Source organism: Archocentrus centrarchus, chromosome 4 (assembly GCF_007364275.1).
Source record: "Archocentrus centrarchus isolate MPI-CPG fArcCen1 chromosome 4, fArcCen1, whole genome shotgun sequence".
Lineage (NCBI taxonomy): Eukaryota > Metazoa > Chordata > Actinopteri > Cichliformes > Cichlidae > Archocentrus > Archocentrus centrarchus.
This window is the reverse complement of record NC_044349.1, coordinates 23,078,609-23,180,181: the sequence shown is the minus strand read 5'-3', so window position 1 is coordinate 23,180,181 and position 101,573 is coordinate 23,078,609. Positions and strand designations below refer to the sequence as shown.

The window sequence follows — 101,573 nt, the reverse complement described above, 5'->3', positions numbered from 1 at the left end:
AGTTTTGCAGCTTGTATTTTTTAGGCAGTCGCAACTCTGTCCGCACTGAGCCGTCCAGTGGAGAAACACTGACCTCAGCTGGGACTTCGGTCACATTGCAGAACTTCCTAAAGTCACCAAAAGTGACAATAAATCTTTAAAGAAATCTGCCAGGTTTAGTTTGCAGTCATCACATTTGTGGGTCAGGTCTGACTCATGCTAACATCTCATAGAGTTTACACATTTGGGAAAAACCCCACTTAGTAGATGTTCACATAAATGTCCCATACATCCACTCAGACGTTTCCACTATTTTAGACTGGTTAAAACCCGTGCTTTTGAAGTTAGTGAAGCAACGCTGGAATCACACAGCCAGTCTTGAAAACAAATGGTCCCGAGGAGGCCAACTATGCAACACAAATAAGAATGTCTTTGTGAGTATGTAAAGAAAAATGATTGCCTATTCTGAGAAATGGGGTGTAAGAAACCAGATTCTTAATTAATGTAGAAGGCTGTCTACATACACCAGACCCCTTCTCTATGTTCTTCTCAGTCTTGCACACACATAGAAAAACATTGATTGTGGGTATTGTGTGTCCGCTCAGGAAGTTAGAGACTAAGTGGGAAATCAATGAGCAGAATGGTGACTGGTCATCGTATCTACTAAAGCTGCAACCTCAGGGATCCATCTTGGATGTTACCTGCATTATAATGGAATATAATCTGCTTTTAATGACAGTATATCTGAAATGTTAATACTGAATGAGAAACTGGACAGAGAATTTGTATTAAAATAACATCTAACAAGTGGTGTCTTAGTGTCTTAAGTGTCTTGGAGCATGAGGATGAAAGTAATGAGAGCTCAGGCTGCCAAAGGCTGGCCATTAAGAAGGGATGGACTTCCCAGGGACAGATTGCATGTTGATGTGATAGAATCACTGCCAGTAGCACACTGGGAGAATCAGAATCACATTATAGCCAAGTGCAATAAAGAAAATGTAGGACAATTTGTCTTTGTGACATTGGTGTAGGACGAGAGTTTTTCAGCCTTTTATGGATTAGAAGTGTTTAAATGAAGCAACGCGGGGATTCAACTGAGACCCTCAGGCGTGACTAATACAAAGAGCAGTGAAATAACAGCATTATATATATATATATATATATACAGTATTTTTTTAAAAAGCATCTGCCAACAACAGAAAATAGTCAACTGAAGCAGATGTTTAAGGGGTTGTGTTTTTCTAGGAATTTGTATCTTTGAACTTCTGTTTTAATCTCGGCCAGATGTCTTTAGATTTTAAATAGACAACAGTCAAATGGAACCTTTTTAAAGCACAGTTGGAAACATGCTTTCTTTTGTTGTGAGTATTTCTACATTAATATAGCTGAGTGGTATCAATATTTCCTATGTTCAAATGTACATTAGTAAATCTGTAAAAAAAAAATGAGAGTGAGAAAGAGAAGAAAGGTTGTGATAATAAAAGGGAATGTTTAATCTATCTTTCTACAGGATGTGCTTTTAAAATGTAATCTATATGTTTAATGGTAAGGACAAAGCTATGCAGAAGTTATCCATTCAAACAAATAATTTGTTTATTCCCAGCAGTGGGAAAGCTCATGAATCCTGCAAGGGTTGAAAAAGAACAATAATGCAATTCATACAGTAGGCAGACTGCTCCCTGCTAACTGTATTATCCAGAGTTTCCATTTGCATCCATCTCTTTCACTGTCATTCAGTGAAAGAGATGGATGTCACCAGCTTGCTTATTACATAATCATGAGGGTACACAACAGATGCAGTCACATTTTGTGCTGTTTGCAATCTTCTTTTTATTTTTTATTTTTTTGCCTTATGAAACAAAAGGTAATTTCTTTATCGACATCCACTGTCCTCTGGCAGCTTGGATAGTGAGGTTTTTTCTTTTATAATCAGAGGCAGAAGAAGATGGTTTTAATGCAATCACCCTTTGTCTTTTTCTTTCAGTGGTTACAATTGTTACAGTTTTAATCAATTCTGCAGACACCTACAAATTGAAGCCCTCTATAAGTTTAGTTGTAAAGGGCAATTTGGTACCAATGTACAGCAGAAGCATCACTGCCCAGATGAGCGACAGAAGTATAGAGTGCAGCAGGTCATTGCTATAGTCTTTTTTTTTTTTTCAATCAGTGGGATAAACACAACAAATCTGAAAGACATGTATTGCACAATGGGTAACAGGAAATTGCATCTGTGATTGGTGAGGATGCCAGCCGAGGAGTCAATGATCTTTCTGTGAGGGGAGAACATTTACAAAGAGAATGGACACTTTGTATTTCCTGGGTTTCAGAATGCCAGAGCTCGTATCTGCCTACAAATGCACTCTTTTCTTTTGTGTGATAAGTATAGTGTTCAGTGTTTGTCTGGAAGAGCGAGTACAATAGCATTTGAACTGCCACACAAAAAACCTGCACCATTCTTATCTTCAGGTGCATTACAGATTTATTTTGGTATTGCAGCTAAATTGATGCCTTGGTTTTTCTTATTGTTTATAAGGCTACTATTGGATATTTCAGTCAGTGCTGTTTCTTTGTCATATCACTTTGCAATAATAAGGTAATAATAACAATAAGATATAAACTCAAAAAAAATGCATTCAAATTCAGTCTAAGAGTCATTTTATGGTCCAACAGCTGGTCCAGAAATACCTGTTTTGTGCTAAGATGGCAGTTCTGCTTGAAAGAAAATAAAATATATCATTTTCAAGTAAAACAATGAATATACATAAAGATATTCAGCCCTGATTTACTTGTGAGATGGCATTACAGTTGCACATGGATTATATATACTCCATTATATGCCTGCAGGAGCAAAAACAACTCTCTTAGCTGGAAAGGTAAGTGCACTGTCTTGACTTTTCATTTTTTAGATGACACCTGTGTACTCTTCAAACTGGGGACAATATAATGAGTAATTGCTATTGGCAAAGCAAAAAGGTGCAAAAAGAGCAGATTATTTCCTTCATATTGTATTTGGCTCAACACAGGCAGACAGCTGCCTGGTGCCTCACCGGATAGGAGGTTGGAGTTAATTAAAAAAGGTTTTGTTCCACAGACATTTGCCTTGCTTTGCTTGCCGTGCGCTCCCCAAGGCTGTGTTTTGAGATGCATTTGAGACCTCAGGGACTCGTCTAATCAAAACACACAGACTGCTGGCCACCTAATCCTCTGAATTCACAATAACAAGGTGCTGTATGAGACACTGCTCCTTGGTGATGCAGATAATTTGGTGATTACAAATAGTCTACCAATGGTGTAGGCGCTGTACAAAAGTAAATCAAGCCATTGTACATTGAATTTAAAAAACAATTGTATTTAACTAAAGTTTTGCAGTATTCTCTTATATTGAAATGTGTAAAAATATAATTCATTAATTTGTCCAGACTCTTTACTTTCTGTTATATTGATGTTCCAGTCATGTGAAAAAGAAAGTTTCACAGGACTCTATGCAGCTCTGTGAAAAACTAAGTATACCCTTACTGCTTCCATAGGTGATAATAGGGTAAGTAGCCGCCAGGTGCTGCGGCACTTGATTAATTGATCACCAGCAATTTGTTGGTCTGGAGCATTGTGGTCTATGCTAACACAATGCTATAATCTTCCCAGGAGTGGACATGCCATCAAGTTCACCCCAAGAGCTGACCGTGCAATGCTTGGAGAAACTGCAAAAAATAAAACAAAAAACAAGCTACATCTGATACTCTACAGACCTGTGTTTGCATGTTAAATGTTAAAGTTCATGACAGGGCAATTAGAACTTAATTAAAATTATACTGAACAAATATGGCTTGTTTGGAAGAGTTCCCAGGAAAAATCTTCTTCTCTTTAAAAAGAACACGAAAGCAAAGGTTTGCAAAGTTGCATCCAAATAGATGACAAGACTTGCTTTGGACAGATGAGACCACGTTTGGTCAAAATTAAACACAGGATATCATCACAAACATCTTATATCGACTGTCAAGCACAGAGGTGGAGGGATGATGATTTGGACTTGTTCTCCAACCACAGAACCTGGGCATTTTGCAGTCACTGTATCATATTCTAGAGTTAAATGTAGGGCCATCTGTTCAACAGCTAATGCTTGGCCAAAACTGAATCATGCAACAGGACAGGTACAGCAGCATATCTACAACTGAATGGCTGAAAAAGAAAAGAATCAAGGTGAGGCACTGGCCCAGTCAAAGTCTGGACCTCAACCCAATTGAAATGCTTAAGAGAGCTGTGCATGAATGCATGCAAGCTTCAATGAACTGCAGCAACATTACAAAAAAGAGTAGATGAAAATTCCCCCACAACTATGTGAGAGACTGATAAAGTCATATAGACAACAGTTACCTGGTTGGATCATGGAGTTTACTAGAGTATACTAGAGTCATGTGAAAAATGTCCTTTTTCACATGACTCTAAGCTGTTTTTCTGATGTTTTGAAGCAGACGCCGTTTCTTTCTGAGTCATGACTCTTTAAACACAGGTTGCTTGCAGTAGCCTATCTTCTCTGACTATTTCATTTTGAAGGTGTCAACAGATAAAAACCTTCCTGTATTTCACATTTTAAAAAAAACAAAAACAAAACCCTCAGGAAAAGTAACCATCGTTTTGTGAATCTTCTCACATTTGGTGTAAGCTATCTTGAGATGCCTTAGATTTATCTTGTCACCCTCACAGACCTTTGAAGCAGAATCTTAAATCCCAGCTTGGGAATATATGAACAACTGTGAGGCTGTAGGACTCATTTGATGTTAAATAAAATTTTTCTGTAGCATAAAAATTATAATGTGGTTATGTAATATTGCTCTGTCTCATTAAATATTATTTTGTCTTGTCTCCTATGTTATCACATTTTGGGGTAACACATTGAACTATATTGTGTTGTAATATGATGCGTCTCTTTGTATTCTATATGAATCAACATGTCTTTCTTTCACACAGAGAATTGTCTGAGCTAATTAGTCCACAAGGAAGTCGTATAAATCTGGGCCAAAAACATAAAAGAGAAGCCATGCTGTTCCCACTGTCACTTTTAAGTAGGCTAGACTGATTTTTTTTTAACATCGTCTGCTCTGATTGTTGTATTCTGTGCTGTTTTTCCAGATAAATTACTTATCAATTCCCAAAAAGCTGATACAGATCAGTTTATACTAGGGGAACTCTATAAAAAGACTCTTCCTGATTCAGTTACAGCTTCCAGCAAATCGGTCTCCCATGAGGAACTTCAGCAGCTCATGTTGTGATGAGAAATAAGAAATATAGATTCCTGTCCTTAAATGGGATGTCCAAAAATCTACTCTAATAAAATGGTGAAAATTGTGTTGCACTGAACTATGAACAATTTTCAGCATTTTTGTCTCCTGTCACTGACATTATGAGGAAGAAAATATTTAGGTTTTTCTTGAGGCTATTTTCTGAAATTCTTTCAGTTTACAGCACAAGTACAGTGCAAGATTCAAATATATATATATACATATATATATATATATATATATATAAATATATATATATATGTATATACACACACATACACACGGCATATATATACACATTTCCAAATGCAAAGTAATTACAAAGAAATCTATATATATCCGCTCTACCAGGGCAAGAACCACCACAGCAAACAACTGCTGCCAAGAACAACCAGTATGCTGAATACTAGAGCAGCTGACCTGAAAGATAAGATCATGGCTAAGCTAGAAACCTGGAACCCCCGAGGCCAACTACCAAGACTACGTGAAGTATCCTCTGAAAGTCTACTAGAAGATGCGAATGCAGCAGTACAGACAATCCCTACTTTGACCATCACTGAAACCGTTCAGTTGATGTATACCACAGCAACAATGATCCTTGAGATGCTTGGCTATAAGACGAACAGCAGCCACAAAGAGCAGTACCCTCCATGGAAAAGACAGAGGGAAGTTAGCCAGCTATCAGAGTTGCAGAAAGCTGTGGTGAAGAAAGGGGTGCCTAAGAAGTACAACTGGCTGCCAAGCAAAGATTCACAGCTTTGGCTAACCACCAGAAGAGATTTACCAGAGAGACACAATCCAGGAGAATAAACCAGATATGCTCCACTGAACCATCCAAGGTATACTCTCAGTGGCAGGGGAACAATAAGAGAACAGCACCCCACCAAGGCTGGAGATGGACCAATACTGGAAGAGCATATGGGAGAAGGATGCAGCACATAACACCAGTGCTCAGCAACCTCCCTGAACAGGCTCCAGTAACCATCACAGTGGCAGACATTCAAGACAGAGTCTCACATATGAAGAGCTGGACAGCACCAAGCCCTGACATGATTCACACCTACTGGCTAAGGAAGATAACTGCACTCCATGAGTGCCTGGCAGCACAAATGAACCAGCTGCAAGAAGACATACCCAGAATGGCTGATTAAAGGCCGAACAGTCCTGATCCCCAAGGATTCCCAGAAGGAACAGATCCCATCCAACTACAGGTCCCAGAATTGACAGAGATACCAGGGGAGCAAAATACCAGCTACTGGTAGACAGAGCAGTCACTTGAGACTTAAAGTCCAGACTGACCAACCTGTGCAGAAAGCCTATGACTCTTCATCAGGAACTCAAAGGGAATGTGGAGAACAACACTAGAGACCAACTTCAAGCCAATTGCACAAGTCACCATCAAGTGTGGGATTTACCAAGGAGATGCTCTGTCCCCACTGCTGTTCTGCATAGGCCTGAATCCCCTCAGTCAGATCACTGACAAGAGTGGCAATGGATACAGACTACGGAATGGAGCAAAAATCAGCCACCTCCTGTACATGGCTGACAACAAGCTGTATGCCAGGAGTGAACGAGATATTCATTCACTGATCCACACCACACGGATCTATAGCAATAATATTGGAATGTCATTTGGACTGTGTAGTCGAATGTAATAAAGAGAAGGAATGTAGTCAGAACTGAGGGGATTGCACTACCAGAAGGTAACACTGCAGATATTGAGGACAGCTACAAGTATCTTGGAATCTCACAGGCAAATGGGAATGATGAAGAGGCTGCTAGGAAAGCTGCAACATCCAAGTACCTCCAGAGAGTAAGGCAAGTCCTGAAGAGTCAGCTGAATGGGAAGAACAAGATCCAGGCAATCAATGCCTACACCTTGCCAGTTGTCAGATACCCTGCTGGGATAATAAGATGGCCAAAGGAGGAAATAGAAGCCAGTGATGTAAAAACAAGAAAGCTCCTTACCGTGCAAGGAGGGTTTCACCCCAAATCAAGCACCCTGAGACTGTACGCTAAGCAGAAGGAAGGTGGCTGAGGACTAGTGAGTGTCAGGACCACTATCCTAGATGAAACAACAAAGATCCATGAATACATCAGGAAGATGGCCACAAAGGATCAGGTGCTTAGCAAATAACTCAGCCATCAGTAATCTGAGAAAGAAGAGGAGGAAGAACAGGAACCATCATGGAAGGTCGGGCCTCTGCACGGCATGTACCACCAGCAGATAGAAGAAGTGGCTGACAGAAAAATCCTACCAATGGCTGGACAAAGCTGGGTGGGGTGGGTGTTTTTTTTTCTTTAATTTCTGCAAATTCATACATTTGGAAAACACTGCATAGTGCTTTTTCAGTCTTACTGACCAAAGCACTATCTCAGACCTATCTTTGCATTGTGGGAGCAAAGCAGTGCACCCAGAGTAAACCCAACAGGCTGAGCAAGACAGATGAAATTTGTCAGAATTTATAGAATGTTTTTATATTTACTTTAAATAATCGGTTTAAGCTGAAAGTTTAGAATAGAATCGGTATTGTATCTAATTTCTTTTTGTAGTTTTCCAAATACCTTAAATCAATAAGAAACATTGCGTATATGTACCTTTTACTCCTTGAGAACATACACTCACTTTATCAATTACATCTTGCTAGTACAGATGCTTCAGGCTTAATTGTTCATGGCATACATTCAACAAACTGCTGGATACATTCACACTGACATGACAGCCATATAGTTGCTGCAGATTTGTCAGCTGCACATCCATGATGTGAATCTCATGTTTCGCCATATCCCAAAGGTGCTCTGTTGGATTGAGATCTGATGACTGGTGAGGCCATTTGAGTATAGTGAACTCATTTTTTCAAGAAACTAGTCTGAGATGATTTGAGCTTTGTGACATGGTGCATTATCCTGCTGGAAGTGGCCATTAAAAGCTGGGCACAATGTGGCCATAAAGGGATGGACATGGTCAGCAACAATACTCAGGTAGGCTGTGGAGTTTAAACAGTGTATATTTGGTACTAAGGTGCTCAAAGTGTGCCAAAAAATAAATAAATAAATAAAAAATTATCCCTGACACCATGACACCACCAGCAGTCTGAACTGTTGAAACAGGGCAGGATGAATCCATGCTTTCATGTTGTTTATGCCAAATTTGGACCCCACCATACAAGTGTTGCAGCAGAAACTGAAACTCATCAGACTGAGCAACGTTTTCCCTATCTTCTACTGTCCAATTTTGGTGAGCCTGGGCGAATTGCAGCCTCGGTTTCCTGTTTGTAGCTGACGTCCTGTATACAGGACTGGCATTTGGTGTGGTCTTCTGCTGTTGTAGCCCATCAGCTTCAAGGTTTGACAAGTGCATTCAGGGATGTTCTTATATGTACCTTTGTTGTAATGAGTGTGGTTATTTGAGTTGCTAATGACAAGTTGAACGGGTGTACCTAATATAGTGACCGGTCTGTGACTGTATACGTACCTTTCTGGCCCTCCAAAGGGTACACATTACATTTGAGGTCCAATAACTAGCCCTAGGAAGCACATTCATGTGGTTGTACCTGTAGTGACAGAAGTTCATATGCTCACATTCACAAATTATTCTGTTCCTCTTTCTATTAAAAAAAAAAAAAATCATGCGAGAGTAAAAATAAACAACCAATGCTGTAATAATCACGGAATCAATTAATGGTACTGAGGAAAATGTAAATCAATAAAATCCAGCATTTTATCTTCTTTTTCTGACAGCTTTGGGGAAACCTGAGAGACAGACATGTATCTGCTATATCTTTTCTCTCTTTTTTCAAACTATAAATACATTTTTATCCATTTTAAGCATTTTTAAAAAAATAAATTGACATAGATAAACACAGAAGAGATAAAGAAATTCAAATGCTCTCTCCTGCTGCCTGGGGAAGAAAAAAAGGCGCCATGTAAAATTGCAGCAGTATTACTGTTTAGCAGTGGGCTTTATGTCTCCACCTGAAGGAAACTGAGGAAAGTCGGGAAGTTGAGTTGTTTAGGACCATGAGGCGCGCGCTGTTGAATGAGGGCGTCCAGGAGAGAATGGGAAAAGAGTAGTGGAGTGTCGTTTTCTTCAGCTGCGCGGTGATCCCGGTGATGCTGCCGCTTAAGTGTTGCATGCTGAAGAGTCCCGACGCCTGCCCCCCGGTAGCATGAAGAACCGCTCTGCGCGTGGACAAAAGGGGAAATGAAGATGAAGATAAAAGTGGTAATTATGAATGAGAGCCGTCGGAAGTGTCACTGTAAGGTTCAATTGTGGGGAGCTTTTTATGTTTATGCTGCTCAGAAGTGAGTTACAGACTGAGCTCTTTCACCCAATGTGACCCAATTGCACTTTGCCATATACTCATAGTATTCACAGAGGATAATCCTATAAGAGCTCACCCGTTTAAAGTTTTTTTTTTTTTTCGTGCGTGGATTGGGAGTGGGGATGGGGTTAAATATGACACGTTTGAACTGAGCTGCCTAATGCTATTTCTGCAGCCTCTTTAAAGCATGTTTCCTTGTTGACAGACCATGTTGAGCGCATTTGTGTAGCGCAGCTGACACTGCATTTGCAGCCTTGCATGAGGGAAGCGCGCTGCAATTATTATTGTGCTGCCTTCGCTTTGAAAGCTGCCATTTAATTAGCAAAAAAAAAAGAATCTCATGACCAAAGAAGCAGATCCTAAATTGACTGAATATTCCAGATCAACTGCTCTGACCTCATGTTGTGATTTGTTTTTCTGGTGTTTCACGTGTCTCTCTAGTGCCAAGGGGTTAGTGGCATCATCATCGTTACCATGGTTACAGGCTTTTTGTTGGTGTACAATAGCAGCTCTGGTGACAGATCAGCTTCCTTATCAAGTTCTTCCTCCTCATCATCCTCTCACCGTTTGGATGCGCCTGTTCAGTCCACAAAAAGACTGGTTACACCACAGAGGCTCCAAACGCCATCTCTGGAGGGGTACTCAGGTGTCATGGATCATAAGGTAAATAAGCACCATCTGTGCACTGTGAGACAACAAGTCAAGTCCTGTTATAGACAGTGATGATGCTGCACCTGGTTCTTTGAAATGCTGAAGCACACACACACACACACACACACACACACACACACACACACACACACACATATATATATATATATATATATATATATATATATATATATATATATATATATATATATATATATATATATATATACCTTTTATAGGAGCTGATTAGGAGTTGAAGAATGTGCAGTATCTACAGACCATCTAAGATGTTTAGCAGTGATTTTATTTGAAAAACAATAATTAAATTGTTTCCATTTTCAAAGATATCAAAGTTGGGATATATCAAAGGTTGGGGCCATCCTCACCCACAGTGGCAGTGTGTAGGGCGAAGGATCAGAGCTTTTTCAGTGCATTAGGTGCCTGCACAGAGAGGAAGGCAGGCTGGTTATGTGTTTGCAGTGAAAAAGAAGTGTCTGGTGGCTAAATGGGTTTTGCAGTAGGCACATGGGTGCCCAGAAACCAGTGACACAACAGCAGAGCATGTGTCACAGTACACTGTGGAGTGAAAATGTTTGGAAAAGAGAAAGCAAGAAAGTCAAATTCACCTTGCACTGATTTAGTCGCAGCGTTTCAACAGTGGCTGTCCTTTAACAGCGTTCTAACCTTCTCAGTCAGACTCTACATTGAGGAATTTGAATTCACCCTATTCATGTGGGCGTCTTTATAATCAGATGGGCATACATGTTAAAAACCTATCCCTCAGAAAAATCACTGATTGCTGTGGCCTTTTTTTTTTTTTTCTTTTTTCTTTTTTACTAGCTGCACCTAATCTGTATTCTGCTGTCACCCAGGCAAAGCAGAGAGCATGTAGAGTTCAGGTATGCACTGAAAATGTATTTTTTGAAACGGCTCCAGTGACTGAAAACTCATGTGCGCATTTCATTTTTGTACTGCCTTATGTGTTCGTTAACATTTTTATTCTGAAGCAGTGCTGTCTTTTTATTTGAACTTTTCACAATTTCCACCAATAACAATGAAGTTCTAAAATGAGTGAAATAAAATCGCGCAACAAATTTTGTTAATGAGGAAAAACCTTTGTATTCTATCAAAGGCTTTCATATCACCTCTTAAGCATTGACCTCAAATGGATTTTATGTGCTAGAACTAGCTCAAAATTCTCTTTATAGTTTACTCTGTTTCTTAATTCATAATTAATATTCAGCATGAAATATTTAGTGACAAAAGCACTTAAAACAGGATGCATTTCTAGAACATCTACTCAAGGCATGACCACTGTAATCTTTTGGTCATGGAAGCGGCACCATCAACAGTAATATAATACAAAAGCCCACCACTGTGACCCACAGCATTATTACAGACTGCTCATTCAAATAGAGCATTCACACAGCATCACGTCTCCCCTCAATGAGAAAGATATACAGCAAGACACAGCAGAGTGGAAAGCTTGCTGCATTGCTCATGTGGCACTGGACAGGAACGGATTTGGGGGGAAAAGTTTTGCTTAGCGTTCACCTTACACTGCTCAGTGATCAATGAGATGAGCGTGTGAAAGTCATGCTACTTTGGAGAGAGGTGTAATCCAGCTTAGGCATGTTGGACTCATCTCGGTGCTATCTTGAGTAAGCTTGATTCTAAGATCAGTGCTCCTATGAGATGTTGTAAAACACTAATCAGATCCCTTTAAACTAAATGAAAAAGAATCATTTATCTACAGATTTTGCAGGTACTCTTAAGAGAAATGTAAGCAAGCTGCTTCATTTTTGACTTTTTCGCGTGGGCACTTTTTTATTCATAATCTCTCCTGTTCGTCTAATTCCGCCTAGCTGACAGGTGATTCACGATGGATCCACACTGCAACAGCTTCATACTGCTTAGTGTCACTCTGTACCTTCCTCTGATGGGTGGGGTGGGAGGATTTTTTAGCTCTGCTGCTGCTGCTTCATCCTCTGACAGAGCCCAGGAATGACTAACCAGAGCAGACCTGCTGCAGGATCTGTGGAGTGGGTGGATCTGTCTGTATAGTTCCCTTTAGGGTCATCTCAGGTCTGCTGCTGCTGCTGCTGGTGGAGGGAATGTTGGCTTTGACACAAGTGTGTGTGCACACACACACACAGACACACATTCACAGCACTGGTACACTCATGCAGACACACTGTTAAAATTTTATGCCCCCGTCAGAGCCAGAGTTCCTTGGAAATGTGAGAAAAGCTCTATCGGGTGTGCCTGCTGGACCCTGATTATTGCCTGTATTAACTTATGTGCATATCTTGTTCACATGGGCTGTGATTTCACTAAGGTGGGCGGTGGTCTGTGGCGGCTTTGCTCATTTATGCATCACCCAAGAGGTGGCAAAACACCCAGCACACATTAATCACTAAGACCGTGCTGCCTCATGTAGCTGAGGGTTATGGGCTTAACATTTGGCTTCCCTCTCTTCTCATTTCATTGCTTAAATGTGTGAAAAGAAAACAGCAGCGTTGAAACCCACAAATCTCTATACAGCAAGATCACACATCAGAGTTATGGCGCATATTTGTGGGGGATAGTTTGAGCAACTGGCTGGAAGTCTGGCTGTTCATTGTGTTTCTCTCTCTGTGTGACTGCAGTGTCTGCAGGTTTTTGTGAGATTTCTGCCTCTAGTATGTTGTTCTTTTCTTTGACATGTTGTAGTGATTAGAGCTGCTGACTTGAATAGATTCTTTCACACGCGCAGGTTAACATACTCTCGCTCCATTTTTCTCCTTCGCCCCTCGTCTTCTCAACCTCACTGATATGTTGGTGAATCCAGTTAAAAAGATGTTGACCTTTGAAGAACTGTCAACAGAGCCAATCTACATTGGCCTTTATACACTCTAATCACGAAGCCAGTGTCAAAGCGCGAGTGTGGATTGTGTCCCAGCGCAACTTTATGATGTACCTACTTATTATGAGCAATACCTCAATGTGCTCTGACAGCTTTTAATGCAGGTAGCCTTGGCGAAATGGATGCCATTATAAAGCCACAAATTTATTCTATATTTACCTTTCTAACATCCAATTTAAAGCTGTCTCATAGCGTACGGAGGCAACACTTCATAACAGTTTGTATGTGAAAAAGCAGGAAAAAATAAATTCAGCCCTTTGAGCTCACTTAACGGATGAATTAGGATATACAAATTTAAATTCAGCTCAAGATAGGGGAGCACTCCTGGCAAAACAGGTGATATTATCAGCTGCCACACTCAGTCATATTAGTGTTACTGAAAAATTAGGCAAATAGCAGGAGTCAAGAGGAAATCATCAATATCACCAACAGAAAATAATATTTCATCTCTTCTCTCTGTCTTAGTTTGACTGGATTAAGAAGAAGACAGGTGCTTTCATTGACTTAACTCTATTTCCTCAAACTGAGAACAGAGCAAATTTGGAATTGCGACCTGATTGTGTGTCATTGGCAGGAGCTTAATGAGATGTCTAGAGGAACTGTCGGGAGGATTTTATTGTAATTAATTGGTCTCTGCGAAAAGAAAGCAGCACTGATTGTGAATCCCTCATGCTGCAGAAGGGTCTTTTTCATCTCATCCTGCTCTCAGCTGAGCCACTGTCCCAATTCTGTGCACTTTAGAAAGTATATAGTGATGATGTTTAACATCCAAGTGATTTTGAATCATGTGCAAATACATCTTATTCTTTTCCCACTATTGCTCCTCTCAGAGGACAGTTAACTTGAAAGTGTAAGTCTTTATATTTCTCACTATAATCAGAAATCCAATTAAAAGTCCAAAACTGAATCAAAAAAATTGTTGTCTGTGTATTCTGTATAATTATTGAGGCATGCTGTAGATGATATGTTCCTACGCAGTCAAGCTTCCATAAGTGCACTTCAAATCTGCAGCTGAAAATAGTCACAAAAAGCTCCAATTATTGTTTTTGAACGGTCTCTGAAAATGTCTCTATAGAGACCACTGGGCTTGAGTCTAAGAGTCACGGACAAGTTGAAGAAGTTAGGAAGGAACTGAGATGCTATGTGGAGTGTGTCCACCCAATTCTGATGTTGTCAGCCCATTGCCATATGTGCCAGCAGACACGTTACTCTACCTTCTAGCAGTTTCAGTAGACTAATACCATCCATTATAATCAATGCTAAACAGAGACCAAAGCAGATTACGTGGATATCTATCAGTCATATGGTGCCTAAATCCAACAAAACAACTTGTCAAGTAAATGTTGCACAATAACAAAAGTTAAGTCCAAAAGCTAAGTCTGAAACTGTGGATGTGACAGTGGATGTGAACCTTCATGTTCCTGTTTTGGGATTTTTTTTTAAAAGACCATAAGACCAGCATCCGCTGTTTAATCTGTGGATAATTATGAGAGCGAGGGCCATTTTTTGTTTGTTTGTTTTTATTCAATACATCTTTCTGACTATTAAATAGCTCAGGCCAAGACTTCTTCCTACAAGTCTGTGCGATGTAACCTTTTCAAACTGAGTGCGCTTGTAGACATGAATTTGGAGACTGGAGGCACAATAGAAGCTCTTGTTCAATATCAAAAGCTGACTGATGGGGATTGCTCTGAAAGTAATTATGATCTTGGGTTCCCCTGGGAAGTGTATAATCAGGATCATACTGATTAGTCTAGAGTCAGTGAGTGGGCAGTAATTGACTGGGACTGGAACCAGAGCCATACTCTGAACTGCATCTTCTTGTGCTGCTCTTAACAATATGGACCTCATTAATGCAGTCTGCCTCACATCATATTTCATAGAGTAGCCTTGTAAGGTTGAAATTAGTGCCTTTTTAGGTCACGTTATTTGAAGAAAGTGTACTGCTTTAAAGGTTGTGCATTATTGATCGAGGTAGACAACCTTCTGTCTGCATAATAAAATCTGTATGTGCGTGTGTAGGAGTCAGCAAGTGTTAAAGTGGTGGTTCGTTCACAAATCAAAGGACTGTTGTGGTAATTCAAGGCTGAATATGAGTGAAAACTACTTGTAAAACATTGAATTCATTTATTTATTCATTCACTAGTCTGTGGGTTGCACCTTCAGCTGCCTGGCCTCTGAAATATTGTCCTTCTGATTTTGAAAGCCACTCTCAGTGGGATACAGGCTTTATAAGTGCCTATTTCCCAGCAACATCAAGCTGTCGGAAGCTCAGAGAGCTGGAGCTGGAACTTCAGCATTACTGTCAAGGACACTTTTATTATTTCACAGGCACTTTAAACTATGACACCAGCCCTGCAACCTTCAATTGCCTTTTACTAGTTCAACACACCTCCCTGACTATTAAAATTATTATAATTTGGATTATGCTTTGGAGTAATTGCTTGGACACTGCTTAGGGGAAAATGCACTTTCTCTCTGTTGTTTTCAGAGGAAGAAAGACCTTAAAGGACTCTGATTCTTCCCAGCTAAGACAGGGAGGGTGTGTTTGTGCAACCAAGTGTGTAATTTGCTCCAACCTACCTGATATTGAGAGAGCGTGCACATCCCAACAGGGATGGTTTTTAGGGGGAAATATGATGGAGAATGGAAATGTAATGACTGAACACAGACTTTTATTGCGTATGTTTGTTTGAAGGAATTCTAACTAGTTTTGGATCTGGACATTTTTTTTGGACAGTTGCAGAGAAATGTGATTGCCTTACATATTTTGGGGGCTACATCAAGCTCTCCACACAGACTTACAGACATCCCCAGACATTACAGTCATACACACATTTACAAAGAGGCAGATACACAGACGCACACAAGGCAATCATTCAGCGAGGGGTCACAGAGATAGTGGGGGTGTATTATAAATATAGCAGTGGTAGCAGCGCAGCCTCTGGCATTGGTAATATCACCTGTCTGCACACATACACACGCACACACATAAACACGTTCCCACCTCGGAACCTGATGGAGTGTGAAGCACCGAACACAGTTCAGAATGCCAATGTAGCTCTCTATTAGGGTGGGGAATAATTCATGTGAAGAGTCTCTGGGTGTTTGCTGTCGGATCATTCAGTCTGAGCGTGCATTTTTCAGCTTTGAAAAACCTGGTTGGATGCCACAACATGAATACCTGGTTCTTACCATTCAAACCCAAACAAGCACTTTAATGCTGCAGAGTTTTCTGAGAAAAGCTTGCATGAATTAGCCTCCAAGTGAACTGGATTTTGACCAATAGATGTATTCCTCAGACATGTATTCCAACAGACGTTTGTTTTTCATTTTCATTTTAAGTGAAAACTGCTCTGAGGTTTTTATTTGCCTGAATAAATGTGTGATGCTGATATTAAATAAAACACTGTGTCAAATAGTCTCTGCTACACTCTCAACTGTGCATTTGAATAATAAACTATTTGACAGACATGCCAATACAAGTATAGCTGCTTGATTCAAGACCGGTCTGGATGCAGTTGATTGAATAATCATCTATTAAAAGGGCACTATTTGAATTTACTTTAAACTCCACAATTAAAATCCTCACTTGGGCCCCAATCTCAGACATGCTTTATGCTTTGAGCTTTTGAAAAGTGCCCTTGTGTTGGCTGTTTTGTCTGCATGTGTTATTGTGCTGCAGTCTTTCAAGTTCATTGTTTTTTTTTTTTCTCGGCTGCCACATTTTTAGACCAAGCTGAGGATCTCTGAAAATAAGACTTGTCCTTGATGGTATTTCATTTGTTGCTTCTCTCCCAGAGCCATTGAATGGCACCTGAAAGCACATGTCTCCACAACTGTCTATGAAGCTAAAGCTATATTGAGTTTTCAAGAAGTCCAATGAGTACTTCTGCACTCAAAATTGTTAAGTTCATCTGTGACTTGTGGCTGGATTTTTTTTCTTTCACCAATTGTCTAACTACATAATTTGAATGAAACTGCAGCGATTTCTGACTTTTGACCTTTACCCTCCACAGCTGCTGAAAATGCACTGCAGGAATTGTGCCCTGGTGACCAGCTCTGGCCAGCTGACTGGAAGCAAGAGGGGAAAAGAAATCGACCGCTCTGAGTGTGTTATTCGTATGAACGATGCTCCCACCTTAGGGTATCAGCAGGACATTGGACAGCGCACAAGCCTGCGCGTTATAGCTCACTCCAGCCTGCAAAGGGTGCTGCAGAGCAGACAGGAACTCCTCAACATGAGCCAAGACACCGTGTTCATCTTCTGGGGACCAAGCAGCTGCATGAGACGAGATGGAAAAGGGCATGTTTACAACAATCTAAGGCTTCTAAACCAGCTGCTACCCAAGCTTAAAGTCTTCATTATTTCCAGGATAAAGATGCTGAAGTTTGATGAATTATTTAAAAAGGAAACTGGGATTGATAGGTACATATTGACAAAATGAGTCTTGTCTTCTGAGTTTTATATTTGTGGGACTTGAATATGGAAAGGTGAAAAGAAATCAAGAGAGAAGCAAACACAGAGAGGAACTGTCATCAGTGTAACCCACTTTACATTTGCCACAAGGAGAATATTACACAGATCTTCCTTAGTAATAAATTTGTATATTAGTAACTGCTTTCTAATTTCTTTTATGGACAGAAGTCAGCACAAAGCAGAATTATGTTTTTAAATAAGCAAGGGCAAGAGTACGGGATTACTTAGTATTTTTTGTTGTGATGCGTCACTTTGAACACAACTTAAAGAATGAAAAGACATATTATTATTATTATTATTGTTGTTATTATTAGTATTATTATTATTATTAGAATGCACAGGAGATTCCACATATTGATATTGCCTTCTAAATGTAAAACATAATTCATGAACAAACTCCAAACACACATTGATTGTGCAAACAGGATGTGATGGATAAATGAGGGCCACTGAGCTGGGAGAGCGCTGGCAGGTTGGATAAGGCTTTAGTGAAGAGCTGCAGCAGCTCCCAGACTTTGCAGAACCATTTGATACCTATGACAGTTGATTTAGACTTATGCATTGAATCTTTGCAGATGCAACTTACGTAAGTGGTTGACACTGTTGCCAGCCTTTATGCTTGTGTGTGGTGTGCCACAATTACCTTGTGGTCATGTTTGGGTGTTTTATATGGAGTGCCAGCAACGATAGACACAAATAAAATCCTGGGATGTTTTTCCATCCTGGGTCTCCGCTCTTTTTTGTGGTCTTTTTTTTTTCAGAGGCAAATATATTTGTCCCTCAAGTTTTTCACATCCATTCTGATAGTTTTGGCAATCTCCCTTTGGGAATTTGCTGACATCTGTGAGTCTTATATTGAGGCTATGATTATTACTCAGTCACTGATCCAAAGACTGCGGCAAAAGAGTAGCTGGAAAAAGTTGCATGCTATGTTGATGTGACATGTAGAGTTCCAGGGAGGTGCACGTCAGGTTATGCCATAGATTACGTTGTAGGGTTTCACAGGCATACCTTCAGTGTAAATTTAACACAGAGGTCTAAATTACCTATGAGAATAGGTGACAGACAGAGAAAGGAGGTAAACATGGGGCAAATAAGTCGGGTGGGGCAGCTAGGCATTTGTAAAAGTGTCGTCCCAATCCTGTATCTCAAATAAAATCCTCTTTAATATTATATTAAAAAGCAATGCAATTCTATAGAACCTCTTCTCATATATTTCAGCTCAATAAAGTCTCAGCTGGCAAAATAGAACAAATTTTATGGTCAAACATTTTAAGCTGGTAGATCAAACAGGTATACACGTTCTTTCCTTTTATAGTGAATGTGAAACAGATGCACGTTTCCTGCCTTTTAACACGATAATTGTCTCTTTGCATATGTGGGACAGGCAAAGTAGAAAAATGGCTGACTGAATATGACCTTGCAAAAAAAGACAAAAGCAGACAAAGACACCTCACTGAATCCAGCTATTCATCTAAACTCATTTGCATGTGAACAATAAGCCAACAGAATGAAAGAAAAAAAAAAAGCAGATGTTGCCTTTGAATGGTAATCCAGTCACTTCTGCTTTCATGTAACAATGGTCAGTGTCATAGCAAATGATTTTCTTTTAATTGATATTTTCTTTTCTGTTCTGAACAATCCATAGAAAACATTATGCCCTTTTTAAAAAGTCCACTTATCAACTGTCACACAGTCAGCTACAATGTTTCCTGTTAAGCAACTGGAGGTCAGGTGAAATCTAAAAATATGGTTCCACATCCTTACATCCTTTTCTGAACACTCAGTAAGAAGCCAGTGCTCACAGTGAAAAAAAAATGGTGATCTTCTCTTTTCTTCCAGGAAGAGTTCCAACTCGTGGTTGAGCACCGGCTGGTTTACTATGGCCATAGCTCTGGAGCTTTGTGATAGGATCAACGTCTATGGCATGGTGCCTCCTGATTTCTGCCGGTAGAGTTCTGCAGATTCTTTTTTCTAATCCAAATATTTAGTTGCTTTGCTTTGATTTTAAATTTGCGCTCAGTAACTGCTGGAAGATGAATATGGTCAAACTCATTTAGTTCCATTTAATTCAATTCATTTGGTTTTTATCAATATTGTGCCAACAGCCAGTAGGATCTTTATATTTTAAAGACCCTACAATATTACAGTGTATGCTTTTTTTAGTACCAAACGCATGAGATAAATATTTAAATTTTATAAGCCAATCCACTGAATTTATAAGTATTAAAATAAATAGCATGCCACATGTGCACGTGATTAATTATGGAAACCAGACAATTAAAGTGATTTCATATGCACATATTTTTTAACTCTTATTCACAGGTTTGTGAATTTCGTTTTCTATTTTTGTCTGTTAAAATACATATCAAGATGCTTTATCTGCACGGCGGGTTCAGTTTGTCACTTCCTGTTTGAGCCAGTGGGCCAAATAGTGCATGAAGCAAATGGAATGCTTCTTCTGTCTTCACTCTGTGATTTACTGTGTGCTGACACCGCTGGTGTTTCCACATAAAGTCTTGTCTAGTGCATCTTTAATGATGTCTTCCAACTTGAAATGGCAATATAGCATTTACTCCCTGCAGTGGCAACTTTGTGTGTCTGTTATGACCACACAGTCCAGTGAGGGACAGCAAAGTTGACAATATATTGACATTTTACAATGGAAATAGCACAACTGATAATATACAGTGCAGCTGTTTAATATGTCTGTGTAGCATGACAACACTGATAATGTTTTTGGGACCTTAGGCTACAAGAACACAAATGGCATTTTGAAAAATGCAGGGCACTCTTACATGTCACAGAAAGCTCTTCCACTGAGCTTCGTGTAACTGTGAGTGTCAGAGGAATAGCAAAGTGTATAATGAACACATCTGTGAGTGCAGATTCTTCTGATCTTTCTCCTTTTCTTTGCTCCTGCCTCTCTTTATCCTCCTCTCTGACTTGTTTCTTTCCCCCTCCCCAACCATGAATCTCATAATTACACACTATTTCGACATCCCTCCTGTGCACATTGACTTTCATGCCTTTTCATGGCTTACTCCTCTCTCTTCTCTCCTGTGTAGATCCTCCTCCCATCCTACTGTACCATATCATTACTATGAGCCCTCGGGGCCCAGCGAGTGTTCCATGTATCTTTCTCATGAGAGAAATCGGCGAGGAAGCCACCACCGCTTCATCACGGAGAAGACGGTGTTTGCAAACTGGGCTCGAACCCATAACGTCCACTTTTACCAGCCAGACTGGAAGCCCTCTCCCATCGTCACCAGCGCGAATAGCTCGTACACTCCAGTTCCAGCTGGATCCTGAGACGCACCCCAGAGACAATCCCCAGAAACGGGAAATATGTGTCTGGACAGTTTCCAGCGTTCAGATTCCCTCTCTGGCCAATATGAATATATGAGACAGCAGTAGGACAGAGCAAGCTGCTTGTGGCTGTTAGCTGACTGTCTAAGCAGCTTGGCAGAATGGGATCATTGCATAACAGCAGCACAAAGCCTCAACAATGTTTTGGAAGTGTAACTCTAAAAGGATGAATTTCATACTGGAATCAAAGCCATGAAGGTTGTCTCAAGTGTGCTTTTTTTTTCTCTCTCTTTTTTTTTTTTACACAAAATAGAGCTGCTTTAGTAATACTTGAGCTGTCAGAGAGGAGACAGGCAGAAAGAAAACAGTGTAAACACACTGTAAAAAAATAATGGGAGTATGGCTCATCTATTTCTATCAATTAAAATGGAATAAAAACTCCACAGTATGACACTAAGGTCATGCTGTGAGTATTGTGCTGATGACTGGTAACACTTAGGATAGTACAGTAGAACAGAATGCAGATGTGGATGATTTTTCTTTAGTTTTCTTTAAACAACAATTACGTTTTCAGACTCACCGATTATCTGAAACTGTGAAATATCATGCTTATACTTGCTGTTTTGAGTGCACAGATGCATTCATGTGGTGAAAAAGAAGGGACTATCAAATATCATCTGCATGAATGATAAAGCGAGCTTTATGATTTTTGACTAAAGTGTTTGAATTTCATGAGACATTTCACTCACAAGCAAAAATGTCAACTTTATGGTGGATGTAAAAGCGTATCCTCTCGGTATATAAATGTCTGTAGAAATTTTTATGGGACTTTATCTGGTAGGCGCAGCCTGAATGAAAGCGCAGGACTGACCAGCTAACAATGCATGGCTGGACTGGATTGATACATTACTGGGTTGGATCATTTAGACTCTTGATGTTTGCATTTCCATAATCCTTTAAGAAAATCATTTACATTTTGCCAATATTTGGCAAGATTCATTAAATGTGATGGAAATAAAATTCATGTCACAAACATGGCACAGTACATCGTGTAAATATAATAACCCCAGTGGAAATCATATTTAGACACAGTCCAGATTACAGCGACATGTTAATTAGGTCTCATTTTGCTCTCTAGCTCTCTGTAACAGATTGCCCCTTAAGAAAGCCCTGCCAGCCCATGTGTCTTATACTCTAGGCCACGATTTGTTCTGCGATTAAATCCAAATGTCAGAACAAGCCCTTGAAGGCTTTTTCCTTGACTGCCAGGCAAGTCAGCTACTATACCACAGATAAAAATGATTACATCGAAGTGTCTTGAGCAGCCTCTTCTGTCTTGACCCACAGGCTTCTGTCTCTTCCTGTTCAGCATGCAGAGAGGGGCTGGACTCTAGCTGGGCATTATATTGACCTATCCAACCATATCTCCAGGGTTAGGGGGAGCAGCATGACTGCTGCAGAATTCAAGGTGTTTCATCCCGCAGAGGCGGGCTGCAAAAAAAGACAGAGTGCTGCCTGTTTCTGTGTTCATTCACATTTTACCAGAAGGGCCAGCACTCAGGTGGAATCTTAATGTTGTAAGGCTCTCAGGTGCTCTGAGAAAAGCCCATGCAGTGCTGGTGTCATGCTAAGTGGACTCAGTGCTCCTTAGATCTGCACACTATGCACTGCGCACCAATTACTGGCTCTTCAGATAGAAAGGTTAGAATTTAAAGGCCTGAAAGGACAAGTTGGCTCCAGATGAGTCTGCCATTGCTATCTTAAATACCTGCTTGAGGCCACATAATCATTTCCATTAACTTTGGAACCATTCAGAGAAAATAAGGATTGCATCACGGTGGGAATGCAAGCAATTATGGGGGGAAAAATAAAACAAAAACAAAATATTTTGGATACCAAATGCATTTTAAAAAGCATTTAAATGTAATAATACTTCATTAAATAAATAGTTTGACATTTTGCAAAAATATTATGAGTAAGACAAAAAGACTGTTACCACATTATCTCTGTTAGTAAAATATGACCCAGGGCCTGAAGACACTTAGCTAAGAGAGAAGCAATAAACTAAGTCAAGCCAAATTTATTCATGGAGCACTTTTCATCTAATAGGCATAGATGCTTTAAAATACTGTAGAAACAATAAAACAACAATAATAAAAAGCTCACTAACAATACTAGCTTGTAAAATGCATTTTTTTTTAATTCTTTGCTGGGCTGTTTTTGTTATCACTAATCCCTGCCAAAAAAATAAAAATAGGCACATGATCTTAAACAGTGATCTTCTTTAATATGCAACTTATGTGGTGTCATATTAAATTACAAAGCATGTAACCACTCCATTAAACTGTTCTGGATTCAGACCCTTCATACCCTCTTAGCAAGAACAGTTAGAAGATGCTTATGTTTACATTTTCCAATTCTTATAATAATCATCATCATCATGAGTCAAAAATCTGTTTCACACTGAACAGCAGTGGACTGGTAAATGAATTATTGTGTTGTAATGAATCAAACTATTTAATACAATAAAATATGTTACAATACTGCTCTTATTCATTGGCATATTCAGGTATTTTTTAATAGACCAAACTTTTAGTTATGTTTGCTTTTAGCTGCTAAGAGAAACAGTGCAAGACAGCCAACAAATCCCCAAATTCATAATTTCCATTACTGGTGTTCCAGTCTAGTCTGTGCTCACTCTGTGCTCTGCTGTGAGGTCTCTGTAAGAGTAATTGAAGCAGCAGCAGGATAAACCCACAATTTCATCTCTTTGGGAGTAGCTCCCATTATGGCACATATCACATATACTCTGTGGAAGCACAGTGTCTGAAACTGGCTAGTGACAAATCTGCCCTTTTCATGATAGCTGAGTTTTATCAGCAAGTCTGCAAAATACCATCATCCCATATTGAGCCGAGACAGTTTAGAGATAAGAATTTATGATTTGGTTTTCTCACACTCATAGCACATCTTCAAGTTTCATAATTTCTTAAAGTTTTTGTAAAATATCTTTTCCAAAAAAATATTAAAACAAGTGGTTATACCAAACATTTGAATGGTAATTTCAATTCAAGACAGTGTCCTCTGAGTCTACACTGACATCTGGTGGCCTCACCTGTTATCAGCATTTTCTGTTGACAAGTACATTTCTCTGATAGCATACAGTATTTGTACTATAGATTACATGGAGCTGCTGAGGTTTATTGGGATGTGTTTAGAAACATATAAATGAAACCACATCAAAAAAGATGACTATCTTTGAAAGCAGATGAGAAACGATTGTATATTTTAGATGCGTTCTGAACATCAGAACGGGGAAGAAAAAATGATGTAAGTGATTCTGAATATGGCATGGTTATTGGTGCCAGAAGGGCTGATCTGAGTATTTCAGAAACTGCTGATCTGCTAGGATTTCCCTGCACAACTATCTCTGGAGTTTACAGAATATGGTCCATAAAAGAGAAAATATCCATTGAGATGCAGTTCTCTGGGTGAAAATACCTTATTGAAGCCAGAGGTCAGAGAAGAACGTTTCAGACTGCTCTGAACAGATAAGAAGCCAACATTAACTCAAATAACCACTTGTTACAACCAAGGTACGTTCAAGACCATTTCTGAATCTACAGCGTGTCCAGCCTTGAAGCAGATGGGATACAACAGCTACAGATACAATTGTTAAAACACCACGGCCTACCTGAGTATTATTGCTGACCATGCCCATCTCTATAAGACCACAGTGAACCCATCTTCTGATGTCTGCTTCCAGTGGGATAACGCACCATGTCACACAGCTCAAATGATCTCAAACTTTTTAAAATGTGACAGTGAGTTCAGTGTATGCAAATGGCTTCCACAGTCAACAGATCTCAGTGCAACAGAGCACCTTTGGGATGTGGTAGAACAGGACATTTGCATCATGGATATGCAGCTGACAAATCTGCAGATGTGTGATGCTATCAAGTCAGTGTGGACCAAAATCTCAGAGGAATGTCCTGCAACTTGCAGGATTAAAGCAGTTCTTAAGACAAAAGTAGGTTCAATCCAGTACCCAATAAAGTGGCCAGTGAGTGTAGCTCTACATGATATTATATTGAACAATGATTTAGAAAAGTATATTAAAAAGACCTCTAAGATCTCAGGTCTTAAAACAAGCATTTCCACAGTTGGGGTTTTTTGTTAGAGATTTGCCAGTAAATCCCAAACTTACAAGAGCTCATTATGCAATCGATGTGGCTCAAGAGACGTTAGTCAACTTTGTGAAGTGGATAGAATTACTTATTCGTCATCTCAAGACAAAAGGACTTACCTTGATTCATCTGAATATATGTAGGCTGCTGCCAAAAACTGATGAAATTCGTTGGCAGCTACAACTCCCAGTATCATCGGGATAATAGAATCATGGTTGGATGTTTCTGTAGTAGATTTGGAGATTGAGATTCCTGGGTACTTATCTGTGCAAAAGGACCAACATCGACAAGGTGCAGGAGTTTGTGTCTATGTGCATGAAGATGCTGCTTTTTAATCAAAGAGCAGATATTGATGATAGTCTTGAATCAGTCTGGCTGGAGTTAGGTTTACTAAAGACTAAACTGGTTCTGCTTGGCGTGTGCTAGAGGCCAACTCACAAAAGTAACTTTTTTGTTGAACTTGAATGTTCATGTTTGAAAACCGTGACCTTGGACAAGTTTGAATGTGTTATTAAAGGGGATTTTAATGTTGATTTAATAGTAAATCCACTGAAAGACTAGAAAGACTTCAAACTATGAACTTTACAAGCTGTATATTGTATTATGTAATACTGTTCAGCACAAGAAAAAAGCAGCAAAGTCTGATTATATCAGTTCTACAATTGCTGACCATTGTGCTGAACCCAAAAAGTTGTGGAATATTTTGAGAAACATTGGTATAGTAACTAAAAATTAGGAGCACTCATAAATATGGCAGAACATATTTTCAACAGTTTTATAATAGTGTGGTGGATGGTTGTTGTCTTTCTCAGGTGTCTACGGAGGATATATGTAAGATTTAGTCAAATTTGAATTTAAGTAAGGCTACCGGCTTGGATCAGTTATCGCCTAAATTTGTTAAAGATGGTGCTAAGATAATCTCAGAACCCCTTGCCTATCTGTTTTTTGTTTTTTTTTTAGGTCAAAGTCCAAATGATTTAAACATGACAAGTGTTATTCCACTACATAAGAAAAATTGTAAAATGGATCCCTGGTAACTACAGACTTGTACCATTCTTTCCACCATTTCCAAATTATTTGAGAAAGTGGTGCATAAACTGTACCACTGCCTCTCTGATCAGAAACTCTTACATGAGTTTTAATTTGTTTTTTGTTCATCTTTTTCAACTGAGGCTTGCTTGGTTCATCTGATGGATTACATAAGAATGGAACAAGATAAAAGTAATTACATAGGGACGGTTTTGTTAGATGGAAAAGCTTTTGATACAGTGGATCATGGTGTTTTACTTATGAAACCTGAAGCTACAGTATAGGGTTTATAAATCAGCATTAGACTGGTTTGCTTCATATTTGCAGAATAGACAGTAATATCTATTATTAGGGAACACTCCATCTGAACCAGCAAATATATCTATTCTTGTTCCGCTGTTATTTTTAGTTTATATAAATGATATTGCCTCAGCGGTGTCGTCTAAGTGTCTTTTATATGTGGATGACACAGCCCTTAGTGTGGCAGATAAAAGTGTTGAGGTTACCCAGTGCAGGCTTTCATAAGAAATGGAATCAATCAGAGAAAGACTAATTGACAACAGGCTCTCCCTACATTGTGGAAAAACTGAGCCAATTCTCGTTGTATCAAAAAGAAAATCTCACAAAATAAACTCTACGCAGGTACAATGTGCTGCAATGTTAAGTTAAAGTTTCTTTGTTGGCAAGCAAATCATATTACCCCAACAACAACGAGAATGTTGGTATTGGCTCTTATGCAAAGTCATTACGACTATGTCAGTATTTCATGGTATTCTGGGATATAAAAATAGACTACAGGTATCCCTGAATAAATTGATTCGGTACATCTTGAATGCCTCTCCGGGCATGCAAGCTGGCAAATCCATTGGCATTGGTTTCTTCTTTGCATGACAGAGCTTTAACCAACATTTGTCAATGGTACGATGAACTGTAGGGAAACACAGTGAAGCAAAACCACCGTCTGGCTGGGGCCTTTCTGTGTGGCGTTTGTATGTTCTCCCCATGTTTGCATGGGTTCTCTTCAGGTACTCTGACTACCTGCCACAGTCCAAAGACATGCAATTAGTGGGGGTAGGTTATTTGGTGATTCTAAATTGCTGATAGGTGTGAATGTGAGTGTGGATGGTTATGTGTTTCTCTGTGTTAGCCTGCAATCTGTCCAGTGTGTACCATGTACTTGGCCCCACAAATCTTAGAAACATGGTGTCAAACCAGATACTTACTCTGCATGGCATTACTTTGGCCTCTAGTAACACCGTGAGAAATCTTGGAGTCATTTTTGACCAGGAAATGTTCTTCAATGCACATATTAAACAAATATGTAGGACCACTTTTTTGCATTTGCGCAATATTTCTAAAATTAGAAACATCCTTTCTCAGAGTGATGCTGAAAAGCTAATTCATGCATTTATTAATTCTAGGCTGGACTATTGTAATTCATTATTATCAGGCTGTCCTAAAAGCTCCCTGAAAAGCCTTCAGCTGATTCAAAAACGCTGCAGCTAGAGTACTGACAGGGACTAGAAAGAGAGAGCAGATTTCTCCCATATTGGCTTCTCTTCATTGGCTCCCTGTTAAATCTAGAATAGAATTTAAAGTACTTCTCCTCACATACAAGGTCTTGAATAATCAGGCCCCATCTTATCTCAAAGACCTTATAGTACCAAATCACCCCAATAGAGCACTTCGCTCTCAGGCTGCTGGCTTACTTGTGGTTCCTAGTATACTTAAGAGTAGAAGTGTTCCTGGAAACGTTCCTGAGTCCATACAATGATTTCCATGACAGAATCCTGCCTGTTTTTAATTTAGTACTGCCAGAGGGCCCAAAGATGGCCAGCATCCAATATTGATATTTAGCCTTGTCCCTTGCCCCTTGCACACAGAGATTTCTCCAGACTCTCAGAATCTTTGGGTGATATTACATACTGCAGATGATGAGATATTCAAGTACGAGATTTCCACACCGGATTGGTGGGGGCATAGGTTAACAACAACAGCCTCAGGTGTTGTTGTATCATGCTAAAATCAGTTCAAGGTACATATCTGTAAATAATAGAATCTATATATTTTTTCCTGCTACTCTACATGGTGGGTGCTCAACGTCAAACTGCAGCAGCTACTTTTCATCGGTTTCTTTATTCTCATTATTCACATTCTTACCAAGTTCTTGATTTGTGAAACAGGAGGTTGTGAAACAGACAGGGAGCTATTCCAATGAGTCAAGGCAGACAAAAAGTGACAGAACATATAAAAAAATGTGCAGTGCCTGGAGGATATTAGAGCTGGCTGCTCTAACACTGTCTATTATCATAATATGATACTTACAGTGTTCCCAGTTCATAACAGAATGTGTGTAATCTTGCCTGAATAAAAAAACAAAACAAAAACTCATGCAAAATGAAAAGATGCCTCACCTTTCTTATTGATTAAAACTGCTACAGAGTTCAACAAAATCTGAGCATCAGGTTTTTCATTTGAGCATCAGAAACATAACAAAAGATGAAGGTGCACTTGTTTAATATGGTGGAGGAGCGCACAAAGACTCGTCTAAGTTATTAGCTTAATGAGACTCAAGAGAATGTATTCCAGGTCTGGCAACTTACAAAATATTACAAGGAGTTGGAGTTCTTTCGTTGCTTCAAGCTGTTTGTAGAAGTCTTTCCTCTGAGTTAATTTAATACCTGCAGCTTCACAAAATTGCATACAGTTTTGTAAAGCTGCATACATTTATGAGTCCTCAGAGCCAGATAGCTGTGCTTGTTTATTCACACAGCACAATAGTGGAAGCTTTATTAATCATTTATGTGATGCTTTCAAAAATAGAGCAGGAATCACAAAAAGAATATAGAAAACTCTGTTAAAAAAACAACAAAGAGAAAAACAAGTGACATGAGATGTAGTTGCGAACAGTTATGTTTTTAGAAGATCAGAATCAGCCAGCTACATTTTCACTTAGATTTACTGCAATAACAGCAAATGAGACTACAAATCCCTTCTTACCTCAATCACATAAGTTGCACCCCTGCAGTTATGCCTTGCTTCACAGCTGCAGGTTTTATCCAAGGTCAGGGAAGAGGGTCTACGACTACATCACACACAAATTTACAATTTGGATCTGGAAGGTGAGCCAGGAACTGACAACAGTAAGCTGTTGTTATTGTCAGATAATCCACTTGTCAATCAAGTGTTGAGTACTTGCATGATCAAATTTATATTGTATCTGAGAATGAGGTTAATGTGAGACATTTGGCCATCACCCAACCTGTGTCCAAACTGCTGAGGATTATGAGTAGCTTGGCCAATGCTGCCATTTTCAACACATTTTGCTACTTCTCCCTACTCTGCTGAATTAACAATTTCAGACTCAAGGACATTTTCTGGGCAGGGTTGCAGAGACTGAGTGACAAATGGAGAAAAGTAATGACGGCAGAGAGAAGACGAGTGAGAACAGAAAGTACGTTACCTGTGAATCATAGCTCTGAAGTGTTTTTCTGAGAAGATGGAGATGTGAAGAAAAAGTAACAGTGCAGTTGGCAGAAAGCCTACATTAAGGGTTATTTTCCCATTTTGCCCCATCTGCTCACAGTTCCATCTGAACCCTGCTGAGCCAGTCTGTCTATTAGAACAGCCCCATTAGATACACCCAACAAAAGAATGTGACTGTACTCCCATGCCTGTGCTTGTGCTGGTTCTGCTGTTCGTCGACACCACACCTGAAGGTGCAATGTCACCTCAGATGATTGCATCAGGAGTCAACTTTTTGGATAATTAGTGACCATTATGCCCCATAAGAAACATAGAGAAAGGTTTCATTACCACTTCAAGATGACAAGACATCCTGTTTTCACAATGAGGACAGACAGCAGTAAATACAGACTCACAGAAATACAGAAAAAAAAAATCAGTGTAAATGGAAAAGAAAAGTACTTTTTCTTCTATTCCTTCATCTTTTCCTGTGGTTACTGAAAGCTCTATTATCACATGCAGCTAGTGAAGCTGCTGGATCATTTCCCACCTGTATTTACATTGTTCAGACTGTGCTTCTTTTATTTTATGAAAATATAATTTCACAAAAATATGATACAGTGAACAGACATCCAATATTAGGAGTGAGTATGTTTGTTTGATAACTGATTGATTGTTCTAGTAAATATATGCATAGTTACTACTGAAAGAAACTCCACAGCATTTTAATCTTTTATTTGCTTCATGGTTTAGATTCTTTTATCAACAGGACAGGAATCAATAGGAAAGTTTCGTCAATCTCAGCTCTAAAAACATGAAGCTCCTTTGCACAAACACTGAAAAAGACCACAAAAAGACAACTGAAACTATGAGCAATGCTCTTGCTAATACTTAAAGCTACTATTATAAATTGAATAAGGTTTGGCTTTGATCAAGGACCTATGACATTTGTGTAGCTGAGGTAATAGGAGATCAGTAATATAACACCCAAACCTCCAGATAAACACCTTACTATTCCTTTCTGGCATCATACACAGTTTATAAAATAAATATTTGCACTTTTTCTTCCAATTTCCACTTTCTGTCTCGTATTTTTACAGATGCAACTATAGACTCTTTTATGTAATTTATAAATACAAAAACACTTCTGTTTAGAAGAATGAACCTTTAAAGCAAGAGAAGCAGGCAGCATTCCTTTACATTTCAAGCATGATAAAACATTAATGCCCTTTGGTGTGTAACAATAATTGAAAAGTTAAGAAAACGACTACAGACTTAAACTTAAAGTTGATGAGGATCATTGTGATTGAAAAGCCAGTAAAACCATTTTAATGCACAGGTTAGATGAAAACAGTGACTGGCTGCTTTCGACAGTATATCAGTCTCATTGCATGGAGTAAAACTGGAATCCATTCAATTGTTTCCTAATGGTAATGTGGGTCCAGGATGAGGAATAACTGAGTTTACATGGACTTGTCTGACTCATCTGGCTGGAATCACAGATGATACTTAGTAACTGTTTCATTAAGCTGCTCCAGGCACCAGACTGATACAAGGAGATAGTATCAATCAAGCTTCAAGGATCTCTAAATGCATTCCCTTGGAAACCCTGGGAATTTTTTTTTTCTGCAATATGTGTGCAACTATTTTCTTCTTCTGCTACTATCCCCTTCCAGCAAATATTTCCTGTTAGAAACCTTTGCTCCTTTTTGTGACCAAGTAAGTGTGGAGCATGTGGAGTATGAAAGCAATTTGTACTCCCTCATGAAATAAATCACAAAAGATTAAAAAAGATCAAACTTTGCTCCCTGCTCAGACAAAACAGCACTTAGACATATTCCAACTGGTTGGTAGGCTTCCTTCTTGGCCAGGCCAGTGCTGTAACCATGTGCTGAAGTGTGTGTGAACAACTGCTCCTAACAGATTGTTGTATTTTGTCAAAAGTGAAAATCTCCAGGATTAGAATTTGCAGACAAACAAAACCTTACCCACATGCAATATATGGTAGGGACAGATATGGATTAGGTAAAGTGGTGACAAACTGGGGATGAACCACAGGAGAAGATGCAGTCTCTGAGAAAGACTGAAGAGGGGGATGTCAGCTGTACTCGTGGAAGAATATGAATGCTTAATTGCTGCTGACCTAACAATCTCCAAATATGTCAGCTTTTAATAAGCCATAAAACAGCTGTGGTTTTACCTTTGAGATAGGGTATTTGCTGTGTCTCCAGTGCATTTAAATGGGTAACAGCACAGATTTTGCATACTAAAATAAGTTTAACTAATTGCTGCATATATGTGGGGGAAAAAAGTCATTTAAATTATTTTGTGACTTCAGGAGTACCTAAAGGAAATCTCATAAACTGGATCAAGTGATGCCCCTAAAACCAAGAAGGGCCTTTAAAAAAAAAAGAAAAAAAAAAAAAGTGGAAAATCCGAGATTTGAGAGTTAGAAAGAAGTGATCTCAACACACCTCTGTAACCCTCTTCTTATCTCTGATTGGTTAAATCTACATATGCTGCTTGTCATCCAACACAAAGAAATCTCTGGTCCAACTGTTAGCAGTGGGATTAGGATAAGATGTGGGCACCAGTAAGAGGAAAAATGAGTTCAGTGATGATAAGATGACATTTACTTTTTTTCGGCTCGGAACCGTGAATCAATTTCAATCAAACTACCCACTGTCTCCATCAAGTACAATAATGTCAACAGTGCAACAGTGCAAATGATTATGGCCCTGGGTGGCTTAGTGGTGAAGCCGGCGACCACATACACACGCTGCGCTGCGGTGCGGGCGGCCCAGGCGGCCCGAGCTCGCGTCCCGCCCCGGCGCCGATTTGCCCGCGTGTCTTCCCCTGTATCTTTCCCCCATTTCCTGTCTCTCTCCACTGTCACAAAAAGCCTCTGTGGCCGAAAAGATATATATATATAAATAGATAATAATGTCAAGCACAACGTGTCGTTTAAATTACTTTTCAAATTTCTGAATAAAATCTTAAATAGGTTGTTGACAGAAACATGCATTCACTTATAAGGTCACTGACCTTTCCTCATCCATTTATTATGTGACTTTTATTGTATTCAGTTCACCGGCCTTTAGTTTGTTCACATTTTTAAGGTCATTGCCTTCTTTCTTGAGCAGACCTCTATGGAAAGCGAGACGCCTGATGGCAATTGAACAAAAATGACTTAATGTCCGGCTGCATTCTTCCCATGAGGGGAAAAGGGGGGGGGACCAATAATCTGAAATGCCGCAAATAAAAGGACACTGCCCTGAAGAGCCTAGCGCCTGGTCCAATCCAAGCCACCAGACAAGACTATCTTGGTTTTAGAAGACACTGGCAGCCTGGTAACGTTTTGGTTCATCTTTATGGGAAGTTTGACTTCGAATACTCAGTTTAAATGATTGTTGATAATTCGTTAAGAAAACGTGATGAGAGGCGACTGACACCGCTGATAACTGGGTAAGTAGTTTATATATAAACGATGGGACTAAATGGGGGCGTGAGGACTAAATACATAGATTGGTATAGAGACGAAAGTAAAAGTTTTCGATGAATTTTTTTCACACGTGGAGAGCCATGCTTTCGTTCATGGATAATTACAATAATTCAATACAATAATTATGTCATCTTAGTTTGGCAACCAGAGTGTTGACACACATCAAAGGGGACGAGAGCAGATTCTGTCTCAGGTGGACAGCCTCTTGGGGTGCGTCTGAGCTCACAGCTCGTCTGTGCGCTCTCACCGAGACTTGGCACCTGCTGTACGCAGACGGAACAAGGTCTGGAAAATTGAGGAGCGCGGGACGCTTAATGACATAAACTGCCGCGCTGACGTCTCTCTTTTTTTTTCTTAGAAGACAGAGAGCCAGGGGACTTTTAACTTATGTTGCCGAAGAGAAGAAGTAAGGTAAGGAGTTATTTATTGTAGTTAACAAAATGGGGGCGTTTTCGATACTAAGACTAAGCTCGTCACTTGGAGGAGAGTAGCGTCCACTGCACTTTGGTGCGATGTGATCAGTTTGATCCTGTTGGAAATGTAGGAAATATTCGAACTTGAATTGGAAAAGCGGAAGAAAACGGATGGGTGGATGAAAATACCCGTCATTATTCCAAATGCCACCGCAAAAGTTGTTTACCTGATGAAAAGCCCCAACTGTATGTGTGGGCTTTGTTTTTGAATAGTGTAGACTCTTTATAGTAAAAATAAGATTTTATTTCGATTGATTTAAACTTGTCTCTGAACGATTCCACCGGCTGTCCGAGTCAGTCTCATCAGTAGATTTCATCCAAATCTGCATTTTGATCAAACTGAATCACACAAACATTTTGTATTTGCCTTCTCTTTCAGACTTAATTCCAGCCATGTCAGCTAATGGGAGCTCAGAGTCCGGCTGCAGGTCAGAGGTCAGACCCACCAATAACACCTGTTTCCAGAAGGAACTGTCTATCACTGCATCTGTAATCTCGATGACTGTTGGCATTTTCTCCAACAGCCTTGCTCTGTTCATCCTACTTAAATCCTACAGTGGTGTCCGTATCAAGTCCAGGGCCTCCTTCCTGCTATTTGCCAGCAGCCTGGTGATCACAGATCTGCTGGGTCACCTCATTAACGGATCCCTGGTGATTTTTGTCTATAGTGCCGAAAAGAAATGGGAAACTTTTGATCCTTATCAAATCATATGCAGCATCTTTGGGGCATGTATGGTGTTTTTTGGCTTGAGCCCCTTGTTCCTGGGAAGTGCCATGGCTGTGGAGCGCTGTATTGGAGTCACCAGGCCTATCTTCCACTCCACAGTGTTGACTTCGCACCACATGAAAAGGCTGCTTGGGCTCACCTGGCTGCTTGCTGCCCTGGTTGCTGTGCTGCCCGTAATGCTGTCGAGGCCCTACAAGGTTCAAAGTTCCAGGAGCTGGTGCTTTTTCCATATAGAGGAGACCAAAGACTGGCTGGATCTGCTCCTGCCACTGTTCTTTTCATTGCTGGGGCTCCTGGCGCTGCTGCTCTCCATTGTCTGCAACACGCTAACAAGCTGTGTTCTAATACAGGCCAAACTGCGCCGCAAGCATCACTGCAGAAGCACACCTTATCACATAGAGATGATCTGCCAGCTCTTGGCTATCATGCTGGTGTCCTGCATATGCTGGGGCCCATTACTGGTAAGACCTCTTCAGCACACCTTTAACAGCTATGTGACAGTTAAAAACAGCTATGTTAGCACATACCATTACTTTTCTGATCTTTAAACTATATCTACTATTGGTCAGCGTGTTCAAGATGGATTCTGAACAACAGTAAGTGCAAAGTGCCAGTAAAATGGGAAGAAGAACAGGCAGGTTGGTATCAGTATGAAGACACATGAGTGAACAAAAGAAAAGGTTGTTTTACTTTTTTTCAGAATTACGTATTGCTGTATGTTTGCACTAAATATGATGGATTTAGAGGCACTTTAGAAATAATTCCTAATTTTTCCAAAGGTCTACACTGTAAATTCAAATTTAGTTTGCTTAAATGGGAAATCATTTACTTTAAGAAAATGTAAAAATAATTTGACTCACACAAACTCTGTAAAATATTTAAGTTAAGAAAGAACATGTGCCGTTTCAGTACGCTGTACTTTTTTTTTTAAAGGAGCGAGCACTTGTTGTTTCTCAGTGCGATCAAATTAAATCAAGCTGTTGTGACTCTAAAACTGTAACTCACATTATTGTACTATAGTCACTCAACAAGACTAAGTCACCTGACTTTAGTATAATAACTTTAGAATAAGTGCACGTAATATAAGTTCAAAATGCTAATAAACAATATCAACATTATCTGTATGGAGACAGAGATCTTTTTTTTTTTAATTGCAACTGTTAGCAAACCTAACACTGCTTAACTGAAGATCTGAACAACAAACCACATCACGCACACATACACACAGCATGAAGACTGTGTGTATGTGAAGAACATTTTGGTTGGTGAGAAGGGTCATCATAGGGCAGACTCGCAAACGAAGGTGGTTAATAGTAACGTGACCCCTATAAACTAGAGGTGATAGAGCAGAGTGCGATAGTTGATGGATGATTTCGGTTGAGAGGCCCTTAACAACCAGAATGATGTGGAGATGGGGTAGAAGAGGGATGCAACAAAAGGCACATCATTGGACAAGAGCATTGCAGTTGAGAAAGAGGAAAAAAAACAGAGGTGATAAAAAGAAAAATAAGCAGAGATAATAGCATTTTATCACCATTAGGAATGGAGGCAGAAAGTGAGGAAACAGATCTTGCTTACTGAACATGAGCTTCCAGTAACAACAAACATGAGCGTGTGTGTGTGTGTGTGTGTGTGTGTGTGTGTGTGTGTGGGTCGTTTCAAGCGAGTTCTGTTTGTCTGTCTTTTCATTTTGAAGGGGTTAATATGAACAAGTTTGTCTCCACTTTCATCGCTGCTCTTTCCTCAGCCTGTGATCACCATGTAAAAGCTGTTTGATGTTAATTCATTGTACATTTGTGGGAAAACAGTGAATGTGTTACTTATGGAAGTGTGATGCCAAGCAATAGATACCATCCATCTTCAAGAGACAAGCTGGAAAATGCAGCAGCTGCTTTCAAGACTCTTTCAAATAATTATGGTGTTGAATTATTATTCAAATTGAATTTTTTATTTCTTTTAAAATATTTATTAAATATTTAGAATAATTGTTTTTCTGTCATCTCCCATCACTCTGTGACCGCTCCACTAGATCCATGTCACCATTCTGAGTACTAGAGCCACAGACGAGTCTCCGTCTTTTAGCCTGCTGACTATACGTCTGGCTACGTGGAACCAGATCCTGGACCCGTGGGTCTACATCCTCTTGAGGAAGGCTGTCCTGAGGAAAATCTTCATGCTGCTTCAGGGCTGTTGCGGCTCAAAATTTAACACCCTGCACCGGTGGCAGCGCAGTATGCTCCACAGCTCAGTGGAGACCAGCAGCTCCAGTGCTGACCCGCCTGACTGCCGCTGCCTCAGTAAACTACCTGTGCGTGATGTTACCATCAAATCAATCACCTGAGCCCTGTCCCGAGTCTTTAACTTGAGAACTCGAAGGTACTGAAAAACAAAAGGAAATAAAGTCTTTTGGAATATTTAAAGGACACCCAGAGCGCTCATCCTTGAACAAGGCCGATGTCCGTTTTCCAGTTTTAAATTGATCCAGATCGAGAACAGAAATTCATTGGATTCTTCCTTTGCATGTGATCTTCCTCTTTGTAGGGTTTTGTGAAATTGTGGTTTGGTAGTTTCAACGTAATCTTACAGACACACTGACAGAAAAGCTACCAACCACACAATTACACAAACTACACCATTTTCTTGTAACATTTGCAAAACGACCACCATAACTTGTCAGTATTGTTGTGTATTATGGGATTGACTGTTTGCTCTAAACTTTTAGCTCTGCTTTCTGCAACAAAATCTGTCTCAAACTGTCACAAGGTTCAGAATAAATAACAGTCACTGTTAAGTTGTAGACGTTGTTTTATTCATTCTGCCTTTGCAGCTCCAGCCTGTAGACTTGCACTAATATTTATTGATTGTGTTTGAGTCTTCTTTGACCTTACGTGTGAATTGTTAATATGATAAGGATTCCAATATAATGATTTAATCATTTAGCTTACATGGATATGCATGACATTTTCTTATTTCTCTGGATTCTAGGTGGAGCTGAACACAACAGAGTGTGCAGAAAAATGTAATAGACAGATAGCCAAACATCTCCACATTGGTCTTGTCTATTCCAGATGTCGTGCTTTGTTCATGCTGCTGCCATGCTCTTTTTTTTTTGAGAGAAGAGGCTTCTTCCTGGCAACCCTGGTGTCTTACTTACCCATGGAAGCAGTAAGGGTGTACTTAGATTTTCAAAGGACTGTATAGAGTCCTGTGAAATCTTTCTTTTTCATAGGACTGTATTAATTGGTACAAGTGTTTTGTATTGAAAGGCTAGTTGATGTTTAAAACAAGCTTCTCCCTTTCCCCCCCCCCAGCACAGCAGAAAACTGTCTTGCTGATTAAAGAAGGATTACATTTGTCTAGTTGAGTGTGTGGAATTTCAGCTTTTTTAAATAATCTTTGAGCTGCTAACATGATGGTCGATACTGTATCAGCCTTTTAACTTGATAAGGCTGCTTTATGTAATAAAATGGACTAATGGTTGCTGAAAATAGACCTTGTGATGCCTTCATTAATAATCAAGTGTACACACACACACACACACACACACACACACACACACACACACATATATATATATATATATATATATATATAATTTTGTATTTTTTTATTTTTAATGGTTCAGGTCTGCATTGTGCTTTTCTTTCAAAAACTTGTAAAGAACGGTCACAGTGAGGTCTTGAACTTTTTGATGCACTTATATAATGCTGTATTCACGTGATCATGAATAAAATCAGATGCTTTGAGACAGTGGTCTTTTGGTAGCACAAGGTGCATTATTACTCTGTAAATGTGAATTTTTTTGCACCATTGATTCTGTATCGTACCACATTTTTTTCACACACACACACACACACACACACAAAAACTTTTCGATGTGTTTGTCTTGAACTGTGCAATAAAATGGAAAAACAAACCATAAACATTAAAGAGAAGATGATGAAAATATGTTGTTCTAATGGGCTGTAGTCAAGATAATGTGACTTCATGGGGAGTTTTTCTCCACCCAAAACTTCTTTTGAGGAGAAAGCCTGCCGGGCTTTGGCCTCATGGAGTCTGAAATATGGCGCTAGAATCATCATAAACTAGAGATCACTGGTTTGTTATAATAATAAATTATGTGTTTTAAAACAGAATTGATTTTGCTGCTTTTTGTGGGCGATGAGTGATTTTAAAACTGCATAATAAATGTAGGTATTAATTCTCATAAACTGACATAACAGGAATATGAGATACAGTCTTTACTTTGAGTGTCCTAATTTATATCAATATGACATTTTTTTAACACACTGATTAATTATAATGGAGCACTATAAAAGTCTACTGGCAATTCCCCTCCAAGCTCAGTGTGTGACCAGGTTCCCCGTTGTCCCATATACGGGCCCAAAATTTGATTGACTCTAGTTTTCAAACACAGAAATGGAAATGGACTGGCATTTACATACTGTAGTACCTTTCTAGCCTTACTGAGCACTCAAACTCCTTTAGCCTATGAACCACATTTAATCATAGATTATTCTGTTCCCGTTATCTGCCTGTCATTCATAGTCAGGCTTGAATGACCAATTAACATGCATGCTTTTGAACTCTGGGAAGAAGCCGGAGTATCAGGAGGAAAGCTAGGCAGCAAGAACATGATAACTTCAGACAGATAGGCCCTATCTGGGGTTTAAACCAGAAACCACTGCACCACCACGCCACACATCCTCCAATATTTGAATCTCACAATAAGCATATGGCTCAAAAAGAGATGCATTAGTCTATGAATACTCTCCTACTGTAACCTAAAATTGATTGGAAGGCAGAACAACAGCTTAAAAAGGGAATACTTGAGTAAACAAGCCTGTTGCACACGGTCATAAAAATAAACTGTATTTGCAATGACAGGCCTGCAACCTGCATTTTGTGTTTGTGTGTGTGTGTGTGTGTGTGTGTGTGTGTGTGTGTGTGTTTTGAGTTAGATTTATCAGAATTTCGGCAAAAGTCCCACACACGCTACTAGCGGCCACACACTGATTTTATTAGGTTCTGTCATCCCATATGTGACTGATGATTTACTATTAGAGGTCTGAGACATCACTGGACCTCATCATACTTTTATGGCCATAAAATCTTCTAGAATATTGAAACTGAATATAAAGAGGGAATATTTATGGGGTCATTTTCTCACGCTCTAATCCAATCAGCTCATTTTATGAGGCTTCTGTTGTTAGTGTTGTTAGTGTAGTTTAAAAGGCATCCTATAGGTGTCAGCACGACACCAAATCCCTCCCGCTGGTCAGAGACGAAGAAGGGGGAAAAAAAATAAAAAATCCATATGGTGTGTGACGTCATCTCTTCCTCCTCACCTCCATCTTTCAGCGCCGCATGACTGTGGATACAGGAGCAGGTTTGTTCTCGTAGATGTTGGCTTGTGTGAGCTGGGTGCGGTGTTTGCAGGAGTGTGGTTGTTGGCTTGCGGGCGCAGCGCGACTGCCGGCACGGGCGGAGCAGCGACACGGTGTGTGTTCACTCTGCTGGGCCCTGTGTTGTGTTTTCATCTCTGCAGATGTCTCACACACGCACGCACAAACTGAGTGAGACAGTGTCTGCTGTCAAGTTGTTGTCAGCTCCAGTTAACGTCGCATCAGCAACATCTAATTTTCGTGTCTCTTTAACATCTGTATTGACTCACCTTGTTAATAATAATAATAATAACGTGTTTGTTTTGGGGGGGGTTTTCTGCCTGCAGTTTTGCTCATATTGTTGCGGCTCATACACGACAGGGACAGCAGCAGCAAGCTAATACTTAAGTTTTTTGTTTTGATTTTTTTAAAGTTTTTTTTTTTTTTGTCTTTATCTTAATTTTTTTTCTTTTATAGTTGAGAACATGAACCAGGAAAAACTGGCAAAACTTCAAGCCCAGGTGCGGATAGGAGGAAAGGTGAGTTGTACTCATGAAGGGATTTTGATTGTTGACGTATTTGTGATCGTCGAGCTGTTAAAGTGTAACCAAGTACTTAATAGACAGGACTGTTATTGTAGTTCTGCAACTAGTGGTTATAATTAGCAACTAATGCCCTTATTAACTTCTTCATTAATTCTGTTGCCTTCAAGAAAATGAGCAATGATTAATCGATTGGGTGATCAAAAAGAAAAGGAAAAAATGAATTAAGCATTGCTTCAGGTGCCTATTAGCTGAAGTCTTAAAGTTCCAAAATATGAGATTCTTTTGTTTTCTTGTTTTAATGCTTTTCCTAATCTTAAACAATCAAAAAGCTAGATCAAAACAATTTTCTTGCCTCATTCTCTTCTCACATACAAAGTCTTGATTCATCAGGCCCCATCATAACTTAAAGACCTCATACTATCATATTATCCCAACAGAGCACTTCTCTTTCAGACCGCAGGCTCACTTGTGGTTCCTAGAGTTTCTAAAAGTAGAATGGGAGGCAGAGCCTTCAGCTATCGGGCACTTCCCTGTGGAACCAGCTCCTGGTTTGGATTCAGGAAACAGACACTCTCTCTACTTTCAAGTTTAGACTCAAAACTTTCCTTTTTGATAAAGCTTTTAGTTAGGGCTGAAGCTTATAGTCAGGTGACACTGAACCATCCCTTAGTTATGATGCTGTAGGCTCAGACTGCTGCAGGGCTTCAGGTGATGCACTGAGCACTTCTTCTTTCTTATCTCCTCTCCCTCTTAGTCTGTGTTTTGTCCTGTCTCCCTGTGCCCCCCCCCTCCCCAACCAGTTGTGGCAGATGGCTGCCCGTCCCTAAGTCTGGTTCGGCTGGATGTTTCTTCCTGTCCAAAGGGAGTTCTTCCTTCCCCCCATTGCAGAGTGCTTTCACACGGAGTTCCTTGATTGTTGGGTTTTCTCCAATACTGTTGAGTCTTTACCTTACAGTATAAAATACCTTAATGCAACTGCTGTTGTGAACTATAGAAATGAACCTGAATTGAATTCTCGAGGACAATAACAGGTACTTCTCATTGTTTTCTGGTCTAAAATGACTGAAAGTAATTGGTAGTTGCAACCCTAAAACCATTTTGCTTACAAGATGTTTACTATAAAATATGACTAGAAATCATCAAGGTTTTCTTTTAATTAGAACCTGGCTGATTTATCGGTGGGCTGATGTTGTCAGCTGATAATAGCTATTATCATAAATTAAAAAAGTAAAGACGAGATGGGAGAAAGATGGAAGCTTGTTTCTGCCACTGGGGGCAATTCAGGCTATTATCTTTTAATTTCAAGGTATTAACTCAAACCGCTGAGAAAATAACTTGAAATTTTGAGTTACTAAGATGAAATTTTGCTATAATAACTTGAAATTTTGACTTAGTTCTGCCAGTCAGGAAGCTGGTAAAAAAAATAAATAAATAAAAAAATCAGTGGCATAAACAAGCTTCCATAGAGAAATACCCTTCAACCATGTTATGAGTGTTGATGCTACATAGTTTGTAAACCAAAGGGCCAGTATAATAGAATATTAGAGGTTTAAATCATTGCTGGTAACAGTCTTATATCGATCGGGTTCTACTTTTAGTCCTCAAATGATTCAATCATGAACAGATTAGTTGCCAGTTAAGTTCTGTCAATCAACTAATTGATTAATGCATTATTGGTTTTGTCTCTAATGGCATTCTTGGGATTGAGTTGGTGTATGCGACTTATTCTCCTTCCCACTATGACTTCTAAAACAAACTAAACCATAATCTTTAAGTTTTATAATAAAGTGAATGACACTCTCATTGCCCTTATGCCCTTATTACAGGTGTGAATTTAAAACCGGTTTCAAAGTTGTCCAGTCTTATTAGTGCTGACATGTTTTGTGTCACTCATTGCAAAACAAGATCATGACAGTTGAGGTTTTGGACATCTGTTTGTTTTTGCTCCTTTGCCCCCCCCCCCCGCCCCCCCCCCCCCCCCCCCGGAAGGTTGAATTTTGTTTGAAGACATCGTTTCATTCTGTAAAAGATTAAACGATCATTAATAAATGAAAATCATTAGTGGAAAGGTCATTTATAGTGTGATCAGTATGTGTTTCATCTTGCCCAGCAATGAATGGTAAGCAAACAAAAATCAGCCAGGGGAATTTGACACTTTCTGTCACTATATTTCTTTTCTTCTAGTTCTGGTTACTACTACTAGTCCCAGCCTGCTTCAAGTCTGCATCTGATTGTCTGTCTTCTGTGATTTCAGGGCACTGCACGCAGGAAGAAGAAGGTGGTTCACAGAACTGCAACAGCGGATGACAAAAAGCTTCAGAGTTCACTAAAGAAGTTTGCTGTCAACAATATTGCTGGAATTGAGGAGGTACACTGATATAGGTTAATGTGTGGTCCTGTAGAGCTGATGGCTCTTTAGTTTTTCAGATGTACCAATGAGCAGTGTGTGTGTGGACTTGAGAGATCTTGGGTGATCTTTTCTCCTCAGGTGAACATGATCAAGGATGACGGGACGGTGATTCATTTTAACAACCCCAAAGTTCAGGCCTCTCTATCCGCCAACACCTTTGCGATCACGGGCCACGCTGAGAGCAAACAGCTGACAGAGATGCTGCCCGGTATCCTCAGCCAGCTGGGAGCAGACAGCCTCAGCAGCCTGCGCAAGCTTGCAGAACAGTTCCCTCGGCAAGGTGGGTCCGCCCGGAAGCCTTCCGGACTTTGGCATCACACGCAAAACCATGAAGATGATTATTACTTTCAATTATGCATTTCTATGCATTATGTATTTCTTACAGTGGATTCAGAAAGTATAAGACCCTCTCTTTGGTCTTGGAGGCTTAAACTTAAATGAATGAAATTGCAAATTTTCCCATTAATGTACACTCACAAGCCCATAGTGACAAAGTGGAAATGGCAACGTTATGTGCAACGTATTTACACCCTCATTCAAAAACATTTATAGCTTTTGGTCTTCTTTTTGGTAAATCTCTACTTCTTTGTACACTTGGATTTGTGCAGTTTATCCAGTTCTTCCTGGTAAATGGCTGATTCTAGGAACCGTCTAGGTGGTCAGGTGGCTCCTGACCACTGTGCTTCTTGGAACAGTCAAAGCCATATTATCATCAAAGAGGTCCAATGAGAGCTAAATGACCTTGTGGCTTGTTTTAGTCTTAACATGCAGTGCATGTGCGGGTTTGTGTGCTTCCAAACTGCTGAATGACCCATTAGTTCAGTTTGCTACAGTTGGACTATAATCAGGTTCTAGACACATCTCACATGTTGGGTTATTGATAACCGATTAACAGAAAAATTAAATGTTATCAGTTTCAAAGAAGTTAATTGTGCAAAATATTTTGCATACTTAAGATTTTCTTCTGGAAGATAATTTAAAGATTTTAAAGATCTTTGCAGATCAGCTAAGGGCTGGTGTAAATGTGCAGTCACTGGCCAGTTTATTAGGTATATTTGTTCAACTGCTCCTTCACACAGATATATCAGCCAGTTACTTGGCAGTAAGTCAGTGCATTTAGGCATGGAGACATGGTCAAGACGCTCTGCTGAAATTCAAACCAAGCATCAAAATGAAGAAGAAAGGTGATTTAAGTGACTGAACGTGGCATAGTTGTTAGTGCCAGACTGAGTCTGGGCTGAGTATTTCAGATCAACTGGGATTTTCCTGCACAAAAAATCAATCTCTAGGATTTACAGGAATGGGCTGAAAAAGAGAAAATATCCAGTGTGTGCCAGTTATCTGGTTGAAAATGCCTTGTTGATACCAGAAGTCAGAGGAGAATGGTCACACTGCTTCAAGCTGATGGCTGTTCGAACCGGTTGGTAGAAGGGCATCTCTGAATGCACATGTTGAACCTTGATGGGCTACAGCAGCAGAAGACCACACTGGCTGCCGATCCTTTCAGCTGAAACAGGCTGTAGTTCATACAGGCAGTAAAAGATTGTAAAAATGTTGTCTGGTCTGATGAGTCTCAGTTTCCGATGTGACATTTGGATGGTAGGGTCAGAAATTGGTGCAAACAACATGAAAGCATGGATCCATCCTGACTTGTATCACTGGTTCAGGCTGCTGGTGGTGTAATGGTGTGTGTGTGTGTGTGTGTGTGGGGGGGGGGGGGGGGGGGGGGGGGGGGGGTTGGCACACTTTGCCCCTGAGTGCTAACTGAGCATCAATTAAATGACCACAGTTTATCCATCTTCTGATGGCTGCTTTGAGCAGCATAATGTGCTTTTCATGAACATAACAATGAGTTCAGTGCACTCAAGTGGCCTCTACGGTCACCAGATCTCAGTCCAGTAGAGCACCTTTGGGATGAGGTGGAACTGAATATTCACATCATGGGCGTGTAGCCGACACGTGTGACATGATATCATGTCAGTATTGACCAAAATCTGAGAAATGTTTCCAGAGACAAGCAGTGTCTCCACGTGCCATCAGTATAGCTTCAGTGCTCCTTGGCATTGATTCTCCAAGTCTCTGGGACTCTGTTAGAGGGATGGAGATCATTCTTCTGAAAGATATTCCCTCATTTATTGTTTAAACTAATGGTGGAGAGTGCTAACATGGTGACACCAAAGGCCACCGCATATGATTCACAGCTCATGCCTTATGAACGGGGGCATTGCCAAATTGGAAGACCAATCTTGTAAATTAAAGAGATGCTACATCATAGGGTAACGGTGATTATTCAGGACAACTTTGTATTAATTTGCAGCTAAACTGTGTTTTTTTTTTTTTTTTCGTCTATTTCATCCTAGCTCTCGATAGCAAGGCTCCAAAGGCAGAGGACATTGAGGAAGAGGATGATGATGTGCCAGGTATGCAGTGTTGCATGTATAAAAAGGCAGAAGAAATACCTGAATGCAGACTGCGAACACAGCTACACATGTGCTAAACTACACAAACTGTAAAACTTCCAGTTTAATTATTTAATGCCTTGCTTTTGTTTCTCTGTAGATCTCGTGGAGAACTTCGATGAAGCGTCAAAGAACGAGGCAAACTGACACACAAGGTTCATGTGCGACTGGACTGAAGTGAAGCCAAAAGCCTCCCTCTGTGTTTTTGAGTCCAGCTATACGGACATATCAGTCACTAGTTCCAAAAATCCCAGAGACTTTTATATGATTCGATGACCTACAGATGTCCGAGTCACACTGGCTTGTATAATAAAAAAAAACATAAAACAACCAAACAAAAAAACTCTCCCATCTGTTAAATGTTAAATCCCTTCCACATGGTCAGTCATTATCAGGAGTACAATGGTCTTTAAAGTAAGTCTTAAGACATTTTTTTTTGTTTATAAAACAGAATAAAGATGCTTAACGTTTTTTAAATGATGCTGTGGTCATTGACAAAATGTTCTAAATAATGGTTTTTGTCAATTAAAGAATTCTGTGCAAAGGATGTGGAATGATGCTGACTCGCTGAAGACTTATCAGTTTCCTACAGCGTGGCAGGCCGTGCATAAGGCTGGATTTTCATCTTTGACATCATAGCTCTGTTGTCTTGGCTTGTACACCGTCCTGCGGGCTGTGTAGACAGCAAGCTGGGGAGGGACATTTATGCACACCTCCTGAGTTTCTTCAAAGAGCTGCAGAGAGGCACGGGGTAGGAGGGAGATCACACAGAGAGGGGGGAGAGAGAGAGAGAGAGGCGAAATCATCCCATCCTTCGCTTGTGAGCAAGGCACTGCTGCTTGAATCCATTTTCCCCTGCGCTCACATGTAACAGGATAAGATGTTGAAGTTCTTCACTGCGCGGGATGACGAGAACGAAAGCCTTTTGGGAGCAATAACTGAGGGTAAGACGCTGTATTGCTCTCGGTGGGGTGGGGATGCTTTTACTCCCATTCATTGCTTGTGAGTGTGTGTGTGTGTGTCAGGGAAAAGAAAACGCTGATCTAACGCTTGGCTGCGAGCTAAGACGGCAGCATCGGAAATGCGCGTGCGCGTATGTGTGCGCGTTGCGCACTTTGGTGTGAACACACGGGCTGTTTACATACATACTCCTCTACAGCCTCAGTAAGCGTCACCTCAGTCAAGTGTCCCGGTTGATCTGGTGTAACGGGGTGCGGGGTGAATGTCGCATTGCCTCCGGCCTCGGTGCCTGCGAGCTGATTAAACATTTGCACGTGTGCTGAATGCGTCACTGTCCCGGGAAGTGAGCGCTCAGTGAAGCGGATCGGTGCAGGCAGGCAAGCCGCTGTTTCGGGAAGTCTTCACTTTGTTGCCTTCAGCAGAAATGATGCCGCCAGCTTTTTTAGGATGGGCTTCTTTTGTAAAGGAGCTGCAATGCAGTTTAAGAGGGACACTTAGTTTAATAGCCGTTTTTTTTAGACGTGACTTTCCATCGAATACCCAAAAACATGACGAAAACGCTTAGGATTTGTATTTAAACCAAACAGCCCGTTTATCCCCTTATACCCGGGGTATCATTCATGAAACATCAGCTGTGCATACATCAACTCGCTTTGCGCTGCCTACTGCTAATGTACTGGGAAGGGCATTGAATCAGTAATTGGCTGCAATTACTGGAGGTATTCTTTATGTAGAGTCTTATGGAGAAACCTTGAATGGAGTAATTGCAGAATCACACTGCTTACTTGCATATATTTATGCTAAAACCTGCAAGAAACGCAGTACTCTCAGCTGAGCATCGTTCATTTTATCATAATATATAATTAATGCATACTTGTGTGTGTGTGTGTTTGTGTAACATAAAATGGCTCAATATAAAGAAGCAGCAATGGTCTTGATCAGGTCACCGGCCACATCTGGACATTTTTACGTTTTACATTTTGCGAGATGCTGTACAGACACACTTAAACACAAAATTACTGCTGAACTTTTTGTTCTCTGGCTATGTGAAATCATTAATCTCTTCTACAACTACCACGGGCTATTTTGTTGAAAGAAAGCAATTTAGCAGAATAGTGTGTGACCAGGAGACACACCTCAAGGACAACCACACTAATGCTGCCTTTAGTGATGACTGAAATCTATAAAATGTGTTTGGGGTAGATAATAAATTACCACCTTGTATTTAATGGACACTTAGAACATGTGAACAGCTTTTCCACCTTAATGAGCAGGCAGTGGATGCATCATGGTATGTGTAAGTGTGTGTATGCTTGACAGAAAGAGAGATGGAGATGTTGACTCTCCTTTATTGCTGGTGATATCATCGAAACAGATGAAGGAGACAATCCGTCTCTTCAAGACACCAAGCACCACTGGCTGAACAGACCCTGCCTCCTGGTGCTCAAAGATGGAGATGTGTCAAAACCTGTCCTGGGCTGTAAAGAAATCAGAGCGCAGTCTCCATCTAAAGCCACATCAGATGCTACACTCAGAAGCATATCTGGACCATGTGAGCAGAAACCTTATGAACATCCCACCAAGTCTGCTTCCCAAGTGGAGGGTGGCAGCTGCACTGTGACTTCCATCTCCACTTGGGGTGAAAAGGAGTCCTCCAGTCCCCTAGTGTTGAGCCCAGCAGAGGCCGCATGGGCAGAGGAGGAGGAAGAGAAGAACAAGAAGTCTCAGGTTCTCCCATCAAAAAAGGAGGACTCTGTGATTGAGGAGAAGGAGCGGGAGGAAAGTGGGCTGGAGCAGCAGGATGATTCTTGCAGCTTGGAGGCGACTGTAGCACCTTCTACTCTGTCACAAGAGGAGACATGTAACAGAGCAGCAAGGGAGCTCAGGAGCCAGTTCAAGATGGCCATATCTAATGGGGAAGATCAGACAAACACCAATAAGGCCTGGGCAGCCAATGGTGAGGGCGCAATGGGTGACTGTGCTGCTCCTCCGGTGGATCTTGATAGCACGCCCCAGACGAGCCCTGCCGGCATTCTGTCCAAGGATCGAGGCACTGTCCTTGGGGAGGTGGCCCCAGTATGGGTCCCTGATGCTGAAGCGCAGGTCTGCATGAAGTGTGGAGTCAAGTTTACATTCACCAAGAGGAGGCACCACTGTCGTGCTTGTGGAAAGGTAAAAATGATTTAAAAGTAAATTTTCTGTGCTATCAAATTTGAAGTGAAATGAAACTAGCGACTTGATAGTTTATGTGTGAAATGTATGTGCGTACTTATTCACCTGTGGTGTGTGTGTGTGTGTGTGTGTGTGTGTGTGCATTGTCAGGTTTTTTGTGCACTTTGCTCCAGTTTGAAGTTCAGACTTACACATCTGGATGGGAAGGAGGGACGAGTATGTGTTTCCTGTCATTCAACACTCATTAAAAGTGAGTGCAGTTTTTTTTTAAATTAATTAATTTTTTTATTATTGCTTTGTAGTTATTGTGCAAGGTTTTTTTTGTTTGTTTGTTTGTTTTTTTAAACATGCAGAAGTCATTCTTATATCTTCTCATCAGGGACATCTCCCAGGGGAAAAAGAAGGGTGTGGTTTGCTGATGAAATCCTCACTGACCAGCATTCGGAGTCTGCTCCAACCACACCAGTCAGGGGGCCCGAATTCTCACCGCTGATGAGTCGAATGCTGGGCGGGCCTGTTAAAAGTCCTGCAGGTTCACCACAGATAAGGAGAACTTTGAGGCCACATGGAACGATGATTAGTGTAGGTTCACCCGAAACATGGCACTTAAGATGGGCTACGTAGAAAATGTTGTTCTGTGGTTTAGAGGAAAATGAATGAGCAATGTAATCTCACTCCTCTGCTTCCCTTCACCTCCAGGAGGCCTGTGGTCCCTACGGCTGGGGCACCACAGCTTTAGTGAGAAGCTGCGCTAACCTCGTTCCCTTGGATGGCTTGCCACCCATACTCACCTCCACAGGAGTCAAAGGAGGTAGGACTAGCTCAAATTTTAACAGTGAAAGTTAAACTTTTTGTGTCTCCTCCTCAGATGCATGTATTTTCTTGCTTTTCACTTTTTTTTTTAATGCTTTCATGCCTTGCACAGTACATAGTGCAAATATAGAAGCTGGGCAACAAAGAAATAGGAGTTCAAAGCAAATTTGGCAGCCCATGGCAAAGTGAAAAAAAAAATGGTGTCTGATGTTGAGCAGTTTAACAGTTTGGCGATGAAGAGCAGATGGAGTACAGTGAAAACAGCAATCACAGATTCAGACTGAATAAATCAGTGGCTCCTAAATATTTTCTGCTCAGCTTCCTCTGACAGATAAAGGCTCTTCAAATGGTTTTGAAGCATTACCTATAGTTAACACAGAAATATAACTTCAGTGTGTGCCATTACTGCAAAAAAAAGTGACTTTGTAACTTGTTTAGTTTCATGCTGTCAGAAGTTATTTTTTTATGACAAGGAAAACTCTGTGATCTTGCTTCATAGCCCACCGTGGTGAAGCCAGCACATGCTTTGTCATGTTTCCTGGATTTTGTTTTGGTAGTTGTAGATTTTTAATCTGCTTTAGGTTTACCCAACAGTCCTTTCGCAAACCTGTCCATGTCTTGCTGGCAGTGCAGATGTAATTTTAATTTAGCCTCACTGTGCCTCCCCTGTAATAACTCTGAGCCCACCCAAGTGGAGCCAACCCTCCAATTTGAGAACCACTAACCAAAATTTGTGCTTTTTTGGCTTGATTTATTTTTTTTCTTTTTGGTAAGAATTAACCGCTGATTACTGCTGCTTATATTATTAAACTACATATTAAGTGCCCCTTTAAGGACCGAAGGGACAGAGTATGTATTACATGTCTGTGTTCAATTTCTATCCTTTAATCTGAAAAGTCAATGAATTTCACATTGCCAGATATTCATGATCTATCTACATGAGCCTTTATGTTAGCAGCTTGAAATCAAACTTTAACAAGAGCTCAAACATCTCCTGCAAAAAAAAAAAAAAAAAAAAAGCCACACAAACTTCTGTGCTCCTGTGCACATTAGGCTAATTTACTATAATTAATTTCAGATATTTAATTCAGGATCACCCAGCTGTCCTAGCTTGTGCGGATGACGCAATACTTTGTGCTAGTCTTTGTGATTGCGACCCCCCCCCCCAACATTTCATATGTGTGCATTGGATGTTCTGACTTACTACTCTAGTGCTGCTACTTTAATTTATAATGTGGACACAGTAATACCTGGTTAAACAGGGGAGTTCAACAGCATTAATAAAACTGGTCTGTATTAATAACAGCTACCTGCTTCTTGGCATCTTATTTAGAGCCACACTTGTATAATATTAATCTTTCACTGGGCTGTTTTTGGGGTGAGTAAGATTATAAAAAATGAATTTAAAAGATGTCATAATCTACTTTCCCCCCTCAGATTATACTGTGGAGGAGCAGCCCTCTGAGATGCTCCTTATTCAGGAGTTGGAGAGTGGGAGGCCGAAGCCTCTGGTGTTTGTTCTCAATGCTAACCTGCTTTCTATGGTCAAACTGGTCAACTGTATGTCTTTTTTCCTTATTTTTCACTGGTCATTATAAACCTTATAGAGAACTTAAAGTACACAGTTCTGATCATTTTTTGTTTGTCTGTTTTAAATAGAAATTTTAAATAGACAGATTGAACTTTTATACCTTTTACATCTTGTATTTCATATTTAAAATGTCCTTTTTTGCGACCCTCAGTTTGTGCTTGATTTGTTTGATAGATGTCAACAGAAAGTGCTGGTGTGTGACGACAAAGGGAATGCATGCTGTGGGGCAGGTGGAGCTGGTGGTGCTGCTGCAGTGCCTACCTGAAGAAAAAAGCTTCCCCAAAGACATTTTTAGGCACTTCATTCAGCTGTACAGGGACACTTTCACAGGTCAGAGACATTACAAGCCCATATGCTGAATATTGTGAGTCTCTGCTTAATGACTGTAGTTTTTTTTTTTTTTTTCCCCTCTTATAATTACATGTCTTTCATTACTTTCTGTGTTTCTTTAGGGAAGGTTGTGAAACATCTATCACTCTCCCTGTTTGGCAGCAGCTTCTTAGGCAGTCAGGATCATGCTGGTTTCCTGTATGTTCGCTCCACTCTCCAGTCCCTTCAAGGTCTACCTCTGCCAAATCAGCCCTACCTCTTTGGCCTGCTGGTCCACAGAGCAGAGGTGGCCTGGGCCAAAGCCTTTCCTTTGCGCCTCATGCTGCGACTGGGGGCTGAGTACAGATGTAAGCCAGGCAATTGCATGAACTCTCTGAGTTATAATGTTTCTTCTTCAGTTACCCACTTTTATGTCTCTTGTTCTAGTTTACCCATGCCCTCTGTACAGTGTACGCTTTAGGAAGCCCTTGTTTGGGGAAATAGGACACACCATAATGAGACTGTTAGTGGTGAGTATGCCATTTTGTAACATCTTTTGTGCTGTTGCAAAACCAAATTTCCCTGCAGCAGAAGTTTGGTGTCACAACATTTATTAAACGTCCTGCAACAGACGCTGCCTGTTTCTACCATCCTGCTGTGTTTCAGGATTTTAGAAATTACCGTTACAGCTTACCAATGGTATCGGGCCTCACAGTGGACCTAGAAGCTCATACGACTTGCATAAAGATACCGACCACTGGGTATAATGAGGTAATACTAAGCGTCACAGTGCATGTAGATTTTTTTTTTTTGTATCTATCTTTTACCATTGTTATCTCCCATGTTAGCTAATGAAGGCGCTGAATAAGTCCAATGACCATGTGCTGGCCATAGGGGCATGCTTTAATGAGACTGCAGACTCCCACCTCATCTGTGTGCAAGCAGATGATGGCCAGTACCAGACCCAAGCCATCAGCATCCACAATCAACCACGCAAAGGTAATATCACAGGATTCATTAGTTATTCCCAGCTAGGGATACAAGAGTAGGCCAGGACACATGAAAGCTTTTGCTCAACTATTTAAGCAGAACAAAAGAGGCTAAAATAATAGCTAAAAAAAATGGATATTATTTTAACAGTTTTGTTAAACAATGAGTAGCAGCTAAATGAATCGGTAGCTAAAAGACATGCACGAGGCTAAAACAGTGAACTTTAAGTGATAAATGATTAACAAAGTCTAACTGCTGACAGTAAATGTTCAACTGAAATCAGTCCAGAAAAAGCTGGAAGCAGAAGGATAGATTTAATATATAACTTACACATTTTTAATACAAGTCAATTTGCTGTACAAACTGAATGGATTCTGCACAACAAAAGTATCTTACAGTCCAATGTGCTCAAATGAAATTCGTCCACTGAACATATCAAGATTTTTCTGCTGAGGGTTAAATTGACTTAAATGCACTGGAGCAAAATTAAGAAATTTAGAAAAGAACAACAATGGTTCAAGTTGTTAATTGTAGCCAGTTTCAGTTATATGTCTCTAGGTGGCACTGCATGCACCTGTGGTTTTTGCTTTGTCACTGTAAAGACTGAGTATAACAAGACTGAAACACCATTCCTTCCTTCCTTCCTTCCTTCCTTTTCTTCCTAGTTACTGGCTCATGCTTCATTATATTCAGTAGTGCTCTGAAAGCATCGGCAGGATACTTGGCCAAGTCCAGCATTGTAGAAGGTAGGATATCCACTGAAAAAAGAAGCCAGGTTACTTTTTCCTCTGCTCTGAGGATATCCATCTTTTACATTTTAAGTAGAGCTTCCCTGCTTCGAAACTGGCTTATTCAGAATTTGTTGATCTTTGTATGTGTGTGTCTGTGTACATTTTAACAGACTGTTTGTCTAGGCGTGCGTCTCTCCATTGGTGTGTGTTTGTGTGTTTCTCCTGTATCGCTGTCCCCTCTCCACAGATGGACTAATGCTGCAGATCACCGTGGAAACCATGGTGGAGCTCCGCCGGTCTCTACGGGAGATGAAAGACTACACTATCACCTGTGGACGGCTGGACCAATCAGAGAGCCAGGAGCTTGTTTGTGTGCAGTGGGTGGAGGAGAAATGCACTGTAAATAAGGGGTGAGTGCGTCCACCTGTTTGAAGTTCAGGAAGGCTTTTGTGCTCAGCCCAACGGAACAATGTAACAGTTGTTCAAAAGGTAGTTTATGAAAATTCATTTGGTTTACCATGAGCAGATTAGAATTAGAACACAACAAAGAAGTACAAATAAAAAGTGCGTAAGAGTCCTCTGTAAACAAGGGAGCAGGTGTTTAATTATACACATTTTCAGTCTATTTTAAACTGCATTTTCATGCAGTCGCCTACTAATGTTTGTGTTCTCCAGCATCATTAGCCCCATCGATGGGAAATCAATGGAGTCTATCAGCAGTACCAAGATGTTTCAGAAGTCAGAATACAAAGAAAACGGAAAGATCATCCGCTGGACAGAAGTATATAAAATGATCTGCTAAAAATGTCAGCATGTCCATGTGAAACGGCCACTCCTCTTTACTTTGGTGTGAATATTTTGTGCAGGTGTTCTTCCTCCAGAAAGGTGATCATCCCAAAGGAGGAGTGACTGACTCTGCTGAACACAACCGGCTAACGGAGAGGATCGCACGGGCATTTTGCTTGGCACTGTGTCCGCACCTTAAACTGCTGAAAGAGGACGGGATGGCTAAACTGGGGCTCCGTGTCACTTTTGACTCCCAAGAGGTCTGAAAAGAATTCCAGTATAACTAGTCAGTGAGCTCTGTAGCATTATATTTCTACCAATATATCAGGTTAAAGTGGCCTTGTTAACAGATGTGAGCCATCCGCCTCCTGCAAGGTTACACCAAGAATACTGGCCTAAAATTAAAAGAACAAAATAGTCAGGGTTCTTTTTATTGTAAAAACTTAACACTGCCCAGGTAATTTAAGCAGAGCTCATTTTTAACATTATAAAATGTGCTCATTGGTCCACATTATTCTCTGGAAAACACATTTTTGTAAGTCCAACAGAAAAAGAAGAAAAAAAAGACACTAATACAACAATGTTCACAGTCCAAGTGAATGTGTACTAGAGTAGGGTGGAGGTAGCAAATGTTTGGAAAGTCTTAAGAACGGTAACAGCAATGACTGTGTGCCAGATCATGTACAGTATGTGGTAATTAAGAACGATTTACCTAAGCTACCATATCATAGGCTAGACGTGTTTGCAGTCTGTGGTCAATAGACACATCATCTCAAGAATCCTGACAAACCTCCACCCACTTCTGGAAGGAACACAAGCTCAATTGTGAAATAAACACTGTAGAGTTGTTTTTCAGAATATGAACTATGACTACAGCAATACACACGTCTTATGGAAAAAACTAGCCTATAAGTGTGTTTCACTAGGCAAGAGTTGAAATGAAACGCACGAATCATATGCTGCTTAGGAACAAAGTTTAGAACACCATGCCCTGTTTTTGTTTTTTTTTTTTACTAATTAGCGGCTCATTTGTTATTTCAGGTTGGATTTGTGGCAGGGAGCAACGGGCAGCCCCTCCCAGCTCAGTACCTCAATGCGCTGAATGGCGTGCTGATTCCCGTCATCCACAGCAGGGGGCACAAGAGGGATGGTGAGCCCATTGTGATGGAGCTCATTTTTTACATCATGGAGAACATCACTTAGAGCACCCAGACTTTCTTCTAATTTGTCTTCTTAATTCTGACCACTGCTCCATCTCCAGCACTTCTCACCTGTTTAAGGGCAATAAATGCATTCCAAAGGCAAACTGGATCACATCCGAGTTCTGCATCCATCTCATTCAGGAGGTCGGACTCTGTGGTTTTCTGATCTCGCTCTGCCCAGCCACAATCAGGCTATGCATGAAACCTGTGACAGACCATTAGATCAGGGTGCAGCTCTTGCACTGTAGTAGCAGCTTCATGGCTTGAAATCATTAATGTCACAATGTTCAATACATATTTTCAAATGAAGAATACCTTTAAAGCGATAGCTGGATTCAGCCTCGTGACCTTAAAGCTAATGAGAAAGAGAATGACTTGGAGTTATGCATTAAATCCAAATAGCAGTTTCATGCACTCTGAATGAATGCCTAGAGAATGTTTTAATATTGGATGAATTTTAATTGACTGCTCATGAAATGTAATGTCAGCTTGGAATTAAACTTGCAACAATGACTGAGTTCCTGCCCATTGCCCCAGGACCTTCAGCACATTTACTTAAGTACAGTTCCTTTTACAGAAATATTGCTAGAGAAACTCAGAAAGAATATTTTTTTTCCCCCTAACATTACAGCCGCTTATGCTCTATAAAAAACAAATCATTCCTAGAAATCCTTTGGACTTTTGTTCCTTTAAGACCCAGAAACTTCTGTTTTTGTCCTCTTGACACGATTCCTACAAAATTCTTACATTTTCTTCAAGTTGTAGAATTTGGAATGTGACACTGAAATTTAGCAGGAAATGAAGCTGTCCAGCATTTCACATTTTAATATCACAGCACTTTCCATTATATTGATGGGATCCAGGTTCATAAATCATTTAGTGTTCCACCATTTAAAATCCAAATTTCTGAGCTGTTACCCAATTTACAAAGTTAGTTAATTTGCAGTTGTGTAAAATGAAGGAACTAAAAACTATTGTTTTAGAGTATCATTTAATTTACTAAACATGTTGCACAAGCAGTTTAACCTGTGTGACTCAAATGTATGCCAAATAAGACTTTGTAAATTACAATCGCCACCATTTCTGATGCTAATGAAATGAAATTTGTAATTGGTGCGAATAGTTTTGGTCTGCAGGATGCCGTGTCTGCCTTGTGTCATGAATCTCTTTAAACAAAGTAGAATAGATCCTTTGTTGACCTCCTACTTACTGCACATTCTTGAGATAGTGGGGATGAGGCCCATGCAGTCAGAGCAAATACTTTGTTGCAACACAAGAATGTCAGAGCCCCGCTACATGAAAATATTTTTTTTTTGTAATCAAGGTTCATACAATAATGGGTGTCCTCAAAGAGTTAAAAAAAAAAAAGTCAAACATCATTTAAAATTGAATTTATTTGTATATTAAATACACAGTAACAAATTTTAGAAAGTAAAGTATACCAGTACAATTAGTTTTTTTTTTTGGTTTGTTGTAAAACTATTTACAAAAAAAAAAAAAAAAAAAAAAGCATCTTCAAGTTTGATAGAAACTGTACAGTCATCTGTCCACAGCAGGTCAGGAGGACATGGGGGTCAGAAGTAGTGAAGACAAGTGTGGTGAAAGGCCACCAAAGTGATACTGAATTAGGAGGTTGTTTGCAACATCAGTGAAGATAACTTGAGTCAAAACATCTTCTCTTCATACACTGTGTTCCATAAATGGTTCCCCAATGCAAAGAAACTAAACAAACCAACCAACCAAAATTTGGGACCCCAGCTGTGGAAGTCACTGACCACATCATTCTCCCACATTTAACATAGAAAACTAAAAGAAAAACAGGCAAAGAAAACAGGCAAATTATTTGGAATCTCTAGTAATTTTATCAGGTTCACTGGGCCATATATCTTGGACTTTTCTGTCCAGAGTTCCTAGGCCTTCTTCATCTTGCCCATGTAAGAGCTGCCGTTCTCATTGTGAACAGAGCCATTGCTGGTGCCGTTTTTAATGCTGTTGGTAACTCCGTTTTTGATGCCAGCCGTGGTGCCATTGGTAACTCCATGTGAGACACCATTGGTAGTGCTGTTTTTCACACTGGTGCCATTCTCGTAGTGTTTGCCATTTGTGTACACAGCTGTGCCGTTCTGACACTGTTTTGGCAGACGCTTACCCTTCACATAAGCCTGGAACCAGAAGTTGGAGAACAGCACAAAGAAGAAGGTGCCATACATCCAGATGAGGTGGAGGACCACAGGGAACTGGTAGTCACAGCTGTCCATGAAGTAATACTGGGTAGCATGGAGTGATACTAGCACAAACTGGATCTATGTGGAGTGGGGGTAGAAACTGTAATTAGCCAAGTGCATAATAAAAATGTGTCTTGGTAACTTAAGCAAACAAAAAGGTCTGCAAAACCAGAGGAGTTTGAGATGCTAGCAAGGATATACGTACCAGCTGAATGGCAGTCATGTATTTCTTCCACCACAAAAACTTCTGGAAGCGTGGTCCAGCAGCAGAAAGGCCGTAGTAGAAGTACATAACAACGTGGACGGAAGAGTTCACCATGGCATGGAAAGATCCCATTCCGCCTGATGTGATAATCACAAACAGACCGAATCCCTTGGTTAATCATTTTCATCTTTATACTTGACAGATCTGCACAAGGTTTCTTTAAAGTCTTTAAAAAGACCGAAGAACAGTGACTGTGGCTGATTGTACAAGTTTATCTTTAAAGTTGGTATGCAGGATGAGGCAACTACACAATACTACCTAGATGCCTCCCCCTTCCATTATTAAGAACTGACAACTTAACATTTTGTTAATATGTACTCACCTGGAGCATAGCTAACTCCCCACCACCACGTCCAGGGCATGAAGGAATGGTGGAAGATGTGTAGGAAGGTAATCTGACTGTGCTTTTTCCTCAACACAAAGAAGATCTAACAAAGGGGACACTGATTAGATAACACCAGGCACTGCTTACTAAAACTTAGCATTAAGGCACAATTAATGCACGTCAGACTAAATGGACTGAACTTACTGTGTCCATCAGCTCAATAATCTTGGAGAACCAGAAGAGCCACGCCACTTGGACCATCTAGTGATGAGAACAGGCTTGTTAGTTTGTGAACGAATGGAAGGGAAGTTTTTATTTCATTATTAGCTGGTGAGGAGTTAGTATGACTTACTCGTAGTGCTTGAGGACTGTTAGAGGTATCAATTGCATCACATCTCCAAGAATATGTTGTGGCCCATCCAGACATCATAAACTACAAATGAAGATAAAGATGATTGGAACTTAATCTTTTCTGAGAGTAGTGATTCTTACAGATACAGGTTCAACCACATAACGATATCCACTGAGGGAAGCAGTCTGGGATAAACACAGAAATTCTCAAAAAGTAAATTAAATAGATTCTATTAAAAGAATTAAATCGACTAGCATTTAAACTTACTTCATACACTATGAATATTGACAAAGCCACTAGCACGAAGTTGTAAACTATCATGGCTTCCTTGAGCTGGAAGGGCTTGCGATTGGCCATTATGCGAGGTCCGAGGTACAGTGCAAAGAACAGGTAGGACAGCAATATTGCAGTCATGGGAATAGGACTCTGCATCAGAGGATAACCTGCGATCCGTGGATCTAGAGAGGGAAAAGAGGATATAAATCAACTGAGGGGGAAACCCCCCCCCCCCACACACACACACACACACACAAAAACCTACCAATTCCTGCTACGAGGAAATCATAGATATCCTTGACATGTGAGCCCATCTCCTGAATCTCCTGCAGCATATTGGCTCTTTTGTGTTGTTATGACCCAATTATCTGCAAACAAATGCACAAAAAGCTCATTGTTAGTTTTAGCTCAAAAGGAAAGACACTACAACAATCCTAGAACTCAATGACAATAACTGAAAGGCTGAAGTTTGACTCAAAGCAAAACAATATAAAAGTGTGTCAAAACTTCAGAATGTATTATTGGACTTTTTTGGACAGGTTTGAACTTAAATACAGTCATGCTGAGATCATTTTTCCTGTTAAACAGATAACCCTAAACAGACATACATAAAAATAAATAAATAAAATTTACATTTCTAGATAAATATAATCAAGTGCATAGATGCATTTTTCCAAAGGGGGGGGGGGGGGGGGGGGGTATGTCTTGCTAGTGCCTTCGAGGTGGAACAATCCTACATTTCCTGATTCAGCAGGTCTGAAATGCAATTACTGGAGCACAGCAGCTCATTCCTCACCAAACAAAAACACTCCCAACAAAAATTCCCAAGAGGCTTTGCCCTGATTCGAACCACTCATCAGACATGGCCTGATATCTGAGAGGAGGTGCTACAGGGAACTGTGAGGGCATCCCTCATCCCACTCTGAGGCTGGCTGTGTACAAGAGTCAGGCCACAATTCAAGGCATAAGAATACTGCCCTCCACCAATAAACCCCGCTTTAAAAAAAAAAAAAAAAAAGTTCCCGGTCACTGACCTATAAGAGCAAACTCAGAAACCCAGACAGACATTTTGAAATCAAAACTGATTAAACAAACAACTATTTGCTCTTGTCATGTGGCAATTTTATTGAGACCACTACCAACAGGTTTTAACTGCAAATATGGTGAAAATAATTTATCTAGAGAAAAGAAAAAATTGCCACCAAATGCAGATGAATGCTGCTATGGTTTTCAAACCTGGGGACTCTGACTAAAGCTTATCATATCAAGTGTAAACTGCAGAGCATGCTCACATGCAGGGTGCGGTCAGCTCCCACCACACTGGACCTACAGGGAGCCATTGTTTGATATGAGTCTACAATGAGCCAACTTTTCCTGCCAAAGGCACAGCCCTCCTAAGGTCAATATAATTAAAAGCTAATAATTGAAGGCTGTGGTACAGAGGTCAGATGCCCTGAGCTCACACAGGTGCTTGGGGTAGGGGATGGTTTTATATTTAAAAAAAAAAAAAAAGGGTAGGTACATAGAAGATTTATCCTCAAGCTATGCATTTTGTGAACAATGAGCTAGATTGATTTGGGGTTTTGTACAAGTTGTACAAAAACACCTTTCAGTGACATGTGTTTGTCAATTTGTGAGGAAAGTTAGAAATCAGATCTGGGAATTGTTGTTTTCATGGGGACTGCAGTTGAAAACCAAGTCACTGAACTTACAATGTTCTCATTTTATCTTCAGTGAGAAAAATAAATGGTTGAAATATTAACATCAACTTTAAATAGCAGCACAGCCCTCAGATGTCACCAGCTTGACATACCTCGTCCTTTTGTACATATTACATTCAATAAATTGTTAATCTGAGGGCTAATTCAACACCACTGCTGTTTTTTTTTCTTCCCCCCCAGTTGTCTTTCCAGTTAGGCTTCCAAATTTACTCTAGCATTCAGACCATTTATTGTGACAGCCACATTGCTTCCTTCCGATGGCATTGTGAAACCAAAGAGCTGTTTATTTTTGAAATTAAAATTCCTAATGTCTGAGTATGACAACTGTTGCATCTCAGAAGCCTTTTACAAATTGTTGTGTTTATGAATTGACAGATGAGGTATTTAGTCAGGCACCACACATTTCAAGAAGAGTATCACCATGTCTGTAGTGGAGAGTCTTGTTCTGAGGAAAAAAGTGACAAGTCAAATAATCTGGTATATTAAGTGATGAATTCATTAATAATCATGGTAGTTATGGATTAGTATTTTTTAAACTGCAGATAAAGTGATACAAATCTCCCATTTTCACATATGAACAGGCAACATGTGACTCCCTAGAGTGGATAGTTTAAGAATAAAACTGACTGTACAAGTCAGAAGGATAGTCTTGTGATCATGATAACACAACCAAGAATGAATATTTGTGGCCTGAGAAATGGTTGACCGAAGAATTTCAAAGCAAAATTAACCCCCCCCCCCCCTTTATGAGCACTAAAATTATTACAGTATCACTAATCTTTGCCCAACAGCAGCTACAGTGCTTCACCCACACAATAAATTATCATTTATTGCATCCAGTTATCAATTAACTGACGCCACCTAACTGTTCCATGGCTTAAAAGTGTAAGCATCGCAACAGAATTTGGACCAGTAGTATACTGAAAGCTGACCCAACATCAATTTTCATTGCCGAGCAGTATCAGTAAACACTACCAGTAAATCTGTAGGTCAGACTACCTCATAATTGAGAGGGGTCCAAGGAAAAAAAGAAAACACCCAACAAACAAAAAAGTTTATATTCCTATGATGTAATGCAAGTTAGTATGTGACCATTTAAGCAACTTCCTACCTTCCAAAAAAGAAGCAAGAATATTCAAAAGCTTTGTGATGCCCATTTTCTCTTCTGACCAATGTCCTGATTGTCTACAAGTCCCACAGCAACCACCTATGCGTTACTGGCTGACCTTGACTTAAAACAGTGTGGCTGGCTCACAGCAGAGATACAGTGGAAAAAGGAGGGGGAACATTTTCTTGAGAGCCATGTCAATGAATCATAGGGATGGAAAAAAAAAGGGAGCTCACACTCACAAGTTAGAGGAGTTAATGATGAACAAACTGGAGTAGAGAAGGTGGGATTCCAGGGGGATACCAGGAACCCATTTGTTAAAAGATACAATTATCTTATAAAAAACATTAAACATAGCCTAAGAGCCTCAAACACTGAAAGGAACTGAAACCTTTGTGCAAAGAAGCTTAAAAACAACCTTGAACTGCTCAACACATTGACAAGACTCCACAAGTTAGTTCCCTTTTGATGCAACATTGAGCAACTTACCTTATTGAGACTAAAACTTTCCACTTAAAGCCAAAGTGGACTCCTCCGTCACAGCACAGCAAAGCCTAAGTGTAAGCTTTAAAGGGCAGACGGCGGCTGTAGCAGCAGTAGCAGAAAGAAGACAGCAGAGAAGGGAGAGCAGTGACAGAAAGAGAGATGGGATCGAGAAAGTAAACTGACAAAGTGTGACTGGTACAGCAGTCTTCCAAATCTCCACCCTCCCTGACTCATACAGTGGATGAATAACTAGTTCACACAAGGAGAGGGAGGGAAAGAGGCTGAGCCTGAGAGAGAGAGAGTGAGAGAGTGAAGGAAGAGAGTGGCTGCTCTGTGTAAGCGAGTACTGAGAGAGTGCGAGGGTGTACAACTGAGGTGACAGAGGACCCCCCATTTAAAGCCCACACTACCTTGTCACCTTCTGTGACTGCTCCCTGGTTTCACCAAGCCCCCCCCCCTCCCCCTCTTTGCTCTCCTTGTCGCACCCTTCATTCACTTGAAACACTACTCTGGAGTCACCCTGTACAGCTTCTCTCAGGGGTGGGCTGATAATATTATTCACAGGGAGCGGGCGAGAAATCAGTAGCGACTCTGTTATCATGAAGGAAGCCATTGTTACGCCTTTGCTGGTCCTGAGCCTGGCCAACACCCATAAAGCAAAACTAGCTTCCATTTCTTCTTCTTCTGTGCTGCTGGACGATCAATGGCATGACTAAAATGCCTCAATAAAGCTGAGTAGCAGCTGCAGAACTGCACATTTGTTCCAATCCATGCCATACTAGCCACATTCTATATTTTTGTGTTTGACCTGTACTGTATGGGCTTGTAAAGTATTTCCAGTTCAAGTTCACACATGCCTGTCCAGTTTAAAAAGGAAAAATACAAGAATCACCCCCTGACAGAAAGAAAAGGGGAGGGGGGAAAAAAAAAAAAAAAAAGGAAGTTAGATCAATTTGAACTTGAAGGCAAGATAAAGCAGTCAAAAAGATGTTTGCTCAGGGTTTATAGTAAAGCAAAAAGGCAGATGAAATTAATTGCTGCAATGGGAATAAGTGACTCATATGGTAATGCTTAAAATTCTCTAGTGTTGCAAAAGGAGGTTTTGCTCTGCGATAGGAAACCATTTATTTTGATCCCACTGCCACACCCAACCAGGCTAAAGGAGAACCAAAGTACAGAAGTTACACCACCTGCTTTTGCATGTAAACATTTTTGGCACCCAAGGATGTTTTTTGGCTTTCCCCAAAGGAAAGTCAGCAGGGTTGTGTTTTTTTTTTTTTAAATAAGCTTAAATTAAGAGACTGTCAAATTGTGCTCATTAGCCCTTTAAAGGCCCATTTACAGCCAGAAACCTGTTACGGATCATTTCAGCCTTGGCAATATTGCCTTTGTATCCAATGAACGTCAATAGGACTCAAACACTGTGGGCTTTTAAAAATAAATGCGTTAGCGATGAGCATGCGTGTGTGGAAATTAATTTGAATTGTTTTTGACTATAAAAACTTTCATCTTTCTCCCTCCTGAATATGCTCTGGTCAACTACAAGCAACTGTTTAAAACTATTCTAAAATGTGTCACGTTTGTTATCAGTCTACAAGACAGCTTTGTAAAGCCTCACATCTCTAACCCACACAGACTTTACTTATCGGCCTCCTAAAGCAAAGGACACTCAAGAACAAGAGGCTTTGAAATGCCTGAACAACTGATGAAAATGTATTTGACAGAATAGCTGAACTTTTCCATTCAGTTAAAAAGAGCAAGTATGGCATGTGAGCTTGTCATGTAAAGGCCCTCCTTAGTGAGACAGTATCTGACTGGGCCAGTTTTACCTGTTGTTCTGGCCCTGGGGGCAACACAGGGGGGAGTGGAGACACCACTCCAGTGCATTTCAGCACCTCCTCCAAATACCAAAACACACCTGCCAGCAAACAACTAGATCATCTGCATCTGAGGTGCTGACAAAGCCCTTTAAAATATGATTGTCATTTTCCTCTGAACCTTTCCCACTGTACAAAACAAGCAATACAACAGAAGTGGAAATGCAACAAATAGTGGTTTGAGAGAAACTACTTTACTCCGACTGATAAAGCTGACACTTTTGATGTTTATCGCATTTCCATTGAGACTATCAGCATATGACAAAATCCAAACCAAAACAAACTAAAGCCATTTGAAAGAAAGTAAAAGCGACATCTTGATAGAACCCGTATTTTTATTTATTTTAACAGATGTCATGCTTCAGCTGTCCAACATTGTGAAAATCTTCCAAATAAAAGCATGCACATATGCTTCAGAAAGTTGGTAATGTATTATTACACACACCTAAAATCTTTATCTGCACATCTACAAACATGAGTTCAACTGTTGACACACAAAGACCAAAGTCTAATTTTGAGCTACCTGTAAATCAAAACTGTATAACTGCTCCCTGTGTGCGTGCATAAACTATGTGCAGCAAATGCTTTATAGCATTATAGCAAGTCTCCCAGAATTTCCACCAGAATGTCTCAAAGTGGTGTGACAAGTCTGGCTTTCCCACCAAGGCCTCACCACGGTATAACAGGTCAAATTACGTAAGGCAAACATTTGCATTATTATATGCCTTCAGAGGTCAAGTTCATACTAATGGCATAAACAATAAACTGTTTCAATCATAAGCATTCCTGAGTGTCTGCAGAAAGTCATAAAAGGGACCAACATCAATCTTAAGACCTGACAGCATACTGAGTTGTTACATAAAGTCAGCTAAACGAACACGGGCCTCACGTGGCTAAACAGCAACACACATTCCAGTCAAGCCAGCAGGATAAACTTGAGAAAACAACAAAGTATTAGTATTAATACTAAGTATTAGTAGTACACTCATATCCTCAGAGATAGAACTGCCACCTGAAACCCCAATATTCAGGCCAACTGCATTTTCTGTGTCTCAAGAAGATAAACTTAGCTGTATTAGCAGTTTCAGTCAACACTAGTTACTGACTCAACTGAACCATGCATGTCAAGTTTAAAAAACACATGTTCATCATAGGCAGATATTATATAAATAGAACTATGCTATTGAAAGAACACTCAGCAATTATGTAGAGAAAAATGGCAGTATAGAAATGTAAATATTTGACCCATTCTCTCATGTACACTCAAGTTTCAAACTGTGCATTTAGTTTTATTTTCCTTTGAGTGACGTTCCAAAAATGTATCATTTGAACTCTTAAATAATCCCAAACCTCCTGGATTAGATCTAATTGTTGTAAAGTCTTCTACACTTCATGCTTTAGTATAAATATAGATACAACATCCATACTTTTATGGATTAACACAGAATAAACTTAGCATTTGTTCTACAGCCTTTTCTTTGGCTGCTGACAAAAATACACAGGCTGGTGGCATAATACAAGTTGCATAATCCGGTTTATTCTGGATTAAATATCCTTTGTGCAAAGAACCTTTGTCAGGAGTTTCTGTGATATTGGAACAGTGACTAGTCATAACCCTCAAATTTGAATGCATATTATTTTCATATGACAAGACTGAAAACTAGTCACTTAGTGAGAACAAAGTAAATGCTTTGAAAATGCAAAACAAATAACCAAATGCTAGAGCTGTAGTAACCACTATATCCCCCCCCCCCACAGGAATGTTGCTGAACTTGCCTCAGGACAAGCATGCTTACACCACCTCCCCTCAATTGCATTTGGGTGTGTAGGTTGTGCGGAGGGGTGGCATCACCCCTTGACCTCATGCAGATTGAGGTGGTGGTGGGAAGTGGAGGGGGCAAAAAACAAACAAACAAAAAAAAAACAAAAAATAAAACCCCAGCACTTTAGCAGGTGCAGGAAGCATAAAGTTTATTTGCATATATGAATTATTTGAAAGAAAGCTGGTTCCCCCTGGTTCTTCAGATTAGTAATAAGCCAACTAAACTATTTAGGAGGTAAAACCAAACGTGAGTGCACGTAATGTCTTTTAATTCCTCATTGAAAAAAAAACAGGGATTGCACAAATCAGTTTACAGTGGCTCAGATTTAATAGGGAGACCTATGTAAAAAACAGGTTGGGATTATGCAAGACCTTAACATGACTGGAATGAGACATGCAATGTCTGTCTGGATACCTGAGGAACTGCTATAGCAAGAACTTGGACTTGCACATGTCTAAATGTTTTAAAAAAAAAAAAAAAAAAAAAAAACTTTTAAATTCAGGTACAGGTCCCCAGAGACTCAGAAGCTATACTTAAACAAGCCTCTCTTTTTACAGCTTTTAAATTACAGTATTTTTGCCATTTGACCTTTAGCACAAATTTCCACAAAATGATGATGCAGGAGAATGGAAAATTCACTACTTCCTGACAAGTCATTACATAACTTTTAGCCACCCTAACTAGGCATGCTGGTCAAAATACAGAACCAGTCATGGCATACTGAAGGACATAAGGCCAGTATTTGAACTGACTTCCCTTCCTCTCCTTCACTTATTGAATTCGGAAAGGTTAAATTACAACAATGCAGACATTTAAACAGTCGGCCCCTTAAACAGACTGAAATGCATATCAGACAACTAAACATTTGGCATTACATTTCAGCCTCTCTGGTTTTTAGTTTCATTAACTGTTTCGATGTACATTAGATTTGTTCACAGCCACTTCAACAGCTTCACCCTGAAAGCCATGCATGCCTACTGCTTATTACACATGGATTATGGCCACAGCCCAAATAAGAGTTAATTGACAGCATTGCACTTCTTCCCCCAGACATTTTTTTTTTTTGTTGCCAAGTGAGCTCTTACATACCATTCAAGACATTTGGCCAAACAAAATGCTGAATGTCAGGTATGTTTCTCCACCCTTAGGAAATAAGTTTAATTTAAAGTATGATACAAACCTAAAAATACTTGTTTATTTATAGAGATCAGAATGAATTTTTACTTCAAGTCCCTTGAACACACCTCTTGCTGCCATTTGGAGTATTTTCCAAGAAAGTTGCTTTTAGGGCAATTCACCCCATAAATAGGCTATGGAGGCATTTGCCTAAATAAAGCAAGTTCAGAGAATCGATGGGTAACATTTAAAATGCCGACAAGAGCCGCAAATGGACTGACAGCTGTCAGATCGGCCTAGTTCACACACTGAGTAACACTAAAAATTCATGTCAGGGCAGATCATAAAATGTTACTGCTTTGTTCTTCAGCTAACCAAGTCACTAGAGGAAGCAGCATTTTAACAAAACTTCTTTAAGTGGCCTGCGAATATGAGGTGAAGTTAAATAGTTAACGCTTTCTTCCACATTGCAAAGTTCTTTTCTACAGCTGTTCGGTGACCAACGGGAGAGACATGTCAACTGAGTGAAGTACGATTGTAGCGTCACACTCTGCACTGCTGGCTGGAAACTTCTTCAGGGAAACATTGTTCAAAAAAGACGCAGCGTCATTTCTGCTGGTTGAAGATTAGATATTAAAACAAGGCCCTCTGTTGACATTAGAAGTTGATGAAGTGATAACAGAGCGTGACGCTGAACTGTTAACAGTCACAATATTCCTGTAATGTTTACATTGCTATCAGAGATACACCTGGGCTGATTGACCTTGGGGTCCTTTTGTCTCCACCACACAATTGTTAGTTACGGCAAATATTTACTATGTCAACATTCAGTTAGAAATCCATAATCTATTTTAACATAAAATCTGTAAGTCATCAAAGGCTACGTTCACACGGACCCAAATATTCTGATTCTCACAGGTTTAGGTTTCAAAGAGGTTATTTAAGCCTTTCCTTAATCAAAACGGGAACTTTATACCGAGTAAACGATTTAACCAGACTACTTCTTGCACCGTCCTTTGTCCAAGGCTGAATTTATGGTCCAGCACATTTCTATATCGTAGGCGACATAGAGCAGGTGATCAAATGCACAGCAAAGCAATTAAAATAACCTCAAGGAAGACAAATGCATGACATATTCAAATCTTTAAAAAGTATAGCAGACTTTTACACATTAAATGCACTTGTGCATGTTAACATTACACAATGAATTACACCAATGAAAAAGATCCACACCTGTATTCTTTCTCAATCACATATTACATAACTGATGTGAAGTTTCATGTGGTTCTCTGCCTCTCTCCAACAGAATCAAAATCTTGCCAATTCTCTGAATATAAACATTTAAAAAAAGACTTTCGATCAACTCTAGACGTAAACAAACATCGAAACAGAACACACACGCGCGCGCACACACGCACGTACACACACGCGCGCGCGGTCTGCTTAGGACGTCTGAGTACTGCAGACTTGTTTCTGACTGGAGAAAGCTGAGCCTGCGCTTTTGCATCGCTCTGGCTGTTTACCGTTAGAAACTGTTGTGACAGTTGACCAGCAGGTAGGCTACAGCTCACTTCTCTCTGAAACATCATTTGGACCGTTCATACGTACGTACGTCATTGTGATGTGTTTATTGCTTCCCTTTAGATATATGACAACTACAAACAAGAGACGACAGTAAACCCCTTCAAAGTACAGAGCAACAATGGGCTTCCCACGGTGGGGAGGGATCGTCCTCTTTGTCCGGAGCACAGGTGCACACACGATACCATCTACAGCTCAAACAATTAGTCCAGTCAACACCGGACATCTGGTTAGGGGTGACGCCTAACTTTGAGGAGCATTTTTTTTTTTTTTTTTTTTTTTTTTTTTAAGTATCTTATTAATTTTATTGTGCGTTTAAGAAATTATAGGCAGCCTTTAAAGTCACCCAGCAAATGAATGACTTGAATTTGACGCTGTGTAAATTGACATTCACCCCCCCCCCCCCCAAAAAAAAAAAAAAAAAAAAAAAGAAACAGCACCTCAAGAAACTCACTAAGTCAACATTTAGCTAACTGTTAAATAGTGTGAAAACAATGTCAAAGACCTACTCACCTTTACTAAAGTAAACCTGTTAAGTCTGTCGAATGAATACCGGAGATAAGACGCAAAGCGTGGCTGTAGTTGGTCGTGCTTCCTCTTCCTCTCGGCTTAAATCTTCCTCCTGACCCAACCCTTTGATGGAGGCGGAAAAAGGTGGAGTCATCTCTATACTGGCATGAGTCGGTCGCTTAATATGGACGTAACCATCTCAGTGTATCAAATGTCATTTCGTTTCACTCTCCACTGAATCGCAGATGTTTCATTGTAGGAGTTTTTACATGTATGTACATTCTGTACAGTTTAGAGCACAGTTTCTGTTCTTTGTAACTACTGGTTACAACTGTAAGCAGAAGAATGACAGAAATGACTGTTTTTCCCTCCTTATATGGGAACAAATAAAAAAGTATTGTTAAGTTGGTTATATCTTTAGAGAAAAAAAAATGAATATGGTACCTAAATTATCACAGCAAAAGCGGTCCCTGTGTACCACAGCAACCTGGCTTTGCCTTTTACTACTTTAACAGTGTTTACATTCTCCAAGGTGTTCTGTACGATAAGCAACGTCGCATTACACACCAGTGTACTTATTTGACAAAACACATTGCTGATAAAAGATAGGCATCTCCTTGCCTTTCGAACAAATATCAGCAACGTGTTTTACATAAGCACATAGAGTATTCCTCAGGCCATGTGTCAGTTTATGTGACATATTTTGTATCTGTTTACCTAAGGCATTCCCACACTCACAGCCTTTTAAAGTGAAAGAAATGGACACATTCAAATGTTCTGGGTAGCAATTATCCTGGTGGCAAATTTTCAACCATAATGGCCACAGTGGAGGATCCCTGACACCACATGTGAGACATGTGCTCTGCTTGTGTGATCACATGCAAATCACCTGTAGTATGCTCACTACCTAGCCTCAGTGCTGAGCCTGCACCATGTTTTACAGATGGCTGTAGACATGCACTGGCGACCTTTGTTCTTACTGGGGTCCATACAAGTAAACATTACATCATCTTATAAAGCATCATTAAAAACCTCAAACGGCAAGTGAAGCAATAATGTAACTAAGTCCAAGGGTGAAGAAAATCATTTCTCATTTCTTTATTCTTTTGTTTGGAAATTGAGAAATATGTGCAGTGATTTACTGAAACATGTGCAAACATACACGGGAATACAGTATATGAGGCAAAAGCAGATTTATACAATTCCAAAGACTTTGAACATCAATATTTGGCATGACCACCTTTATTCTTGAGCACAGCCTGGACTCTCTCAGGCAGTCCTTGTCATTTCTTTATCTACTCTTCAGGAATAGTTCTCCAGGCTCCTTGAAGAACATTCAAAGCTCTTCTTTGGATGTTGGCTGCCTTTTGATTTGTTCTCTGTCAAGACGATTCCACACTGCTTCAGTAATGTAGAGATCCAGGCTCTGGGGAGGCCAATCCACGAGTGATAGTGTTCCATTGTGTGTTTTTCTATCCAGCTCTGCTTTTACTGTATTGGCAATGTGTCTGGGATCATTGTGCTGAAAAATTAAGCCATTGCCTATCAGATCTTTTCCAGATGGTGGATCAAAATCAGATTGTATTTTTCTATATTCACGATTCCATCAAGTTTCACAAGATCTCCAAAACCACTGGTTGAAATGTAGCCCTAAACCATGACACCGTGATATACAGATGGCTGTAGACACCCACTGTTAAGAATGGCTTCTTGACAGCCACCCTTCCAGTGAGACCGTTTCTGATGATGCTTCAGTGAACAGTAGAGCAACTGAAGGACCAGAGGCATTTCTCAGGTCCTGTGTCAGGTCTTTGCTGGATGTTGTTTCTGTTTCTTAAGGTCATGATGTTCTGATACAAGCTGAAAATCAAATCATGCTTTCATCCTCTTCACATAACAGTGTGTGGCCTTGCATTTGCTTTTGAGGCTTTGGATTTATGCCCAGTAATGAAGGTGTGATTGTATGTGCTGATGGATATTGTAAAATGGGACAGGGAAATTGGTGTTCTGTTACTCACCGATTACTAACCAAAGGTTTGGTGAATTCTGAAAAATGTTTCACTACTGCATTTCTGTGCTAGGCACGGGCTTTTTTCCAGGACAGTGATGCAAAGCAGTAAACAAACAAGTTCAACAATAACTTGTGTTGGAATGTACAGTTTCATTTAAACCAGTGCTTTTCACTTTTGAGCTCAGGAGCATCTCAGTATTTCATGGCAACATAACTGAAATTCCATGTTGAAGGCAATTAACCAGATGGCAGTCTATACAGATACTCATTGTATTCAATTAGACAAATACCTGTTAAAACAGCATTTATATTAGATGCAAACCTATATACATTTTTATATTTGGTTGAATTGTTTTGTGTCTTTATTTAAACAGGTCTCTCTTGAAAATGAGACCATCTGTCTCAGTGAGATCATTTGTATAAATAAAGGTTAAATTAAAAACAAAAACAAAAAATTATTACAAATATTACAAACTAAATTATTTTCATGAAACATTTAAGGCATTTATTTCACACCTGCTTTAATGCTGTTAAATGCTGTCATTAAATGCATGCTAAAACATATTAAATAGTTTTCTTTTAAACTTGAAAACTATGTGGTGTTCAAGGTGGTGTGGTTTTAGAGACTAATAGCAGGGTATTACACCGTGTGACGGTATGAGTTAGGTAAGAAAAGGCCTGACTGGTTCAACTTCCCAATCTGTTACATATCTGGATGATGACATTAACTCTGACTGGGAAAACTAGAGCAAAGGGCACGCGAATAAACGTGCACCTCTGTGATTCAGCCATTGTTTTCTGTGTATGTCACTGAAAAGTATGAATAGCATTTGTAAAGAAACACTTAAGGCACGTTTGGACACACTCACCCATTCATATGAATGGGTGAGTGTGTCCAAACTGTTGACTGGTACTGTATGTAAGTTTCACTGTTAGAATGATTCTACTTAAAAATTCCTCTTTATTTATTTATTAATTTTTCATATAGTTATATAATCACAAGTTGTTCAAATTTGGGGTCATTTGACATAAAATGATGAGTTGAATAAGTAAACTGTCTGCAATTTAATAAGCGGACATTATCGAGAATTCAAATGTGCCAGAACGTTGCTGATTCTTTAATACACGGCTGCTTTTCACAATTTTGGAAACAATGCTAACATTATATTATACAACTGGATTAAGTTAATGCGCCTGCAGACTAGCCTACTATTTAACAGAGTCACTAGGAGCAGCTTAACTGTTGTTTTCAAATGAAATAAATATTTTAGTTAATCTTCAAACCAATCAAATGAACCAAGACAAACTTACACAAATTACTAGTACTTAAGCACAGCAGTCTAAGCAAGCCTGAAACAGGTAAGACCACGATTTCCACAACTATTAACAATGATACTTTCTTTATAATTTATATGTTACAGTACACGTATCTTTTATTTTATTTACTTTATGTTTAATTGTCAAATTTAATGGCACAAAAATAATAAGCATTTTAAGCCAACAGCAACACCTAAAACACTCTCACCTGTCAGAGATTGTTTCCTCACAATAAAAACAACATGCAATCACGACACTTAATCATGTTTTAACTACTTAAAGAGATAATCACTTGCTGATCAGAAAACAATATATGTCCCCAGCTGATAGCTCACTGATAGCTCTGACTACTTAAAATGATCATACTGTCAAACAGCATAATAACAGTCATGCTGACCCCAAGTGGTTATGTTGGACTACTGCAATTTAGAGCTACTCCCACCCCTCCATGGTCATTTAGAAGTTTCTGTAATGGTTGAATGGTGAAATAGAAGAACTGCAAATATATGTGCAAATATATTTATATTATCTATATATAAAAACACAAACATATAGTCTTTTATCAGTCAGGAAGGAACGATTTCACAAAAAGCACAGACAGCTTCTTATTGCATGTTATCGACAGACTTTAGTGTCACCATTTTTCTTCCAGACAAAGAGAGTAGCTGTCCCAAAAAATGTCACCTTCTAAGGTCACAAGGAATTAGACTGCTGAAGTCACACATGACTTGTTTGTTCATAAATGCAGATTTTTGTTGGTCTTTTAGAGAGATATTGTGTCTTTCAAAGAGCAGTTTTTCTATGTGGGGAATGCACTGAATTCAAAAGCAATTTCTTTAAAAGGCAAAGAATTTAAATAACATGTCATTGAGACTTCATGAAAAAAAAAATGGCTCCATGGAGTGCCAGGCATCCAGAAATGCTTGTGGGATCATTCTTTTCCCTGCATCCTATAAGTGGCTTATAAGAAGGGATGTTTTCTCAGGACCTTTACCAGAGGGCTGGGCTTCAGTTGGATAAGAGGGCTGGCTGCTTTGACTACAGGATGACAAGAAAGGGAAAAAAAGAGGGAGGGCAGAGTCAGTGTTTGGGAAGGCCTTTTTCAGTCCTACTTTTCTTTCAATTTATAGGTCCTCCATACACCCACCCACAAACTGACACACAGACATACTGTAGATAGCAGAACCACACAGACAAAGTCAGGAAGTGACATCACCCACAGGAAGAGAAGGCAAATGTTTTTTTCTCTTGGTGTGTTGTCTGTGTTCCTGGGGGAAGTTGGAGGCTCTCAAGATTGTTAGCAGCTAGCAGAGAGAAGACTCAGAGGACCCAGAGGGGGCAGAGCCACAGGAGCTGGCTTCCACAGAGAGCTTAAAGTCAAAGGATCCGGACACTCGAATCCTCCCTGAACTTCCCACAACTCTCCACCACATTCCAGACACTCCACTGCAGGATTTCAGCCAGGTACAGTACACAGAGATTTTTTCCATTCTGTAATCTCTTTTTTTGATTTCTGCCTGTCACTTTGCTTCTTGTTTCTGTGCCATGAAATGAAAGACTTTTTTAATCTGCAGCGTAAGAGTGAAATTTTGTAGGAAAAAAAAAAAAAGCATGCATGCCACAGACATGCTTTTTGTCAACAGTCACTTCCTCCCACATTTTTGTATAAATCAAAACTGTTGTCAGATCCCAAACACTCAGAGCTGAGGACTGAATGAAACTCTCTGACTCTCTTTTGTTATGGACATATTCAGAGCTATCTCATGACCACGTATTCAAGTTCCCCCAGTGGTGAGTTTTGAACTGAGATCAGACAAACTTTGAAAGCTAATGGAAAGAACGAGTGGTTATAACCTCTACTGTTTTTATTTTAAACCACTCCTTATTCCTCCTGTTAAGACAGGACAGACCCCAGTCATCCAAAGGCTTTACAAACATGTAAGAAATCTGTGGGGTGTGATTTTGGAAATAATTTTGTCAACAAAAGATCACAACACTCATATCAATGTTTGGCCTATGATGTGAGTCCAGATGGCTGTGTAGTGACAGATACATCTGCTAACTTACAACCTTACTAAAGTTACAACCATGGGAAACTATAAGAGCTCAAAACAGGACTCAGGACACAATGCAGATATGGTATCATGTGTTGCAGTCACAGTTACTTGAATCTAGATGTCAGATCTCTGGAGGCAACATTATGCAATAATCCTTCAAGTAGTGAATAGAAATGCACAACTGAATTGATGGGAGATGGCTTTGCACAAAAAAATGTCCATAATTGTTTGATTGTATTTCATATCCCCTTTCTCAAAGTTGTTTTCAATCCATATTTAGTGTTTTTACCCCAATTTAAAGTCGTAGTGATGCCTATTTTCTGTCACAGTCCTCTTGAGGACTGTTTAATCTTTAGTGGATCGCAGCATGCCATTCATTTTCTCAATTATGCCTGACTCGAGTGGCCTGACTTTTGCTACAGCAGACTGAAAATGCTGCTATTTTTACTGATAGCTGCAACTGAAAACCTTGCTTTAAGGTCATTTTGGTCACAAAGAGCAGCTGAGGCAGTAAAGGAACATTTTAGTTGGTCTTCTTTTAGAGAATTTTATCATTTTTTATAGTACTAATAGACATGTGTAATGTATACTTAGGTCGAAATGACCCAGTTTGTGAAACTGTTTGACTCCATGGTAGCTATCTCAGTTGTTGTTGTTGTTGTTGTTTTAAAGAAAACCTCTTTGTGATCAATCTGAAAGTGACATGCATGGTTTTATCTTTGACATTTTATCCACACTAAAATGACCAAATAAGGCAGTGATGGGATAGGAGAGGAATATGTCTAACACTTTGGTTCTTTTCACAGTGTCATCCCACCAACTGAAAACAAGAACTCCCTGCAAGCTTTACATGACAGAGGCTGACCACCTGTCACCTGATTTCAAGAGCTGAAATCAGCCTGGTTCCCTTTCCCAGGAAGGCTACAATTTATCAGACTCCAACCTAATTATTTGTCAACATAGCACATTCTCCCTTTGTCTCAGGGGAAACAACTGAGTCAATGGCATTGTGTCTTGGACAAGTGTTTAGCAAAGACAAAACGTTCAGGCCAAAGAAACGTTTTGAGCCTGGCACGCAGCGATTTGAACTATACAAGAAGGCCCAGGCATCGCTGAAATCTGGCTTGGACCTGAGGAAAGTGGTTCAGCTTCCAGAAGGAGAGAACCTCAATGACTGGATTGCTGTTCATGTGGTGGATTTCTTTAACAGAATCAACCTAATCTATGGCACAATGAGCGAGTACTGCACTGAGCGCACATGCCCTATCATGTCTGGGGGACTGAGGTACGAGTACAGATGGCAGGACGGCGATGACTACAAGAAACCCACCAAGCTGCCCGCTCTCAAGTACATGAATCTGCTGATGGACTGGATAGAGTCACTCATCAATAATGAGGAAATCTTCCCCACAAGAGTAGGTGTGTGTGAGGAGTTTACAAATGAAACCATCAGACTACTATTGAGTATGTAACTTAATACATGGCTGAGCGCTGCCTGCAGAGATTTTATGTGTCATCCCAGAGTGCAGAGGCGCTCTCCTTCATTAAGCTCTGAAATGCAATGATTGAGTTCAAGGAGAGGTTAATTAGACAATAAAATGTTGACATTTAGAGGCGATTGTTGACTAGGTGACCAAACTTTATATCTGAAAATCAACATTTATTACAGATGAGAATTTCATGTGTCACAGCAGACTGAGCTCAGCCCCTCTCTGTGGCTCAGTGGTTAGCACTGATATTTCAGGATTTGTCTTTATAGATTTCAGTTTCTTTTATCAAGCCTAGGCATGCCAGTCAGGTATGATAAAAACTCAACATTTCCCACAGGTCTGAATAGAGTTTGCCTGTGTGTCAGCCCTTGACAACTCCTTCAGGGTGTTTCTGTCCTCCCCTTCCCCCAGTTACCGCAATTCCCCAAGGGTCTGAGGGAGAATAAGACCCACAGCAATGCTGCTTCACTGCACCTTTCCATAGAAATTAAATATGAAGCAGATTGTTCTTCACGGGGCCTTGTCCATTCTTCAGCACAAAACACTGAGATATTTTTTATGAGGTCTTTTGTGACTGAAACACAAAATACTCAATACATTATTGAGCAGGGTAGATTAATTCCCTATTGCAGATTAGTAGTATTATTAATGCACTGTAATTAAGCATGCAAGATAAATAAATTTAGAATGCAGTATGTCATCGAAGGAGTAAGTCTCACTCTTTTATAGCATTCATTATTTTATTAATCCAATGCCTGAAAAGAGGTTTCACTTCCAAGTAATGATCAGAAATCATATTATTCTAATTTATTTTAAATTAAAATGAACCGTTTCTCAGGTTCAAACCCTTTTATTTTTTATTGTTTCCTTTCTTGATTCTAGGAGTACCTTTCCCCAAGAACTTCCAGCAGGTGTGCAAGAAGATCCTGAGCCGTCTCTTCCGGGTGTTTGTGCACGTTTACATCCATCACTTTGACAGCATCTGCAGTATGGGTGCAGAGGCTCACATCAATACCTGCTACAAACACTATTATTACTTCATCTCAGAGTTCAGTCTCATTGATCACTCTGAACTGGAGCCTCTGGTGAGACATCAGATGTGTGAGGGTGAAGTGAGAAAGCATAAGAAAAAGAATCAGATGGAGGTTTTCTAATAGGGGATCTGTCAGTCTAGCAGAGAATATCTACCATCCGGCAATCTTTATTCTTATGTTTGGTGTGGTTATGGTTCATCTTCGAATAAGTGTGTTTTCCTGTTCAGCACACGTATATAGGAAGCCGTTATTAACACACACAATTAAATAACTCAGCATCAAGTTCACAGCATTCTCCCTAAGATAATATTTTCCATATGACACAAGAATTTAGTTAGTGTTCTCTAAGTTTTCCAGCATGAAAGAAACTTCTCCAGAAAATCTAAGAGAGAATCTGCCAACTTTGTATAATCATGTGAATAAAGTTTGTACTTGTTGCTGTTTTCCAACAAAGGAACCTCTATCACATGTGAGCAGATGGGCAGTGGTGCTCCAGGTGTCAATAAAAGGCTGCAGTTATCATCATTACGAAGCCTGGGCTGCATAATTCCTCCTGCAATATGAAAACGGGGACAAGACATTTATGTCAGCGTGATGCACAAAAGATAAATCTTGTGAATAGCCCGCGTTTTATTGTCCCACCTTTTGTGCCCCAGGAAATTATCTTTATTGTTAGTTAGGAACGGGAGAACAGCTTTCTTTCTCAGAATCAAAATTCTCCATTATGAAAGTGTAAACATTCATTTTCTCAAACAATACATCCACTATATACTTGATGTAGTAACGTGTCTTCTTTTTCTTTTCCTGCAGAAAGAGATGACAGAGAAGATATGCAATTAGACAAAGCCACATGGAAAAGGAGTTTACATTATGATGGTATCTGAGCCCTTTGAGAAAACTTCTGCACCAAAACACTTTTGAACAGTTTTGTGTACATTTGTATCAGTGTTTCCTAAGCATACTTGGGATGGTCCATAAACTCAACAGACTTCTTCAGATGGTGGCACCGGTCCTTCACAGAAGTTTTCATTTCACATTCATTGTGGTGCTGTGAGTTTCGTCATCATTTGTTGTTGCATCTCCTGGGTTTTCTTTCTTCTTGTGCATGTATATGTTTTACCTTTATGTATGTTTTTTTTATTGCTTTTGTGTTGACGAGAATTTGTATTTTGTACAGTTTAAAATGGATTCTAATGGCATAAAAATGCAAATTCTTCTTATCAGTAGACCGTGTCTGTTTTCATGTTCGCAGTTAGGATGGAAAAAAATACAATAACAACATAAATAGCATATTTACTGCTAGTTCTAACCTGCCAAAGCTGTAACATGAACGTGTACATAAATAAAGGCAATCGTCACACGCAAAAAAAATCCCCACTACGTGGAGTAAGGCGTGGTGACGAGCCGAGCCTAGTGACGTAGAATCGGTACGATCGCTCTACCAATGGTAGAGGAAAGAATTCGGAAGAGGGCGGAGCAAACGGCTGCTTTCGTGTTTTCCCGCCCAGTACGTCACTGGCTGCCTGGACTGATTGATACCAGCAAGCAATGGAAGCTTACATCAGCTGTTAGAGGTTGTGACTGGAGGGGTTTGGCTGGTGTGGAGTCCCCGTTAGAAGGGTTTGTTGTATTTATATTTTCATTTTAACGCTGCTTAACCAGTCTCAAAATACAGCTAGCCACTGAACATGTAAATCGGTTGGATAAGCTATCTAAGGGTTGTTGCTTGCTAGCTGGGGCTAACAACAGCTACACAGTAAGCAGCCACCGCTAGCTCTGGCTTTTGAAATCCTCTGCTGATTTTTTTGTACATTATTACCTCATGGTAACGTTAGGATTTTTCAATGGCGTTGCTAATGATAAGTGAGTATTTAAGTGGATGTTGTTGACTGTCGTTTTGGCTGTCAGTACACACTTGTTAACTTTTGTATCACTACAAACAGCTGGTATAACTCCAGTAGCTAACAGCTAATTACCAAGATTTTATGCTTTCTCTAACCGAAACATAACATTGGTATGAACTAATCAGCTTAACAAACTGTACTGTATTTGAATATCCTACGGTCATTTAGACACACAATAACCGCAAGTCCAGAGCGAAACAAAATGTAATAGCAAAGAGTGAAAGAAAGAGGAAACTGGAACAAATTAGCTAACGCTCGGTAGTACGTTCTCCATGGCTCTAGCTTTTTGACTTAGCATTGCATTGTACTTAGTTGTTACATATAGTTACGTGACTAACTGAGTATATTTGTATCGTGGCAGTTGGCAGATATGGTGAGGCACAGAGTGATGACGGAGTTGCCACCCTTCCAGCCCTCCCTCCAGGTAGCTTTGATCCGCTCTGAGATTACTGGTGATTTCAGAAGCTGTGATTTCCCGAAACATGTTGGATAAGATAAAAGGACCAGAAAGGAGTGCACAGTAGTTTTATCAAACCACTGTGCCCTGTTGTTTAAATGTTTCTGGCAATGTCCAGATAAGAGCTGTCATGGGGTTTCCTGTATTATCATCATGATCACTGTTTTGGCAGGTTGCCATAGTTGGTAATAATAATCAAGGTAGTGATAACACATCCATATAATTATAATCAACAGTTTTACAGCAGCAAGCCTATAATATGGCTATAACCTTTTTTTTCTATAAAGTAGATTAGTGTTTGATTTATTTTAGTATTTACAATTTTCATTTGTTTTTTTTCTCTACTTTACCGCCACCTGCTGTTTTTGCACTTTCCCCTATCTCTCTCCCCCATGTGACCTCCGTCTCTGTTACAGGGTAACTCTGTGGGCCAAGTAGGGCAAAACTGTGGGGGCATTCAGGAGAACAGAAATACCTCGGAGGAAAGACAGAACCTTTCCCATGACTCAGCAGGTGCAGCAACTGTCCTTTTTGTAGCATTTCTATAACTGTGCAAACCTTTGATGCTTACAAAGCCATAGTGCTATACAAAAATTGTTTTAAATTGTTTAAAAAACTGTTTTAATTTGCTTGTATATGGATTCTTCTCTGCCACTACAGCGAATGAAAAAACCCAGCCAGTGAACATCCCAGATGCAGGTAAACGAAGGAAGAAGAAAAGAACTAGAGCAACAGATAGCTCCACTGGCACTTTTGATGGTAAGTAGGCTGAAATTGAGACACACATGCAGTATGTGAAAAAGCAGGAAAATTGAGCAACACTTTATGCTTCACATTGTTTTCAGATCTTTACAAATTGACTGATGAGGTGCTCGGCCAGGGGGCATATGCTAAAGTTCAAGGATGCATCAGCCTGCAGAATGGACAGGAGTATGCTGTGAAGGTGAGTACGGACAATTTATCCAAATTTAAATTTAATTTGAATAAGTTACGTTGATCTTTAACATTTAAAACCGTACTAAAATTTTAAAACGTTAATGCAAATGTCCAATTAATCGCAATTTCTCACTTTCATAGATCATAGAAAAGAGCGCAGGACACAGCCGCAGCAGAGTCTTTCGAGAAGTGGAGACTCTTTATCAGTGTCAAGGAAATAAGTACGCTGATTTTTATCTGAGCATTTTTAAACTCAAAATCCATGCAGAACAAAACAAATTCTAATCACCTCAAAACTTCATTGTTCAGGAACATATTGGAATTAACTGAGTTCTTTGAGGACAGCTCCTGCTTTTATTTGGTATTTGAAAAGCTGCGTGGTGGTAAGTGTGAATAACTAACACAACGATTACACAATCTGCACTGAGCTTTTTCAGATGGCTCATTATGAATACACAGCAATCCCTGTAAGTGATCCTCTTCTCTTCCTGCAGGCTCTATTCTCACACATATCCAAAACCGAAAGCACTTTGATGAACTGGAGGCCAGTAAGGTAGTGAAAGACATTGCCCAAGCTCTCGACTTCCTACACACAAAAGGTAGCTCAAAATCCAAACAGGTATTCCAAAGAAAATAGTTGTGTGTTGTTTTCCTTTTTGCATGTAATGTGACTGTGTTTTTTCCGCAGGCATTGCCCATAGAGACCTTAAGCTGGAGAACATACTCTGTGAATACACTGATCAGGTAAGTGGCCTTTAATGCGCTGAGAAAGACTTTAGTTATCCCTTAAGGTTTTGAATTTAACAACGTAATAATGCATTTACTCTATCTTTCTACTTAGGTATCGCCAGTAAAAATCTGTGACTTTGATTTAGGAAGTGGAGTAAAGCTCAGCAGTGCCTGTACACCCATAACAACCCCAGAGCTGACCACACCAGTAAATGTCTAATTCTACATTAATAGCCAAATATAGACACATAATATTGCCCAGTTAATTAATCTAATGGATGAAACTGACTTTTCTCTTCTTTGTTTTTAATCTTTGCCCTCTCAGTGTGGCTCAGCAGAGTACATGGCTCCAGAAGTGGTTGAGGTGTTTACTGATGAGGCCTCCTTCTATGACAAGCGGTGTGACCTGTGGAGCCTTGGGGTCATCCTCTACATTTTACTGAGTGGCAGCCCACCCTTCACAGGACACTGTGGCTCTGACTGTGGCTGGGATCGAGGAGAAAGATGCAGAACGTGCCAGGTATGTCCCACCAATCAGCATTGTTGTTTAGTGTCAATCCCGTGTGTAACTGTTTGCAGCACAGAGATGCAGTATGTGCCCTCATTTATCATTCTGAAACAAAGACACAAGTTAAAACTACAAAAAAACCCACCTTCTAGTAATATTGTAGTTGCTGTCTCCTTTAGCTGGAATTACTGCTTGGTCGCTTTAATACTTAAGACTGACCTCTTAGATAGTTTTTGCCAGGGCAGTAGAGGTGTAACGGTTCAAAATTCATCGGTTTGGTTCTTTTGCATATATGAAATAGTTATTTCTGAATCAAATGATGGTTTATGTGACTAAAATAAACAAATTACTTAGAAATTCTTTATTTCTTGCAGACAATAACAAAAAATAACTTTCAGTGAACATAAAAGCCACATTTGACTAGAAAAAAATCAAAATTGAGTTAAACCCCCCCCCCCCCCCCAAAAAAAAAAAAAACCTGACATATCACATATCACCTGACAGGTCTGTTATTGTTTCACTGCTCAAACTCAATACAACATAACATTCCTCAGAAAATAAAGCTGATAAAATAATCATCTTCTAATGAGATTCATGAGAATAAAAATAATCAGTATCTACATATTACCATATTATCACCTCATGCTCATTTATTCCTTCCTCTGATAAACAATTTGATTACATTCTCTCTCGTATGAGTTTATTTGCCCAGTGTCTGACTTGTCCACAACATTAGAGGCACCTTGATGAAAGTGTCAGCAGCACAGGCTAGTAGCACCCAGATTGGTTTGCAGATATTTTGCTGCAGGGCCCTGGTTCGAGTCTGCCTCAGACCATTTCCTGCATGCCGCTCTTTCCCTGCTTTCCCCTCTACTCTCTATACTGTCCTGTCAAATAAAGGCTAAAATACCAAAAAATAAACCTTTAAATTGCAGATGCATTGGGAAAAAAAACTGCATTCCAGAGTCAGGTAAGAGTCAGGGAAAAATACAGCTAGTGAAGGCTACTGTTAGGAAAAAAAAAACACTTTTTGTGCAGTTTTGGAGTTTTTTGTTAAGCTCCTTTTTAAGGAAACCTCAGATTTGATTAATTTCTCAACCTTACTATATATGTATTTTAGTTTGGTCATTTGTAATCAGAGTGTGTCAGCATGTACTTACCATTTTAGATGGTTCTTATTAACTAACACACTAACTTTGGTCCTTATGTTTGTGTGGAAAGACGCTGTCAGCCGAGCAGTTCACGTGATGTTATTTGATCTTCAGAGTCACCTGTTTGAGAGCATCCAGCAAGGCAAATATGAATTTCCAGACAAGGATTGGGCTCACATCACAAACGGGGCCAAGGACCTCATATCAAAGCTGTTGGTTCGGGACTCCACTCTGCGCCTCAGTGCTGCTCAGGTCCTCAAGCACCCTTGGGTGCAGGGGGTGGGTATAATTAAATTTGAGCACTACTTTTGTGATGTAAGACAGCTGTAATCATTGTTTTTTTTAAGCTGTGAGTAAATTTCTTTCTTTTATTTTTTTTGTTTACAGAATGCTCCAGAGAGAGGTCTTCCAACTCCCCGTGTTCTGCAAAGGTTTGTCTTTAATTTGCCTTTATTTCTGTGGATCAGGTAGAGTCAGACCTTTATTATTGGTGCTTTCTTCACAGGAAACTAGAGCTTCTGTATGCGGCTTTGTTTATCAGCAGCTGTTTTAATATTCAGTACATTTTAAGGGTCCCTCTTCTTCAAGTAGGGATTTCTGGAGGTTTGATGCTTTAGTTTGCTGTTTGGTTGACATTGTTGTTGTTTTACAGTATTGCTGTAGGATCTAGGACACACACTGCACAGGGCATTCTTCCAGTATTCTGATCACATCTTTGATCGATCAAGAGCATCATCATCATTATCATCATCACACTGTTTGTCAGTGACTGTGAAAGTGAGAAGTGGCTGGAGTGAGAAAGTGTACCACTTGACTTAACTTCTTCTGCCTTCTTTCTTGTTGTAGGAATAGCAGCACCAAAGACCTGACCCAGTTTGCAGCAGAAGCCATCGCCTTTAACCGGCAGCTATCCCAGCACGAAGAGCAGCGGGAGGACGTCGGTGCCATTGTTTGCTCCATGAGGCTTTCTCCTCCTTCCAATTCCAGACTGGCCCGCAGACGGGCACAGTCCAATGCTCTCCGGCACGGAGAGTTTGCACCCGCTTCAGAAGACTTTACAGCCTGATGGTCCAGCACAACTTCCTCGTCGTATTATCCGACTAATTTTAGTCACCTTGTGCGCGGATTTTTAGTTTTACAAGGAGCCTTGTTGGATCAGTCACAGAGTGTGGGAAGGATTTCTGTTGTTGAAACGCTTCTGTGACCAGTATTCTTATCAGTGAGAGTTTGAACGTCAAGTGCACAGTTAAACCTCAGCTACCAACTACTAATAGAAAACAGTAAACCTCCCAAGATTTGACCAGGAGTCACTTTGAGCTGCCTGAGATTTAAACACAGGACTATTTTGTTTCAGAACAACTTTTGCTTTAAGAAATTTACGTATTGTCTTCACAGGTTGAGTTGATCCGTCTCACCCAAAACACCAGAAATCGCTCTTAATGCCAGCAGTTTTTGTTAAAATACATATCATTACCAAAACAGCATTTTGACCTGCTGCTGGTTTAATGCAATATCATCATATATTGGTAGATTTTATTTTTCTTACTTTACAGCTTTTATTTGAAAGCTTTTTAGTGACAAAAAAAAAAGGGATTTTCTTTGCTTTTTTAAAGCATGTTATCTTTCTTTTTTTCCCCCTTTTGATTTATATGTGTGAATGTATGTGGTTTAACTGATAAAATGATAACACTTGGAGGAGACTGGGTGAAAGGAGGCTTTTCCCTTCTCTTACCCGTTGACTCGTTTGTCGAGCTGTGTCTTCATGTCTGCCTGAGAGTGTAACTGGAGCTTGCAGATATTTCAGGTGTGAGAGTGGATCTTAAAGTTCTTTTTTTTCCTTCACGTCAACATGAGCTACCTGTAGCACTGATGTACTTTAAAATAAATATCTTATTTAGTTCCCCCTGATTGGGAGATTATTTCATTTTAAAGCTTCACCAATAATATGAATTTAACACTTAAAGTAGTATTTATCTTTTTAGTGGTTTTGCTATAACTCCTCATCAGAGGTCACGTTTTGTACTGTGATCCTAAGAGGAATTGCTTAGTTTTGTATTGTCTTGGTGATTTGGTATCTTATAGTTTTATTGAGTCTGAATGACTTGAAATGTGAGAATTGCGTTTATTTTTATTTTTTAATGTTATTGAGACTTAAAGCTGGACTGTGGGACTTTCATATACAAAAGAGTGTCTGTTGCATCCAAAACCTCTAAACGAATTCACACAATTCTCATTAACCTTGTGAGCAGCAGGTAAAGTCTGTATTTTGCAGTGTGCCCATTTTTAATCTAATGTGCGCTGACATTCCTGTGCTGGCACACTGGTTTAGATCAACCAGCAATTTTTGGTTTGCCAGGGCTGAACAGCGAAGCAGCTAAAGCAGTATGGTCAACCCTCTGTCCTAAATAAATAAAACTAGAACGTGACAGAAAAGTTTTTGGTGCTTCTGATAAAAAGGGAATGTAACTAAGAGGAAAGGAAGGGGGAAAGAGAATGACAGCGAGTAGAAACGGGTACCACTGGTGAGGCTTTTCCTTGTTGTAGATTTGCATAAGCACTTTTTGACAGTATCTGTATAATCACTCTGCCTGTCTGAAGTCCCACATGGCTGGTTTAAAGGGATTAGAGAATAGTTGATGTTACAATAGGGATTTATTTTTTAAATATATTTTTATATTGTTCGTGTTTGTACTTTTGGTTCTTTGTCTGTGCCAGTGGAAACCGTTATGGACAAACCAAGACTTCTGTCTTAGAGTTTTTTTAGTTCAGATTCAGAAAGTTTCTGATATTTACTGCCTGATTTTTATCCTTTTTATAATGAACTAAAATTTTTAATTTAATTTTTTTTTTTTTTTTTTTGTAATTTTGTTTTGTAATTGTGGCTCAGTCTGTGTTTGAATGGGATCTCCAAAGGCTCCTGTTTTCCAAACCCTGTAAAGTTTATGTGCCGGTGCTAAACAACTCGTCCCCTTATTTCACACTGTTGCCATGGACAACCAATCCCTATAGCAACTGAAGGCCTTCATAGGTTGGCAGGAATCGATGGAGATTTGCACAGAGTGAATACGCACACATTAGGAAACAACTGCTTGCTATGTAAAAGCCCCCACACTTCTAGTATGAATCATAAAAAAGCCCCCTCACCCCCACCCTGTCTAGTTGAAATGGCCTCGAGTGAGATGCAGTAATTGGTATGCAATTATAGAGTCCCTCTGAAATTTGTCAAAGCTCTTATGGGGTCCTATGCATGAAGCTCTCATGTGCTGAGCATATTTTCAATGCCATGTTGTGTTCTCAATAAAAAAAAAAAAAAAAAAAGCTCTTCAAGGTCTTGTCCAATCTGTTGCAGCGTGTCACTATTACCATGCTTACTTCAAGCTCTTATTCATGAGACATGAGTGAATGGGTGTTTTTCCTCCACTGGGGCATATGTGCTTTAATTTAGGAAGATTTGTTTCAGTCAGGAATGTAACAAACCATTTGTGTTGGACTGAACAGATACACATAGTACAGTAGTACAGGAGATGGTGAATAACCTGACCACACTGGTAAGAAAGACATGCAGTGTCCTTGTTAACACTTATTTGAATATGGGGGGGTATAGTCAGGTTTACTCCCAGGTACTACAAACGCTTTGTCATACTTGGATGAATAAACACCAGTGAGATGGAGGGTTTCGCTGACGGTGTGTTGCCACTTTTTATCTGAGCACCCTGAATTCGACGTTAAGCGCTTCTGATGGCGCGTATTGGGCGGTTTGTTTGAGCGAGCTCCACAGCGCAGCCACTGGCCAATATTCAGCAGCGCATCCGCTGCAGATCACTGCGCTGCTCACCTGCAGCAGGGACAGATCACATCCGCGGCTCCTGTGCAACATGATAGATGGGCAAAGCGCCGAAACAGCCAGAATTATGGGCCGGATTTAAGGTAAGCGACTCAGAAGAGTGCAGAACACTTTAGCTGCATGGATATTTTCAGGTTTGGGTTTGAAGCGTGACCGGCGGTGGTAGAACTGTGACTCGGACTTTAGATGCACTCATATGTTTTTATATTTGCATGCTATCGCTTGGGATTTTTTAATGTTGCCTCACGCTAATCGTATCCGCGCTTTCATAATGTTTAGGTGTAAAATATTTTAATTGAGTTAATTAGAAGGAAATGTTTACAGTTCTGTAACATCTGAGGAATTGCTTTTAAAGAAAAATGTTGCCAGAGTTAAATATCAGAGGAATGAAAAGGTTTTTAAAAACTGCACTGCCTCTAAAATGTGTCATGTTACTTTTCAGCCGCATCTGTTTCTAAAAAGCTAAAATCTGTTATCAGCCACTTATGTGATCAACAGCTTCTCTGAGCGCTCCTTGAGACATGGTGCTACCTGAAAAAAACTCCAGACCTTCTGCTCCCAAGAAGATCCCTGAGCAGCGTGTCCTACGGCACCAGAGCCTGCCCTCTCCAGCCCTGTGCTGCGCATGTGGCCTGTGCATCATGCTGGCTGGCATCAACATCACCCTGGTGGGAGCTTTTGCCTTTGGCACCTTCATCCCTACTAGCAACCCTCCCATCATCATTGGGCCTCTCCTTTTGCTCATAGCGCTGGCTTTCTTTACAGCCTGCTGTGTCATCAGCCGGAGACCTCAAGACCACATTTCCCATAAGGCCAAAGGTGGTGAGAAATGGGCCCTGATGAGGATGGGGGCAGTTGCTTTTGAGATGGAGACCAGCGAGCACACACTTCAGGACACGACGGCTGTCCAGCTCAGCCCCACCAACTCCCCTACCTCCTCTCACAAATCCAGCTCCATCCACGGGGAAGCCACTGCCCTGCCTTCCTGTCAGGATGAAGCCACCGAGCTGGACACACCCCTGATATGTGGCACTGGTGTTAGTGGAAATAAACCCACCCTGAGCGCCGACTGCAAGGAGAGCACTTCCACACAGATGCTGCCTGATCAGAACACTACATAGCCTGGAATTTCTTCTGTTTACACTACTGGATAAATATGTCTGGTGTGACCACCAGGATTGATTGGCATTTTTAGTTATAAACTGAAGCATAGTTTTTATTTATAACAAATTTGGGAAATTCAAATAATAAATAGGTTAAACAACTAGAATGGTAGAGTGGTAATATGGAGCAGAAGATAAAAAGCCTGCAGACTCAGCCTGCTTAGCTTAAATGTATTGTGCAAACTCTCTGGTAGCTATGCAGTGTGTTTCAGGAAGTTGTACTTTTACTGCCCTGTTCCAGGATGTACATTATCTTGCCAGGAAATGAAACAAGGAAGGAGATGACACTGTTATCCAAGTGCCTGTTTCTTGTTGTGTAGCACCTCCAGTTAAGGAAGAGCATTCTGTATTTATGTCCCATGGATTGACTGTGTGATTAGTGCTTTCCACCTTTCCACCTTGTACTTTGGGAAGGAGGAAGCTTCTCTGAGTTAGATGCATGGTGAATTCAGTCACAGTTTTTCCCATACACTTGCTGCTTTGAATGATGGTGTAACCTTGAGCTGTGTTAAAACAGACATTCAGCTGTGTTTCATGAATTTCTGTGCTCGTGTTGTGGTGCATGATTGCTACAGGTGCTGTACATTTTATAAATAAAGGCGACTTTTTATTTGAACATAAGTATATGGTGTATATATTTACAAGCAAATCCCTAATATAATCTAATTTTGTGAGCCTCTTTGTGAAGCGTACACATAAACAGAGCCATGGAAAATGCAATAACATACAGGCTGCCAGGCTACATGAGAAAGGTGCATAGGCTGTGAAGATAAGTCATTTGTTATCTGAGTAACCCCAGCAGGGACTGTACAAACGGCTCTTTCCAAACACGTTGCTCATCACTTGGCATCTGACCCAACAGCTGCCAGCAAATGCAAAAGCCTTGTTTACTCATCATTTTACATCAGCTGTCCTCAAATACAGCAAGACACACAACGTGATCCGCTCACACTGCTGAACCACTGGAAAAGATAACGCAGCGGCCGACGCCCACTGTTATTGCAGTCTTTTTTGATTGGATGCAGGCAGGCTGCGTGGGTGTCTGTAGTTATTCAGTGACTTGTTTCTGTAAAGAGGGTGACATGTCTTGACAACCTCAGCTCAACTAGTAATGAGGTCATGCTGCTCTGAAGGGATTAATTTAGTGCAGGGCTGGTTTAAGGTTAATGTACCTGAGCAATTTTTATTCAAAAATATTCCAGCCATCCATCCATTTCCTTAACTGTTTATCTAATTCAGGTTCACAGGAGGCTTGAGCCTAACCCATCTGTCATAGGGTGGGAGGCGGACAAACCCTGGGCAGGTCGCCAGTCCATCATAGGGCATATCTGAACTCGTTTTATCAATATGCGTGGGGAACATCTTCCCTTTAGGCGTTGCCATAACAGATCATCAGGCTCCATCTCACCCTATTCCCAGCAACTGCTTCTCAAACCATCTCAACCTGGTCTCTCTAACTTTTTCCTTCAAATCGATCAATCTTGAGCTGTCCCTCTGATTTACTTATTTCTTTTTTTTTTTTTTTAAAGCCTGTCATATCTGGCTGTTTTCGCAATCGGAACAATGATCCGAATGCAATGATGTACCAAACATATTTGCTTTTACAAGAACAGCTCTATAAGTTTTCTATAGGCTATTCTTGTTGTATGTTTGTATTTTTATTTTTTATTTAGTTATTTATGCCAGGCCTGACAGGCAATAAGGAAAGGGATCGAGAAGAGGGGGGAAAAAAGCAAACAAAAAAAACAAAACAAACAAAAAAAAATGGGGGGGGGGGACAAAGGGGAGAAAGGAAAGAAAAATACTCAAAGATATACGTACATACATTTACTTATTTCTAATTTTGTCCATCCTGGCTGGTCCCAATGAAAATCTTATCATCTTATCATCTTTAACTCTGCCATCATGGAAACCTAGTTACCTTTTTTTTTGGTAATAAGACATTTAATATTGGAGATCACTGACAGAGGAAAAACAAAGGACAGGGCTAAAAATCTTTTAAATTCATTCTAACAGATATCAGGCGTTTAAATAAGTAGCAATTAATTCGATTCAATTTTATTTATATAGCGCCAAATCACAACAAACAGTCGCCTCAAGGCCCTTTGTATTGTGGGTAAAGACCCTACAATAATACAGAGAAAACCCAACAGTCAAAACGACCCCCTATGAGCAGCACTTGGCGACAGTGGAAAGGAAAAACTCCCTTTTAACAGGAAGAAACCTCCAGCAGAACCAGGCTCAGGGAGGGGCAGTCATCTGCCGCGACCGGTTGGGCTGAGGGGAGAGAAAGACATGCTGTGGAAGAGAGCCAGAGATTAATAACAATTAATGATTAAATGCAGAGTGGAGTATAAACAAAGTAAATAAGGTGAATGAAAAGAAACAGTGCATTATGTGAACCCCCCAGCAGACTAGGCCTATAGCAGCATAACTAAGGGATGGTTCAGGGTCACCTGATCCAGCCCTAACTATAAGCTTCATCAAAAAGGAAAGTTTTAAGCCTAATCTTAAAAATAGAGAGGGTGTCTGTCTCCCGAATCCAAGCTGGAAGCTGGTTCCACAGAAGAGGCGCCTGAAAGCTGAAGGCTCTGCCTCCCATTCTACTCTTAAGTATCCTAGGAACCACAAGTAAGCCAGCGGTCTGAGAGCGAAGTGCTCTGTTGGGGTGATATGGTACTATAAGGTCTTTGAGATAAGATGGTGCCTGATTATTCAAGACCTTGTATGTGAGGAGAAGAATTTTAAATTCTATTCTAGATTTAACAGGGAGCCAATGAAGAGAAGCCAATATGGGAGAAATATGCTCTCTCTTTCTAGTCCCTGTCAGGACTCTAGCTGCAGCATTTTGGATCAGCTGAAGGCTTTTCAGGGAGCTTTTAGGACAGCCTAATAATAATGAATTACAGTAGTCCAGCCTAGAAGTAATAAATACATGGATTAGCTTTTCAGCATCACTCTGAGAAAGGATGTTTCTAATTTTAGAAATATTGTGCAAATGCAAAAAAGCGGTCCTACATATTTGTTTAATATGTGCATTGAAGGACATATCCTGGTCAAAAATGACTCCAAGATTTCTCACAGTGTTACTGAAGGCCAAAGTAATGCCATCCAGAGTAAGTATCTGGTTAGACACCATGTTTCTAAGATTTGTGGGGCCGAGAACAAGAATTTCAGTTTTATCTGAATTTAGAAGCAGGAAATTAGAGGTCATTCAGGCCTTAATATCTTTAAGACATTCCTGCAGTTTAACTAATTGATGTGTGTCATCTGGCTTCATGGATAGGTAAAGCTGAGTATCATCTGCATAACAATGAAAATTGATGCAATGCTTTCTTCTAATAATGCCTAAGGGAAGCATGTATAATGTAAATAAAATTGGTCCTAGCACAGAACCCTGTGGAACTCCATAATTAACCTTAGTGTGTGAAGAAGACTCCCCATTTACATTTTTAAGACAGAAGTATCAATAATTGGAAAGACTTCTTTGAACAGTCTAGTAGGAATGGGATCTAATAAACATGTTGCTGGTTTGGAGGAAGTAACTATTGAAGTTAACTCTGAAAGATCAACTGGAGCAAAAGAGTCTAAACAAATACCAGCAGTGCTGAAAGCAGCCGAACATGAAGAATAATCTTTGAGATGGTTATGAATAATTTTTTCTCTAATGTCTAAAATTTTATTTGTAAAGAAATCCATGAAGTCACTACTAGTTAACGTGAAAGGAATACTCGGCTCTACAGAGCTCTGACTCTTTGTTAGCCTGGCTACAGTGCTGAAAAGAAACCTGGGGTTGTTCTTATTTTCTTCAATTAATGATGAGTAGTAAGATGTCCTAGCTTTACGGAGGGCTTTTTTATAGAGCAACAAACTCTTTTTCCAGGCTAAATGAGCATCTTCTAATTTAGTGAGACGCCATTCCCTCTCCAGCTTTCGGGTTAACTGCTTTAAGCTGTGCGTTTGTGAATTATACCACGGAGTCAGGCACTTCTGATTTGAAGCTTTCCTTTTCAGAGGAGCCACAGTATCCAAAGTTATACGCAGTGAGGATGTAAAACTATTGACGAGATAATCGACCTCACTGGGAGCAGAGTTTAGGTAGCTGCTCTGCACTGTGTTGGCACATGGCACTGAAGAGCATAACAATGAAGGAATTAGATCCTTAAACTTAGTTACAGCACTTTCAGAAAGACTTCTATTGTAATAAAACTTATTCCCCACTGCTGTGTAATACATTGAAGTAAATGTTACAAAGAAATGATCAGACAGGAGGGGGCTTTCAGGGAATACTGTTAAGTCTTCAGTTTCTATGCCATATGTTAGGACAAGATCCAGAGTATGATTAAAGTGGTGGGTGGGCTCCTTTACATTTTGAGAGAAGCCAATTGAATCTAATAATAGATTAAATGCAGTGTTGAGGCTGTCATTCTCAGCATCTACATGGATGTTAAAATCACCCACTATAATAAATTTATCTGAACTGAGCACTAAATCAGATAAAAAGTCTGAGAAATCAGACAGAAACTCTGAGTAAGGACCAGGTGGACGATAGATAATAACAAATAAAACAGGTTTTTGACATGTACTGTGACTCGGGGGTGTTGATTCATTTATACTAACATATTCATCCTGCTGTAACCAGGTTTCTGTAAGGCAGAATAAATCAATACGTTGATCAATTATTAAATCATTTACTAATAGGGACTTGGAAGAGAGAGACCTAATGTTTAATAATCCACATTTAATTGTTTTATTCTTTGGTGCAGTTGATGAAGCTGTATTATTTATTGTTTTTGAATTTTTATGCTTAAATAGCTTTTTGCTGATTTTAGCTTTGTTTTTTGGTGGTCTGGGAGCAGGCACCGACTCTATGGGGATGGGGTTTGGGGGGGATTTAATTAATAGCAACTCTCCGGCTCCTCTATTAATACAGTTTTTCTCGCATCAGGAACATCATTCTCACCACTGTTAATGTGATTCTCAAAACAGTTAAGGGATTTCTCATAATGCATAACTCTGCATAACTCATCTCTGCAAAAGACACAAAGAGAATCAAAACCTTTTTTCATATGTGTCAAACCATGCAAAGCCAGTCAATCGCTTCAACTCTGTGATCAGTGAATAAAAACCTTCCACCGCCGTTTTAAGACTTAGACAATGCAATGTTTGTTTGTTTGTTTGTTTTGTTTTTTTAAACTTTTATCAAAACTTTCCTGACTTTGGAAAGAATACTCCAGAAAGTTCGGGCCTAATCTAAAGTAAAAAGTGTTAAAACACAAAAATGAAAATGTGAAGGATTTATTTGAAGCTTCACAAAGTTGCTGAAATGGAGAAAAGTAAAATAATACTTAGAATATGCATCAGTAAACAAAGAAAATATATACAATCTGAGAACATAGCACCAACTACTGTATGGTCCAGGAAAGTCACACTACATACATTCACCTGCCACTTTATTAAGTATACCTGTTATTTATTAAGTATACCTGTTCAACTGCTCATTAAGGCCAATATGTAATCAGCCAATCACATGTCAACAATTCCAAAGCATTTAGGTGGTGGACATGACCAAGACACACACACACACACACACACACACACACACACACACACATATATATATATATATATATATATATATATATATATATATATATATATATATATATATATATATATATATATAGATATATAGATCTAATTTGCAAAGCAATCTTCATGTAAGTTCAACCCACTCATTAAAGGAACGATTTGTGAACATACAAGAGTTAATGAAAAGTGAAATATTCAGAAACGAAGCTGCTCTTTTATGCAAAGAGCTCTCATCATAAAGAGGAGCGTGTTCAGTGAGTTTACAATGAATTGATCGTGAATGTTCGATATTTGATTCAAAATCAGCTTATAAGAGTTCAGCTCAGTTGGGAGATATATCTAATCTCATGACTCCACCCGGTGGATGGAAAGCAGCGTGGCACACAAGCTACGTCACTGATTCATATGTAAATCATAAAGAATCACCCCACGGATTTTTACTCATTTATGTACATAATGATTAAAAGTCAATTAATGAATTCTGTTTAGTGTTAAGATCTAAAAAAAAAAAAAAAAAAAAAAAAAAACATCATCTAAATAAAAACAGTGATAATCTGACTATTTTAATAATTGACAGAGTGGAGTTTATTTATTTATTTAGTTAATTATTTATCTGGCGGTCAGGGGGTGAAAAACTGCTGGGTGCTGGGACACTAGAGGGCAGTATCGTCGTTCGCAACGTGTTGTGTGAGATCGTGTTCATTTGGAGGTTGAACATCATCTTTTTTTTCCCTGGGGGGGGATCGGATTCAAAGTGATGTTGAACATTTGGTCAGTAATGAAATGTATCCCTAATGTTTCCAAGTCTTACTCCAAAAAGTGTGAGAATTTGATGTTTCTCCCGTTTTGAACCTCAGGAATATGCTTGACTTACACTTTCGAGAACGATGTGTTTCCTTCAATCTAATGAACTTTAGATAATGAAGGGTCGCCATCACAGTTTTCTCTTTGCTTACCTTGGCTTAACATTATTTTGTAACATGAGTATAATGTGGAAACCTAAATCCTCCACAGCCTGCCTGCTCTGCAACCTTTAAAACCTTTAAAAACATCTGCATTTTCATAGATTCTTTTTCTATTATGTGAAAAAAGTTTATGTGAAACAAAGTAATTCAGACCAAAATATATCTCTATTTGTTTAATCTAAAATACAGAAAATAAACCAAGCAAATAGATAAAATATAAAAAAATAAAGAATCAGTAAATTAAATGTGATGAATTTTATTTGGAAATAATACTCTATCAAATTGATAAAGAAGGTCCTTAATGTGCATATTCCTGTAAGTAACATAATGAAATTAATTAAATTTGTTTTCATTTTACCAGAGCAGTGCCACCACATTATTTTATCCCACATCCACAGTGTGTGGACCACGAACGCGTCACGGCCTCTATCTGTGCTTTCCTGTTGGAGGCTGTACTGCGTCGTCCTTGGGCCTCCTGTGATCCTCCTGTGGCTCTGATCCACATCCAGGTTGTCTCTGAACAGCTGCCTAAAAAATGCATTTCCCACAGGTAATACACCACATTCCCAGATAACAGCCAGATAGAACAATGGCAAGGTTACCATGTCTTTGCATCCCTCTGTGTACATAATCATCACCAGGTGAGCGACCCAGTGTGTCTCATACATACTGAACTTGTTATAGCTCATAAATGGCTTGCTCCTGCATCTTATATAAGCCATTTGTCTTTCCATCCTACTTCTGTTGATGGGTAGAACGGGTGTTTAATATCCCACCTCTGGAGATGAAGGGCCATTAATTTTATCCTTCTTTTCAGTTTGCAAACTGTCCCTCCAAACAGCGGCCGTCTCTGTCTAATTCCTAATGACTGGTGTGAGTGCTGACTCTGCTATTGTAAAACAAATGATATCTCTGTCCTGTTGGCATAATCCTAATCTATTTGAATGGAAGGGGCCGCATTAAAATGACAAAGGGGGGAGGATATTTCCATCTCAAGATAAATGTGCAAATGTCCACCAAAACTGAATCAGACACCACATTTTAATGGCCTGACTACGCGTTCATTTCTCGCCTCATTCTCTTGCAGCCCTGCTCCTTCCTTTTTTAATGCGGAGCTGGTCATATTTTGTCCCAGATTAGTATAGACGATGGCTGACAGTTGCCTCTGCTCAAGGTATTTAGAAGACATAATTCATTCATAGATCTAGAAGTGCTCCCATTTGTCATCCCCATTTTTTTATGCTCAGTGTCTCCACAGTCGCTCATTCCTCTGGGTAGGGGTGTGTGTATGTGCACGTGTGTCGAGGGATATGAGGGCCAGGGCAGTTTTCAGCTGATGTATTAGCTGGCATATGCAAGCAATGAATTATCAAGGAGGAAAAGGAGTCAATTATCCACTCCTAAAAGTGGGGCCCAGCCTGTGTGGCCTAGGGGCCCTCCTTTCATTCTTGCCAAATCATTTCAGAAAAAGGAACACTAAGAGACCTGGAGAGGAGATGGTGAGCAGACAGCGCAATCACACACACGCACACACATTCACACCTTCGGCTTCGACCCTCTCGTGCTCAACCTTGCCCCCTCTAGTCACTTTCCTCACTGCGCCTGCTCATTGCGTCCTCCAGAGTTAACAAGGACAGGCAGCGATGTGTTGGATCCGTATGGTAATAATCCATTTTATACACACCAACTCCTCAAACTGATTTCGGCTGAGCAGGAATAGCCACGCCGTGACCGTCAGCCATTTCGCCGTGTCCCAATTCACTCCCCTGACTCCCTTCGAATCAAAATGGGGCCCTGATTGACTGTGCCGCTCTGACTAATAGAGTGGATATGGTAAATGAAATACCCAGCACTTTCATTCCAAAGTCTCTTACCCCCTGTGTCCCCAGTCACTTTGCCTCGACATATTTTTAGAGATTGAGCATTCTATCCTGTTTTTGATGAGGATGGGCTGAGACGAGGTGCGTGCAGAGGCGGTGACGGTGATGCCCTCAGAGCAGCCAGGACTGTCGGACACGGGCGGCCCTGCTGACAGGGTCTCTGCTGACTGACGGGGCTGACACTTAGGGAAATGAGGTCGTTAGACGGCATTACAAGTGGGCTGATAGCTTGGTAATGGGTTTTAGCTTCGGAATTTAACACAGAAACCCACCGGGAATGGGTTTGATGTGTAGGCAGACAGGTGGGTTCCCACAGAATAAAGGAGGCAACTCTCACGGGCACCAGAGAAAACGGACTTCTTTGAGAAGGAGTGAAGGGAAGGAGGAGAAGGAAAGAACTGCTGTGGAAAGAGGATGTGAAATGTTCTAAAAATAAATTGCACCAGATGGTGATCCTCTTTAACACAAGGAAATCAAGAAGAAGGTTTCAGTGGATGAGTGGCTTTTGTTTTTGGGTTTGCCCTTCCCTTTGGGCTTACTAAGAAAGATTTACTTTCCTTTAAATTGGATGTCCTCACAGACCGAGAGGAAAATCATCTCCACCATCCAGATGATTTTCCAAATCTGTTATGGCTCAATTACAGAAGATAGTGATTTTGAAAACAATGAACATTTTCTATTTCTTTGTTAAATTTCTTTGTTAAGTGAGAAGGTTTATAATTTTGCATGGTGTATGCACACAGCTCCCAAGCTGCCTTGAGTCTTAAGTAAGGGCGTCTAAATTTAGTGCATAACGATAAACTCTTAAGTTATAAGACATAGGCTAATGCGTAAGGGTGTTAAAACCAGTGGGATAGTTTAGTGGAGATTAAGGGACATATCAAAGACTTGTGTAAAGCTCCATCAACAGCGAGGCAGTTTGGTGGGCATCTGCACATGTTAGTTTGAAAAAAGGGGCAGGAGTGACTCACAGAGCTTTGGCAGCCAGTGAGTGACTGATAATGTCTCAGCATCACTCCCATTACTCCTTTTGGCTGTGCTGTGAAAACGAATGGTCCACTTTACTGCTGCCGTGGACCTTGCTAGTTCTGTTCAGGAGGAAGATTTAGAAGGGCATTATGGCCATCCAGCGGAGGGCAAGACAACTCACAGGAGAGGATGAAATGGATGAGGTGGGGTAGAAAGATGACGGCAGTTTCATTCTTTCCCCGGACTTGGTCTGGGGGAGATGAATCATGCTTGGCCTCTCTGAGAGGGTTATGGAGGGAAAAAGAAGGTCAGGTTTCCATGGCAGGATTTTTCACTAGAGCAGATGAGAAAGCTTGGCAATACAAATCAAGTCAAAAGGCTTCACAGTGTGTTTCTGCGTCGTGTCCTGCAGGCATCTCTTTCATGGCACTCCAGAGAGTACACAGCGAAGTCAACCTCATCAGAACAGTCCGGCTGGTCAGGAAGTGATTTCTGGTTTATTAGAAGTAGAGGTGTGTGAGTGTGTGTGTTTCTGGTTTATTAGAAGTAGAGGTGTGTGAGTGTGTGTGTGTGTGTGTGCAAGTTATGTGTGTGCAAGCGGCAATCTCATTTGGATTTATTTCTAAAGCATTAAGTATCTTTCACAAAATGCTGCTGCTGCTTTAATCAGCATCTGTCAGAGGATTCATTATGCCACTTTTAGTGGATCAAGTGAACATAAAGCCTTTCTTCAGAGCTGTGGAGAAAAAAAAAAAGAAAAATAACAGCCCTTTTCACTTCCAGAGGTGTGGATGATTGCTGCAGCTGGTTTAAGTGACAGGTAAATTGCAGGTTAAGTGGAGAACACAGTCTTTTAACAAGAGACTCCAGGCTCCGGCAAATCCTCCTTAGTCTTTAATCTGAATACAAAAGGCAGGGGCGGGGGTATTAAATCTGACCCCTCAATGTTCTGTTTGTTCCATACTCCACTCAAGGGCCTGCTGTAGCCGGCAGAGTCCCAGGTTTGCTTTTTTCCTTTGTGCCATGTGGTGGCATTTTAAAAACAACACCATCAAACAATACTGCCTCTTCAGTGGCTAACTTTGATAACACAAAGGAAGGCCTGGAGTCACCAGCTTCTACATTTAGCACAAAATGTAGTTGGAATTCTTTTAAAAGGGACTGTTTATTAAATTGTGGTTGAAGCACCATAACACAGCACTATTATCATAGTTCTGCTGTGAAGAAAAAAACAAATCCTTCTTTATTTAGCAGCAATGACGGTTAGAAAGAGGAGAAGGGGCCGGGGTGAGGCAGGCGGTTAGGGCTTGTCGAAAGAAAGGCGCTTTTGGTTGTCAACGTTTTAGAGGCTTAGAGTCAAACCTATCCGGGCTCAGGAGAGAGGAGTCTGGGTGTTAGGCAGGCAGAATGACTCCTGATAGAAGGAGTTTGCGGCTCAAGTCGAGAGGAATCGTCTTGGCTCCCGGATGAGGCGAGGACTAATTGATTCTCTGAAGTTTCCTGTCGCAGAGCCCGATTACAGGTATGACCGGATTAAAAAAGGAGAGGAAAAAAAACAAGGGATCTGGAGGAGGGAAATGGTAAAAATCAAAGAGAAAAGAAGATGAGGGCTGCCATAGACGGATCAGCATCGCTTATATGCACTGATGTGTTTGCTTGTATGTGTGTGTGTGAGTGTGTGTGTGTGTGTGTTGGTATGCACATGTATACACACTCCGGTGCAGCTCTGTTTGATCTCAGTACTCAGTGGCAATCATCAGGTCACGTTGCAAGGCTTCTTTCTCTGGTGTGTTGCACAGGAGCACATTGTGTTGTAGCAGCATGCTTCCAATAATCACTCACTTCTGGTTAACACGTCTCAAAGCCAGAGGCATGTGTCTTGCCTGCCCATAACGGTCCATGACAAGATTGAGTACTGAGGCATGTGGGAGCCATAGTGAGGCGAGCTCTGAGAGAGAAGCCTTCAGGAGAAGGAGAGTTAGGACGCATATCTAGACCTAAGCTGTCATGCGTGCAGCTGTAATGGCTTGTTTAGTGGCAAAGTCCAATCTAGGGCCCCAGAGAGCCATTATTCCGGGACTATCGATCGGGCCCTACGGCCACCACAACACGGGCCCCTGTCCCTGATCCTGTTCAGTAATAAGCGTACTCATGTCAAGGTGGTAATTATCATTGATCTGTAGCCGCTGTGACAGGGCAGCCGCCCCTTGCTGTGATTCATATGCTACATGGGACTACTGGACTTGAGGCACCAAATCACCAGTCTCATAGCCACATGCAGCTTCTGGTGGCACTGCCATGCTGTGTCCTGGAAACAAAGGAGTTAGGAGATGGATTCCAGTTGTTTTTTGTTGTTGTTGTTTTTTTGCTATTACTTTCTCAGTAGCAATTTTATATAAGGCTAATTATGACAAGGAGATTCTTGCTTGGCATGAATTCTGATGCTAACTTTGTCCTATTCTTCTTCAGACAAACCCAAAGTTGCCTGCAGAAAGTTAAACTTCTCTTTAGTGTTTCTTTGTCTTCCCCCACCCATTGTTGTTTGCCCTCATGTTGCTCTCTTTCTTCTGCACCAGACATGTGCTGTCTACTCTCCACACTTTCTAAGCAGGGAAATCAGTCACTGTTCCTATGCAACTTTGTGGTAACCTGCAGCACAGTGACAGAAGCAGAACAAATATGTCAGAACACAAGTTTATGCTTTGCACCCACAACTGTTCTGTACAGTAAGTGTTTAGCATGGCTTTAAGATGCAATGTCTTTGGGGTAGACTGGAGTATCTCCGCAGGTTTAAGTAATTTCAACTTTTTACCATGAACATTTTTTGTCTGGACATTTGTGGTCCCAGAGGATCAAAGACAATGAAGCTGGTAACTAAACACTGAGCACTGGCAGCTGTCTAATTCAAGTGGGGCCAAAAAAATCTGTGCTCCAGTTTTGGTGACTGAAATTTGAGTATTTTATTTGTATGTTTCTTATCACTAATTAGCAGGTATCTCTATGATGTGCCCTTACCCTCTAATGATACACCTTGATAACCAAACTTGCTATCATTTGCTGATAACCCCTCTCACCCAAATAAAGTCCCTGCACTTCACAAGATGGCAACAACCACAATGTTAAAACTGAGGTTTGTTTGTAAACCAATGGATGACATCTAGGTGGCCACTTTCACCTCTTATTTACACTCATTTAATTAGTTACAGCTTGCTAGTAATGGTTTGGACCCATTTTCACTTTGAGAACTTCCTTAATTCTCTGTGGCATAGATTCAACAAGGTGCTGAAAAACATTCCTCTGAGAATTTGGCCCATATTGACATGACAACATCATACAGTTGCTGCTGTTTTGTTGGCTGCACATTCATGATGCAACTCTACCGTTCCACTACAAGACATGACATATCCTGCTAAAAGCAGCCATCAGAAGGTTGGCTCACTATGGTCATAAAGCGATGGACACGGTACTCAAGCGGGCTGTGGCATTTAAACGATGTTCAGGTGCTACTAAGGGCCCAAAGTGTACCAAAAATATATGCCCACACCACTGCAACATCACCAACAACCTGCTGATTCAAGGCAGGATGGATCCATGACTTCATGTTGTTTACACCAAATTCTGCTTATCAGACCAGGCAATATTTTTCAAATCTTGTATTGTCCAATTTTGAACTGTAGCATCAGGTTCCTGTTTTTAGCTGACAGGAGTGGCACTCAGTGTGGTCTTCTGCTGCTCTAAGCCATCTGCTTCATGGTTCCACTAGTGCTGTGCTCAGAGATGCTTGTCTGCACACCTTGGTTGTTAAGAATGGTTATATTCTCCTCAGACCTCTGGCATCAACAAAGCATTTTCACTGCGACCTGGCGCTCACTGGATATTTTCTCTTTTTCAGACTTCTCTGTAAACCCTGAAGATGATTGTGCAGGAAAATCACAGCAGATCAGCAGTTTCTGAAATAACCAGAGCAGCCCATTTGACACCAACAACCATTCAAAGTTGCTTAAATCATCTTTCTTTCCCATTCTGATGCTCAGTTTGAACTTCAGCAGGTCATCTTGACCATGTCTACATGCCTCAATGCAATGCTTCAATGTGACTGGCTGATTAGATATTTGCATTAAGGAGCAATTGAACAGGTGTACCTAACAAAATAGCAGCGAGTGTGTCATCTATAGTCAGATTATTCTCTTATTTACTGGAAAACCTTACTGGATGCATTGGCACAAAATTTAGTTTCATTTTTTGCTAATTAGCAATTAGGCTGGTTTCTATGTTAACCTGCTACAATCGGTAAACGTGATACCCGTTAGCGTGGTGTTGTTAGACCAGCTTCACGGAGTTGCTAGTATGACTGTAAGCTTATTTTTCTTTCCCTGACTTTTGCTGCAGTACCATTAACAGTCTGCAGAACTACACATTCGACTGTATATTATAGTTTTGCTTGAGCTCATTTGTAGAGCTTTCATCACTGATTGAAACTAATTATACTGCATCTGCATGGAAAACCACCTCTTGGAGTGACAGGGAAACAGTAAGAGACAGATAGAAATAGAGAGATGGTGTTTCAAAGCAAGCAATCAGTTTTCTTTTTGTAAGCGCTGGAGCGGGACTTGTGTCACCTGCAGACCAAACCCCATTTCCTCTGATTAAGTCCGGTGAAATATTCCATTTGTCAGTGTCACAGCCCCGGCGCATTGCTGCAGTGAGCAGCCAACCATGTCTGTCGACTGTGTCATTCTCAAATTTACATCAGACATCGACAACATCATCATATACCTAATGTCCCCTTGGTTTGCTCTTGCTCAACCCTTTGCTCATGCTCTTTAGTTTTGTGTTTTTCCCCCCTCTCTGATGCACCATTAGCCTATCTGCGTCCTTTGCACCAGTTGTTTTCTGGCTCCACCTGTGATTCCCTGTGCAGAATGAAACACAAACAGTTTTGATGAATCTGTACTCTGGGTACTATCAACTTAGGCCCAAATCAAAAAGGGAGTTTTAATTTTTAATTATTATTATTTTCTTATCTGTGTCTGGAGTTTCAACAGCTAACATCACTCAGCCCTCAAACTCTCATGCGTGTGATCTAACCCCATTAGCAGCCAATGTCTTTTCAGGAGCAGAGCCGGCATGGTTCAGAGCGGATGGAAATTTCAATCTCCCCTCTATCATTTTCCCTATCATTACTCCATTCACCACCATTTCTCTCCATCCTGAGTCCCGAGAGGCTGAAAAGGAGGGCAT

At 40.2% G+C, this 101,573-nt stretch overlaps 8 protein-coding genes across 10 annotated transcripts; 7 read left to right on the top strand and 1 right to left on the bottom strand.

The window, feature by feature from the left end:
* The first annotated feature begins 9,359 nt into the window (after window positions 1-9,359).
* On the top strand, window positions 9,360-21,234 carry st6galnac5b (ST6 (alpha-N-acetyl-neuraminyl-2,3-beta-galactosyl-1,3)-N-acetylgalactosaminide alpha-2,6-sialyltransferase 5b). Its single transcript, XM_030727930.1, has 5 exons — window positions 9,360-9,480; window positions 10,022-10,243; window positions 17,156-17,565; window positions 19,459-19,566; window positions 20,685-21,234. The coding sequence occupies exons 1-5, from the start codon at window positions 9,460-9,462 to the stop codon at window positions 20,926-20,928; spliced, it is 1,005 nt and encodes a 334-aa protein (XP_030583790.1). The 5' UTR covers window positions 9,360-9,459; the 3' UTR covers window positions 20,929-21,234.
* A 12,125-nt stretch (window positions 21,235-33,359) lies between these two features.
* ptgfr (prostaglandin F receptor (FP)) lies at window positions 33,360-37,695 on the top strand. Its single transcript, XM_030728170.1, has 3 exons — window positions 33,360-33,519; window positions 33,961-34,769; window positions 36,338-37,695. The coding sequence occupies exons 2-3, from the start codon at window positions 33,975-33,977 to the stop codon at window positions 36,647-36,649; spliced, it is 1,107 nt and encodes a 368-aa protein (XP_030584030.1). The 5' UTR covers window positions 33,360-33,519; window positions 33,961-33,974; the 3' UTR covers window positions 36,650-37,695.
* Window positions 37,696-39,667: 1,972 nt separating this feature from the next.
* btf3l4 (basic transcription factor 3-like 4) lies at window positions 39,668-45,435 on the top strand. Its single transcript, XM_030728325.1, has 6 exons — window positions 39,668-39,808; window positions 40,170-40,231; window positions 42,492-42,605; window positions 42,726-42,927; window positions 45,008-45,067; window positions 45,207-45,435. Exons 1-6 carry the CDS (start codon window positions 39,712-39,714, stop codon window positions 45,251-45,253), a joined length of 582 nt encoding a protein of 193 aa, XP_030584185.1. The 5' UTR covers window positions 39,668-39,711; the 3' UTR covers window positions 45,254-45,435.
* Window positions 45,436-45,449: 14 nt separating this feature from the next.
* zfyve9b (zinc finger, FYVE domain containing 9b) lies at window positions 45,450-55,173 on the top strand. The gene is made up of 17 exons (XM_030727098.1): window positions 45,450-45,520; window positions 45,638-46,050; window positions 47,442-48,238; window positions 48,389-48,488; window positions 48,618-48,820; window positions 48,938-49,049; window positions 50,489-50,611; window positions 50,817-50,972; window positions 51,095-51,319; window positions 51,399-51,481; window positions 51,618-51,722; window positions 51,800-51,950; window positions 52,607-52,687; window positions 52,920-53,082; window positions 53,348-53,453; window positions 53,539-53,718; window positions 54,500-55,173. Exons 2-17 carry the CDS (start codon window positions 45,987-45,989, stop codon window positions 54,659-54,661), a joined length of 2,811 nt encoding a protein of 936 aa, XP_030582958.1. The 5' UTR covers window positions 45,450-45,520; window positions 45,638-45,986; the 3' UTR covers window positions 54,662-55,173.
* A 961-nt stretch (window positions 55,174-56,134) lies between these two features.
* On the bottom strand, window positions 56,135-68,481 carry elovl1b (ELOVL fatty acid elongase 1b). Of its 2 annotated transcripts, none has more exons than XM_030727057.1 (8): window positions 68,329-68,481; window positions 58,369-58,471; window positions 58,095-58,285; window positions 57,828-57,908; window positions 57,680-57,736; window positions 57,473-57,578; window positions 57,091-57,227; window positions 56,135-56,963 (listed from the first exon to the last, which is right to left on the bottom strand). In XM_030727057.1, exons 2-8 carry the CDS (start codon window positions 58,436-58,438, stop codon window positions 56,571-56,573), a joined length of 1,035 nt encoding a protein of 344 aa, XP_030582917.1. In that variant the 5' UTR covers window positions 58,439-58,471; window positions 68,329-68,481; the 3' UTR covers window positions 56,135-56,570. The 2 variants fall into 2 exon arrangements, with proteins under 2 accessions (XP_030582917.1, XP_030582919.1); XM_030727059.1 differs by lacking the exon at window positions 68,329-68,481 and adding an exon at window positions 61,422-61,603.
* Window positions 67,688-77,424, top strand: mob3c (MOB kinase activator 3C). 2 transcript variants are annotated; one of them, XM_030727060.1, is made up of 6 exons: window positions 67,688-67,789; window positions 67,879-67,985; window positions 72,932-73,117; window positions 74,517-75,129; window positions 76,083-76,285; window positions 77,045-77,424. In XM_030727060.1, exons 4-6 carry the CDS (start codon window positions 74,712-74,714, stop codon window positions 77,072-77,074), a joined length of 651 nt encoding a protein of 216 aa, XP_030582920.1. In that variant the 5' UTR covers window positions 67,688-67,789; window positions 67,879-67,985; window positions 72,932-73,117; window positions 74,517-74,711; the 3' UTR covers window positions 77,075-77,424. The 2 variants fall into 2 exon arrangements, with proteins under 2 accessions (XP_030582920.1, XP_030582921.1); XM_030727061.1 differs by lacking the exons at window positions 67,688-67,789; window positions 67,879-67,985 and having other exon boundaries at window positions 72,722-73,117.
* Window positions 77,425-77,707: 283 nt separating this feature from the next.
* mknk1 (MAPK interacting serine/threonine kinase 1) lies at window positions 77,708-85,217 on the top strand. Its single transcript, XM_030727955.1, has 14 exons — window positions 77,708-77,854; window positions 78,500-78,562; window positions 79,012-79,108; window positions 79,256-79,354; window positions 79,441-79,538; window positions 79,673-79,752; window positions 79,841-79,914; window positions 80,026-80,130; window positions 80,220-80,275; window positions 80,373-80,468; window positions 80,586-80,780; window positions 82,034-82,198; window positions 82,307-82,350; window positions 82,766-85,217. The coding sequence occupies exons 2-14, from the start codon at window positions 78,509-78,511 to the stop codon at window positions 82,983-82,985; spliced, it is 1,383 nt and encodes a 460-aa protein (XP_030583815.1). The 5' UTR covers window positions 77,708-77,854; window positions 78,500-78,508; the 3' UTR covers window positions 82,986-85,217.
* A 1,067-nt stretch (window positions 85,218-86,284) lies between these two features.
* Window positions 86,285-86,884, top strand: LOC115778876 (transmembrane protein 275-like). Its single transcript, XM_030727236.1, has one exon. It carries the CDS (start codon window positions 86,285-86,287, stop codon window positions 86,882-86,884), a length of 600 nt encoding a protein of 199 aa, XP_030583096.1.
* The last annotated feature ends 14,689 nt before the right edge of the window (window positions 86,885-101,573 follow it).

Bases quoted from the DNA above. Each gene is read 5' to 3' on its own strand.
- st6galnac5b (XM_030727930.1), top strand. From the start codon at position 9,460: ATGAAGATGAAGATAAAAGTG. The intron at 10,244-17,155 runs GTAAATAAGCAC...TACCCTCCACAG, and splicing joins CAGGTGTCATGGATCATAAG to CTGCTGAAAATGCACTGCAG. The intron at 19,567-20,684 runs GTAGAGTTCTGC...TCTCCTGTGTAG, and splicing joins GTGCCTCCTGATTTCTGCCG to ATCCTCCTCCCATCCTACTG.
- ptgfr (XM_030728170.1), top strand. From the start codon at position 33,975: ATGTCAGCTAATGGGAGCTCAGAGTCCGGCTGCAGGTCAGAGGTCAGA. The intron at 34,770-36,337 runs GTAAGACCTCTT...CCGCTCCACTAG, and splicing joins TATGCTGGGGCCCATTACTG to ATCCATGTCACCATTCTGAG.
- btf3l4 (XM_030728325.1), top strand. From the start codon at position 39,712: ATGTTGGCTTGTGTGAGCTGGGTGCGGTGTTTGCAGGAGTGTGGTTGT. The intron at 42,606-42,725 runs GTACACTGATAT...TTTTCTCCTCAG, and splicing joins ATATTGCTGGAATTGAGGAG to GTGAACATGATCAAGGATGA. The intron at 45,068-45,206 runs GTATGCAGTGTT...GTTTCTCTGTAG, and splicing joins AGAGGATGATGATGTGCCAG to ATCTCGTGGAGAACTTCGAT.
- zfyve9b (XM_030727098.1), top strand. From the start codon at position 45,987: ATGTTGAAGTTCTTCACTGCGCGGGATGACGAGAACGAAAGCCTTTTG. The intron at 53,083-53,347 runs GTGAGTGCGTCC...TGTGTTCTCCAG, and splicing joins AAATGCACTGTAAATAAGGG to CATCATTAGCCCCATCGATG. The intron at 53,719-54,499 runs GTCTGAAAAGAA...TTGTTATTTCAG, and splicing joins TCACTTTTGACTCCCAAGAG to GTTGGATTTGTGGCAGGGAG.
- elovl1b (XM_030727057.1), bottom strand. From the start codon at position 58,438: ATGCTGCAGGAGATTCAGGAGATGGGCTCACATGTCAAGGATATCTAT. The intron at 57,228-57,472 runs GTGAGTACATAT...TTATCACATCAG, and splicing joins GGGAGTTAGCTATGCTCCAG to GCGGAATGGGATCTTTCCAT. The intron at 56,964-57,090 runs GTACGTATATCC...CACTCCACATAG, and splicing joins ACATGACTGCCATTCAGCTG to ATCCAGTTTGTGCTAGTATC.
- mob3c (XM_030727060.1), top strand. From the start codon at position 74,712: ATGGCATTGTGTCTTGGACAAGTGTTTAGCAAAGACAAAACGTTCAGG. The intron at 75,130-76,082 runs GTGTGTGTGAGG...TCTTGATTCTAG, and splicing joins AATCTTCCCCACAAGAGTAG to GAGTACCTTTCCCCAAGAAC. The intron at 76,286-77,044 runs GTGAGACATCAG...CTTTTCCTGCAG, and splicing joins ACTCTGAACTGGAGCCTCTG to AAAGAGATGACAGAGAAGAT.
- mknk1 (XM_030727955.1), top strand. From the start codon at position 78,509: ATGGTGAGGCACAGAGTGATGACGGAGTTGCCACCCTTCCAGCCCTCC. The intron at 79,539-79,672 runs GTGAGTACGGAC...TCACTTTCATAG, and splicing joins GACAGGAGTATGCTGTGAAG to ATCATAGAAAAGAGCGCAGG. The intron at 80,131-80,219 runs GTAGCTCAAAAT...TTTTTTCCGCAG, and splicing joins CGACTTCCTACACACAAAAG to GCATTGCCCATAGAGACCTT.
- LOC115778876 (XM_030727236.1), top strand. From the start codon at position 86,285: ATGGTGCTACCTGAAAAAAACTCCAGACCTTCTGCTCCCAAGAAGATC.